This window comes from Nicotiana tomentosiformis, chromosome 2 (assembly GCF_000390325.3).
Source record: "Nicotiana tomentosiformis chromosome 2, ASM39032v3, whole genome shotgun sequence".
Classification (NCBI taxonomy): domain Eukaryota; kingdom Viridiplantae; phylum Streptophyta; class Magnoliopsida; order Solanales; family Solanaceae; genus Nicotiana; species Nicotiana tomentosiformis.
In genome coordinates, this window is record NC_090813.1 from 193,047,146 (window position 1) to 193,191,324 (window position 144,179).

Here is a 144,179-nt window from a genome sequence, read left to right on the forward strand (position 1 = left end):
CATGTATCAACAGCCTTTTGAGGATTACATTATAGCCCGTGTCACCATCTACCGCTTCGAACAAGGTGGTCTTTGTTACACCTTCGGCATGTGCAGGCAGCAACATTTCCCCTCGGGTTGTCACACTTGTTAGATTGAAGCCAACTAGAAGCTTTGTTGATGTTCCCGGTTAACTTCGCTTGCTCCAGAACTCTCCATTGAATGATGTTGGCTGAACTTCCTGGATCAACCAAAACCCGCTTAACTTTAAAATCTAAAACATTAAGAGAAATTACCAAAGCATCATTGTGCGGTAGAAAAAGTCTATCAGCATCCTCCTCTATGATGGTGATGTTATCTTCTGAGACCTCTCAGATCCTCTTGCCATGAGTCACCAATATCTTCATCTTCTTTGTTGCCGAAAATGTCACATTATTGGCTTCGTCTCCTCCAAAGATCATGTTGATTGTCATCCGAGGTGACTCTGCTTTCGGCTTCGATGGTTCTACATTATCCCGGTTTCTCCCATAGTTGTTTTTGGCGCGGTAGCTTAAAAATTCCCTTAGGTGACCATTCTTCAACAACGTTGCTACCTCTTCACGAAGATGTTGTTAGCCCCCGATCCTATAGCCATGAGTCCCATAGAACTAATACTATAGATTAGGGTCCCTTTGGCTAAGATCTGATCGGATCATTTTCGGGAACCTAACTTCTTTAATACTTCTCATGGCCGATACCAATTCCACCAAGCGATATTAAAATTATAATCTGACAACCGGGGATAAGCTGAATCTCGGGACCCTGACACCTCTTTCTCCTACAATGATCTATTACTTCATCCACGATCCATCCTTCTATAGGAAGTGAACCTATCCGATGATTGAAATCATTTACTACATCGCCCATCAGCCCTTTCGTAAGGTTGAAAATGACTTCTAGAGGGTCTTCGATCTACATCAAAATAACTTTTGAATTTATCCTAATTTTGATCATGATTATGTCTTTTGGAGGACGCCGAGAAACCAAGTTGATCATCTTCTATTCTTATTTTCGACTCATAGCGATTGTGAATATCAGCCCATGTGGTTGCCTGAAACCCGAGCAAACTCTCCTTCAATTTTCAAGAGACATCGAAACTCAATGGATTGAGAACTTTTGTACATGCCTCCGCTTCCCACTCATTCGGAACTGTTGGTAACAACATCCTTTCTTTCTGGAATCAGATCACGAACTTTTGCAACAGTTCAGATTCTCCTTGCAAAATTCTGAATATATCCGTATTTCTGGCCTGGACCTTTATTACTCCAGCATGAGCTTTGATGAACGAATCCGCAAGTATTTCAAAAGAATCAATATAATGCTCAAGTAAGAGGGAATACCAAGTCAAGGCACCCTACGTAAGGGTTTCTCAAAACTTCTTCAGTAAAACTGATTCGATCTCATGCTGGGCCAGGTCATTTCCCGTTACTGCCGTAGTGTAGGTCGTGATGTGCTCATGTGGATCTGAAGTCCTATCATACTTTGTTATAGCTAGCATCTTAAACCTCTTTGGGATCAACTCTGGTGCCGCACTTGGTTTAAACGGCAACTGCGTATACTTTTTTGAATTCCGACCCTTTAACACCGGCGGCATGCCCGGGATCTGATTCATTCGAGCATGAAACTCCTTTGTTTTCTGATCCATTCTTTCATTCATTTCTCTTACAAATATCATGAGCTCGATTTTTGAAAGGGTCATTTAAGTTGTTGTTCCGAGATCCACTACCGGTCCCTCCGGCCTCGTCGAAACTGACCTCATCCCTTTAGAGTATTGTTATCAGTTCTTTGCGCCGTTTGATTTGTGGGAACACTGGGAGGAACCCGAGCCTTTCTATTAGCATTATTGGAAGGAGCCGATCTTGCCTTGAGAGGTGGTCCATAATCACTTTTTGTTGTTCTCTCAAGATTTTGACTGTTTCAACAGTATGCTCATCCTCCGCATCATCAGGAGTTGGACCCCGCACATGCCGAGGATACTGACCTTTGCGAACTAGGATCGTTTCATCCTCCTCGTTGCGGGTCTCGCTGATTGAATCATCATGATGGAATACTTCTTCCCATTCATCGTGTGCTCCAACATTGTTGATATTATTAGATGCCATACTTGATCTTTCTTTTGCTAAGGAAGGAATCAAAATTTATTAGTAACGGATGAATGTATCATAGCAATTACACAATTGTCTATGCTCTACTATGGGCGTCAAATTATTTACCCATAAAATGATACAGTTAAATTTATAATGCGATTTATAGACAAGATAATGGATATATAGCTGTGACTCTCTTCCAAAAAGCTGCTGAATCAGTACAACTGTGACTCTCTCCCAAAAAGCTAACCATCTAATCCTCCCCTGTACAGCAACATCGAGACCCTGACCAATTTTGGGGACATGGAAGCTTCGTCGTCATCCTCCGATTCCGATGATGACTTTTTCGCTCCGGTTTCCTGGCCTTCTACTTCAGCTGCCTACAGCTTATTGCCTTCCAATAAGAAAATGCGCCGATCCAGAACTGCTCCGGCTATGGTCTCTATGGAGGACCTCTTTAAATCACCCACTAAATCTGTCCACCAATTTGGCCCTACTTCTCTCGTCAGACAGGCCGCTTTTCTACTTATAATTTACCTCTCTCTTGGTGTCGTCGTTTATTCCTTCAACCGTGACCACTTCTCTGGAGTTGAGACTCACCCGGTTGTTGACGCCCTTTACTTTTGCATCGTCACTATGTGTACCATTGGCTACGGCGACATTGCTCCGATTACTCCTTTGACCAAAGTCTTTGCTTGTATATTTGTGCTTGTTGGTTTTGGGTTCATTGACATTTTGCTGAGTGGGGTTGTCAATTACGTACTTGACTTGCAGGAGAACTTGCTACTGGCCGGCATTAAAGAACAAGGGCAACGGCAATTCGATCACGGGCATGGGCGTGGTGGCGGACTATCTGCCTATATCGTCGACGTAGCCAAAGGCAGAATGAGAATCAGATTGAAGGTGGGTTTGGCTCTGGGAGTTGTTCTTTTATGCATTGGTTTGGGGTCAATGGTGTTGTATTTCCAGGAACATTTGGATTGGATCGATTCAGTTTACTTGTCAGTGATGTCTGTTACCACTGTTGGATATGGTGATAGGGCATTCAAGACCCTGCCGGGAAGGTTGTTCGCGTCAATTTGGCTTTTATTCTCCACCCTCGCGGTTGCACGTGCTTTCTTGTATTTGGCAGAGGCCAGGATTGATAAGAGGCACAGGAGGATTGCCAACTGGGTATTGCAGCGCGAAATCACCATTGAAGATCTGCTTGCCGCTGACATTAACAATAATGGTTTCATTCGGTAAAGCTTTCTTTCCTTCTTTCTTTCTTTCTTTCTTTCTTTCTTTCTTCCAAACCGTATTTCACAGCACAGTGCCGCCTTAACAGTAGTCTGCCATAAATTTTGTCACCTTTTTCATTAACTCATTATTGACATTTGTGTTCCTCCTGCAAGGATATAGGTAGGATTCCAGAGTTAACAATTTATGTGAAAATATGAGTCTCAATCTTTACTCTCCTCATCTCTTAATGTTTGTCTAATATGATGCGATACTACAAACTTAGTTAGAGTGGAGAGACGGACCCACACCCCTTTATATAGTGTTTGGAATGTCTCTTGATATGGTCTGTTCATCAATAGCCAAAATCAATAAGCCAATGATATCTCCTCTTGGTTAGGAACTAACATTCAATTACACAATTCACTCATGTATTTGTATCTTTCAGGTGGACACAATGATCAAAATGGTCCTTAATATCTGAGGGTCGGACTATTTTGATCCTTAATATACCATGTAAGGGAAGGGCAGCATAGCATTAGCACTCACCATTGGGTTCGTCTTGAGTTAACTTCTGTTGTAAGGGAGCAAATATCAGTATTACTTGCTTCTTCCGAGATTCTTTGCTGACTATGAGCCATTATGTTAGACATTTTGACAATATTATTGTGCCTCATCATCATGTCACTAAACTAACCATCATGACTCATACAATAAAGTAGTATTGCAACAGAAGGATACATGTTAACAAAAATCCATTTTATATGCTATAAGCTAAGACCTGAAGATCACAAATCAGATAATCAAGGTAAACCAATGGCTTTTTCTCCATGAGAATATAGTGCCGTTCTTGGCCATCGTGGAATGATTAGTCCTTCTCTGAACTCAAATTTCCCACCATCAACTTCATGGCTTGTGGGGGAACTAGTTGCGTGCACCTTAACTATTCCAACGGTACCTGCTACCTCTCACCATACAAGTATCCGGTAACTCTGTCCACCAAGACTTAGGCAAATGCGAAAAAATCACTTAGCTTTTATGGCCTATGTTGACTTTGAACCTCAGTCTCCAAGGTTTTCACTCACCTCATTGACCCCTAAACCACACCCTTGAGTTCCATATAACTTTTATAACATAAATATCTTTGTCTTATTTTATGACAGTTCTGTTTGTCATGAAAATAACAAGTCGATTTGACTTACATGTTTTATCAGTATCGTAGATAGAAGCATTAAATTAGACATTAAGAAGTTATTTTGATAGTAAAAAGCACTTTCTTGAATAACCTAAATTCTTAAATGAATTTGAATTTGAGTTTGAATTGTTGAAACATATGAAAGACATAATTGGCATGGAGGGATTAAAAGCCTCTTCTTTTGCAATGCATTACAGGAAATCGGAATATGTCATCTACAAGCTCAAGGAGATGGGAAAGATCAGGGAGAAAGATGTAATGCAGATATGCAATCAGTTCAACAAGCTTGATGAAAACAATTCTGGGAAGATAACATTACCCAGTCTCATGCAGAGTCAATTGTAGCAACTATTCTTTGGCTACCATGAATTATCTGCTAATTTTCAAGAAAAAGGTTAGTAGTTGCAAACGTTGGATTTCAGATTTTTGCTTTTCAACTTTTCTTTTCTTGGAAAACAGATGACATTGTTCAATATGTATATTGTAATTGTACATAAATTTGGCCCCAAGGAAAAGGATTTGAATACCCTAGAGAAGGATTCTGAAAGGTGTGGATTTGTCGAGGAAACTTTGTTGAAGCTAGATGGGCTCCCAATTTCTGTTTCATAGGATATGAGATTCTCAAAGGTGAATCCTCAAGGGTTTATCTTTATAATGTTCATATGAAAGCAATTAGTTCAAAATGAAAAGGCCAAGGGAAAGATTGAACTAGACTAAGATTTTTATTGCTTTAGCTATTGCTTTTAGGTGATTCTTGTATGCTTTTGTTGTGGATTCTAGTAATATGAGAAGCAAGTAGAGGTTTCCTTTATCAAAAGAAGCTATATGTCAAAAAATGAGAGAGTGACTGCTCAAGAATGCACCAATAGAACCATGCCCAACCCCTCATGATAGGCAAAAAGGAGGGGCAGGGTAAAAGCAGCTCTTGTCCAAACGCTTGTTACCTTCTCGAAATTATGAGCTACGATAAAAGCAGCTCTTGTCCAAACTTAGGGTAGTAGTTGAATTCCCTAAAGTTTCAACAGATGGATAGTTTCGATACAAATCCGCTGAGTTGTCTTGTCCTCTTGTCAAATGAATGTCAGTTGACTGACAACTTGAATGTTGTGGCAAATATTGCATGAATGCCCTCTTTTTCCTGCTTGGTCTGATCTCTCTCCTCTTTTAAAAAAGAAAAACAATTTTATAAGCATGTCAGACATAACATAGCTGATTTTCAAGAACATCTCGTCTCTTTTGCTGCTGGAATGTGGTTTACCTTTTATTCTGAGTATTAGTGGTTTGCCTTTTATGCTACATTTCTATTATCCGCTTTTGCGTGGGTCCTAAAAGTCTTGTTTAAAGGGGTTGACTTTATGAGCACACAGAGGATTTTCCTTCCGCTTTTAACCAGATATCTCATGCTTCTTATGTTGAGAACTGGTTATTTTCCAATATTTAACTTTGAAAAGTAAAATAAGTTCATCGACACCCCAAAGTGTTCACTCAAACTGGCTAGTCTGCAAGAGTTGAAAGCAATGTAAGATTTCTATTTCCCTCGTTGTGTTACGCCATCATTCAAAAGTTTCTATATTTAGGTTTAAACATATTTCCGGGATCTATTTATCGGTTCTTTTGAAGATTCAGAAAGTGACAATAGATTATAGCTTTGTGCATCCTTTTGTTCGAGAACAGAAGTCAGAATCTTAACCTGTCCGGACCAACTGCATCACTTTTGCTGTTTGAATAATGAATCTTTTTGTGGTCTCAACATGTATAACGATGAAACTTTCGGGGCAATCAGGTATAACAAGTTGGATGACTTATTTCTTTTCTGTGTTTGTTTTTCTAATTGTTATCTTCCCCTGTTAAGCGTATATTTGTGTTGGCCCTTGTTTGGTTACATTCAAGTCACCAAGAGAAGAATAGTGAATCTATAAGAAGTTTATGTATGGTTAGTAGGTCCTCGTCAGGGTAGGCTGCCTATATCCCTTCCTCGGACGTGCATGAACGCGAAATGTTTCGTACACCTAAGTCATCATTCCCCAATGAACTTATCATTGATATAGTCTTGCCTGCCACCAGTGGAAAAGAAAAAGGAGAGCGACGAGTTCAAGAAAGAGAGAAAAAAGTGAAAGAGAAGACTCTTTGCCATAAAATAATATCACTAAACAAATGGTTAAGGAAAAATAGCATACAGAATCGAGTACAAGAAGGTGTGGCAAGGAAAGCTAAAGTAGAATTCTATATACGTAAATTAGCCAAAACTTTATCGTTCAAATTGCTCAATACTACAAAATACAAATCCCCAATGTCTGTACAATGAAAATATCACTTGGCATGAGTTTGAAAGCAAGGAGGAACCTTATTAGAGCAGGAAAAAAGGATGATGTTGCATCACCTGGTATAGGGGGAGGCAGTAGAATAGAAATAAGGAAAGTAAGTAGTGGTTTTGGCGCTATGGTATATTCTAGGATATGAGTGGTAATAAAAAGAAAAGATGATATTGCAAATTTTAATGTGGTAATTCATTGATAATAATTATGTAAATTTGAATAGCGATGTTGACGGAGACAATGAGAACCGTTAATGTAATTTTCTACGTGACAAAAGGTTATATGGAACTTTTATATATGGAGTATAATATGGTAGTTATATTATTTTACGCCAGAATTAAACTTCAACATATTCTTCTTTTATGTGTATTTATAAATGTAGTTGACTGGGGTATCCGTTTTTATATGTATTTGTACGACAATAAATTTGCGTCAAGAAAAATAATTGAGACCAAAAATATTGCAACAATCGTAGTATTTGATATGGCTGTCTAACGGGATGGGACAAAATTAACGGGACGGGACGGTGGCGGGACGGGACGAAACGGTAGGCCCATCCCGTCCTGCTAACAAACGGGATGGGACGGGACGGGACGGGACGGGTTCGCGGGCCTTAAGTACCGTTTTAAAACAAATATTATTTAAGCATTGAGTTTGGCAACGACTATTCTTTTGACAATGACTAAGTTTTTAAAGTTTGCAACAACTAGTTTTTTTGACTTATTTAATAAACTTAAAAATTAAACGGAAATTAGAAAACTAAGTAAAGAATTATAAAATATTAAAACAAAAGACTTGTAATGAAATATTCTAGTAATTATAAATTTATAATAGAGCTATAATTTATTTAATATAATTTCAAGCCATTAAGTAACTAAGCAAGAGTATAAGACAATTCATAAAAAAAATTCAACGCCTAGAGCCTTTTATTTTATTAATAGAACTTTCAAATTTCACATACAAATATAATTCTTTTGAAGAGCACCTAATCTACGCAGCCACCTTCTAGGAAGGGTTCTGTTTGAATTAGGCCTCTTAGTAGCCAATTACAAATTATCATACTAATATTTGTAAGTTCATATATAACTTCGTTGTAACTTATCTATAATTTCTCTCGGACATTGTTCTAGAATTGGCAATATTGATTGATGTTCCATGCCGTCATAGCTCCCAATGCTAAGTATCTCATGGTATTCTTCTTCTTCTTCTTCCCTAGTTTCACCACCTGTTGTTTCCATAGATTTATATTTATCAAACATTGATCTAACATAAGAATATATGTTAGCTTGGCAGTCTTCGAGAAATGGTTGTTCATTTTCTTGAATTGTTAAATTCTCATAAATTTTACGAACAAAGTCCATTTGCACCTCTTAATTTTAAAGATGGGTTAAGTATAGTAGAAATTAATTAAACTCGGGGAATAGGGAAAAAATATTTTTAAAATTTTGCAATCATTTCATTAATGGCCGGTGCATAAGTTGGATTAATTTTGCAATCATTTCATTAAGCTAGTTGCTGCAGTTGTGTTAGCACTTAGCAGAAGCATTATCTAAGGTGATAGTTAAAACTTTATCAATGAGTCCATAAAAATCAACAATTTGTAGAACAGTAGTTGCAATATATGCTCCAGTGTGTTTTGAATCAACAAATTTATAACCAATAATACGTTTTTGCATGTTTCAGTGATGATCAACCCAATGACATGTAACAGTTAAATAATCACAACCATTAGGACTACGACCTATATCAGATTTGATAGACACTTTACAATCTAAGTGAAAAAATACACAACGAATATACTAAAGATATTCCGTTTGAAATTTAAAAACATCATTTCTAACAGTGGTCTTAGGAAAACCTTGAAAAGCAGGATTATAAGTTTCTTGTATATAATGCACAAAAAAAATTAGGACACGGGACGGGACGGGATGGGACAGGACGGGACGAAACGGGATGAAATGGCCATCCCGTCCCAACCCGTATCCCGTTTAACATGGGCCCATCCCGTTTAAAATTAAGTTTGATGAGACGGGACGCGACGCGACGCGACGGGACGGGACGGCCCGTCCCGTTGGATAGCCCGTCCCGTTGGACAGCCTTAGTATTTGATTTCAAATAATATGAGTGTACAATCTCTATGGATCCTCTGATTCTACTTTTTCAATATAAATTCAAGGGCCTTTGAGCTTGATCTTGAATTTGAAGTTAATTTATCCGTCGTGAACGCTTTGATTGTTGCCACCAATTTTATCACGAACAAGTAGCCTTGATCTTGGACGCCTTGTATTTGGTTTGACTTCGTTCTTGATCTTGAATACTTGAAATTTGTGTTGAAGTGCTTGAATGTTTGAACACTTGGAGTTTGCAGAGAATTATGGCATTTGATCCACGAGCTCCCTTGTGTCTTCTTGTTATAACTTCTGATCCCTTTTCTAAGCTATGAAGACTCATATTTATAGTTGTGGAAGAGAAGAGTTGTGATGAGAATAAACTCTTTCCGACAATCAGATTGAAGTGTGACAAGGCCACATTTGATTGGCCAGAACATGTCACTTGCACATGTGGCGTAGCTTCATTGGCCTTTTAATTTGACTTGGCATGCCTTGTCATTTTGACATGTGGCATGATCTTATTAGCTCTTCTGTTTGACTTGGCGTGCCACATCATTTGACACGTGGCACCAAATCGGACCTCCAGGAAGATGACATCTTGGGCCTAATAAAGTGAGCTCATCACTTGTGGCCCAAGTAAATGGGTTAGCCCAATAAATTTGGATTTATTTATTTAATCCACATATATTGGACTAATATAATTAATCCAATCATATAGGTCCATAATATTTATTTGGACTAACATATATTTAAAGTATAGTCCAAAATATTTTATTGAATTTAAATTCAATAAATTTTGCATACCTACAAATGCCCCCTACTTCAAGACTTGTCTAGATATAAGCTTTAAGAAAGTATTATGAAGCAGCATCCTTTCTTCTCTTTCTTTTCACGTAAAATTTGGCCAATCTATCTTAAAAGTAATAAAGAAAACTCCAAAGCTTGAAACACCAAAGTTTCAAATTCTAGTCACGTTGAACATTGTAATTGCTTGCTAATGTTCTATTTTGACTTTGATAAAATAAATTTCTCTTTTAATTGAGAATCATTATATTGTCATATGTGTATTGTACGGGTACATGAATTTGCCACATAGCTCAATCACAAACCACCTGCATCGCTGCACCATCACTATCCAAATCTCTTTATGAGCGAAACTATGAATATTTGATATTGAAGACTACACTTCGAGTCCTTGTCCACGACAACTTATTTCCGCCGCCTTTACACCTAGTCCCACACCGAAATTAGATTTTCAACGCCGCATCTAATTACCTATATAAGGCTACATGCTTTCCTTCGTTGAACACTAATTTACAGTGTTTGCAATTCACAAGAAATACAGTGTGGAGGTAACTTGTTTTTCTTTTCTTTTGCATTTTCTTGCTTGTTCCTCTTTTTTTGTAGGTCAAACGAGAAGGACATGTTTTTGTTTATCAAGATGATCCATGAAGAAGGCACTCTTAGGGTGTGAAGGGATGAATACTTATCTCCGCCCCAGAATCGGAGGGATAATCTTAGGGTATGAAGGGATGGATACCATCCCCGCCCGAAAATCGGAGGCATGATCTTAAAGAGCAAAATTTCATACGGCATATAGAAGGACAAATTCATGGCAACATAAAAAAGGACAAATTCTCAACAACATATAGAATAATCAGCCCGCAACAAGACCGACTTAAGGTGTAAAGTGACTTAAATGTCCACCTTAAGATTGAAAAATTATAGATACTTTTAAGAGCAAACACACGAAGATGCCAACTTAAGGTACAAAGGGACTTAAACGTCCACCTTCAAATTGGAAAATTATCTTTCCTTTTAAGGACAAACCCGCAAATAGGCCAACTTAAGGTGCAAAGGGACTTAAACGTCCACCTTAAGATTGAAAATTATAGTTCCTTTTAAGGACAATCCCGCAAATAGGCCAACTTAAGGTGCAAAGGGACTTAAATGTCCACCTTAAGATTGAAAAATTATAAATATCAACTTGAAGACTTGACGGACTTGACGACTTTGACTTAAACACTTGGCAAACTTCGAAGACTTGGCGGACTTAAAGACTTCAACTTGAAGACCAACAAACTTGAGATTTCGCAGACTTTAAGACTTCAAATTGAAGATTTAACGGGCTTGAAAATTGGGCAGACTTTGACTCTTCAACTTGAAGAGTGGTGGACATGAAAACTTCAACTTGAAGAATTAGCAGACTTGAAGACTCGGAGGACTCGCAGACTTCTACTTGCAGATTTGGAGGGATCGAATACTTCAACTCACGCGTTGTCGAACTTGAAAACTTCAGCTTGAAGACTGGTGGACTGCAGAGAGCAACTTGAATATTTGGCCTCTTTCAAGAATACTACAACCATCCCATCAGAGATGCTAATTTCCTATGGAGGCTTGCCCCAATTGAATCATCAATATCCGATAAGGCATGAAGCTCAATGAAAGAATACATTTAAGTCCGATTTTCAAGTGTCAATTCCATTATACTTCAATTTGAACGAGGGCGATATATATTTTTAAACTCATGCGACTGAACTTAGAATGAAACTCCAAGCTGCCTACGTATCTTGGTGAAAAGGATCAAGTCATACCGTAGTTCTGAACGGGTATTTTAATGTCCTAACTTTTGCCTAGGCCGCCTCTTTCGATGTTTTCAACCTAGCAAGCTTTTTTGTTTTTGGCAACATAGTGTATACTCTTGCGGGCCAGGAGTAACATGCAGTTTATGCTCTTACGTTAAGGAACATAGCGATTTGCAATTTAAGCTCGTATTTTGAGGAGCCTTGCAACCTGAAGATTTTGCTCAAATTTGAAGAGCTTCATGACATGCAGTTTAGGCTCGTGCGTCCAGTAGTGTTGCAACTTGAAGATTTAGCTCAAATTTGAAGAGCTTTGCAACTTGAAGTCTTTGCTCGACTTTGAAGAGCTTTCTATTTGAGTCTTTGCTCGAATTTGAAGAACTTTACAATTTGAAGACTTTGCCCGAATTTGAAGGACTTTAATTGCTCGAATTTGAAGAGCTTTGCAACTTGAACACTTTGCTTGAATTTGAAGATCTTTATAATTTGAAGACTTTGCTCGAATTTGAAGAACTTTAATTGCTCGAATTTGAAGAGCTTTGCAACTTGAAGACTTTGCTCGAATTTGAAGAGCTTTGTAATTTGAAAACTTTGCTCGAATTTGAAGAGCTTTACGTTTTAAAGATTTAGTTCAAATTTGGGGAGATTCATGACATACAGTGTAGGCTCATGTGCCAAGAAGTATTATAACTTGTAGTTTAGGCTCATGCGTTGAGGAGCATTATAACTTGCAGTTTAGGCTCGTGCGTTGAGGAGCATCATAACTTGCAGTTTAGGCTCGTGCGTTGAGGAGCATTATAACCTGCAGTTTAGGCTCATGCGTTAAGGAGCATCATAACTTGCAGTTTAGGCTCGTGCGTTGAGGAGCATTATAACTTGCAGTTTAGGCTCATGCGTTCAGGAGCATTATAACTTGCAGTTCAGGCTCATGCGTTAAGGAGCATAGTGACATGCATAGACTATTCGGTTTCATTTTCGGATGAAAACTTGCCCCCATCCTTGCCTTTTTGTTCTTCTTCTTTGTCGTCATAAGGCTCAAAGACAGGTAGCCCTTGGTCTGCACTTGTGGCCATACTTAGTTCTATATCGTGAGCACGAGTTGCTAGTTCTTCAAATGTTTTGGGCTTTATGCCTTGTAAGATATAGCGAAGACCTCAATGCATGCCTTGAATACACATTTCGATGCCAGAAGTTTCGCTAAGGCGATCTTTGCAATTGAGGCTTAAGCTCCTCCAGTGGTTGATAAAGTCAATAACTAGCTTATCCTTTCATTGATGATAGTTTGTAAGTTCGATCATGCTTACGATGCATTTTGTGCTATAGAAACGATTGAGAAATTCTTGCTCCAATTGCTCCCAACTATCGATGGAACCAGATTCGAGATCTATGTACCAATCGAATGCATTACCTTTGAGAGATCGTACAAACTGTTTGACAAGATAATTACCACGCATTCCAGCATTGTTGCAAGTTTCAACAAAGTGTGCTACATGTTGTCTCGGATTTCCCTTGCCGTCGAATTGTTGCAACTTAGGAGGTTGATAACTAACATGCATCTTCAAGTTGTCGATTCTTTGCATGTACAACTTTGCATATGTGAGAGATAATTTTGACGACTCAGACTTATCTTTGATATCCTCCATTATGAAGTCCGTTTTATTTCTCAACGGGAATCAGACCTTCACCGGAGACTTGATCTCCTTGGTTGTTGTTGCTTGCTTTTCGGAGGAATCTTCTTTATCTTTTGATCTTTGGAAATTTAAAGGTGTTTGTGTGGATTCTCCCTCTACTATGCTATCCAATATATGTGTTAACTTGGAAAGTTTAGCATCTTGATCATGCACGCACTTTGATAGGCTTTCAATTGCTTTCGTCAAATTTGCAAGTTGTTCTTCTACAGTAGAAGTTTCAATAACCATTGCTTGCATGATCGCCGTAGAGGATGAAGAATAATATAGATCATTGTTGGGATAGAGCTTAGAGGTCGCATTAATGGAGACTAGAGGAGATCCAACGCTCAAGTCATCATCATCGGCTTGCATGAAAGGTTTCTTGGACTTAGATAAACTAAGTTGAGCAAGAACCTTTTCGATCCTTTCGGCAACATCGTTCCCTTTTTGGGTTGCGCTTGTAGAGGATCTTGTTCCTTTTGAGTATGAAGATCCGATAACAAGGGTTGATGCGGACGACACTTGAAGTATTTGTTATCCTAAAGAGCTTACTTTGCTCCTTGTAAATAGCCCAAATCTTCCAAAGGTAATATTGAGGATGATTTCCACATCAGCATAGAACTTGTAATTAGCAGCTTTAGTGGAATCTAGAGTTGATTTTCTTTGAAGATATTTCGATGTTCTTAAACTTTAGTGATCGAAAAGTAGAGATGAGAGGTAGAGATTGTCCCACTGGGCATGCCAGAATTTGTAGACAATAAATTTGCGTCAAGAAATATAATCGAGACCAAAAATATTGCAACAATCATAGTATTTGATTTCAAATAATATGAGTACAATCTCTATGGATCCTCTGATTCTACTTTTCCAATATAAATTCAAGGGCCTTTGAGCTTGATCTTGAATTTGAAGTTAATTTATCTGTCGCGAACGCTTTGATTGTTGCCACCAATTTTATCACAAACAAGTAGCCTTGATCTTGGACGCCTTGTATTTGATTTGACTTCGTTCTTAATCTTGAATACTTGAAATTTGTGTTGAAGTGTTTGAATGTTTGAACACTTACAGTTTGCAGAGAATTATGGTATTTGATCCACGAGCTCCCTTGTGTCTTCTTGTTATAACTTCTGATCCCTTTTCTGAGTTATGAAGACCCATATTTATAGTAGTGGAAGAGAAGAGTTGTGATAAGAACAAACACTTTCCGACCAATCAGATTGAAGTGTGACAAGGCCGCATTTGATTGGCTAGAATATGTCACTTGCATATGTGGCGTAGCTTCATTGGCCTTTTAATTTGACTTGGCGTACCTTGTCATTTTGACATGTGGCATGATCCTATTAGCTCTTCTGTTTGACTTGGCGTGCCATATCATTTGACACGTGGCACCAAATTGGGCCTCCAAGAAGATGACATATTGGGCCTAATAAAGTGGGCTCATCACTTGTGGCCCAAGTGAATGGGTTAGCCCAATAAATTTGGATTTACTTATTTAATCCATATATATTGGACTAATATAATTAATCCAATCATATAGGTCCATAATATTTGTTTGGACTAACATATATTTAAAGTAAAGTCCAAAATATTTTATTGAATTTAAATTCAATAAATTTGGATGCCTACAGTATTCATAAATGAGCAAAATTCATAGCATTGACATGTCTAATGTGATATAATTAGAGTTGGTGACCAATAACAACTACTCTACTACTGCACCTCAATTTCAAATTATCTGAGGTGGTTTTTACTTGTATGAATCTTTCACTATCCACTTTGTTGCATTTGGACCTCCTGATTTGTTGTGTGCCTAGGTGAGCATGTTTTAACGCATTCTGTATTGCGAGGATTCATTGTAAATTCACTAATTTTACACTGATTGACAAACATATTACATCATTCTCTTTTATTCAGGCTTGCACAGGGGCAAAGTGAGCAACTCATACAGAATTAGAGTTGTTAAACTAGTTGTCCAAAGTCTTATTTACAACGATCACTCTGTTCCGAAAATACAAAATGGAGTATATGGTATGAGACAATTGCGATAGAACTGACGATGGTTTTCATTATACAACCCAATCTCAATAAAATAATATTATTGTGACCGTTAAATCTTATTAAATAATTGATGGAGTATATTATTAATCATATAGCTTAATTAATTATTTATTTATTTATCAAGGTTTCATTATTTTCTTTTTCCAATACGACGAACTTAGCGAACTATGCATTTTGGTTATATCGAATAAATACTTAAATCGAATTACAATCTATCATTTTTTATGTATTTTTTTAACCAAAACAAGCGACTAATGTAAGTAGTCTTATTATTAAAAGAAGTCCATTATTTCTCCAATCTCTTATCGGCAACCCAAATGCTACCTCGATCTATTGAGGAAGAAGGAAACGGAAAGAAAAGACGATGAGAAGAAAATAGGATAAATAAAAAAGAGGTTGAACAAATAGAACAATCTTATCTTATGATCAAATTATGTTTTGGCTTAGCTCCAATGTTACTTTATTCTTTTACATGGAGCACTAATAGTTCTCCATGTTTGCAAAATTGGTGCATTTTGGTTCTCCATCCATCTTTTTTCTAATTTCAAAAAAAATTCACTTGCGATTCATGTAAGGATTTCCCCTCTCCATCCCAAAGCTCAAACTCGTCCTTAGATTTTTAGCTCAAGCGCAACACACTTTTTGCGACATCAACAAACATTCGGGGAAGTTCAATAATAAGAAAACAAATTTCTAACCCACAATCTGACAATAGTTTAGCTCAAGCGCAACACACTTTTTGCGACATCAACAAACATTCGGGGAAGTTCAACAATAAGAAAACAAATTTCTAACCCACAATCTGACAATAGTTTAGCTAAAAGAAGGCCAATATTTTAATGAAATACAGAAACTATTAATTCCTAAATTTTGAAAATATATATAAACAAGTTAGTCAAATCAATTCCAATGGGAACTTATGCTAACAAGAATTAATTCAATTTTTTGTATCAAAAGCAACTCTAATAGGTCAAGGAACAAAACAAAAATAATTTTTAAAAAAACTTATCAAAGTATCAAACAGCAAACATGGGAACACACATAGAAATTGCAAAAAGAGACAGAGAAAGTATCAAACATGCGATAAAGGGAATGAATTAGCAGAGTTGAATTTACCAATGTTGGTGGAAAATTGAGGCAAAAGCTAAAAAAGATTGATTTTGTTATGAAAATAATTATATTGTGGATGTCCATTGAAGAAGATTATCCATTTAGTATTCTGTTGAAGTTTATCTACAAGCAGCTGATGCAGGCAGGTTGCAAGCAGCTTAATGAAATGATTTGCAGCAGCTTCTTATTAAACAGACAGGTTGCAAGCAGCTCATGCAGACAACTTACAAGCAGCTAAAGAAAAGCCTTGCAGCTGCTTCCTGAAAAGCCTCGCAGGCTGCTGCTGCTTCCTTTCTTCTATAAATAGAGGAGTTTTCAGTTCATTATGTACATAAGTTTAAAGTTTGAATAATATATCAGTTTCTCTCTATACTTGTCTTTATTTTATAACAAATTTTCAATTTTTGCGAAAAATTGAAAGGAAATTTCTTTTTCCACCAGACCTATTAAAAAAAGTTTTTAGTTTTTGTAAAACTGAAAAAGGTCTTCCTTTATTGAGTTTGATTTTAAACAGGGAAAAACCACTCAGATTCTGCATACAAACGTGAGGTGGTATAGGATGTTACGTGTTCTGAAGCCGTTAATTAAACAAACGGCGTCGGTTCACTTCAAGGCGCCAACCTATTTTAGGTGATCTCTCAATTCCTTGATTTTATTCGGATAATTGACTTCTTTTTCTTTTCTTTTCGCAATTGCTGTGGCTGTATCTCTTCATCTCTTTGAGCTCGTCGCTGGTAAATGATGCATATAATGTCTTTTCTGCTTGTTCTCCGGGGTTTAAAGCTCTGTCTTTACTTTGATTACTGATTCTCGTTTTTAATTCAAGTAATGTAGAAGGTGTCCTATAAATTCCCTGCATCATGATTGTGTTTCTAACTTGAATCCGCAAACCTGATTGGTTGTTTTGGCCTCAACATTTTTCAGGCACAATTAGATACTTGAGATGCTGGTGGACGAGGCAAAAATCTTGCTAGGCTTTTCCACTAATTCTTGCCCCACTCCTTGTCAGGTATAGATTTTTATGTTTATTGTATACATAGAAAGGTGTGTGGCATGCTTGTTTCTTATATTATTTAGTATACTACACAAAATACCAACACGAGGTGAGTGTAGTACCGGGACAGTAAAACAATAGCAACTGAGTAATCGAATTACGATTTGACCTATAATTCAAGAATTTTCTTGAGAAGGTTTGCCTGGCCTAGCTTTCGCACGACATTCCTTGCCAACAATTTGCTTAGCCTAGTATTTTATCACACCTACTGTGATTCTTACAATTCTACACTTATTTTAGGGATCAGCCTCCAATAATTGAAGAAAGGAACGACATATTTTTAGAAATAACACATTTTTATTTCACACAATATTTTGTCCCCTTTCAGCTGCAAATGCTTCCTTTATGGAGGAAAACCTTTAGACACTGTTACATAGTATGATATAACCAGCATCAATTTCAAAGGACATCTCATGTGATATGATCTATCTCATCTATCAGGTCTCCTTCCACTGGAACTCTCACTCAGCAACCTCCTCTTTCCGTCAACATACCTCAGTAGCTTAGCTCAATTATCTTTGTTCTTTGTTTTTCTACTATGCCATCATCCATGTATTTACCGAAGATTAGGGACGCCCCACTGATTATGACTCTTGCTGCTTCCTACTATCTCAATCTGTTGTTTTCCTGATTTTGTTTATCTTAATATTACATTTATATTATTATCCCACACTATCAATGCTTTTTTCAGCTGTCGTGCGGCTTATTTTAAAATTGGTTATACATCTCTTGAACTTTTTTCTTATTTAGGTCAGTTTGTAAATTCTTACTTCAAATTGCCAAAGGAAGAAACTTTTCTTAAAATTGTTGTCAGATTGCTGATACACCTTAACCAAATGATATAATATGTACAGTAAGCAGAAGAAAACTAGAAAAGCAGAGTGAATAACACCCCCTTGGGAGGGTTTACAATGAGGTTTTTGTTTCCTTTTTCTCCCTTTGATTTTTATTTGTCGTTTGGAGTAAGTGGAGAATTAAACTGAGGATACTTGCAAATTATCAATTTGTAAATATATTTAATTGCTTATCATTAGTGAATGGAAATTTTCTCCACAAACAAGTTTTATTTACGAATAGATAAGCGTATAAAGGAGTGAAATATATGCTCCCTGTGTAATTGTGCATGTGTGTTTTTTCAATTTCTTTATCTTATTTGCTACATTAATCACCCACCGCTAGTTTCAATTTGTTTGACAAACATAAATGTTTTCATGAACTCGAAGGACTATTTTGTGGTTGGTTCAGTAATAGTATTAGTATTATTTATGAATTCTGTAACTTGTTTTCTAGAAGAATTCAGCTTAGGGCTATTTGAATGTGGTAGATGTTTGGGCACGAAACCAAAAATGATGCTTAAGCAAACATTTCCCTCAGATTTGTAACATATATTTGTTACTTTTTATTTCAGTTTATTTTCTTTTTCATTGTTTTGTCTTTATTAGGATTCTGAAAACTTATGCAGGTAGTGATTTTTTGTAAAAGCTATATTACTGCCTGTGCGGCGCCATTTATGAAACTAATCATAGTACCACATTTCAAACAAATGTAGGTCAAAGCTGCTTATAGAAGGAAGGTATGGGAAACTCATCCGGATTGCTTTCCAGTTCATCTCAAACCTGGTGCAGAACTCAAATTTAAGATGGTGAACTTTCCACTTTGTTGGCACAACGACCCCCCACCCCCATGCCTCCACTTCTACTATTCTCCCTTGAAACAACTACTTTACCGAATTTCATATTTTTCCAGAATGTTTATTTTCGTCATTTCTACTTATGATACCTGGTGATCTTTTTCTTTGAAACTTCATTTTCATCAATTTTGGAGCATCACAAAACAATGTTGCGCTTGGGACTAACTTATATACTGTGTAATGTGGTCTTACACGCTCTATGTTATAATAAACAGAAAAAGCAAGTGGCTCGTTCAACATTTTCTCCATAATAAACTTGCCATAATAAGTGTGTTATCCTAAACCAAGGTAGTCTTTTGGAACCATTTAGGTAGAGCGAAGAAATAATTTTTGCCTATGAGAACCAGTATCTTCATTGATCCTTCTGGTAACTCTCGTGCTGTATGAATTTCTCCCCTCTTTCTTCGACTACACACTTTCTTTTTTGATAACCATGGTGTCTTGGCCAACTTGTGCGTACCTCTACTAATTCCACGGGATACCTGCTTTCTCCCACCAACAACAAGTACCAGGTAACTTTATCCACCAAGGCTTGGATAGCTGGAAAAAAATCACCCAGTTTGTCTCCGCTAGGATTTGAACCTGAGACCTCAAATTCTCAACCCACCCCATTGACTACTAGGCCACACCCTTGGGTGCCAACTACACACTTTCTTAATCTAAAGCGTAATTCTTTGTCCTTCACCTTTCCTCTATCTGAATGATGATGGTTCAGTTTATATGTGCCATTTCTTTTCTATGAGCTTTGTTTGATTGGTCATTGTTATTGAAGTTTAAAATGTGTGTGGATGCAGATTTCAGAAGCATACACTTGCCTGCTTTCTGGTAATTTTCATGTCTTAGCACCTCTGCAATATGTGACAAGCTAAATAGATTCATTTACTTGCTTGGAACCTTTGCTGATGAAATGGCAAATTAACATGATTTTCAACTAAAGATCCTTCCACTTTCCGCTTACAATATTGTTTCTTTCTCCACTCATCTTGTCCCTTTTAAAAACATATAGTGTATAATTCTCCATTATATATTCCTGCGAGAACTACTGTTAGATCTTCCTTATATTCCTTTGATGTTACAAGCTTTGATCTAGTTCCTATTTTCTTTAAGGCATTGACAGAAAGCTACAATGTTTCATTTAGCCCCTATGTCTTTAGTCTAGTGGTAAGAGTACAACACGTGATGTGTAGTGTCAGGTGCACGTGACAAGTTCGGACTTTGTCGCAGGCAAAAGACTAGTATTTAAGTGGAAAAGGTGAGAGGCATTATCATCTGGTGGGATGAAATAAGGTATTTGCTCCTTTAGAAGTGTGAGCTTCTAAGGACCCTTAATTTGTCTTGAACGATTGATGCTTTGTGATTGACTAGTTTATTCATGGTTAGAAATGGAAATGGAATTCAATTTTTGCTGGATATTCACTATGGGAATACCACTCTGAAAAAAATGAGTTCCCCCAAAACTTTTTTTACACAACTAATAAGAGTGTTACAATAGTGGATCACCTTGTGAGAGACGGATGCCACTCATGAGGCTCAAGACTAGAAATGTGGTTGTGTTGGTGAATTTTCTTTCCCAACATTTTGTTGCACAAATGGATGTATCAAGTTGGCAACCACCAAAGTTCCAATTGAGTTATACGAATTATTTGTAGTTGTGTTCAGAAGAAGCCAAAAAACTCCGCAAAAATATCCAAACATATAGTATCATATTTGCTTTTACGTCTTTTGGAGTTAAGCTTCATAAAGAAATGATATTTTCAAGGAAATAAGTTTCTACTTTTAAGGCACGGACAAATATATCACGATCTTTCGTCATTGGTCCCACGAGTTGTGCAACAGGGTGTCAAAATTCCAAGAAGCAAACTTATCCGAGGAAGTGATAGAAATCCGTATGCACAATTCTTTCTACAACTATAAGATTATTCGACATTTCGAAATGTACAAATTTGAACTGCTGCTAATGTTTGTTTAGATCAACGTGTGTATAACATCCTCAGTAGAAGTTGCTGCAATTTGAATAGACGGAAACAATCTAAAGATACTGTTGAAAAGAGATACTATTGTTCATGAACCTTTAGACAAGAAATATCGAGTAAAACATTAATGTGATTGCTATGACACGCTACAATATTCTTTACTTTTTCCAAAGGATGCCAGAAGTAATATCCTTTGACCGACCTATTCTCCTCTATATTCTCTTGTCATGACATTCAGACATTGTCAACTATATATATCTCCCTTTTGAGATTTGGTTGTTCATTTCTAAAATATTTAAGCCTCGTTTCTATTCTTATGTACACGTCAATAACCAATTGTTGCAATAATATGTCAAATAGTAGTAATATGAATTTCTCTTCTTTTTGTACTTGTAATTTATAGTAGTAGTACTGTTTACAAGACACATATCCTTTAGATTCACTTCGTACACTTATAAGTAAGATTTGTTTATATTGATAATCGTTAGTTTAAGCTTTGAAAAGTTTGTATTGCATAATTCATAAATATTTACCTTCTTCTTCGTTGTCCTGGAATATTTGTGCTGACGGTTGCAACTTCATCTATGTAATGCTACTTTTTGAATTGCGACATTTCCTTATACTTTGATGCCGACCCCCTTCACCTTTCGAAAAAAGTAAAGGATATTGTAGCGGGTCATAACAACTATAGTAATGTGTTACTCTATGTTTGTTGCATGAATGTTCATGAACGATAATATCTCTTTCGAGCACTATATTTCGATTGTTTCGGTCTATCCAAATTGCTGTAACTTGATCTACTTAGGGTGTATACACATTGATCTAAAGAAGCATTAACAACAATTCGAATTTGTATATTTGAAAATGTAGAATGATTTTTTGGCTGGCAAAGAATTGTGCATATGGATTTCCATCTATTATTGGCCTGATTTTGACCACCAGTTCCTCTCATAAGTTTGCTTCTGGTAGTTTTGACATCCTATTGCACAACTCATTATTTGTATTATAAAGTTGAAAGTGACATGGATCATCATTACGTGGGGCCAATAATAGAAGATCGTTACCTGTGCCTTTATAGGGTAAACTCCTTTCCAGAATATGTCATTTTTTTTTATCAAGCTTAACTCCAAAAGACGTAGTAGTAAAGATGCTATTATATGCTTGGATATTTTTGCAAAATTTGTTGTGTTCTTCTGGTTAGCTAACACTAGTTCATACAACTGAGCTGGAACTTCGGTGGTTGCTAGTTTAATACATCAACTTGCGCAACAAAATGTTGGAGGCTTTTATTGAAACTTCTTAGCATGACAAAAGATGCATTCAGGAACTTTTTGCTACTTATGGTGATAATAAGTGGTAAGTTGTATCTCCTAATTTCACATAGGAAAATATTATATGGTATTAAGAAAAATATTTTCTAAAATGTTATAAAAACAAAGTGGGTTGCTCTAGTGGTGAGCACCCTCCACTTCCAACCAAGAGGTTGTGAGTTCGAGTCACCCCAAGAGCAAGGTGGGGAGTTCTTGGAGGGGAAAGAGCCGAGGGTCTATCGGAAACAGCCTCTCTACCCTAGGGTTGGGGTAAGGTCTGCGTACAAACTACCCTCCCCAGACCCCACTAGTGGGATTATACTGGGTTGTTGTTGTTGTTGTTATAAAAACAAAGAAAGTCAATCTATAAGCTATTGCACTAAAAGTACCTCCATTCCGTACTCTTGTGATAAATCCTTAAGTAATCAGCTTATTTTTGGCTTTTTCAGTCGTGTTTCTTCAAAGTGTACATCTTGTATTGGTTAAGTTGATGCAACCAGCTTATTTTTGGCTTTTCAATTCATCTCACCTCCATTCATAATCAGCATTCTATGTTACAATTGGTACAAGTTACACTGTTATTTATAATGTTCCCTCTCCTGTAGCATTCTTATCAAGAATACTACTACGGCTCATTTTAATTTATGAATCTTTTTTCTATCAGATCCTAAAAAACAAAAGAACTATAATATCCGCGCAACTCCAAACATGCTCATGTTTACCAATGCTTTTATGTGTGATGTGTGCGAGCGAGAAAGTTAGAACTTTTCACACAAATCTCTTATACATCCTCTAAGAAAGAACCCTTACCACTTTGAATAACTTGTTGGATACTTTTCGTGTGTAGCTTTACACAAAGATCACAAAGATCCCTAGTACCACTTGTCTAACCTATGCGAGTTTACAAAGCAAAATAGACAAAGTTTTAGGATAGCAATCAAATTTTGAATCCAGTAGCATTAAACCGGCCATTTTCCATCATCAATTGTCCCTAATATTTCAACTCACGCCCTAATTGAAATTAGAGAAACCAAATATGTAGTAACTGTATGACCTATACTTTACGGGTTCGAGCCGTGGAATTAGCTACTGATGCTTGCATTAGAGTAGACTGCCTCTATCACACCCCCTTGGGGTGGGGGTGTGGCTCTTTCTCGTACCTTACGTGAACGTGGGATGTTTCGTGCACCAGGCTGCCATTTTGCCAAATATGCAGTAACCCGAATTTCTAGGGTGGCAAACACTAAATTTTGCCCCAAGATAAATATGGTATGTGCATTAAATGTCTAGAGCCTTATCAGTACACTTATTTGTTATTGCTTGCTGTTTTATTTGTTCCTTACTCTCTTTGTTGGGTTCATCGTCTCACTTTGAATAGCAATTACAGGTACAAGACAGGAAGGTCAACATGGTGGTAAGTTTCTCTAGAGCTCCTTATTGTGTCCATATGCATGTGTGTTTATGTGCACCTGTAACATGAGATTAACCCGTGATCTAATGGAAAGACAATGTTTTGTTATCAGTTGGATATTCACGTGTTGTAAGAAGTGGAGTTCCTAGAGGAGGGAGGAAAAATCATCCACTGATTGGGATTCCCTTTCTTTTTATTATTTTGGGAACTGTAACATTGGGAGGAACAAATGTTGCCAGGTAATTGACATGTTGATAGTGAGATGGTCTTTTGTTGCTTGCTTGAAGAAAAGATTTAATGAGATGATCTGAAATCTGAATAGCTGTTTTTTATTACCTTTTCCACTATCAGGGCCTACAGAAAACAGAGGGCGGATTGTCCTTCTCATAATCCTTTTCTCCCTTGATTATTCGAAGTTTCTGCAACATTGTGTACGTAGTGGCATGGTATGTACAGATATGGTGCGGCGTTAGTCCTCTATGAAAATGTAGCTGATCCAATAAACTTCAATGAGTCTCATTCGCAGCACGTGTTAAGTTGTGTTTGTGAACTTTCAAATGTAATTCTGAAGTTGTTCATTATGTAAATTAGATGATAGTTTAGGTGAAGGATGCTTTCAAAGTGAAAAATGTTAGTCTTTGTTCCAATTTGTCTCTGTATCACATGAAAAGAGGAAGAGCAATTAGAACAGAGCATGACATGTGATAAAACCCCATAATATCGGGTTGATTCGGTTTTTATCAAAATCTAACCAAACCAACTATATGGATTGGTTCGGCTTTGTCGGGTTTTTCGGAATTTTTATTACTTAAATATTATTTTAATCTTACTTTATTAAATTTTTTATGAGTAAATATATGTTTAGTAAAAATTTAAAAAATTGATGAACATATTATCTATTAAAATATTCCTATGGGAGAATTTTTTTAGTAACACATGATAATTATTTTTAGTCGTTGGCAATAATTTTTTGTTGATGTACACTTTCAAGGTTAATCGTATTTAGTAATTAAACATAAAAATTAATATGATACCTAAATGATAATCACTTCAAATTCGAAAAAGATATACGAATTTAATAGATCTTGACATATGAATATGAAAGAACAAAAGAGATTGATGCATTCCAGTAACACTTGATAAGTAACTAATCATACAACCCACCAATTTTAGTTAATAAATATGGAGCACTTTATATTCTATTAAATATTATATCCCGTAAGAGAATCCCAAATATTTTAGATATTTTTTAAAGAAAATTCTATATAAAATCTCAAAAGTATATATAAAAATTATATATTTATATGTCGGTTTTGTTCGAATTTTTTTACTTAATACCAAACAAAATCAAACCAAACTTAATCAGTTTTTTCAATCGATTTGGTGCGATTTTTCGATTCGGTTTATACACGCTAATCCTTTATATTCCTGTGCCAATGACCGTTGCATAGTTTAGGTTGGGGACTTGAAGCTTAAACTTTTAGTACAATGAATGTGCATACTCATGAAAAGCTGTGGAAACGACCAAAAAAGAATAAATAAGTATATCAGATTATGAAAATGTTTTAAAGTCACCACTTCTCCCAAAAAAAATTAAAGCACCACTTTTTCAATATTTAACGGACTTCAGATTCATTAAAAAGTGAAGTCCACTTTGATTCCATTGAAGCAATATAATCTCTTATATATTTGTACTCCTAAATTAAATGTTTATATTTCATTTTATTTTCTTATACAGTTCTTTAAAAACATTCACTTTCCTAAGACAATCTCTAGTCGATCATTAATTTCCTCGCATACATTTAATTTTCACGTTCTTACTACCAAAAGAGAATGAAACAATACACGACTGGCGCATGTTGCATAATTGATATGACTCGCCTCCCTCCTTCTAACAACATTTGATTTTCAATTTTAACTTGTGCTTTACGTAACTTCTTAAAAATATGAGTTTTTAAAGATGAGATGAAAATTAATTTTTGAAAGCTGAAGATTGTGCTTGGACATGAATTTTACTTGAAATGAATTTAAAGTTTTGTGAGTAAAAAAGAAAATTTTCAAAAACTACTCTAGAGTCGTTTCTGGGATTTGAAGATTTTGTTTTCGAAATCTGCTAAAAATCTATAAACAAACATGTTTACTCTTAAAATCGGATAATAATTAAATTTATAAGTGATTTTAAGGATATGTGATTTCACTTGGCACAAACTGAGAAATATGAAAATTGAAGTTAGAAATTAACTGTAAAATAAAGCAAACCGATATATCATACAACTTTGGCCCTTGAGCTAGGTTGCCTCGCACCAACTAAGTGTATTATTGAAGAGTAAGAACTGAACTACTCAATAAGAAAGTTTAAGAGAGAAAACGTAATATATTATTTTGTTATGCGTGAATCTGTCATTACAAAATGATTGAAACCCACTTTATATAGTAGAGGAGTTCTACATATGATACAATTCTAAATACAGAAGAAAATCTCCTGATTGGCTAATCAACCGGTCTTGACTTGATACATGCCGAGATCTCTGCCACAATCCTCGCCCGGTCACGGATTCCTCGGCTTTCTGTTATTCGACTTAGCATGCTTCCTTCGATCTCGCTAGATCTCTATCCTTCTCGGTCTCGACCTTAGCTGGTCTCGATCTTGATCGATCCCTGAATCACGAGCTAGGCAATAGTTATTCATGTAACGATCCAATATAACTTGGGTTTGAACCTCGGTCTGCCACCCCGGTCTCGATTAACCACCCGATTTTGACCGTATATAGATAGTCCCCTCGTTTTTTAGAGAGTAATGACAAGAAACGATTTGAGCCTTCGATCATGACGTAATCGTCGTGACATAAGCAGCAGAAGTGACCGAAACGTCTTGTCGGTACAATTTTCCAGGTATTTAATGCGCTTCAGTCGACGGTCGGCCACTACCAGTTTTGAACCGTCGTCGTGGAACCGATAAATAGCCCCATTCTTCATTATTTCAAACTTTACTTTTAAATCTTTTTCATTCCAATCTCCATAGTTCTTTGCCTTCTTCAAAGCTTCCTATCTTCAGATCTTTGAATTTCTTTGCTTGTTCTTCCTATAACACCAAATACTTCAATCTCCATTCTTTTTTGCCTACAAAAACTAAATGGCCAAAACATCAAAACTGTTCTGCAGAAAGAGGTTGCTTCCTCATCTTGGTCGGCCGGCGAGAAACTAATGGTGGAGCCACGCCCTGAAGAACTTATTCCCGGGGGGTGTGTCATAGATTCTGACTTTAAGGTCGAGAAAGCCTCATCAGTTCCTGGTTGATGCGAGCCGATATCGAGATATATATGCTCGATACCCAAAAGCCTCCTCGACCAGGTGAAGAAAGATTGTAACTGGGGAAACAAAGAGGTTGTGATACCGGCACCAAAAGAAGCGATCACCACCCACGTGGAAGGGTTCCTGAGTGTTTACACTTATCCTTTCACGCTGGGTCCCCTCGATCCGATCATCGTAGACTTCTACAAGAAATACCAGGTGACCCTCGGCCAAATTTACCCCTCTTTCTGGAGGATCGTGATACTGCTCCATTTCTTCGTGAGCAAAATCGACGGGCTTCCCTTCACCCTTGACCACCTCATAAGATTATATAGCCCTCGACTCTATCGAGGTGGGCTGATAAAGCTTCAACGTCGGGCCACCAAGGCTCTTATCTCGAGTATAGATGAAGACAAAGATCGGGGCTGGATGGGCCGGTTCGTTCGGGTGAAAACCATGGACCTAATCACGGCTGAGAGCATGCCATTTCCTGAGAAATGGAATATGAAACGTAAGTATGATTCAGTCTTTAATTTCTGTTCGTTGTTTTTACTTTTTCATCCTTTCTTATTAGTGTTTTTCTCGATACAGCCGTTGCTTGGATGTCGGGTGCGGTTCCCCCCTCGAGAACTGGGTTAGGAGCCTGGTTTTGATGTCAACACATGCCGAGCGCGCATGGCGCGATTTGTCAAAGGGTCGGTGGGAGGCTCGTACTCACGGTAAGCCTTTTTCCTGACTCACTGATTTGTCTATCGTTCAAACATCTTTTCAAACATGAATTTACTTACTTTCTCCTTTTGTAGGTCTCGAAAAGAGACGTGACTATGAGACCCCGTCCGGTGATGAAGAAGTTTCATCGCTTATCTCGAAAACCGTGAAGGAGAATAAGAGGAAAAGGGCCTCGAACTCCGAAGGTCAAAAACCCAAGAAGAGAACAACCCGTAAACCCAAGGGGAACACAATCCCACTGACTATGGAGTCAGTCCAAAGGCTAAGGGAAGAAGAAGAAGAAGAAGAAGAAGAAGAAGAAGAGAAATAAGATGATTCTGGGCTGGTGGCCCGTGCGCGAGCTAGCACTGAGATTCGGAGAACTCTGGAACCGGTGGGAGTTGATACTACTCCGTCTAGGCTCGATGAGGTCGAGGAGGAGACTTTGGCCTAAGTCCCCGAGCCGAGAGGAACCGAAGATGCTTTATCTCGGGGCAAAGAGACCGTTGAAGAGGTGGCGGATACTGGTGCAGAAATCGGGCTCAAGGCTCCCCAAGACGGAGGCGGCGCCCCAAAAGACCCACTTGGGGCAATAGAGATCGGGGATTCCACATCGTTTCCTTTATTTTCCGAGTCGATGATACGCGACGCTTAGGCCATGGAGACTTGTTACGGGGAAGGAGCCCACAGAGAGGAAGATCTTTCCCGTGGTTATTTTGTTGGGGCAGAAGGTGCCACCGGTCTGAGTGACTTAGAGGTTCCGAAGAAGAGTTCGGGCGAGGCTTCCTCGAGTTTTAAACTGACCAATCAGTTTTCGGCCCCTAGTGCCGATCCCGGGTGCAAGCGAACAATCGTTATCACGGTCCCGGAGGATGCTCGGGTTCTTACTGCCCCCGTAGGGGTGGCTAGCTACCTCTTCGCGAAAAAAGACCAAGCCCAGATGGATGAGGTGGGAGCGCCTTGTCTTTTCAACGAATCCCAACAGGCCCTAAACCGGGTAAGTTCATATTTTCTTTGTCAATTTTCATACTTCTACTTTTCTCCCCTTGTATAATTCATTCTTTCTATTTTTGTAGGCTTTTGTGCTTCATCACGAGGCTTTCTTCCGATCCCGAGGGGAGCTGAGCCGGTACGAAGCTGAAAACCGAGGGCTTACTGAGGAGAGAGATGCCTTTAAGCTTCTCAGTGAGCAGAGAGAAGGGGAAACAAAAGGACTTCGGGCTGAGCTAGAAGCAGCTCAGAAAGAACAAGTTGATCTGGCCGAGCAAGTAAAAAGAATCTTTGAAGTTAATGACACTGACTCGAGCATGATAGCTAACAGTTCGGTCCCACAGGTCCAGCAAAAGCTCGATGTGATCGGATAGGTTCGTGAGGAAGTGGACGTAGTGAAAGCGGAGGCTGAGGCATGGAAGAAGAACATGGACCACCTTTCCTCATAAAAGGAAGCTTCCTAAGCTCAACTGGCCTCGGCTGAGACCCAACTCCGAAGCTTGAAAGAGAAGGTCGTGGTGCAAGCCAAGAAAATTGAGGAGTTCCAGTCTCAGTTGGGTTCAGCAACTTCCGATCAAGAGAGGCTGGCCACAGAACTTGCGGTGGCCAAATCGGAGGTCGACACGGCCAAGGCTAATGCTGATGCAATGGTGGCTATCTGCCGGCCCGACGCTAAAGCTGCTCAGGTTCATGCAAAGGAGGTTGCCGAAGCTTCTCAGGCTCGAGCAAACTGGGTTGCCGAACATGCTAAATACCAGTCTCGAAGGGAGACTCTCGAGGAGATCCATGCTCGTGACTTCGACCTTACAGCTAAGATTGAGAATGCTAAGGAGCTCAAAGCTGAAGCCAGAGTGTTGGCCTTTCCTGATGATGATGATTCTGGGAGTATGAGCGGATCTGAAAGCGGAGAAGGCCACGAGAGCGAAGATGCTGCTCCCGGAGAAGACTAAGTCCTTTAGAATTAGTTTTTTTTGTATTTCTTTTAAGACTGTTTCGGTCTTTTGTAGAGAAATTTGATCGGGCCATGTTGCCCTTGTAAATGATTTTTGACATATATATATAAAAACTTTCTTTCTTTCTTCCTTATAAAATTATGAAGTATATATATATATATATATATAAACTTTCTCCCTTTCTAGTTTATAAAATTATGAAGTTATATTCTAAGGTCCGAGATTTAGACAATTTGATTGAAACCGAACTAGTATAGCCCTTAGGCTTTACGATCGAGCGAGTGCTTGCTCGAACTCTAAGTAAGGTAACCCTTAGGTTTTTTATTTGAGCGAGGATGGTCTCTCGAACTCAAAGCAAAAACAGCCCTTAGGCTTTTGTATTAGGCCGATATAGCCTTTATAAAAAGATTGCTTATGGCTTTCTCCCCTTTTCGGCTTGAAAAAGTATTTTATCATTTGTATTTACAAAACTTGTAATGCCTTATCATGCAATAAGGAACTGTTCGAGAGTTCGAACAATTTTGTACTCATTAAAGTTTTCGAGGCTTGATATTATCGAAGTCTTTTATGATTTTGCCGGGGTTAGCCCTTTTAACTGGTTTATGAGGAAATTCGAAGGCCTGTTTTGTTACGGAATTTGGACGTCTGCTAACCGTGTTAATTCGGTCGTAGCCTTTGTAGTTCGGAATTTGCCCCTTGGGCTTATTTTCCCGTTTTACTTCTAGCTTTTCCCAAGTGTCAGTCCCCGGGTGGGGTGGTCGTGGCCTATAAAAATCGAGGGTTGCCTAAAAGGTCTTATGATCTCAGAGTTTTAATAATTCGATCTCGTTTATTTTTCGGACGGCAGTCCCCGAGCGTGGGGGTAATTATCCGAACTCTGGGTATGGTCGGCCCTTATGCCTATTTACATAATAGATCGAGAGTATGAAATTGTAAAGTAGAAAACTTTTTCTAAGGAGTGAGATATTGGTAAAGAAAAATATTTCTCTTTATAAATGATTATACATGCGTACATGTTCCGTGCCAGGGCTTGAGCAAACTACGCGGGCACGGTTCGTTTGATCGTTTGGCCCTTACAAATTTTTTCTATCGAGACCCTTCCGCCATGAAGTAATTTCTTTGCATCAAAGTTGACATTCGAGGGCAACGCCCTCCAGTATTCGAGGTTGATTGTAAAGAAACCTTGGATACTGTTGAATTGTTCTAATTTAGCACGATCAATGGTTGCCTCATTAAAAACCTCGCCGAAAAATACATTTGGGACAAAACCGGTCTAAGGGAAAAAGAGTGTAACGCGTGCTTTCAGACCTAAAGGCTTCGTGTCGAAGAATCCATCGTTGTTTCTGGTCGAACACCTACAAGGGTTAGTTTAAAATATAAATGAAAATAGAAGGGGCCGTACCTTAGCAGTAGTATTGTTTTAGGTACGATACGTTCCAATTGCTCGGCAGTTGTTCGCCATTCATCGTGCCGAGCTTGTAGGATCCTTTTCCGATGATTTCGAGAACCTGGTACGGTCCTTCCCAGTTCGAACCCAGTTTCCCTTCATTCGGATTTCGGGTGTTGAGGGTGACTTTTCTTAGCACCAAGTCCCCGATGTTAAAATGTCAAAGATTGGCTAATCGATTGTAGAACCTTTCGATCCGCTATTTTTGGGCGGCCAATCGGACGAGAGCGGCTTCGTGTCTTTCGTCCAACAATTCTAGGCTCGTATTCATGGTCTCGTTATTTGACTCCTCTGTTGCATATCGAAACCTGATGCTAGGTTATCTGACCTCGCCCAGTATTAGAGTTTCGGCACCATAAACTAACGAGAACGGTGTTGCTCCGGTGCTGGATTTCGATGTTGTACGGTATGCCCATAGAACCTCGGGTAGTATTTCTCTCCATTTTTCTTTGGCGTCGGTCAATCTCTTCTTAAGATTTTGGATAATGGTTTTGTTGGTCGATTCGGCTTGTCCGTTCCCGTTGGGATGATAAGGTGTTGATAATATCCTTTTGATCTTGTGATCCTCGAGAAATTTAGTTACTTTGCTGCCGATGAATTATTTTCCATTATCACATACAATCTCGGAGGGCATCCCAAATCGACATATGATGTGGTCCTAAATGAAGTCTATGACTTCCTTTTTTCTGACTTTCTCGAAAGCCTGTGCTTCAACCCATTTAGAGAAATAATCAGTCATAAACAAAATAAACTGAACTTTACCTGGGGCCGACGGGAGAGGGCCAACGATGTCCATTCCCCATTTCATGAAGGGTCATGGGGACAGGACCGAGTGGAGTAGTTCCCCGGGTTGATGAATCATGGGTGCATGTCTTTGGCATTTGTCGTATTTTCGAACGAACTCCCTTGCATCCTTCCCCATATCGGTCCAATAGTACCCTGCTCTGGTTACTTTGTGGACTAGCGATTCGGCACCGAAATGATTTCCACAAGTGCCCTCGTGAACTTTTCGTAGGATGTAGCCGGTATCTCCCAGTCCCAAACATATTGCCAACGGTCCATCGAACGTCCTTATAAACAGTGTTCCGTCTTCGGACAAACTGAACCGTGTTGCCTTTGTGCGCAGAGATCTCGACTCCTTTGGATCTGATGGAAGCTTCCCGTTCTTTAAGTACTCTATGTACTTGTTTGTTGCATTCCGCATTTTGTACGTTAAAGTTTCGTCATAAGTTAATCGACGTAGACTCGGGAATGAGATTATTTTGAGACCATAAGCATTTATGATATTTGTAACAAGTGATAAGTAAGTGTTATAAAGGTCAGAGGATTAACGAATCGAAGAAATTGAGTATCGCCGAAGTTTGTTATTTTGGGATAAAATACGATCCGAGCTATAATATCCGATATTTATGGACTAGTACCATACAAGGTACCCTATGACCGTGATAATAAGATGTATAAAGTGTGTTAAAAGTGAGTAGTATTTTAAGATAATCCTTAATTATATGAATTAGTGGGTAATGGAGAACTAACTAGTTAATTAATAATTAATGGTTGAGTAATTAAAGTCTTTTGGATAAGGGTAATGAGCCAAAACATGGCAGCACAATGAATCTTCATCAAAGCCAAAGTATGACTCATTATTTCATGGAATTAGGTGGCAAAATTTAAGGGATTTTTGTGGCATGATCAATTGGACTTTTAAAAAGAAAATCTTTATATGTCTTAAAGGCATAAGAATCATACCCATTCATATAACGTGAGTTCTATCTGGAGATCTCTATATTTATAGTTCAATACAAATCATTAGCCCAAAGTCTATCTCTCAACTCAAGATCATTCGTATGAATTATTACCTCTACTTTTTGTATGTTTTCGATTTACTATCATACATATTTATTGGAATTGGATAGGCTGTTGTAGAAGTCTAGCTTTAGCCGCACATCATTTTAGTAAAAGAGAACATGAGAATCACATCTCTATTCTTAATTAACGTGAGATTTTACAATATTAAGGGAGTACGGTATAATCTTTCTCAAAAATATTATACGGATTTATCCCTACTCCAGGTATGTTAAAGTTAATCCTTCATTTTGGCATGATCCAAGTAATAATACGTAAACGTAATGCTATTTCATAAGTATTTCTACTCTTAACAGTTAAGGATGTCTACGCTATTCATTCCTGTAAAGCGATATTTAAGCATGTCTAAGTATGTTTCTAGTTCCGTGTTGAGGTATTTGATAAATATGTTAATATTAATAGTATTGTGATATACGCATCTTCATTTACCACCGAGCTACGGCCGGTAGGGCAGTTACCACCGGTTGGGCAGTTATGTATTATTATTTACCACTAGTTGGGCAGTTATACATTTACCACCGAGCTACGGCCGGTCAGGAAGTTACCACTAATCAGTTGGGCAGTTAACGTCACAAAAATGAGGTAACTAGAACTATTATATTGTAGTTTTATTTATATATACGAGATGGGTTTTACTCTATATGTTACGGCCCTCAGCGGCAAGTCAGAAGTTATAAGTTGACTCTTATCTCTCCCCGAGATAGTATCTTATTATTATTCTATTTCATTGCTACCTTACATACTTGGTACATTCTTCGTAGTGACGCCCCTTTTTCTGGGGCATTGTGTTTTATACCACGCAGGTGTATATAGGCGAGGTGAGGACCATCCACTATAGGCTGCCTCCAGATATCAGCTTTTGATTGGTGAGCTCCACATCTTCCTGGAGTATTGCCGAGTCACGTTCTATATATGTTACTTTGTTTTATGAGGATGTCAGGGACCCTGTCTCGACTTATATATTATGGTCATGTTTTCTTAGAGGTTTTGCAGACAGTGTCCTGTGTATAGCTTTAGGTATGACATGTCAACGGCCTTGTCGGCCCCTATGTAACTATATAAATCTTTTTGAATTAGTTATGTGAGTTAAGTCCTAATTATTAATTACATATATAGATGTGGCATATCATGGCCCGTAATGAGTCTTATAGAAAAAAAAAGATAAGGTACGTGGCGCTCGATTGAGTAGACATCGGGTGCCAGTCGTGGCCCTCTGATTTGGGTCGTGACATTGTTTCTCCAATCCTAGTTTAAACTTGTGGAGTTTATCTCGGTGTAACCTTCTTCGATTATCGATCTCATGAGTTGTACGACAGTCCCCGAGTTAAGTTCGCCGTCTTCGACCGATGAACCTAAGTCTGCAAGAGTGTCGGCCTCGCTGTTCTGTTCTCGAGGTACATGTTGCAAGGTCCATTCCTTAAATCGATGTAGAGTCAGCTGTAGTTTATTCAAGTACCTCTGCATTCAGTCTTCTCGGACTTCAAAAGTCCCGTTAACTTGGTTTACCACGAGGAGGGAATCACACTTAGCCTCTATGACCTTCGCTCCCAAGCTTCTAGCTAGTTCGAGACCTGTAATCATGGCCTCATACTCGGCCTCATTGTTAGTCAATTTTGTAGTTTTGATAGACTGTCTAACTACATTACTTGTGGGTGATTTTAGTACGATGCCTAATTCGTACCCCTTCGCGTTCGAAGCACCGTCCGTAATGAGGGTCCAGACTCCCGAAGATGTACCCGATTTTATCAGTAGTTCTTTTCAATCTCGAGTACGAGGGCCAGCATAAAGTCATCCATGAAGTCCGCCAAGATTTGAGACTTGATGGCGGTTCGGGGTCAATACTCAATATCGTACCCACTGATTTCTACGGCCCATTTGGCTAATCGACCCGAAAGCTCGGGTTTGTGCAAAATATTTCGAAGAGGATAAGTTGTTACAACACATATTGTATGACATTGGAAATATGGTTTTAGTTTCCTAGAGGCGCTTATTAAAGCAAGCGCTAATTTTTCTAAGTATGGATATCTAGTTTCGGCCTCACCTAAGGTCCGACTAACATCATAGACAGGGAATTGCGTACCTTGTTCTTCTCGGACCAGGACTCCACTTACCGCTTTCTCCGAGACTGCCAAGTACAGGTAAAGTTGTTCGTCCACTTTCGGGGTGTGAAGCAGCGGCGGGCTCAATAAATACCGCTTTAGTTCCTCCAAGGCCTGCTGGCATTCCGGAGTCCATGCAAAATTGCTCTTCTTCTTAAGCAGCAAGAAGAATCGGTGGCTCCTATCTGAGGATCTCGAAATGAATCGTCCTAGGGCAGTTATCCGTCCCGTCAGCCTCTGCACGACCTTTATATTATCCACTACCGTGATATCCTCGATAGATTTGATTTTATCAGTGTTGATCTCGATTCCCCGATTGGACACCATGAAACCAAGAAACTTGCCCGACCCAACCCCGAATGCACATTTTTCGGGGTTGAGCTTCATATTGTACTTCCTCAATATATCGAAAGTCTCCTGTAAATGCTTTAAATGGTCCTCTGCTCGCAGAGATTTAATTAACATGTCATCAATATAAACTTCCATTGATTTTCCTATTTGTTCTTCGAGCATTCGGTTTACTAGGCGTTGATAAGTTGCACCAGCATGTTTTAGACTGAATGACATTACATTATAACAGTAAGTACCGTACTTAGTGATAAACGAGGTCTTTTCCTGATCCTCCAGGTTCATCTGTATCTGGTTGTACCCGAAGTAGGCATCGAGAAAACTGAGAGTCTCGTGGTCGGTCGTGGCATCGATCATACGATCGATATTAGGCAAAGGAAAAGAATCCTTGGGGCATGCTTTATTCAGGTCTTTATAATCTATACACATTCTAAGTTTGTTTCCCTTCTTAGGGACTTCCACTACATTTGCTAACTATTCAGGATACTTTACTTCCCGAATGGATCCTATTTTGAGAAGTTTGGTTAACTCGTCCTTGATGAAAGCATGTTTGACCTCGGACTAGGGTTTTCTTTTTTGCTTCACCGGGCAGAATTTAGGGTCCAGGCTCAGTTTGTGAGTGGTACTTTCTGGTGGGATCCCTGTCATATCGAATTAGGACCAAGTAAAGCAATCCATGTTAGCTTTAAGTAAATGAATAAGTTTTTTCCTGAGCTCGGGGGTTAGCCCCGTGCCCAGGTATACCTTTCGTTCGGGCTGATGCTTGGCTAGTGTGACTTGTTCCAACTCTTCGGCCGTTGATTTGTGGCATCGGAGTCATCGGGAATTATGAAGGATCGAGGGATCCAGTAGTCGTCATCCTTGTCGATCCCTTGCTTCTGCAATTAGATCGAGGCCGGTGTCTGTGGTTGCTATTTGGGCTCGTGCTTTCCCTTCAAATCCGATCCCTTCGTTGATGAGAGTGCCGATACCGGTATCACTTCATCGACTGCAATCATCTCTTTGGCAGAGGGTTGTTCCCCGTACACTATTTGTACTCCCTCCGATGTCGGGAACTTCAGAACTTAGTGAAGGGTCGAGGGTACTGCCCTCATGTTATGGATCCAAGGCCTTTCGAGAAGGGCGTTGTACGTCATGTCACCCTCGATCACATGGAACTTTATTTCTTGGATGGTCCAGGCCACGTTCACTGGCAAAGTAATTTCACCTTTGGTGGTTTCGCTTGCCATGTTGAAGTCGTTAAGTACTCGGGTTACGGGCACAATTTGATCTTGTAGGCCGAGCTGTTCTACGACCCTCGATCGAATTATGTTGGCCGAGCTACCTGGATCAATCAAAACATGTTTAACTTGGATTTTATTTATAAGGATAGATATTACCAGTGCATCGTTATGGGGTTGTAAGATCCTCTCTGCATCCTCATCATTGAAAGACATGGTCCCTTATGGTACGTAGTCTCGAGTCCGCTTTTCCCTCGTGATCGACACCTTGGTGCGTTTGAATACGGGTCCCTGAGGAATATCGACCCCTCCAACAATCATGTGGATCACGTGCTGAGGCTCTTATTGCTCATCCGTCTGTTTGAATCTCTGTTCTTAAAGTGGTTTTTATCCCGATCGCTTAAGAATTCTCGAAGATGTCCTTCGTTGAACAAACGGGCTACCTCCTCCCTCAGCTGTCTGCAATCTTCTGTTCTATGACCATGGGTGCCATGATATTTGCACATTTGACTAGGATTTCTCTAAGCCGGATTAGTCTGTAGAGGTAGGGGCCACCTGGTGTCTTTGATGCACCCAATGGCCGATACAATAGCTGATACATCAACATTGAAGTTGTATTCTGATAGTCGTGGTGCTTTTTTGGGTTCGATATTTCTGTCAAAACCACTCTTACTCATGAGCCCTCGAGAGCTCTGTCCTCAATCATTTCTTCTATCAATTCGAACGGGGTTGCGTCCAGGCCCGTTGCTTCTCCGATCTCCACTGTATGGCTGATATCGATCTCTGTTTGACCGTGGTTCCCGGTCAATATCCCTTTTAACTCTGTCGATGGTACTGTTTGGATAAACGGACCCGGAAGGAGCCCCCAACTTGTTATTTTCGACCCTAATCTTTGACTGGTACCGATTATTCACATCGGCCCAGGTTACAGCTGGATATTCGATCAAGTTCTGCTTTAACTGTTGTGAGGCTACCGAACTTCGCATGTTTAGGCCTTGAGTGAAAGCCTGAACGGCCCAATCGTCGGCGACCGGGGGCAGATCCATACGCTCCATTTGGAACCGAGATATGAACTCTCTGAGCATCTCGTTGTCTTTCTGTTTTACTTTGAAGAGGTATAATTTTTTAGTCTCGACCTTTATCGCTCCGGCGTATGCTTTGACGAAGGAATCTGCGAGCATGGCAAAAGAATCAATGGAGTTAGGTGGCAAATTATGGTACCATATCATCGCCCCCTTTGATAACGTTTCCCCGAATTTCTTCAGCAGTACGGACTCAATCTCATCGTCTTCTAGATTGTTCCCCTTTATTGCGCATGTGTAAGAAGTAACATGCTCGTTGGGGTCGGTAGTTCCATTATACTTGAGAATTTCTGGCATGTAGAATTTCTTCGGAATGGGCTTAGGAGCAGCGTGGGAAGGGCTTTTGTACGAACTTCTTTGAATCCAAACCCTTCAAAATCGGTGGTGCCCCCAGAATTTGATCAACTCGGGAGTTATATGTTTTTATTTTTTTGTCATTCGCTTCAATCTTCTTCTCCCCCGATTCAATTCGCTTTGTCAGATCCTCAAACATTTTCAAGATAGCGGGGTCGGTCCCTGACTCATTCACATTTGACCTCCCCGGCACTGGTTTGTCCCTGTGAACAACTTCCTGTGATGGCTCGGGTTCGACTCTACTCGGTGCGTGGTTCTGATTTTGAAGTTGTGCTATTGCAGCTTGTTGAGCCTGCAGCATTTCGAATATTATTCGAAGGCTGATTCCGCCTTCTTCGCCGCCCTGTGCGTTCTGACCGGCTGATCGAACGTCTCTACGGATGCTATTTTCAGGGTCGACGCCCAGATTTGCATTCAGGGCAACATGGGAACTGACGTCGATGGGGTCTGCAACTGGTACTCCCTCGAGGTCAACTGGAAGCACTTCGTTTCCTGGGGCGGCTACGTTGTCGTTTTCGCCATGAAAACCAAGGCCATTGTCGATGTGTGTGGGTACTGCTCGAGAGTTCGACATGCTAATCCTGGAATAAAAAACGCTTACAAGAACAAATGTAAAGCAGTGTTTGTGTTATGAAAATTAGCACCAGGCAATCCCTATTATCCTTGGCCCCACGGTGGGCGCCAAGCTGTTTACCTTTCAAATCGGATAACAATTAAATTTATAAATGGTTTTAAGGATATGTGATTTCACTTGGCACAAACTGAAAAATATGAAAATTGAAGTTAGAAATTAACTGTAAAATAAAGCAAATCGATATATCATATAGCTTTGGCCCTTAAGCTAGGTTGTCCTCGCACCAACTAAGTGTGTTATTGAAAAGTAAGAACTGAACTACTCAATAAGAAAGTTTAAGAGAGAAAACGTAATATATTGCTTTGTTATGCGTGAATCTGTCCTTACAAAATGATTGAAACCCCATTTATATAGTAGAGGAGTTCTACATATGGTACAATTCTAAATACAGAAGGAAATCTCCTGATTGGCTAATCAACAGGTCTTGACTTGATAGATGCCAAGATCTCCGCCACAATCCTCGCCCGATCACGGATTCCTCGGCTTTCTGTTATTCGACTTAGCAGGCTTTCTTCGATCTCGCTAGATCTTTGTCTTTCTCGGTCTCGACCTTAGCTGGTCTCGATCTTGATCGATCCCTGAATCATGAGCTAGGCAACTATTCATGTAACGATTCAATATAACTTGGGATTGAACCTCGGTCTGCCATCCCGGTCTCGATTAACCATATTTTGACCATATACAAAACATATATTTGGAAAAAAAATTGAAAAAAAAGAACTCCCAAATTTTATGAAATTTTGTACGATCCAAAGAAAATGTTACATTAAAATATATGACCGCACTCTCCCTCTTCTTATTTTGCTGATGGAGGTCTACTATGTATATATTGTTTTGGCGTAGCATCAAAAACAAAATGAAAAGGCACTTCACCCCACCACTCACCCGACAATACAATACAACACAGCTCAGGCCTCAGGTCGTTACTGTTTCTTCCCGCATTTACATTCTCTATCTTATCATTCATTCATCCCAACCTTTCTCTACCCTACTTTTGTCGTTTCTTCTTTCCTCTTCCGACCCCCTTTTTCCATTCTCCAGTTGTAATCTTCGTTAATTAAGCGGATGGGCATGTGGCTTGCTCTTAATAGGAATTATGCTTGTCTCACTCTACTCTTTGTCATTTTTGGTGCCGAACTTAAGCTCTTTACTTAAATTTCTAGGATACTGATCATCAATTCTTCAGCTATCATCTGTCACTGACTTACCTTCAGATTTTGATCCTCTGTATTTAGATCTTCTAGCTATCCGTTACAATACAAAAATGGAAGCGAGAATGGGAGGTGAAGTGCAACTTTTCAAGAAAAGCTTAGAGTGGGATCCCAATGATTGGAAATGGGATGGCGATCTTTTCATTGCCAAGCCTAAGATTCCCTCTTCTAATTACCAGTTTTTTCCCCTCGAAACCGGAAACAGTTCCTCTTCGTGCTCCGATGAAGTAAATCTTGGGGAATTTGAGAAGAGGAGGAGGGAAAACGATGAAAATGTGGAATATGATTCTGCTTCTCTTTCACTGAAGTTAGGTGAACAACGAGGGCATCCTAGGGAATTTGGGAAAAGGACCAAATTAACTACTACATCGAGCAGAGCTGTGTGTCAGGTTGACGGTTGTGGGGTGGATCTCAGCAATGCCAAAGACTACCACAGACGACATAAGGTTTGTGAGATGCACTCCAAATCCAGTAGGGCACTCGTTTCGAATCTTATGCAGCGTTTCTGCCAGCAGTGCAGCAGGTCAGTATCCACCAATTCCCTCTTCCTTTTACTTGTTTTTTGAAGTACTCTATCTGTTCTTTCCATTTCATTTTATAACTTTATGTTTTACCTTGCTTCTCTGCTGCTCCCTCCGTCTCATCCTATGTGGCATTGTTTGAGCAAGGAGTTTATAAAAGGAAAGAAAGATTGTTGAAACTTTTGATCTAAAACTAGCCATACATATTTGTATGGTTATAAATCATCTTGTTAGGAATAAAATGAGAAGTTAAAAGTTAAATTAATTCGAAATATAGAAAGGTGTCATTTTAATTCTAAAACAGATGCTTATTAAACTTGTATTTCTGGTGTAAAAGACATGTAATGGAAAATATGGAACAATATATGAATTTTCTAGAGGAGCTAGGAGGAATGTAGTTGCTTTGTTGTATTAGTTTGGATGTTTGTAATTTTGTACCATCTTGGTACCTTTTAATAAAATCTTACCTTATCAAAAAAAAGAAAGGTGTCATTTTTTTTTGGGACTAACTGAAAAAGAAAGTGAGCCACATAGGTTGGGACAGAGAGAGTATTAAATAGTGTACTAGAGTGTTATTTTGCTTTTCAAAGATAGCGCAAATTGCAGGAATCTTTTTTAAGTTTGATTGTTTCTCTTTGCTTCATTGGGGTTAATATCTTCGAATGATTCTTTGGTTTGATGTCAAGGATTATGCTTTTACATGCAGATTTCATGCACTTGAAGAGTTTGATGAAGGGAAACGAAGTTGTCGTAGGCGTCTAGCTGGTCATAATAAAAGGAGGAGGAAGACGCAAGCTGACTCAGATGATAACAGCAAAACTCTGAATGATGTCCAGACAAGCGGTTATTCATTGATCAGCCTGCTAAAGATACTCTCCAATATGCATTGTGAGTATTTTCTAGCTCTTCTGATGTAGACTGATTAGACAAATTACGTATATGATAAATTTCTTGACAAATGTTTTGGTGCACCTGAAAATGTCCTTTATTGTTTCTAGAATAACTGCAATATATCCATAAATTGCAGCCAACAGAACAAACCACATAGAAGATCAGGACCTGTTGTCTCATCTTTTGAGAAGCCTTGCCAGCCAGGGTGTCCCGAACGGAGATAATAATTTATCTGGACTTCTGCAAGCATCTTCAAACTTGCTGAGTAATAGGTCACCCTCCCGAAATTCAGATATAGTTTCACTGGTCTCAAATGGTTCTCAAGGCCCTCCCATACTGAAAGAACAGCACTTTGCTACTTTAGCAGCTCAGGCGCCTCAGAGAAGTTCAGATGTACATGATGTCAGGCTTGAAGATGTGCGAACAGAGTCTTGTCGAAGTCCAGGCACTTCGTTTCCAAACCAGAACAGTTCTCCAGCTTATGCACAAGCCAGAAAGAGTTCTGCCGGGAGGAGCAAGTTGATTAACTTTGACTTGAATGATGTCTATGATGGTTCAGATGATGGCGGAGAAAATCTAGACAGATCACCTTTACCTGCAGATAGGGGGATTGGTCCTCTTGAGTGCCGTTCTTGGTTACAACAGGACTCTCACCAGTCAAGTCCACCTAGTAGGAACTCAGATTCTGCTTCTACACAGTCACCTTCCAGTTCCAGTAGTGATGCTCAGGTACCGATAACTAGCATGAGAACCATGGTTTTACTCATTAGTTTGTATGTGACATAAATACTAAGTCAATCACTATCTTCATCGTAATTTCAACAACCATGTTGATCCATTTTTCTGAGATTAAACTTTGACATTCTAATTTCTGTTTTTCTGTTCATCTTCTTCTTTGAAGGTCCAAGCTGGCTCAGGTGTATTTAGTGTCTTGAATTATCTCTGGATTTGGCTTCTATTTATTCCCCTAGTGGCTATTTTCTAGTTGCCTTCACCCCAATCCTTGGGGACCAAATTGTGATGATTAAAAATCTGAACTTACCCTCATCACCAGCTTGCCTCAAGCTTTGACATATTCCTACCTACAGCATGATTGCTATCTAATGTTACTTTGGTTTTAGAAAATGGTCATCTGTTGGTATTGATATCTCTTGTTTCTGCAAACATTGATGCTACTCGATGCTCGTCTTATTGTGGCCTAGCTCCTTTTCATTTTACCAAAAAAGCTTCAACATGACCTAGCTAGCTTGAAGCACCGATTTGTAGCTGTTACTGATATTTGAAATGTGTGCTTGCATAGAGTACGCTAATTCCTGAATATAACAAAGATCTTATTTGATGATAGCGTTCAATATGAGCAGCTCATCCATTTGTCCACCCACCACCTTGTTTTTAGTAACACAAATAGTGGCCAACTTCATGCTTCAATTGTTTATGTTCAAAGAAAAGAGTGTCTTCGAGAGTCCTCATCTTTCTCCTTGAAAAATGAAAAATAAGAGAAGAGAATCACTCAACAAAAGGTCCATTGAAAAAGAATCACTTTCCAAAAGAAAATCACTTCCGAGTGGTGTAACTTGACATCTAACTCTTTTCCCTTACTTTTTGTCACTCCGAATTTAGTCTTAATATTTCCTTATATTTTTGTCGGTTGCAGAGCCGCACTGATCGTATAGTTTTTAAACTATTTGGAAAAGATCCTAGTGATTTTCCGTATGTCTTAAGAGCACAGGTATTTCTTCAACTTCAGCTTCTGGAAGTTTCTTTTATGTATAATCGGATAGTTGTACTCACTCTTATAGGTTCTTTTTCTTTTTGTCTTGTAATTGCAGATTCTTGACTGGCTATCCCACAGTCCAACTGAGATTGAGAGCTACATTAGGCCTGGTTGTATTGTCTTAACAGTATATCTGCGGCTTCCTGAGTCTGCATGGGAGGAGGTATGTTTGTTCAAAGCAATAACTTGAACTTGTTTAGCTGTGTCTATGGTCTCCGTTGACATCTATAATTTTAATGCTTCATACAGCTTTGTTGTGATCTGAGCTCCAGTTTGAGTAGGCTTTTGGATGTCCCCGACGATAGTTTCTGGAGAAAAGGATGGATTTACATTAGGGTGCAAAACCAAATTGCATTTGTGCATGATGGTCTGTTCTTGTCTTGAGTTTTCTAACATTATAAATTCCTTCCAAACCCCAAGATATAAAGCCGCTAAAGAAAATTGCTTCTGTTGATATTTTACACTAATGCATTCCACGCAGTAAGTTGTATTACTTTGTGCTATAATGCGATGCAGGGAAGCTTCTTTTAGATGTTCCCTTGCCGTCTGAGATTGTTGAGCATACTTCAATTTTAAGTGTCAAACCCATAGCTGTGCCAGTATCTGACAGAGCTCAGTTTATAGTTAAAGGCTATAACTTAACCAAGCCTTCTACAAGGTATGCATCATTATTCAGGGTGATATATTGATCAACTGTGGTTTTAGCATTACTGTTCATGCACACTGGTGCAGTTCTCCAATACCATTGAGTCTTGCTTATCCTTAACCTGTTTCTTTTTTCAGATTACTTTGTGCTTTAGAAGGTAATTATCTGGTTACAGAAGCTAATGATGAGGTAGAGCATGTTGATGGTGTCAACAAGTATGCTAAACTTCAGTTAATGGATTTGACATGTTCTATTCCAGCAGTGTCTGGAAGAGGATTTATTGAGGTGAACTCGTCCTAAGTTTGTTCTTGTTCCTCTTTTAACATAATCTGTACAAATTGAGAAGGAAAGATGGTACATATGTACCTCTTTTAACATGACCTACACATGCTGCTACTGAATGATAAAAGCTTGGGGCTATATTATGATACTTTAATCCGATTTTATTGCACATGAGTATATCTAGATATGTCGTTGGGGTTCAAAAGATGGTGAGACAGGTGAGATCACTCGTTATTTCAGAAGTTGAACATGAGATTAGTGTACATACTGGGCGATATGACTTTTTGTCTGGGTGAAAGGATTTGTATAATTCGCTTGTTTATCTTTTACATTAGTTTGTTTGTAGTGGATGTTAAAAAAGAAAGTTGATAAAATCTGGTTATATATTATGCAAATACGAAAAGGTGCAACCTTGACTTTATAGCATTTTTGACTATATCTTGTAGAGATCTGTCTCATCCCCTAATTTATATGCTCACAGCACTAAAGCAGTAACCTATATTTTAGAAGTATAAACCATAGCCTCTAGTTTTTTGAGATTCTTTTATTCGTCCAGGTTGAAGATCATGGTCTTAGCAACGGCTTCTTTCCTATCATAATTGCAGAGGAGGATGTTTGCTCTGAGATCCGTATGCTTGAGAGTGCAATAGAGTTGACTTCAGCAGAAAACGTTAATGGACTGACAAATAACATGGAAGTGAAAAGTCAAGCCATGGATTTTATTCATGAGATGGGTTGGCTTCTTCATAGAAATAATTTGAAGGCTAGATTGGGGAATTCCAATGCAGTCCTCTTTCCTTTGAAGCGATTCAAGTGGCTTATGGAGTTCTCTATAGACCATGATTGGTGTGCAGTTGTCAGGAAACTGTTGAACCTTCTTCTTGACGGAACTGTTGGAGGAGAGGAGAATTCTTTCCTGAAAGTTTCACTATCTGAGATGGGTCTACTTCACAAAGCCGTGCGGAGGAATTCCAAGCCTCTGGTGGAGCTGCTATTGACGTATACTCCAAATGAAGTAGCGGATGAACTATGTTCTGAATACCAATCTCTGGTTGGAGTTGACGGGAAATTCTTGTTTAGACCAGATAGTGTTGGGCCTGCAGGATTGACTCCTCTTCATGTTGCCGCTGGGATAGATGGATACGAAGATGTGTTAGATGCATTGACTGATGATCCTGGAATGGTATTTTAATTCTGCTTGTTGCAAACTAATGACTAGAGGAACTTAAATGGATTAGCTTTTTTTCCTTAATGTTTATGTATACTGTTAGAAAACAATTACTGTTTGATTGAAGTTATACCGTGTTTACCAATCCTTATCCCCTGAAATATTCTAAAATTGGACTTGTGCAGGTGGCGGTTGAAGCGTGGAAGAACACACGTGACAGCGCAGGTTTCACACCAGAAGATTATGCTCGATTACGAGGACATTACTCGTATATCCACCTGGTCCAGAGAAAAATAAACAGAGTAACTACCAAACATATCGTAGTTGATATTCCCAATATCATGTCAGGGGGGAATAGCAACCAGAAAGATGAGTGTGAGGTATCACAGACCGAGAGAAGACTCATTCAGCCCTGCGGAATGTGTGATAGGAAGTTGGGTTATGGAAGTCGGAGTCGATCCCTGTTATACAGGCCCGTAATGTTCTCAATGGTGGCGCTCGCTGCTGTATGCGTTTGTGTTGCTCTCCTCTTTAAGAGTTCGCCGGAAGTTCTATACATATTCCGTCCCTTTAGGTGGGAAATGTTGGAGTACGGATCTAGCTGATTTTACCCCCAATAAATCTGATAGTGTACACCTATATACGTCTACATAAAATGTATACCTTCAGACAGTTCATATCCTAGCGATTAACATATTTATTTGTTTGATTAAATAGGTCCCCTGTCCGCCTCTTGTATTTTATGAGATTGGATTCACAATAAGGTGGTAAGATTTATCTTATGAGACATGGATAAGACACTGCTGTGGTACTTTAATGTCTGATTGGAACTTTTGGTTGTAGTCTTGTAAATAAATTTAATAAAAATGAAGAATACCTGCAATGCATGTTTAGGATGTTTACGGAACGTTAATGTGCCAGTAAGGTTTATACCTAAATAGGAATTGCAAAATTCTGGTGAATGTAATCTTTTAAATAGATTATTGATGAAAATAAAGTTAATCTAATTATAGGAATTCACTTCCGTTGAAATTGCATGGACAAATCATCGTTGAGAATATGCATAGACACAGAAGAAAAAAAAAGATACTAACAAATCAGGGAAAAGCATAGGAACTTTGGGAAAAGTCTGGCGTCAAAATATTGCGGTGAGCGTGGATCGAACACGCGACCTTCAGATCTTCAGTCTGACGCTCTCCCAACTGAGCTATCCCCGCTTTATCAACTATTCTTGTTTTGGATAATAATAATTCTTAGACGCACAGAGAAGAAGTGCTTAAGCCTTAAAGCTCTTAACCTGGTTGAACTGCAACTGCACTTGAAACATGCTATAGGTTAAAGAACATTTTTGTTACTATAATACAGTTATGTCCCTATTACCATTAGCACTGATTTTTAGCCTAGCTTCTTGTATGTACGTTTGAATGCAACAGATATTTTCTCCTGAACATTGGCTTAAAAGGATTCAAGATTGAGAGGATAATGGTATTCACATTTCTTGATTTAGAGAATGAGAACCTCTATAAATACAGAGAATGAAGCTTGATTACTGAGTCCAATTAGGACTCTGCTATCCTGCCTCCACTAATGTGGGATTGCAATCATATACAGTTGTGAGTTTAAATCTTGCTGCTATCCTATCTCCACTTAATATGAAATTACAAATACATACTGTTTTGAGTCTAAATCTTGAATAATAAAACTCCAGCTTATGTACACATTGGCTTTTTAGCACACGAGATAAATAAGCTCAAAGAATAGTGCTTTCAGAAAGAGGACTGTAATGATTATAGAGTAGCATTCTTCTCCTTCATATTGTTGGTCAACTCAGTGGATAGAGCTCAATATACTAGTAAATACCTCAAATTCATCATTCTTTATTATCATTACAAAACTTGCATAATTTATTCCATGCTAAATCCTGCAGATATTTAACGTGGACACCACCCACTAAAAATGGACAAGAACTTGATAACATACTTTTGTTGTCAGCCCACACAAATGGAGCTCTTAACTCTTCAAACCGCCACAAACAACATGATATCTGATTGATCTTCGCTGGCCACATCTTCTGCTTCAACAATTCATCCATAGGACATCATCAAATTCACCCCTTAACTTATCGCCTACTAGTAGGCTCCGTTTTACGTCCACAGTAATTGTTGCCGAGGGGTGCCACGCTGGAGTTCCATTCTCATATCCGTTCCACGTCAGCCGTTGCAATCCACTCCCATCCAACTTCACCAAATATAAGTCGCCATAAGGCTGGTACTGGTTCGGCAGCGACACAGGTTCTGCTGTCACTCCGCCCAAGTTGGCCGTGAACAGCAGCCACTCGCAGTCCTTACTGAAGCACACGTGATTAAGCCTCTCCTTATCCACTTCATCGGATCCCTCTGGCCCTGCCACGTGGATCCTCCGGAGACCTGTGCCATCCGGATGAACAACGTAGATGCTGAAGCAAGTGATATTATCCGGATTGTGCCTGTTGGAAGAAAATGCAATTAGCTTTCCGTCAGGTGACCAGCTCGGCATTGTATCAATCCATGGTCCCTCCGTTAGCTGACAGATTTCTCCTCCCTCCAACTCTCCCTTAACGGCGTCCACAATGTACAAATTTTTATGCCCCGAACGCCCTGAACGGAATACCACGTGCTTCCCGTCAGGCGAGCAAGAAGGGAAGGCATTATTTCCAGTCTCCTCTTTTGTGAGAACTTTTATTTCTACTGGAATTTCCCTAGCGCAATCCTCATTAGTAAGGTCTAATGAGTCGAATGAAACTCGAGCGATTTGGACCGTTGCTTGTACGGAGTCGAATACAGGTCCAACTGATGTAAGTATCACGTTGGGTTCAGCTGGTGACCAGGAGTTGCCGAAAGTTGTACGACCTTTGAACAATGTCCACCTCTTGGAACCATCTGATTTGACGATTTTGAGGCCTGAATAAGCATTAAAATCTTTATTGAATGCAATAAAATCACCCGAGGGAGAGAAGGAAGGGAATGATCCGTTAAGCCTCAGCATTCTCAGTCCTTTTGTTGGAGAAATAACCGGGTCCAAGTTAGGAATAGTTGTATCTCCTGGTGATGATTCACCCCTGAAACTGTGATAACTGAGAAACGTAGCTTCAGGAGAGAAGAACGGATTGTAATGGTGAGTGGTACGGTTAAGGAACTCGGTCACGGGATAGAAGTTGTGCGACTCAACATCGAAAATCTCAATGTGGCGATGGCTCTTACCGGGTCTTCTAGTGGCAATAGCAATCACTGCTTTGGAGCTGTGTGTGGCAGCTGCAGGAGTAAAGCAGTGCACCCCAGGAGGAGTGACTCGAACCGGATCAGCACATTGCAAAGTGGAGAGATCCTCTGGCAAATCAACTCTAAAAATACTCCACCAACCATCATCAGCTTGGCGGTGAAAATAGATGGTCGAATCACCAGACCAAGTTGGCCAGCCACCGTGTTGGCACACCAATGTCCGCTTGCTGGGATCGGATTCAGGGAAAACAACAATATCAGTGCTCAGATCATGGAATTCACCGGGCCAACGACGGTCTCCGTAGGATGCAACTGCAATCAAGTGTCCAGATTGCGAAATCGCCGGACTGTAATCAACACAGCCGTAAGGAGTCAAGCGGACAGCGGTCTTTTCATGGTCGAGGGTGGTGGAATAAAGAGCGGACCAGCTGGTGAAAATCTGCTTGGGCGACTGGTGAGCAGAGATGTAGTAGAGGCATTTATTTCGAAGAAGGGGACGGTCGAGAAATGGGCTATCAGGGCTCCCATCAGGAAGTTGTTCAATCTCTCCTAAGTGGGAGGGACGTTGCAAGTAAATGCGAGGAGAGCCTGATCTCTCGGAAACAAAGACAAGAGTCTGATCTTCGTCAACGAACTGGCCGTTAAAATTAACGGAGGTACCGTCGGTAAGCCGTTGCTCGGTAGGAAAAGTATGGAGCGGAGAATTAAAGAAAGAAAAGGGAGATTTGAGGGAGAAGATATCGAAGCCGTAATTGGTTCTGCCAACTGTGGAGAAGATAATAGAACCATGTGGTGATTGTGAATCCATAATATTGTTGATTATTTGCTCTGCAGCTGGGAAATGGTAGTTATAGAGCTGCAATTGTAGTACTTGAGAAAGGCGACGGAGCTTAGGTAGGTGGAAAGTGTTGGCGTTAGGCATGACGTTTCTTCTTTTGCTTTGTTGACTAAATGGGAGAAAAAAAGGTTTCCTGATACTGACAAAAAAAATTTAAAGTAGACACGTCACGTATGAAATGCCTTATCCCAAGAAGGAAAAAGACACAATTCTCTTCTCCTAATGGACAAGTCCACAATGTCCGGCTTTCAGTAAAGCTGTTGGACACTGGTTCACGTATTAACAATTCAAGCCTATCAACTCCTCTATCTAGTTTTAGCACTGTGTGTGAGATAATGGTTCCTCATTTCATCAACGGCAGTGGTATTAGATCCGATTTTATCCTTGACTACGTCGATTCGAAAAGCATTATGCTTATATATCTAAGGGGTGCAAACAACCCCACTTTAGCGTCTTTGTATTTACACTTGCTCCCAAGCGATAAAAAATAGTTTTGGGGGGAGGTACTTCGCACATGAAAATATTCACCCGCATCCGAAAGTTACTACACACCAATGATGTATTTGCATAAATTTAATTAATATGCATTTTTACTTATAATTCAACCATGATAAATTGTAATAGTGTGCATTGAATCGACATTTGATCCAAACAGATTTATCCATGCAGATGATGTTAAGTTGAGAAGCCAGATTCACACTTAGCATATGTTAGAAACTCATGTCAACGCCTTCAAATTAATCGCCACACTCCCTTTGATTACATTTTATCCATTCAGCTGAATGCTGATAATAAGATGAGAATTGAGAATCCAGAATCACACTTAGCATACGTAGAAAGTCACCCAACAACCCCAATACAAGGATGATTGCATCTGAAACTGTCAAGTGTCAATTTCCTAAAATAAAGAGGATCGTGCTGAGAAAAACTAAGATGAAACAATAGTCTAAATGGGACTATTCGGTATTTCAAGTTTAAATTTAAAGCCTTGAGCAGCCTTCACCCTCGCATTTTGGACACTTCCACTTGATCCCCTCCTTTGACACTTTCCAAGTCTCAACACTAACATATTGGACTATCTTTAACCATGATCCAATCAAATCTTTTCTTGCCTATTGAATCTATATCGACAGACTTCAACCAGGTCCTTGAGGAAGATGTGTTGTTACCGGTATACTCTTCAATGTTTGTAGTAGAAATCAATTGAACAAACATACCGACATATTTTTAAATTTCTATTATTGATTCTCCTTATGGTTAAAAAAGCAATGCTCTTAGTTTCAATCCCTTTTCAGCCTAAAGAAATGCATGAATAATTCAGCAGCATTGACTTCAAAGGGCAAAGTCATCAAGAAGTTAGCTTTCATGTATCAATTAATGAAGAAAGAAAAATAAAGACTACCTATCAAGCTACGTAGGAAGAAAAATGAGAAAGAGGACAAGTGCAAAAGCTTTACATCAAAAACGCTTGACACAAGTGAGTTTTCCAGCATAGAAAAAGACTAAGTACACTTGTAGGTTAAGTAGACGCCCTCGGGAAAGGTTTAATTTATGAGTATTAGTGAGATGACATCTCACTGTTACAAAAATTGGAAGAAAGGAAGAATACGCATAGTAATGGCTTGCCTTGAGACTGCTATAATTTTTTCCCAATCGGCATATGGAAGGAATGAAGTTACATTGGCCAGAGAAAGATGAATCGAAATCATAGATTTCAGGGCTGTCTTATGAATTCTGGGTTCAAGATCAAAAGGAAGACTCTTTTACATATAAGAACGAATATAATTGTCTTGCCACGTTACCATGCCATACTTTTATCCTAGTTCATTTTCTGAAGAAAAATTAGTAATCTAAAAGAACAGATAGATTTTCTTATATCAAATGTTGCCACAGTTCCTAGTAGCTAATACTACCCAAAGAGTGACCATTCTGTATACAAATGCACTAACATTTGTCAACAAACAAATCAAGAAACATAAAGAAGGATAAAATTAGGAATATAAGATTCATATTAATAATCCAAAACTGAGAACAATCCAGCAAATACTGTTTACTGAAGTTTCCAAATAACTACAAAATATGGTTCGAGAATATAGAGCAAATTGAAGACATCACAAAAACATGGGCTAAATAGAAGAATCAGTCGGCGCCAGCCTTGTTGTAAACGTAGGTGAGGCCACACTTACCACAGTAGTGACGGTCAAAGTGGTTAGCCATGAAAGTACCAGCACCACACTCAGCGTTAGGGCATTCCTTACGAAGCCTCTGGACTTTTCCAGAATCATCCACCTTGTAAAACTGCAAAACAGCAAGCTTAACCTTCTTCTTCTTATGCTTGATCTTTTTGGGCTTGGTGTAAGTCTTCTTCTTCCTCTTCTTAGCACCACCACGGAGACGGAGCACCAAATGGAGAGTGGATTCCTTCTGGATGTTGTAATCAGCTAGGGTTCGGCCATCCTCCAGCTGTTTTCCGGCGAAAATGAGCCGCTGCTGGTCCGGTGGAATGCCTTCCTTGTCCTGGATCTTTGCCTTCACGTTGTCGATTGTGTCGGAGGATTCGACCTCAAGGGTGATGGTCTTACCCGTTAGGGTTTTCACGAAGATCTGCATCTTCGCTGTTAGATGGCGAAATGGGAATAGGGTTTGTCAGCCGCCTCTCGCCTTTTGCTTCTGTTAATATACAGGGGAAGAGGAAGAGGTGACACGACACTGGTTTATTAGGGTTTTACGCGACTGCATTGGTGGTTTGAAATTACGATTAAACCCTTCAACTAGTTGGGCCTGGCTCATGCAACGGACCACTTATTGCCCTTCAGACATCATTTTGGGTTTATAGGCCCGCTGGATAAAATAGAATAAGTATTTGAAATTTATTTACCAAAATTATTCTAATTTTGTATATTACCCGCCCGAAACAAGGATTACTTATAAATTATATACATTCCATTATTAGTGCCTTAAATTAGGAGATTTAGTTACATATGCGCGTGTACCCGGTCTCTATGAATACAAGATTTTAAAAGATCATATAGTAGTTATTATATTAAAAATATATTTGAGTTAAATATTACTTAAAAGTTAAATAAAAAAGTATAAGTTTTTAAAATTAATTATTGTTGATCACATTTAGCTAACTCAATAAAGAAAAAAGTTATGTAAATGTTCTTAATCATCTCTATCGATATACTCAACAAAAAATTTAGCCTAATTAATATAAATCACTATCATAAAAGTAGAATACAAAACTTACATTTAGACTAATTTATTCTTTTTCATTTTGGAGTGAGCTTGTTCTCTTATAAGCATGCATCCAGATTCTACATCCTGATGCATCCGGAAGATGCCATCTTATGTAAGCAATGTACGACTAAAATTGAATTGCTTGTTGTTGATTGATTCGAATGGATAGTATGTTAATATTATTTTAGAAGGAATCAAAATATGAAATACGTGTTAAAAATCAGAATTAAAATTCTTTCATCAATTTTCGGTTAATGTTTAGTTTCTATATGTGTCTATAGTTAGTTCTCATTTGATTAAAGGTAAGTCTGGTTTGATTAAAAATATTTAATCGTTTATAATATCTAAAATACTTTTATAAGAAAATAAAATAATTTGTTTGAATAAGAAACTGAGTATTTTCGTTTTTTATTTTTATTGTGAATTTAAATATTTGGATTTAAAATTTTGAGAACGTTGATAAGAGATTTTTAGTATGTACCATGGTGACTTAGATAAAATAATTACACATCTACTATTTGCATCTGAGATAATAACTCTAACGGTTTAATATAGCACATGTATTTTTAAATTGCTAATTATACAATTAAAATTATTTTTCACAAGAAATTTGGCAAAGACAATAAGTATAAATTCCTTACTTAACTTTTATGTTACAATTGCCAAAATATTTCAATATATGTTATATAAGGAGTTTGCTACTCCCTCTATTTCAAATTAGATGAGATACTTTCCTTTTTAGTCTGTTACAAAATAAATGACACATTTCTAAATTTGAAAATAATTCAACTTTAAACTATTCATTTTACCCTTAATGAGAAGCTTTTATAACCACACAAATGTCATGGCCCCACAAGCTTTTACCCCTTAAATTTTTAAGATCACAAGTTTTAAAAATATTTTTTTTTCTTAAACTCCGTGCCGACTCAAACTACCTCATCTAAATTAAAACGGAAGGAGTACTTATTAGCACATTACGGTTATATATGAGATGAATATTGCTTATTACATCGGAATTCTGAGTTGTGATTGAAAATTCGTTGTGATTGTTTGTTGTTGTCTAGTTGTTTTGGAGTTGTAGGAGGTTTACTTAACTAAGACTTGGGGAATGTCCAGCTCTCATTCAATTTTATTTTTATTTCTTGTACATAATGTTTACTTGGTAATAAAATATATGTAATATAAAAAAAATATACATAATCGTCCTAGAATAATTATAATATTTTCAAAATAATTTTCAATCTTATTAGGGATATATAATAAATACTATTCGATCCATTCCTATTCAAATTAAATTCGCTTAACAAAAAGTTTATAGTGTCGACACGGACAAGAAAAAACAACTAAAATTTTTCTCAAAATCCTACATATTAACAAAATTATTAAATAACTATTTTTTCTAGTAAGAATTAGGCAAAATCTTATTAATTACAAAAAAAATCTCCTAAACTTAAAAAAATAAAAGGTAAATTTTAATAATGCAAAATATAAATGCAGTTGAAAGACAAACTTTCCTAGTTTAGGCAAAATTGTATTAACTACATAAAGAAGTCTCCTAAACCTAATTCGAAGGAGAATGGAGAAATTTAGTACTCCAAAGTATAAATGGAATTAGAAAGTCAAACTTTCCTAGCGTGTAGTGAGCGTTTAGGCAAAATTTTATTAACAATAAATGACTATTCCTAAATTGTAGAAAAATTAATTAAATTTGTTTACCTAAATATTAATGAAATACTCAAATTACTATATCGTCCAATGTGAACTACATGTTTTAAAAGGTAAAAAAGGCGAATAATATTTCGCTAAGGACCTTCGTGCTTTTAATACAGTATAGATAATCTATTACTAGTTTAGGAAATTTAGCTACACCATTTTTTTTTATTAAAGTGGAAAAAAATGTTGATTAAATGCAAGGTTAGTCAATATTTACGCATACACACACTCCAAGTGAGGCCAAATGCATTTATCTTTTATCTAATCAACAATTTGGACCGATCCATAGCGTTAGTTCATAGCACAAAACGTTTTCTAATATTCGTTTTATTACTCTCCCGGTTAAAATTTATTGGTACGATTAATATTTATGATGGGTGGTTTTGGGCTTAGTTTTATGTGTAAAAGTGTGCGATTTGTCGACTGTTTTGCTGGGTTTAAAAGTGTTTTAAGTGGCTGATTTTTGTGGCTGGACACGTGAGTCGAAATTAAGTAAAATGTTCAATGCATCCACCTCCGTCGATGTAGCACCAACAACAATATCAATAGAAATTCGACAATGATAAATTTGTATGGTACAACAGCATACAAATTAAAAATAAAATTTCGTACAAATTTGATACATCTACAATAATATATAAACTAAAAATAAATTTTATGCAACTAATTATATAGTATACAACATATTTACAACTTATCTACAACTTTCATACATTATTTTTACCCATTTAAATACATCTACATCATACAACTTAAATACAATTTTCATACAAATTTTATACAATATGTCTTTTGTATGTATTTTGTATATGATTTGTATATATTTTGTATGTGGTGTGTTCTTCTTGCTCTCTAAATTTCCAATCAAAACTTCTTCTCTTAATGCAATTTTGATACATATCAACAACTTTATGTAAAAAGATAGTATTTATAACTTAAATACAAATTTCTTACAATGATTCATATATTATACAACTATTTTTTAACTTTCATACAACATTCAAATAAAAAAAATATATAACTACAATATAATACAACTTAAATACAATTTACATACAACTATAATATAACTTTAATACAGTTTCATAAGTATATTGTATGTCATGTGCTCTTCTTCGATTTTCAATCTGAAATTCGGCCAAAATTAAGTCTAATCTTCACCAAACACCCTCAAAATTGAGATATAAACTCCAAAAAAAATCTCAATTGTTGCAACAACACCTAATCCAAACAAATAATAGTTTTTGAAAATTCAAATTCGAATTCAAAGTTTTGAAACTTTTTAATGGCTATCAAATAGTGGAGAATCAAACACCTTTAAAATTTATTGATTGATAATTTTAATTCGAACATCAATTGAGCAACATGAAAGGAAATTGCTAAGTTAAATGAAAGAAAATTGCTAAGTTAAAACTCTATGGTAAAACGATTGAAATCCATTGATGAATTCCATTAAAACTCTATACAACAAGAAAACATAAAAAACAGAGAACATCAAAGGAAGAAAAATTGGGGGGGGGAGGAGGGGGGGGGGAGGGAGGGACAGGTATAAAGGGATGGGGAAATAAACGATATTCCTTATTCAATTCCTAATATAAAGGGATACTCATTTAAAACTTATTTGTATATAATTGGTAAATTGTATATGATCATATAATTAAGTTAAAACTTGATTAGGGAGGGTAATAAAGTTTTATATGTAGTATAGAGAGGTAAAAATCCTATAGAAGAAATGGCAGATCCAAGTAGAAATGACACCATGTAGCCACTCTAAAGGACTGCTATTTAGAAGTTAGCCAGTTCAGTTCAATTTCTCGGGATAAAAATATTCTAAATTTGTCCTGAAGTTAAGATTTTTAAATCAAAATTTTAGGACAAAATAAGTACTAGCTAATTTTTAAATATGTAACACCCTAGCGAATCCCACATCGACAAAACACAGGAGAGATATTGGATATATAAGTAAACAAATCTTAAACCCTAGTGACGCGTTTTAAAGCCATGCGGGCCTAGGTCCAAAACGAATAATTTTACTAGTGGGCTAAGCTATTACATACGGTATTAGAGTCACTCTGCGTGCAACCTTGAACGGTCGTGGGGCAAACCTAAGCGAGGACGGTGAGTCCTTAAGGGGGTGTATGTGACACTCTAGGCGAATCCCACATTGACAAAACAGGGGAGAGATGTTGAGTATATAAGTAAACAAGCCTTAAACCCTAATGATGCATTTTAAAGTCGTGCGGGCCTAGACCCAAAGTGGACAATATCACTGGTGGGTTAGGCTGTTAATAAGATAACATCCGTAAGAATGGATGTTTATGCACCTACCCTCACACGCAATTACTTTGCCGCTCCATTCTGCTCCAGTAACTAAATTTATGCATCAGTTTAGCAGCTAGGCAACTAGGCTGCTGAAGCAAAAATGGTTCAGATCTTTGAATCATTGATTGTTTTTTTTTATCTGCAATTTAAATCAGGTTTAATATATTATACTTGCATTAATGAAGTTTTCTTCTCCTAATCTTCATATAAGCTGAATCCTTTTTATTTTGTTAATTGGACTAATATATATATATATATATATATATATATATATATATATATATATATATATATATATATATATTACCAACTAAAATAATACAGTAGCGTTGTTTTCAGGGGGATATGAGATCTCCCCTAGGCAATGATCAAGAGTATTAATATTACAATCCAAAATATTTCTAGGAAAAACAGTTCCTGAGATGTCTCCCCAAAAAGCTTCATTTGCAAATACTAGAGGAATTGTCACATATCTTGTACTACCAAAAAGATATTTGCTTGCACCTTCTTTTGCCATCAGATCAACTACTTTGTTCGTCTCCATGTAGTTGTGTTTCACCACCACGTCTCCTAGTATTAAGATGATTGACCTGCATTCAAAAATGATTGAGTCAAAGACATGGTTACCCGAGTTAAGCATTCTTGTTACCTCAGACGCATCTGTGTTGATTTCAAGTGGTAAGAATCCTCTTTGATCAGCAATCTGCAATCCCTTTAGAATAACAAGAAGTTCAGCTTGTGTATTAGTGGTGTGGGGCAGGCTTCCCATGAAACCCAGAACCCAATTGCCACTAGAGTTTCTGAAAACTCCTCCCACACCCCATTACTAGGATTCCCAATAATTGCCCCATCAATGTTGAGCTTGCAATGGCCCCTTGATGGGGGAACCCATTTGACCCAGATGGTCTTTTATTTTGTAGGTGGTTGGTTTACTGAGATAGTGACATACTTAGTTGCCTTTGCTAAAACAACAAAAGTAGGGACAATATATTTTTTATTGTTGAAGAGATTATTATTCCTGGTTATCCAGATCCTCCAGAAGCTAAAAGGGAATAGATCTCCCAATTGAGGATGTTGTTGAATGGCTTTCTTCTGAGGGTTGATCATGTGCTAGCCCAGGCCATACTAGTGAATGTGGGGTGTTGGATTTGTGTTGTAGTAGTGCTCTTTGAGGTTAATTGTTGCCAGAATAATTTTGTATTAGGACAATCAAAGAAGATGTGGGCAAAGGTCTCAAGAGCATTAGTGCAAAAAGAGCACATTAGGTTACAATGAACCCTAATATTGTGGAGGTAGGCCCTAGTGGAAGCCTTTCATGGTAAATGAGCCAGAAAAAAGTTTTGATCTTATTGGGGGGCATCAGTTTCCAAATCCACAAGTAGCTATTGTTATTCCCTTTCACTTTTTGGGGGCTATGTTGGCAAGGACGTATTTCTTTAGACAAAGACTTCATTGAGGGTATATGCTGATTTGGTGATGAAGAGGCCATTACTGGTGTTGCCCTAGATCATCTTGTCCTCCTTTATGGGATTGGGTGGAATAAAAGTAGTTGATAGAATTTTTCTGATGTTAGGAGGAATGCTTAAGGAGATGGAGAAGGTATCTCAAGCCCCATTATTGTAGATGGTAGCTACAGTGGCTGAAAGGTCATCTTGAGTGAGGGGACCTTTTATCATGATCCTGATTGGTGGATGGTTGGGATCCAGAAGTCATTGATGAAGCTGACTCTGTCTCCTTTGTGTACCACCCATCTACTGGCTTGTCTACATGTTTCCCATGCTTTGAGAATGCACTGCCAAGTAGATGATTTGGCTTTTTGTGGAGGGGTGTCTCGAGTTGCAGTTCTTGGCAATCAGAGTCTTTGCCCATATGGAGGAGGTATTATGAAAGAGTCTCCAAGCAAGGCCTGAATGAATAGCTTTATTTTTCAACTCAGCCCTTTGTATTCCCAGCCCTCCCTGGACCTTAGGCTTGGTGACAATGTCCCAGCCTAATAGGTGCATTTTCTTCCTATTGGGTGTAGTGCCCAAGATGAAGTTTCTTTGGATTTTATCAATTTCCTTTTGTTGTTTTTTAGGGGAGCTTGATGAATTACATGATGCCTCTAGTTGGTTTGAAATGGGGGGTTTGGTCCCCATTCACTAGAATAAAGATGGAGGAGGAGCTTACACAGGACATGATAAGATTGATAATATTAGCGGGGAAGTTAAAAGCATGGAAGGTGTCCCTGATGAAGGACCATTCAATCCTATCGAAAGCCTTTTTCAGGTCCATCTTTAGGATCATGCAAGGTATTTTGCCTCTCATTTTTCCAAAGTGGGTGGTGTATTCCTGGACAATAATAGCATTGTCAGAGGCTCTCCTGTTTGACAGGAAGCTTGCATGACTGAGACCAATTATGTGGACTAGGTAGGGCTTGATTCTATTGACTAGGATTTTAGTCACAGTTTTGTAAACAGTGTTCCATAGCCCTATGGGCATGAAGTTCTTAAGCATGGAGGCCTTGGGAATTTTGGTATGAGGCAAAGGAGGGTCGCATTCATGCTGGGGTGCATTGTTTTGGATGAGAAGCATTTTTTTGCAGAATTGGATAACATCTTTTTCCACAATGTCCCAGTACTTCTGGTAAAAGAAGGGATGCAATCCATTAGACCCTGAGGCTTTGGAGGGCTTGAATGAGAAAATTACTCTTTTGATTTCACTATCTCTGAGAGGAAGAACCCTATTGGCTTTTTGTACTGTGGAAAGTGATGGACTCTGGGGTTTGGAGTGGTAGTGGATATGGGGGAATGGGTGTGTGAAGAAGTGTAGAGGTCATTGAAGAAACTAGCAACGCAATCCTTAATTTCGTGTGGCTCATGCTGCCAATTCACAACCTCATCTTTGAGAGAGAGAGAGGGGATCTTGTTTCTTCTTCTTCTTCTTCTTCTTCTTCTTCTTCTTCTTCTTCTTCTTCTTCTATTTAGAATAGAAGTATGGAAAAATCTAGTGTTAGCATCACCATCAGAGAGCTATTTAATTCTATCTTTCAATTTTAAAAAATCTTCTTCATTTTTTAGGATCGAGTCTAATTCCTCTATTAGAGTATTTTCTAGGTTAAGGAGGAATTGACTAAATTGATAGTTAGGAGATTTTTGGATTCCAGTAATCCTAGCCAATTGTCTCTTCTTTTTGTGAAATATGTTTCCAAAGGTATATTTGTTCCAATTAGTGACATTATTCTTGAACCTTTGAGATGAGGGGATTAAGGATGAGTGAGTTGGGAAGGAATCATGGATGAGGGCAGGGAAAGCTGGGTGACTGTACCACATGGACTCAAATTTAAAAGGCTTGGCATTAACAGATTGTGTGCTATTATTTAGCTTAACAAGAAGGGGGCAGTGATCAGAGTGGGTCCTAGCTAAATGGGTTACAGAGCTTCAGGGAATTCATTGATCCAACAGTTATTAGCAAAACATCTGTCAATTCTCTTTATGATTAGACTAGTCATGTTCCTACATCTCTTGTTAGTCAATGTGTATTTACTACCTTTATAGTCTAGGTCAATTATTTTACACTGGTTAATGCAATTCCAAAACAGATTGCTTCTGTTGGTGTTAATACTGTTTCCACCAAAATTGTCTCTTGCTTTCAAGACTTCATTAAAGTCCCCACCCACAAACCAACTACCGTTTATGCTGTTAGAGATATCTATCAGGTTACCCCAAAGGTTTTTCCTATCCTGTAGATAGTTACTTGCATAAATAGCCGGAAAAATAAGGGAGGTTGGGGGGTAATACTTTAACCATTGCATGGATACCTTGTGGTGTGATTGATACTTCATCTACTTAGAGGATATTTTATTTCCACATGATGACGATGCCCCAGAGTGCCCCACTGCTGGGAACTGGATGTGCAGGTCATATTGCAGTTCCTTTATGAGCTTCTTGTGATCTGCCATCTTGGTCTCCAGCAGCACTAGCATGGCCGATTTATATATGCATTTTGATCATCTCAGAGCAATGTCTTCTGAATTTCACATTGTTTGCCCCTCTAACATTCTATATGATGAAGTTCATTAGAGGGTTCTGGTTTGTTTGGGGAGTCCCTACCAGTGCCTTTTCCTTCCCCTGGGTAGGCATCATTTTTTTCCTCCTCACTATAAGCGTCTGAGATCTCATGACTGGATTCAGAGTCAGCAGTGGTTTCAGCACACCTTGGCTCTGATGAGAGGACATGTTCTGTTATACCCTATATTTTCGTACGTGAAAATACGCCATAAGTAAATTGATAAAAACTCAGAAATGAGATGTTACATTCCGCATTTTCATACGTTAAAGTTTCGTCGTAAGGTAATCAACGTAAGCTGGGGAATGAGATTATTTTTTAGGTTATAAGTATTATTCTATTTTAAACAAGTGATAAGTAAATTCGTAAAGGTGAGAGGGTAAGCGAATCGAAGAAAATGAGTTTCGTTGAAGGTTGTCAATTTGGGATAAAATACGGCCCGAGCTATAATATCCGGTATTTATGGACTAGTACCATACAAGGTACCACATGACCATGATAGTAAAGTATAGAAAGTGTGTTAAAAGTAAGTAGTATTTTAAGTAATTTGAGATAATTCTTAATTATGTGGATAATTGATTAATTATGAGGATAATTATGGTATTAAATTAGAAGTTTGTAGATAATTATTAAGTGAGATTTTCGATAATCATTAGGGGACAACATATCCACGTGGGATTGTAGAATTGTGGCAGCAAATTGACATCTAATTAGGTGCTTAAGGAGGTGGTGACAAAAATTTAAAGTTACATGCATCTTAACTCATTCTTGTTGAAGAATTCTATTAAAAGACCTCTCTTTAATTAACAAAATGGAATGGAGATGTTTTACATCTACTAAGTAACGGGTGAGTCTTCAGCAAAGAATTCATATGAGATTATCATGTAAATTGCTTCAGCAACTTATATAGGTGATAGCAACGTGAATTGTTGCAAAATTCATACGAGACTACTTAATATTATAGCAGCATAAAATTGCGATTCTAAGGGAGTACGGTACAATCTTTTTCAAGAATATCATACGGATTTTCCCCTACTTCGATCCGCCGTTACGTGTGTTGTCGCAATTAACGTGTGTTAGAGGGATTGTCAAGAGAATCGGTTCAGGTATGCTGAGGCTATCCCTTCTTTCTTTTTGGCATGATCCATACGATATAAAAGAAACGAGTAAACGCACAACTTTCATAAATGACTCTATTCATAGAAGTATTATGGGTGTCTATATTTTTGATTCCCCGTGTGAATTATTATTATATCTTCTGTTCACGGGTCTCAGAAAAATACGTAGTTGATAAAGTTATCTGAAAGGCATATTGATCTTATGACATTCTGAGAAATCTTATTAACGTATTTCTTATGTATTTCATGCATTTATACATGTACACTGACCCGTGATCAGATGGCGTTATATATGCGTTTATTATATGTATATGAGATATGGAAAAAAGTTATGGTGTTATATACGCACCACCATCTGGTATACGTTGATGATTTGCCCACAGTGCCCGGGATGATATGATGGAATGCTCTCAGAGGCTTGATGATGTTATGAACGCATATACCTATGCATGGTATGACATTTATACGCATACACATGACATTATAAATATGAAATGATTCACAGATCTATTCAGACTTACATGTTGAGTCTTTTACTCCATGTTTCTCTATGTCTTTTATTTACTGATTTTCATTCCTTACATACTCGGTAAATTATTTGTACTGACGTCCCTTTTATCTGGGGATGTTGCGTTTCATGCCCGCAGGTCCCGATAGACAGGTTGAGAGTCCTCTAAGTATGCTATCAGCTTAGTGGGAGATGTTGGTGCGCTCCATTTACTCTAGAGTTGCTTATTTGGTTAGTATGATTTGGACATGTAATGATTAGTATGGCGGGGCCATGTCTCGACCTTTATGGTATTTATCTACTCTTAGAGGCTTGTAGACATATGTCATGTACGTGAAAGATTGTATGGCCTTGTCGGACTATGTTCAGTGTACGAGTGATCATTTTGGTATTATAGGCCCGTATGTCACATGTATAAGTTTGTATTACATGTTGGGTCGTCCAATGTTGAGTATTTCCTCATGTTTTATTCTACTTATCTCACGACAGCCTCTCTGACTCATTTACCTATAATAGTATGATACGAAAAGATACGTTATATTGGTACTCGGTTGAGTAAGGTACCGGGTGCCTGTCGCGGCCCATCGGTTTGGGTTGTGACAAAAGTGGTATCAGAGCAGTTCTGTCCTAAGGAGTCTACAAGTCATGACTAGTAGAGTCTTGTTTATGGGTGTGTTGTGCACCACACTTATAAGCAGGATGCTATAGGGCATTTAGGATTGTCACTTTTTCTTCTTACTCTAGATCGTGTGATAGAGCTCAATTGTAAGAACTCAATTTCCTAAAACTCTATCTTATTCATAATACAACGATACCGACATCCAGAAAGACAGTTGGTAAAAGATTGCATGTGGATGTGGAAGAGTTGAGTCAGAGGAACTCGATTTTGCATAATACTTATGATGAGTAAATGTGAGGTCTACAGCAGAACATGTGTGTACTAAGACGTGTAAGATTCTTGATAAGGATCCTAAGGTAAGAATATCTATCCACTCATATGGTAAAAAGGAATAAGAGAATCGAAAGGTAGACACAAGTTTTAGCAAGTAAAAGAAGCAAGATGAAGAAGGGTACGAGGTACCTAGTTAATGAAGATTAACAATATTTACAATTCAAGCAGAGAAATATAAGCATTCCGAGTTACTTTCAATAGTAACAGAGATATATACAATTAGCCACACCCATCTCAATTATGCCCTATGGGAGCTAACAGATATGGTTTAAGAGAAGGACGGGATATCAGGATCCGGCTGGGGTTAGAGTAACCCAAAATGGTGGATGGATTGTTAGTGTGAGTTGACATTTCCGAAGGATAGTGCAAGCGTGGTAATGTATCTCCTTATGAGACACCTAGATGGTACACTCTAAAATAGTATAGCTAGATATGAGTAATACAAAGATAGGCACTAGAAGCCTGGAAGGGATAAATATTATCTTATTATGGCTCCCGTCCCTAGTAGAGAGAGAATGTTAGGCAACCCGAAGAGCCAGTGGATGGAGCAAGGGGATCTAAAAGCAAAAGAATGTCTTGTTGAAGTTTTCAGAATAAAGTATATTAGCAGGGAAATAAGAAGAAAGATAATAAAGCATTATGAGTAAGATGTGATACATGGATGACAACGATAGATAAAAAAAAATGACAGTATTACAGAGTCTATAGTCAAGGGACGGAAAAGACGAGAGGTGACAGGCCTTGAAACAACAAAAGAGTATAGGCCATAAAGTCATATCCTCATTTCGACAAACAAGTCTATGACTCTAACCTGATTACCAAAAGGAAAAGTTAGACCCCAGAGTAATAGAAATCAGTACGGACTGGTGAACAAGATAAACTAAACATCAATTATGGACCGAATAATTTGATAATAGTCGGCATCATGAGAAATTCAGAGATGGCGTTCCAGCGATAATAGAATGGACGATAGAAGAATAACCTTTAAAGGTCATTCAGGAAGACGCTTCCCTAAAGCAAGCAGTGTGAGCAAAGTTAAGCTTAAGGGACTATGTGCGCCAGTTACACTGGGTGTCACCCTTGTGAGTAAGGGATTTTGTTATCCTTGGTACAGAAGGATCACCATAAGGCGAGCATGGGTCGTCGATGATGTGAAAAGACGCCAAAGATGAAGAGGTAAAACATCTATACGTAGATCATCGTAGCACTAAATCTTAGTACTTCCTTAAAGGGGAAATATGGAGTGATGTGGCATTAAGTCAGAATTAAGTGGTTCTAGTAACTATGGAATGATAAAAGAAGAATGAGATAAAAATAAGAAACGGATGATATTGCACTTATCCAAATCCTATAGATATGCTACGATTCCAGAACATTATGCTAACTAGATGTCAAGGAGAGAAAGTAAAGGTTCCTGCCCGAGATGTTATTGATAAATAAGGAGCCAGTGCGAGACGTAAGTTAAGACAAAGGAAATAACCCAAGAAAGAGTATGCAGAATATTGATATGAGAATGGGCCAACGAGTAGTTAGTAGTTGATTAAGGAAGAGCCTAGTTATGGCTAGACAAGAAGATACAGACAAATCAATAAATCATGCAAGATAAACATAGTGAACCCCAACATGGGGAATTCAGTCTCGCAGATATGACATCGTGACCCTTGAGAAAGATTCAGATAGGAGTTGGGGTAGTTAAAGGTACCGTATGAGTGTTACGGAAATAGAAGAGAGTGCCACTAGGAAGACAGTCAAAATATCAGTTCAGAAGCAACCCTACAAGCACAAGGGCGTGGAGGTAAATAACTATGGATAATTATAGGCGAGGAAGAACATCAAAAATTCTGTCGAATATATGATGTGATAAGCTCGCAGCTTTACAGGAGTCAGAGGGTCCTCCCTAGGTACTACAATGAAAGACTAGCTAAGGAAATAAGGAAGGAGGCTTCAACCTAAGCACAGTGACCTAAAGAGGAAATGGTCTTGTAACAACAGTCTCACTATAATATTGTATGTACTCCATAAGAAAGTGGCACCTACCATGGCTAGTGAACGGGAAGTAAAATCAAAAGTAATACTCGAGATCATATGAGTTGCACGAAAGTTTCGGCATGCGTGGGAACTAAGATAAGCTGAGTATGCATACAACAAGAGGGCAGAAAGTCCAGGAAAAATAATAGCTTACGTTTAAAGAAAGATGAGAAGGAACGAAAGGAATTATTCGATCAATAATCCAGAGTTAGTTACGTTATGAACGCACTTAAGATTTTAGAGTATTATCCATACAACATATATGTTGACAATCATACCGCCGTAGAAGACTCAAGTGTAAGTTAAAAGAAAGATTTGAGTCCATGTCATAAACAAAGGATTAAATTGTTTATCATCGATATTCCATATCGCCCATGAAAGGCTAAAGTAATAACTAATACCATGAATCACAGATCGGAATATAGCTTAAGCCTACATACATGCTGATTAGAGGGAAGAGGAAACTAAAGAGTTACATCAACTAAGTTAATCAGGAGTCTGATTATTGGACCCAGAAAAAACTATAGAAATCATGATTGACAACATAGCCAATCACTCTTAATATCAGAGGTACAAGAGAGATAGTACAACAACCATATTCTATGCCAGCTCTACGATTAAGCCAGTTAGAAGAGTATCAGCCTCATAAGAAGTCAGTATGAAGCTCTCACAAGATTGTATATGCACCAAAGGTGCAAGTATTATAATAGAGCTTCAAGTTGTGAATATAAATTATACCTATATGTAAGGGAGGTCATGAAAAAGATAGAAGATGTGATGCGAGAATTTAAGGTAAAGTAAGGTAAAGGTGGACAACGTACGAGATACTCAATTACAGAAGGTTGTGAATAGTCCATACTTCGGATAGAAGGCTAGAAGCACTGGGATGCAGTATCCAGGAATGATAGCAGCGTGGTCAGCGGCATATTTTCTAGCCTATGATTTCTATGTATCGAGAGGTCTAGTTAAAAGAGTAAAGAAGAGTTAGAGACGATGTGATGTCTCGCTTGATGTTCCAGAATAACACAAGAAAATCTATGGTGCAAGCAAGTTGAAGGAAGATTGCGAGTAATATAAATAGATATGTGTAGGTCGCAAGCTAAAGCATGGTAAAGCGATAAGGTTTTAGTAAGACAGGAGTAAGGATAAGAAAGGGCGAGTGAGAAGGTGACGATAATGAATAAGTCCTCAAGATTAAGCCCATGAAAACAAGAGAGCTAATGGCTTCTCTAAGTTATCGAAAGCTCAGTATAGCCTGAGTGAACTCAAGGGAGTCTAAGACTAATAGCATTTAGAAGAGATAAAATGCTGCCCTAGTAGTAGAATAAAGATGTAATTGTGATAGAAAAAGGATGACGTTTGGGCCTTCGATTGAGTAATAATTTGAAACAAAAAAGGAGATTTCACGGATGACACAAGATTAGAATACCCCCCCCCTCCCAAGATGAGACTAGGCCATCATTCTTAAGATAAACAGTAACAAGGAAGTATTAAAGGACTGAAATTTATACATATAGGATAAGCAACGAGAGTAGCCTGGAGTTTGGTAGCATACCCAGTAACAATAAACTGAAGTAAGAGTATGGTATAGTATGACCTATTTAGATGTAGTAAAGCCATAGGCACCCAGAGGGACAACTTGTCAAAATTCTGTATAAGTTCACAAAGTGAGGCCTAGAGATTGACTAAAAGCTGGATGGAAGAGTCGCATAGGCGCACATACAAGGAAGAAGTCGTACATGCTACATGACAGAAGGTAGAAAGAGTTACGAGATTGGAAGAATTCCGACCACAGGCCGTGGGGTGAGAAAGAGGCCTAAATGTGAGAATACCCTGGCCTTTGGATTTATTCATAGAACAGTTGCCTAGATGGCAATGAGGGTGCTAAAGTATTCGGAAGACATAGGTTTTGAAAATGATAAGTGTATCAGTCAACATTCGAGGACGAATATTCTAAAAGGGGGAATGGTGTTACACCATATGTTTTTGTACGTGAAAATACGCCATACGTAAATTGATAAAAGCTCGAAAATGAGATGTTACATCCTGCATTTTCGTACGTTAAAGTTCCGTCGTAAGTTAATCAACATAAGCTTGAGAATGAGATTATTTTTGAGGTTATAAGTATTATACTATTTCAAATAATTGATAGGTAAATTCGTGAAGGCGAGAGGGTAAGCGAATTAAAGAAAATGAGTTTCGTTGAAGGTTGTCAATTTGGGATAAAATACGGTCTGAGCTATAATACCTGGTATTTATGGACTAGTACCATATAAGGTACCACATGACCATGATAGTAAGGTGTAGAAAGTGTGTTAAAAGTAAGTAGTATTTTAAGTAATTTGAGATAATTCTTAATTATGTGGATAATTAATTAATTGTGGGGATAATTATGGTATTAAATTAGAAGTTTGTAGATAATTATTAAGTTATATTTTCGATAATCATTAGGGGACAACACATCCACGTGGGATTGTAGAATTGTGGCAGCAAACAACCATCTAATTAGGTGCTTAAGGAGGTGGTGACAAAAATTTAAAGGTACATGCACCTTATCTCATTCTTGTTGAAGAATTCTATTAAAAGACCTCTCTTTAATTCACAAAATGGAATAGAGATGTTTTACATCTACTAAGTAACGGGTGAGTCTTCGGCAAAGAAATCATACGAGATTATCATGTAAATTGCTTCAGCAACTTATATAGGTGACAGCAACGTGAATTGCTGCAAAATTCATACGAGACTACTTAATATTATAGCAATGTGAAATTGTGATTTTAAGGGAGTACGGTACAAGCTTTCTCAAGAATATCATATGAATTTTACCCTATTTCGATCCGCCGTTACGTGTGTTGTCAAAATTAACGTGTGTTAGAGGGATTGTCAAACAATTCAAGTATGTTGAGGCTATCCCTTCTTTCTTTTTGGCATGATCCATATGATATAAACGAAACGAGTAAACGCATAACTTTCATAAATGACTCTATTCATAGAAGTACTAGGGGTGTCTATATTCTTGATTCCCCATGTGAATTATTATTATATCTTCTATTCACGGGTCTCAGAAAAATACGTAGTTGATAAAGTTATCTGAAAGGCATATTGATCTTATGACATTCTGAGAAATCTTATTAACGTATTTCTTTTGCATTTCATGCATTTATACATATGTCATATACGTGAAAGATTGTATGGCTTTGTCGGCCTATGTTTAGTGTACGAGTGATCATTTTGGTCTTATAGGCCCGTATGTCACATGTATAAGTTTGTAATACATGTTGGATAATCTAATGTTGAGTATTTCCTCATATTTTATTCTACTTATCTCACGACAGCCTCTCTGGCTCATTTACCTATAATAGTATGATACAAAAAGATATGTTACATTGGTACTCGGTTGAGTAAGGTACTGGGTGCCTGACGCGGCCCATCGGTTTGGGTCGTGACAGGTTCAATCCACATCTGGCAAGGGTTTTGGGGCAGAGTAGTATCAGTGTCTTGCTGTAGTCCACGCTGAATTCTATTGCCTTATTGCCTCTAACCATAGGGAGTCTGTTCTCATTGGACTGTATGAGCTCTGATTTTCCATCTCCTTGATGGTTTCCTGGCCTTTGAGTATCTCTAATGCCTTCGTTATCTCCTTCGAGATATTCCCCTGTAGAGGTGATTGTTGTTTCTCCGGTGTTGAAGACAAAGGGTCCTGCTGAGGCCATTGTTCCATCACTGAGAACTGGGGTGTAACCGCTGGGTCTGGTGTTGCTGGGTTTGGGAAGAAAGGGATGGAGTTGAAGATTTGCTGCATGAGGTTGTACACTGACGGAGTGTCGTTGGTTCGTTGCATAGGGTTGAAAATGCTCTGTAGAACCATTGATTGCCAAAGATGAGCTCCAAACGTCGCCAAACCCCTATTTAGGGCTTCTGTTGTAACCCTTGCTAGATGGCCCGGGTTTTGGATGATGAGAGTGATTGGCTAGTTTCCTAGTTGAAAATTGTAGGACAGGCCCTGGCCGTGGAGTTCTATCTCTAGCCAAGACATCAGAGTATGGTCTTGTGGCAGAGGGATGGAAGTCAGAACGACCGGGGGTTTGGTGGGTAGATCCATTTTTGGATTTTTTTGGTTTTCCCTTTTTTGGGCTGGTATTAATTAGGGAATTTTGACGGTAATCAAGAGTCATTACTGATATCAGGGTTAAATCAACACCCATATTTTGTGTTTCATAACCTGTGTCTAATACATTGGATTTCGAATTAAATGTGGATCTGGTTGAGTTGACGAAAAATGTCAAATCACCTAAGCTTTGGTGGTTTATCAGAAATGGCACTTGAGTATCCATGGAGGAAGTTTTCATAGAGTTATTTGGTAGGGGTGATGTAGCTTTGTAGGGGTCATCATTGGTAGTGGTGATCATAGAATGGGCGTGACCCTCTGTGGTAGATGGGGGTTTGGGATCTTGGTGGGCCGCTTTCTGTTGCACTGACAAGCCTCAACTTGGTCCCGTTGGGCCCGATATTTTATTTTCTCCGGGGACATTTGGACACCCCCTTTTTGATTTGTAGGTCCCTTTTCTTTGCTAAGAGCTGGGTCTTCCCCTTCCGGGTCCGCTTTCCTTTTTGTGCTTGTGTTGGGTTGTTTTCGTATGGGCTGATTCTTGGCGGGCTGGCTCATCGAGAAAGGAGTATTTTTTCTTGGCCCGTATTTTGTGTTGGTAGCCTGCACAAGATTAGACTTAGAATTATAACGGAAATTTTTTGTTTCAAGGAACTTACCGGAGTTTGCATCAAACATTCGTACTTGGATGCCTCCAGTTGAAGTGGTGCTTTTCTCCTTCCTTTCCTGTGTTATTGTTGTTTGGCGTTGTGGTGGGGTGTGTCCCTGTTTCCTTCTTACGGGGAAGACGACAATTTTCCATTCCTCTTCCTCGTCGGCGTTGACTTTAGAAGAGGAGTATTCAGGCTGGTTCTGTGTTGGGGAAGGTGCCTTTGCCTGTGGGTGCACACTTTTTGGGTGTGTCCTATCCTCCCACGTCATGTGCATAGGATGTTTGCCCCTTCGTATACCACCGCTTGTTTGTGGTCCCCAATGGTGACAGATGTCGCAACTGGTGTTTCCAGTAGAATTTGTATATTAATTCTCGCATATCTGCCCCTAAGCGTAGCTGATGTACACGTATCAATGTTGAGAAGTTTTCCTAGTTTTCTTCCAACTTTTTTCAGTATCTCTTTGTCGTAGAATTCAGTTGGTAGTTGTGGTAGGCGCACCTATATAGCAGTAAAGGACATTGTGGCTTCTTCCGGGATAAATTTTGGTTCCTACCTTCCTACTGAGAGGAAATTTTCGGATAAGAACCATGGACCTTGATGTATTGCCTTTATCATGTTCTCTTCTTTTCTAAATTTGACTATAAAGAAATTCCATCTTAAGTCAATCAAAATTAACTGTTCGGAGGGATTCCATAGTTCAATTAGTTTGGATCGAAAGAGATGATGTGGCATTCTTCTACCAAATTTTTTGATAATGACCGAGAAACACCATGGTTCATATTGCCGGTTTTTATCATCTTGAGAGAGGATGATTGGGCCTAGGTTTTCCTTGCCCTTTACATCGCTTCCTATTTTATCAAATTCATTTGCGTAGTATTCCGTTTGTGATGTATCTTTCTTGTCTAATAGCATTTCCTTGTAGGAATGTGTTGGATTAGCATCCTCCTTTATGGGCTAATGTCGTGGTTCCGGTGGTATATTAGGTGTTTGGTTGTATTCTCCATTCTGGGCGTAGTAAGAAGTGAGAGTTTCTCACTCTAGTATATTGCACCCTTTTATAAGCTGAATTCTTTTTCACGTTACATGGGAACTGCAGGATTATTCATTTTTGGATAATAGCTGGTGTGGACATTCTTTTAGTTGTATGATGTTTTTTTTTTTCCAATGTCACATTTTGACATTTTTTCTTTTTCTGCTACTAGTATAAATCTTATAAATGGTTTATGTCATATGAGTTGACGCCATGTTGTAGGTTATATAGCTTACAACATAGGTGTTACACGACATAGTACATATATCTATAGTAGGGACTTGGATTTAAATATCAGCTATACTTAGTCACATTTAGTATACGACATAGTACATATATCTATAGTAGGGACTTGGATTTAAATATCAGCTATACTTAGTGTCTTAGTCACATTTAGTATTTACACCAAACTGTATCAATTTATTATATTTAAATTATAAGATAAGGTAAAATACATATTAACTAATCATAGATATGTAATCTTAGTGTTTGTTTTTTATTTGGCTCTTTGATAATTGTGGGTCGAAAACTGGCTCATTTCGACAAAGTTTCGGCAAAATACAAATATGTCCGCTACAAACAAACAACATTTCGCAATATTAGTATTTTCCCTTTGAGAATGAGAAAAATAAAAATAATTACAAACAACATTCTTAGGTATTCATCTCGTTTACCCTTAAAACGGATAACAATTAAATTTGTACGCGATTTAAAGAATATATGATTTAATTTAACATAAATAATCAAAAAACAGTAAATAATTGAGTCGAAAAGAGATAAAGCGATCAACCCAACGTGGCAAAGTAATTAAGCCATGCGTTAGGCTCAAATGCTAATGGTCGGTTTCAATCGAGCCCTCGAGATAGAGCTCGGATCCAGCTAATGAGTGAACAACTGAAGAACACTTAAACAATTGCTGAAAGGCAAAGTAAATTTTATTGCCTTGATATATGTGTCAAAAACAATGTCAAAAAATGAAAGGATTGTCCTCTTTATACAGTAGAGGAGTTTTAACCCTATACAAGTCTAAATAAAGTAAAACTATTTTCTTCCCTTCCTCCCACAAAAATATGATCTTTAGCTAATACCGAGCGTGATCCACACCGCAATATCCGGCTGATGGTGGATATTTTGGCTCCCCATTTTGTCTCCTTTAATCGCCTTTCCTTTATCCTCGATTCTTCATCTCACTCAAGCTTGAATCTTTCCGGGTTCGGCCATGCCCGAAACCCGTTGTATCGTTGTTTGTCCCTGATTCCGATCTATGGGTACCTTCGGTCTCACTCGAGCTAGTAACAAGTAACGTCGTTCCTCGTTTTATAACGAAAAATCGGGATAACTCTATCCCTGATTTTACCCGTATAGACATCCTTCTCTTTTGGGAGTGGGCGTTTGGGCAGTTCGATTTGGATATAAAAATTTCAGTTTGGATTTTTGATTTTCAGATTTAAGAAATGACAATCCAAATCCAATCCAAATAAGCTCGGATTGGATCAGATTTTTTAAGTCCGGATTCGGATTAATCGGTTTGAATATTTCAGATTTTCGGTTTTGTGCCTATAAGTTGAGAGATATTTTTTCTTCTTCCAAAAATAAACATCAAAATGAAGTATTCATATTAAATTGCCTAAAAGGTCCCTCATTCTCACCACAATCATTCAAATAAAATATTCAGGTAATGAAATCATCATAAAATAATGCAACAGAGACATTAATATGGCACATAAGAATTAGCAATCGTAAAATCATATCCAAATAAAAAGTATTCTGACAGTAACTTAGTAATTAATATTGAATATATGAGATAATTTCTAATGGGTAGGATATTGAACTTATTATTATTTGCATATGAATAATGTATTACATATAAAGTATAAATTTTTCAGATTTTCGGATATCCAAAAATTCGAAGTAGCAAATCCAATATTCAATCCGAAATCCAAAAAATTTAAAAATTAAATCTAAAATCCAATCCGTAATCCAAAAAATCAAACCAAAAATCCAAAAAATTAAACTTCGATTTGGATTTCGGATTTGCCCAAACTATGTCCACACATACTTCTCTTGTTTTCTTTAGTTTGCGTCCTAATGGAACTTTTACCCCGTCTTTGAAGCGATTCCACAAAAGGTGGTTGATATTTAGAGCCCGTTTGGATATAAGAATTTTTTTTTTTTCAAAAAATTTTTACTTTTTTTCGAAATCAGCGTTTATTCATAAAAATTCTAATTTTCACTTGGAGATGCATTTGGGAATTTTTTGAAATTTTGAAAAGGCCAAATACATATACCGCCCCTTAAACTTGACTCTAATTTCCATTTAAACACTTTAACTAAGGCCAATACCTATTATACACTTTAACTTAATGCAATATGTACCTATTAAATACCTCACACTCACCCAGTGTAAAAAGGTAAGTGCGTGGTGTTCACTTTCAGATAATGTGGTACAATATCGAATTAAAGAGTGACACGTGGTTGTGCCCATTTTTTTTTTCTTTATTTAAGGTTAAATAATCCAAATTGAAAAATATTTAAAAAAATATTAAAAACTTTACTCCCCCACCCACCTACCAAACTCATCTTTTTCGGACAGCCATTTCTTTTCCCCTCTCTTTTCTGAAGCTATCTGCTTTTTCCCTGCCCATTCATATTTTTCCACCTCTCTCTAGCTATGTCCAAACAAAAAGCATATTGTTGTCTTTTTGGTTGAAAAATCTCCATGTTTGTAGCTGTACATCTTCGCCGTTAAATTTCACATCTGGACGGAGAATTTCGATGCCGGCGAAATTGTTGGATTGAACTCCATGTTTGTAGCTTCAAAATTAATTCATGTTTTAGATGTCTGAAATTGCTGAATTTTTCTTGTTAAGTTTTATCGGTGTAAAATTGAATCAATTTTACAGAGTTGATATTTGAAATTGCTGCGCTTTTCTTGCTGGGTTTCTCGTTGCAAAATCTACTCGAGTTTGCTTGATTATTTTCTGAAATTGCTGAGTTTATTTTCCGCTAATCCAATTTGATTCACTTCTTTTAGGCATCAGATCTTTGGATGGAATTTAAATAAAGTATTTTTTGAACAATTTATCTTTGGGTTTGTGTTTTGGTATCGTTTTTCATGCCTGCTACTTTTCTTATATCTTGCTATCAAAACAATTGGAAGCTGCATTTGATTAAACTATTTAATGGATTTATATTTCTATAATTAGAAGTTCTATAGAAAGGCCCTAGAGGAAATTATGAGGAATATGATAAACTTATATTCGTAGACGCCGACTTCCTTTTCTTCAAGAATCTTGATCCTTTCTTCATGTTTCCTCAGTTATCAGCATCCGGAAACTGTAGGCATGTGTTCAACTCAGGGATGGAGGTAGCGATGAGAAATGAAGGAGAAAGAAAAAGAATTAAAAAAAATGTCTCGAAGAAAACAGAAAAAATATAACATTTCTTGTTCACGCGCCGAACTCTTAAGTGCAAATAACACATCGTGCCACCTGTCATGAGGTGTTTAATAGATACATAATACATTAAGTTAAAGTATACAATAGGTACTGGCCTTAGTTGAAGTGTTTAAATGGAAATTTGAGCCAAGTTTAAGAGGCCGTATAGGTATTTGGACTTTTGAAAAACTCCAAAAAATTATTTTTCAAAATTTTCACTCAAATCACTCACAAAACTTCAAAAATAACCCAAAATTATATTCATGTCCAAACACAACTCTAAGTGGACGTTTGGACATAAGAATTGTAAAATTCCAGAAAAAAGTGAAAAAAATTTCAAGCGAAAATGATATTTGAAAACTAGAGTTGTATTTGGACATAAATATAATTTTGGGTTGTTTTTGAAGTTTTGTGAGTGATCTGTGTGAAAATTTTGCAAAATAATTTTTTGGAATTTTTCAAATTTTCGAAAAATTTCAAAATTCATCTTCAAGTGAAAATTTGAAAATTTATGGCCAAACACTGATTTCGAATAAAATAAAATTTTTCTTATGTCCAAACAGACTCTAAATTTCAAATACCATTTTCGCTTTCAAATTTTTTATACCCCTATTTTAGAATTTTTACGATTCTTATGCCAAACGCCCGCTTAATTCCCAATTTTTAGGCAGAGTAGGGTATTTGCTTTGCAGCCATTTGCCTTTTCATTCAAGTTAATTAAAAATGTATAAATATGACGGCTTCCAACTCTTCCCCAAAACCCCTCCAAAACCCTATTTTTCTTATTCTTCTCTCCAATGGGAACGCCAGAAACTTCTAGAGAACCATGTCCAGATCGCATCCTCGACGATCTTGGTGGCGCATTCGGCATGGGCGCTGTAGGCGGCTCCGCTTTCCACTTCATCAAAGGAATCTACAATTCACCCAAAGGCGAGCGGTTCATCGGCGGAACACAAGCGGTTCGAATGAACGCGCCGAGGATCGGCGGTAGCTTCGCCGTATGGGGCGGTTTATTCTCCGTGTTTGACTGTACCATGGTTTACGTCCGACAAAAAGAGGATCCTTGGAACTCTATTTTCGCAGGCGCCGCCACCGGAGGGTTTCTTCAGATGCGGCAAGGTGTACGTGCAGCGTCGAGATCCGCGATGTTCGGTGGGGTCCTCCTTGCGCTCATTGAAGGTGCTGGTATTATGTTGAATAAAGTTATGGTTCCTCCTCAGGAAGCCCCAATTTTTGTTGATGATCCTTTAGGGTTGCCAGGTGGGCCCCAAGCCCATGTTCCGGGTAGTCAGGCCCCACAAGAATTGATGGCGTCATCTTCGTCTTCATCGTCGTGGTTTGGAGGGTTGTTTGGGCAAGGAAAGAAAGAGGAAGAGAAGAAGACTGGCGGAGGATCAAAGGTGGAGATTTTGGAGAGCTTTGATTCGCCTATACCTCCCACTTTTGAATTTAAGTGAAATTACAGATGATGTGATTCAAGCTAGTAGCTGTTTTGGTTAGAATATTATGGGAATGAGCTTGGAAACAATTTAAAGCACTGGTCTTTGTTGTAGAATAAATGTGTTTCACTTTATTATTCTTACCTAATTGAATACATTAGTTTGCATGCCAATTTATTCTGTTTTGCTTACACTGTGTTCATAAGTATCACTAGCTTGAGGTAGGTTGTTTAACAGCAACCCTGAAATTGGACTCATCTAACCATTGCTTTTGGGCAACCACATGGTGCCTACGAGTGTATTATATATTGAAGTTTGTTTAGTACACTTGTGTCACTGAGAAAAGTAATTATATATTGTTTCTTGTATATGGATACAACAACAGCAACCTCAAATTAGAGTACTTTATCATTATATTCTGCTTAAGTATGCTTCTTCTCCATTGCAATCCTGCCACTGCATGCCATAAGATAGATGATACATTAGCAAAAGGCGCATTTTGAGGGGCATGTTTGCCGTATGCCAATGCTAAGAAGTCTAAACTCCGTGTTATCCTATATCACTCCTATATGACCAAGAAAATCTTGAAGATTTAGAGATTGAACTGGGAAGTTTTCATAAAAGGCAGGAAGATCAATAATATGACCTAAGAAATGCCTGTGGAAACATTCTCGGGAACAGCCAGCCTTTTGCTTTGATAAGCAGAGCATATATTCCGTAACAGGGGATGTGGACCACAGCCAATCCAACATACCTGAAACCAACTTCTACATTTTAGGATATCTAAACTGTAAAGGACTCAAGAATGTCAACAGAGAAGTCATGTCTTTAGGCATTACCACAAAGGTGCCCATGGAGTGTTAAGTTCCAAGAAAGGATACGGCCACCTGCGCAACAGGGAACTTCAATTAACCACAGAAAAGTAATTTTTTTTTTTACATATGAATGTGCTTATGATGGGTACATATTTATTTACCAATTTAAGCAGCACGCGTGTAGAGTCCACTGGAAAACAACATAACAACAGCTCCACAGCACAAAATATGTGAGACCAAACCAAGTAAATTGCTGAAACACAAAACAGCCTTCTCCTTTTAGATTTTACAGGTTATTGACTACTTATAGCAAGCACTGTAAGGGTCTCCAAAAAGCTTGTTGGGGCAAGCATGGGCATATGAGAAACTGTTGCACTTACAAGATTGTTCAGGACTGAATCAAGAAGAAGAAAAATAGCATTTACCGAGTGCATGCATCCAATTAGCTGCCATTTCAACAAAAGTTAACAATTAGAGAAGTTTTTGAGTAAAATAAGCTGCAATTCGAAAATGATTCGGACCACTTCCATTAAAAAAAATGTCCCTATACAAGAAGCTAAGAAAACAAAAAGAATAACGCCTTCCACGTTTCAACTATGTGAATTCTTTCAACGACTAGGAAAACATCTCAATTTACATCAAAGATCATTGAACTTTAGAGTCTTCTGATAGAGCCATATGTGCAAGTTTAACAATGGAACTCCATTTATTTGCTGAAAGCGTGCAATCTTATTTTGTAGCCACAAGAGTATTTGCTGATTTAAGTATTAACTACAATAGCAAGTTGAATTCCCTTTGCTTTGACTTTGTAAAATTACATATTTGTGCTCAGAAAGAAATGCATTCTTAATCCATCATCATGGTCCCTCCCTCTCGTCACTGTTTAAGAGCAATAAACAACACTTGCAGTGGATGATCAGAAGTTCCAAAGGGAAATCACAAGCTTCTCAGATTTTCGAATAGTGTAGCTGAATGTGTGCATACTATTTGGATAGAAGAAACAAGAGTCTTTGAGAAATCAAGTAGAAGATGGGAAAGTATTGCCAGGGAGATTGCATATATTTACAGTGTTAGAGCCTCACCTAGAATAAAAAATGTACTGCAAAAATATATGTTCTTGCTAGATCGCCTAGTTCCTGGTTTGGTTTTGTTTGTTTCTTAGTTTCTTTGGATAGCTAGCTGTGTTGGCTAAGCTATGGGATTGTATTGCTACTTTGGTAATTAATAAAATTTGCAGTTACCAAAAAGAAGAGTCATTGACCTAATGTCGCTCATTTTATCTATAAGATTTTAAAAGGAAAATGCTACTTGTTACCTAATAAAGGGCAGGCATCTTTGGATCATCTATTTATTTTGAGTTAGAGCTGTATTTTGAACGATACATTTGAATTTGAGGTTGTAACTTGAGTTTTTCACAGTCTGATAATGTTATGAGAACTATGGAATTTCATCTTTATAATGTTGTTTCAGGAAATAAATAGAAACTTGTAAGTATGGAGTTAAATCATTAAAAAGTTGGTATTCAGAATGCAAAATGCTATTTTTCCAACAATAGTGTAAATTCTTAGACGGTTAGGAGGTAAGCTTGCAATTACTTAGTAACTATGCTCAGTGTTCTAAGATGACAACAAATATGTTCCTCAAGGATGTTAGGGAACAAAAATATTGTGCTCATATAAAGTTCCAAACTTTCTCATGCAAATACCATGATCATAGCTGAGTTCACCCGTCCCCTCCCTGTTTCGCTCCCCCTCCCTGTTTCGCTCTTTCCCCCCCATTTTTTTCTGGATTAATGGTTGGCATGAGATCTTCATGAATTAGAAGCGACTATCAATACGCCCTATTTGAGTTTTCTGTGAAAGCTTTGTGTAACAGCTGACGATATCACTCTCCTTTGAGAAATAACCATGATTTGGTGCATAATCTAGACTGTCCTAGATGGAACACATGAAATAACTGATACTTTGAGTCATATAAACTATTATAGTGAACTTTTGACGTGGAACGATGCATATCCTTGCTAGAAATAAAAGATTCTCTATAGATGATTAGAGGAAGAGTAACATTCTAAAGGGAATGCAGTGAAAGCTAAACATGACGCACATAACGCCACAGCATTTCAAATAAAGATGACTCACCAGGGTGAGCTTAAAATTTTCGCCAGTCATAAATGGGAGCAATAGACACCAAAAGACAATATCTGTCAGCATAACAGCACCTGCACTAGTCTATGAAAAGAAAAAAATTGTGTCAAATTTCTAACAGTGATCTCATGTGAGTTGATCAATTTAAAAACAGCTTTTAGCTATTTGGATTATCGTGACAGATTAGCCTATAGATCAGAGATAATTTAGGAAGTATTATATTATTTTAATTCAATTGTTGCTGAATTAAGCAGTTGTTATTGCAATTAGGCTAACAAAGTTGTTTCAGACCATCCACCAAACAATATTCACAAGAAAAATCCTGCCTTTCTAACTTGCTAAACTTAGGAATTCATACAAGTTTCATTGCAGCTATCCCACACTTTGAATAAGTGTATGGGAATTTGTGAAAACATCCAAATTTGACAGTAGTTTCTAACGCTAACCTGATAAATAATTTGCATAAAGTTTTCCCAAAATCCAAGTCTTTGCTCAGAGGATGTCCCATAGCTACTATTCTCTTGAGCAGCAGTTTTAAGAAATTTCTCTCTCTCCCCGCGCCGGGAGAGGGGATTTCTTGTATACAACCAGCATCCCCGCGCCGATATAATGGTTCCCAGCTGCAATGCAAGCACATATTATGGTCAGCTATCAACCGCAAAACATATTAACTCTATAAGAGTATTCACTAAAAATTGAGCTGCAAGAGAAGACTGATATTATGTGTCCATACATACAGCAAAATAGACCCCAACCAAAGCAAACGTCCACCTGGAAATTAAGCAATTAATTAGAATATCAGATTCTGAATTATGAATAAGTACACAAGTATATGGAGAGAATTAGAAAGAAGCAGGTGATTAAGTACTGTGTGTAGAAGAAGAAGACGAAGAAGCCAAAGTAGGAAACAGTCTGATAAAGCAAGAAGGACATGGAAAGAAAGGAGAAAGCTCTGAAGAAGAGAAGCCAAAGAGGATGGAGATTTCGCCAACAGGGGACCCACAGATCAGTGGACTTAGTAGGATACTCTGTGTCCTTTCGCCTATTGATGAGCCTCAAAGCGACTGCAGTTGGGATGATGAAGATTAGAGCACACACGGCAATTTGCCATTGAAGCCAGTACTCTAACCCCAAGCTTTCTTTGGCCGACATTACTGTTATCTTCTTTGGAGCAGATAATAGGGAATCAATTAGTTGATGAAAAAGAAAGAATATGAGCTATTGGATTGAATTTTCTCAGTGGAATAATTGAGAGGCTATGGAATTGGAGATAGGAGGAGGAGTTCCCATCTTATTACTACTTTGGAAATTTCAGTTTGGTACAGGCATCACGACAACTAAAAAGTAAAAAACGGTGGTTGGTTCTTAATTTCTGGATTCAACTTTTTTTTTTCCCTTTGTTTTTCAAGAGGAGAAAAAGCGGTGATGTAGGGCCAACAAACGGGTAAATTATGCTAGAAGACAAAACAATTATCCGGTTAATTTCTTTTACATTTTATACCTATGCACCGCAATTATTTTACCCGCTCTATCCATTCTTACTTTCCCATTGTTTAGCATGAAAGCTCGTGTTCTCATAGATTACCTTTTTATATCTTTTAAGTGCATCACATTTTTTCAATATTTTTCATCATCTTATCATAATAATACTAATTAAAAAATAATATAGAATATTATAAAAATATATGAGTTTGGAGAAAACAAAAGGATATTATTATTATCATTATTATTATTATTATTATTATTATTATTAAAAAGATATCTATCAATATTTATGCTCGCACATTTAATAGCATATGTAGAAAGTAAATTAGCTAATACTGAATTTTATTTCAACGTATGCCAAGAAATATATTTTTAAGAAATTTTATTTTCCTCGGCTCTTTTTTTCTTTATTTTTTTTTTGTCCTTTGACATAATTTATCTTTTCCCTTTTTGTCCTTTTCTTTTTCTTGAAAAAGTCAAATCCACCATTGATAGATTTGAAACTTGAAATAATTTGTACTATATACCAAAATAACATACTATATACTATTTTGATATATAATATTTAATTCAATAGTGTATAATTTATTGCGTTGAACTGGTGAAGAAGAATTTGTACTGTATACCAAAATAATATGTTAAATTTTTTAACAAAGTAAGATTGACATATTATTCATGTAACAAAAAAATCCAAAAAATCCGACAAAACCGAACTAATCCAAACCGATGTAAACGGTTTGGTTTGATTTTAGTAAAAATCGAACTAACCCGGTCCATGTACACCCCTACTCCTAGTTGTGCATACCATAATTTCAAAAAGATTGTCCTAATTTTTATCCAATTGTTGTCTACATTTTCAAATGTGAAATATTTTCATTCACATTTCATTGTATTCTTAGGCTACACATAGCAGCTTACTATGTGTAGCAAAGAAGATAGATTTATACTGTATATCAAAATAGTATATTGCATACTGTATTGGTATACAATAATTAATTCAAGAGTATATAATTAACTACAATAGTATACTATTAATTATTTTTTGAAGGAATGAACCAATCCTTTATATACCAAAATAACATATTATATACCATTTTGGTTAATTCAATAGTGTATAATTTATTGCGTTGAACTGGCGAAGAAGAATTTGTACTGTATATCAAAATGATATACTATATACCATTTTGGTATACAGTTCATTCCAATGTTATACTATTATAGTATACTATATAATGTAACGGTATACTCTTACAATTAGGTCCTTTTAGAATTTTTTGAAATTTTTATTGACAACTGATATTATTTCAGTTTAATAATTGAATTAGAAAAATCTTTTTTAAACTATTTGCGTACAATTGTATACCATGTTGGTATAGCTATATACTATACTGGTATCATATGTAAGTTGGAACATTTTTTGGTTGTATTAGCTACATTTAATTTGTATACTATTTAATTTTTCTTTAGTAATAGTAGAATAGTACAATTTCTTGATTTTTTTTAATTTTCCTTTATGCATGTATATTATGTAATCATTTTGATTTTTTCTTTATGCGTTTGTTTATATAATAGTATTATAGCACAATATCTGGAAATACATTATTATATTAATATGGGTACACTGTAGAATTAATTAGTAGAACTGTATACCCTATTGGTATAATTATATATCATATTGGTATCATATGGTAGTTGAAATATTTTTTTGTTATTTTAGCTGCATTTTTAAGTGAATTCTATTCTGAAATGATTTATATGATCATGTTTTACTGTGTTGAATTTTCTTGTACCTATGGACATATATTTTGTGTATTATGTAATAGTTTTTATATTTATATGCAGTTGTTGGAACGACCCCGTATAACTATATACCCTATTAGTATAGTTATATACAATATTGGTATCATATGTTAGTTGAATTATTTTTTAGTTGTATTAGCTGCATTTAATTGGTACACTATTTAATTTTTTTAATAATAATAATATAGTACAATATCTTGAAATACTTTACTCCATTATATTAATATGTGGCACACTATTTTTTTTATTTTTCTATTTATGCATGTGTGTTATGTAATAGTAGTGTAGTCATATAGTTGTCGAAAATTAACCAGTAAGAATGTATACCATGTTGGTATAGTTATATGTCATATTGATATCATATGGTAGTTTGAACTTTTTTTGGTTGTTTTATCTGCATTTTTAAGTGAATTCTATTCTGAAATTATTTATATGAACATGATTTGCAGTGCTGAAATTATTTTGTGCCGATGGACATATATTATGTGTATTATGTAATAGTTTTTATAGTTATAGGCAATTGTTGGAACGGATCCATACAACTATATACCATGTTAGTATACGAAATGAGCAAGTTGCTTTGCGAATATTTAGCTTGCAATGCGAGCATGTAATTTTCTCATACTTTTATTGCATCCTTTAATGTTTTGGTACAGTAATATAGTCGCAGATAGTTGTAGCAATATTCTAGAGCAATCATATACTCTGTTGGTATACATGTATACCATGTTGGTATCATATGGTACTAGAAGTTTTTTTTGCTACTTATATTTTTATTACATTTTCTAATATTTTATTATCATATCTATTCTAACTAGTATATATGGAGATTTGGTGGCCGTAGATTATGTTTTCTTTCTCCATAACTGGTTTTGTTACTACTAATGGTAGAGTGTATACTGATATTTGTAGGGAAGGAGATCAATGTTTGCATGACAATCACGTGGAATTAGAAAAGGAACAAGAAATAAAGAAAATAAATAAATAAAAAATAATAAAGAAGAAGTTAAATTTGAGTGTGAAATAAGTTATGGTAAAAATAATAATAATACAATTTGGGCAAAAATAAATGAATAAAAGAGAAAAAAGAAAAAAAAAACAAGAAGAAAACGAGAAAAAAGAAAGAAAAAAAGGAAAAAAGAAAAGAAGCATAGAAATAAAAAAGAATTGGAGAAAAAAGAGAAAATTCCCCACAAAACTACTATGGGTAGGAAATGTAATTAGTTTGATGGGTAGAAAAATAAATAGGTAGATAAGGGTAAATAGTTTTATTTTTGTGGGTAACTGTGTCATTCACCCTTGTTTAACGGCAGAATGACTTCCTGGCCACTTAAACTTGTAGAGTTTTTAAAAGCCGATACATGAATTTTCAACTTTCCCATTTGAACATTCAAATTTATATTTTCGGTAACTAATAAACATATTTGACTATTGACCATGACCATGTGGCATCAGTTGGTCCTAATCAGCAGGCTGCATGAGGAACACGACGCATAGGAGCGTGAAAGCCCCCTTCCCAACGTCCAATGGTACAAAATGGGTTGTATTTAAGTGTCTTCTTCCTTATTCCATCTAAAATACTATATTCCTCCATTTTTGTAAAATCTGAAGCTCCATTCCTTCATTTTGTAGAATTTGAAGCTTTATTTCTAATTTTTTCCTTTTTCCAGACCGTGAAAATTATGGAATCGAAAAGAGACAAACGAACCTTCAGATCATATAGCGTCACTGGAATCGAAATCATGGACCAAACAAAGCTCGATCGGAACGAGATTAACATATAATAAACGAAAACAAAACAATGGGCGAGTGATTATGATCGATTTTGGAAGAGAATGAATGATTGTTAGCCCATTGGTAACCCAGGTTTAACATGTGAGGGTTTGGTTAAAGAGAGGTTAAAATGAGGGGTGGGGGTCAGTCTATGGAATAAAAGAGGGAACCCCGATCTGTTGGGTTAGGGTTTTCGCGGCCTTGACGTGTAAGACATCCATTGGTCAGTTGCTGATGGGATGGACACGTATGTGTATGTGTAATACACGCGCGATGGTTAATGGTCAAATATGTTTATTTGTTATAGGAAAATGAGTTCGAGTGTTCAAATGAGAAAGTTGAAAGTTCATGTATCGGCTTTTAAAACCCTTACAAGTTTAAGTGGCCAGGAAGCTATTCTGCCTCGTTTAACTATATATTTTTCAAAAAAAATAGAGATATATAAGGGCAGTTCGGTGGACTATGCTCCCGCTATGCATGCGGTCCGGGAAGGGCTAGGCCATAAGGGTCTGTTGTACGCAACCTTACCCTTCATTTCTACAAGAGGTTGTTTCCACGACTCGAACTCATGACCTCCTAGTCACATGACAGTAACTTTACCAGTTAAGCTAAAACTTCCCTTTAGTAATAATAGAGACATATAGGAGTAGTAATTTATATCTACAAAACTATTATTTCGCCAAACTCCTTAATTTTAACAGTGAATTTAGACATATAATCTTTAAGATTTTTTTTTAAAAAACTATATATTTAAAAATTACGTAAAAAGTACTATAAGTCACAATTATTAATAAGTCAAAATTTTCAAAAGGCATATGAAAAGATCACAGTAAAAAAAAATAAATCTGACTATCGAAATTCAAAGGAAGAAATTCAAAAATAGCCAAATTTATAAGTGGTAGTTAAAAAATAGCCACAGTTTCAAAAGTAATCGAAATTTAGCCACTTTTCATGTAAAGATAAATCCATCATAATATACTGGAGTTCCAGTATAATATACCGGTCCAGCATAATATGCTGGAAGTTCATACACAAGTGCTTCAATCTCTAGTATATTATGCTGGAACATTCCGCGTGTTGGAGTTCCAGCATAATATGCTGGAAGTTCATACAGATGTGCATCAATCTCCAGTATATTATGCTGGACCGGTCCGTGTTGCAGCAAAATAATGGCTATTTTTCAATGACTTTACAAACCGTGACTATTTTTGAATTACCAGTTCGAAAACTGGCTAGCTCGTACTATTTTTACAAATTCAAACGATTCCACATAAATTAGGACATATGGACTACTTTATTTGTCTTGTTTTATATAATAACTAGTTTCTCGGCACGTGCGTTGCACGTTTATGTCGAGTCATGTAGTATACGATTTTGTAAAATTTATCATTACATATTTTCGAAAAAAACTTTGAATAAACTATTATACATGAATAAATAAAGTAGAGAATAAGATCGGTACGGATTATTGTACAGTGGCTCATTTGTCAAGCTTAATTAGATGATTGGATATCTTATTAATTTGCGAAGAGGAACAATCAAAGTTTAGTTATATTTATTTATTCTACTTAACCTATTTGAATTACTAATAGCTTTATCACCCAGCCAGATGAATATTTTTGTATTTTGTTAATAAGTATACATTAATTGTTTTGTAATTTTACAGTTGTTTCCATATTGACTGAATCTGAGATGGCTAGGTGAACAAAGCAAAATATAGTCCTCCCATCATAGTAATAGTATATAGTTTATATACTTTCTATTTGATTAACATTCTTATTTGTAATAGACAATAATTAAATTTTTAAATAACTTTAACACCTTGTATTGGCAATAAGTATTATTTAGTTAGTATATTAGAATAATTTTAACTGGTGACAAATAAAAGTACAAAATAACTAAATTTAATACAATTTTAAATTTGTAACAAAAAGAATAACAATTTCAAATTAAAGTTTGTTACAAACAAACACTATATTTTAAAAAGTTCGTCCTAAACAAGCACTAAACTATAAACAGACGATTCACTTAAATCAAACAACATTATGTAATATGTAAATGTGGTTCACTGGCTAAACAAACATGAAACATAAGCTCATTGCTAACGTCCTCATAGCAATAAAGTGTACGAAACAAAACTTATTATGTCGGTAATTTTATCTTTCACCGAAAATTTTTATAATATTAATTAAAAGAATTATATATTTGAAATTGTATACGGTTAAAATCGGCCCCACCCGATTTTACTATTTGACCGAGACCGGGAGGTTGCATCGAAGGACGGCCTCGTAACGGAACAAACTAAATCACGAGGATACGGTACCGAGTTCAGAATCGAGGTACCTGTCGAGATCGAGGTTAGTAGTGATCGAAACCAAATGAGACAGACATCGAGCAAGATCGAAGATAGCATAATAACAGAAAGGCGAGATATCCGTGACTGGTCGAGGATCATGGCGTAAATCTCGGTGACTGGTCGAGGATCATGGCGTAAATCTCGAAACGGATCAAATCAGAAACGGTTAATCAGCTAATTATAGAATTTCCTTCTGTAATTAGAATTATACCATAAATAGAATTTCTCTACTATATAAAGTGGGGTTCTAATCATTTGTAGAAAACACTGTGGATAGATATCAAAGCAATATAATTCTATTTCTCGTTTATACTTTTGTTCATCAGCTTGTCATACTTTAATTGCTCTTGCATCAACCAGTTCGAGGGTATCCAAACTTGAGGGCTGAGTTCCATTCTATTACTGGTTTGCTTTACTTTATTGTTAATTTCTATTACTTATCCTCACATCTATCAATTGGTATTAGGTGAAATCACGTGTCCTTAAAACAAAATTATAAGTTTAATTGTTATCTAATTTTTAGGGTTAAACAGTTTGGCGCACATCGTGGGGCTAAGGATAATAGTGATTGCTTAATACTGATTCTGATAACACACATCGCTTTACACTTGTTCTCGTAAGAATCTTTATTTTCAGGATAAACATGTCAAACTCATAAGCAGTGCCTACACATGGTGACGAAGGCCTCAGATTTCACGGGAAAAATGACAATATAGCCACCCCGAGGATCGAGGTGCCTCAGGCTGACCTCGAGGGAGAACCAATTGCAAATCCCGACGATTTCTGTTCACATGTCGCCTTAAATGCAAATTTGGGCGTTGATCCTGAAGGTAGCGTACGGAGGGAAGTTCGATCAGGTAGTCGAGGTACGCAGGGCGGAGAAGATGGTGGAGTTAGCCTCCAATTGATATTTGAAATGTTACAAGCTCAACAAGCCGCTATAGCATAACTACAAAATCAGCACCGAACACCGAGTTGGATCGAACCAGAAGTCGCCCACAGGACCGAGCATGTCCCGAAAAGGTCGAACGCCAACGAATCGGGGACTGACCCCGCCATTATGAAAATGCTCGAGGAGCTCACTAAACGGATTGAATCAGGAGAAAAGAAAATCGAGGTAAATGATAAGAAAGTAGAGACATACAACTCCCGGGTTGACCAAATAACGGGGGCATCGCCGATTCTAAAGGGTATGGACTCAAAGAAATTTGTACAGAAGCCTTTCCCTCCAAGTGCGGCTCCAAAACACATTCCGAAGAAATTTCGAGTGCCAGAAATTTCTAAGTACAATGAGACCACCGACCCTAATGAGCATGTCACTTCTTATACATGCGCAATAAAAGGGAATGACTTGGAAGATAATGGGATTGAATCTGTTTTACTGAAGAAATTTGGAGAAACCTTATCGAAAGGAGCAATGATATGGTATGACAATTTGCCGCCTAATTCCATCAATTCCTTCGCCATGCTTGCAGACTCCTTCGTAAAGGCACATGCCGGAGCAATAAAGGTTGCGACTAAGAAGTCAGACCTCTTCAAGGTGAAACAAAAAGACAACAAAATGTTGAGGGAATTCGTATCTCGGTTCCAGATGGAATGCATGGAACTACCACCAGTCATGGGCGATTGGGTTGTTCAAGCCTTTACTCAAGGTTTGAACGAACGAAGTACGGTGACATCACGACAGCTAAAGCAGAATTTAATTGAATATCCAGCGGTAACCTGGGCCGATGTACATAATTGGTACCAGTCAAAGATCAGGGTTGAGGATGATCAATTGGGGACCCCTTTTGGTTCCGCTTATCCAAACAGGCCCGTCAACAGAACTCAAAGGGATATCGACAGAGAACCCCGGTCGAACAGAGATCGGTATCAACCATACAATGCAGATCATAAAAACAGCGGCCCAGGACGCAATCCCATCTGAAATGATCGAAGGAACGATCGAGGACATAGCTCTTGAGGGATCATGAGCAAAAGTGGCTTCGATAAACATGCCAATCCCACAGAAGCACCATGATTATCAAAATACAACTTCAGCATCGACGCATCAGGTATTGTGTCAGCCATTGGGAGAATCAACGATACTAGATGGCCCAGACCCCTACAAATCGATCCATCCCAAAGAAACCCCAATCAAATATGCAAATACTATGGTACACATGGTCATAGAACCGAAGACTGCAGACAACTAAGGGAGGAGGTGGCCCGTCTATTCAACGAGGGTCACCTTCGAGAATTCTTGAGCGACCGAGCTAAAAACCATTTCAGAGACAGGGATGCAAATAGGAAAAACGAGCAGGAAGAACCATAACACGTGATTCACATGATCATTGGTGGGGTCGATATTCCACAAAGGCCCATGTTCAAACACACTAAAGTATCAATTACCAGGGAAAAATGAGCTCGAGACTATGTGCCAGAAGGCACTTTATCATTCAATGATGAGGAAGCAGAAGGGATCTCACAACCCCATAATAATGCTTTGGTAATCTCTATCCTTATGAATAAAATTCAGGTTAAACATGTTTTAATTGATCCAGGAAGCTCGGCAAATATTATTCGATCGAGGGTCGTGGCACAGCTCGGCCTACAAGATCAAATTGTACCCGCTCTTACTGCCATCATTACGGAACCCTGATCGGTTCTTGTAAATATCTTCGTATATATAAAAAGATCTTTTTTCTCTTTGATTTGTCTTTATTCTACTTCCTGCCTCGTGAAAATTCTGTTTCATTCATACTTTATGAAAATTTTGCTCATAAGTTCGAGGCTTAGGCAACTTGATCGAAGCCGGACTAGTGTAGTCTTAATCGAGTGAGTACTTGCTCGAACTCGGAGTAGGGTAACCCTTAGATTTTAATTGAGTAAGGATGATTTCTCGAACTCAAAAATAAAATAACCCTTTAGGCTCTTGACATAGGTCGATACGGCCATAGTAAAAAGAATGGCATTCTCCCCCTTTTCGGCTTGAAAAGTTTATTTTTTAATCATATAAAATCTGTTGTACCTTAGCATGAAATAAGGGATTTGCTCGAGAGTTCGAACGATTCCATACCCATTAGGGTTTTTAAGGGTCGATATTATTGAGACCCTTTGTTTCGTAATGCCTTAGCATAAAATAAAGAATTTGTTCGAGAGTTCGAACAACTTTGTACCCATTAGGGTTTTCGAGGATCAATATTATCGAGACCCTTAGTAATTCAGCCGAGGGTAGCCTTTTTAACCGGTTTATAAAATTATTCGAAGGCCTGTTTTATAACGGAAATCGGACGTCTCTGAACCGTGTTAATTTGGCTATAGCATTTAGCTTGGGATTCGCCTTTTGGGCTTGTTCCCTGTTATACTTCGAAAGTTCGAAGTATCAGTCCCCGAGTGGTGTGTTTGTGGCCTGAGTGCGGGGTCCCTGAGTGCGGGGTCAGGGACCCCGCACTCAGGCCACAAACACACCACTCGGGGACTGATACTTCGAACAAGTTCGAAGTATAACAGGGAACTTGTTCGAACTTTACGATCGAGGTTTTAGTAATTCGATCATATCAATTTTTTGGATGGCAGTCCCTGAGTGCGGGGTCAATTGTTCGAACTTTAGTTGTGACTGGCCCTTAAGCCAGTTTCCACAATAGATCATAAGCATGGCATTGTAAAGTAAAAATTTCTCTAAGGCATGAAATATCTGGCAAGGAAAAATACTTTTTTCAATAGATTAACATGCGTACATATTTGCCATTAGGACTCGAGTAATCTACATGGGCATGGTTTGTTCGTCCGTTTGACCCTTACAAAATTTACCTATCGAGACACTGTCGGCATGAAGTGTTTTCCTTGTAACTATCAGAGGGTGATGCCCTCCAGTATTCGAGGTTGATTGTAAAGGAGCCTCGGGACCTATTGAATTGCTCTAAGTTAGCACAAAAAATGGTTGCCTCGTTAAAAACCTCGCCGAAAAAACCCATTTGGAACAAAATTTGGTCTAAGGGAAAAAGAGTGCAACGCGTACTTTCAGACCTAAGCACTTTGTGTTTGAAGAATCCTTTGATGTCTTCGATTAAACACCTACAAATGGTTAGTATAAAATATAAATGAAAGTGGAGAAGGTCGTACCTTAACAGTAATATCGTTTGAGGAGTGATATGCTCTAATTGTTTGGTATCGCTGTTCATCGTGCCAAGTTTGTAGGATCCCTTTCCGATGATATCGAGGATCTGGTACGGACCCTCCCAGTTTAGGCCAAGTTTTCCTTCATTTGGGTCTCGAGTATTGGGGGTGACTTTCCTCAGAACCAAGTCCCTGATTTTAAAGTGTCCAAGATTGACTCTTCGATTGTAGTACCTTTTAATCCATTGTTTTTGTACGACCATTCGAACGAGGGTAGCTTCTCGTTTTTCATCTAGCAATTCGAGGCTTGTATTCATAGCCTCGTAATTTAACTCTTCCGTTGCATATCGAAATCTGACGCTGGGTTCCTCGACTTCAACCGGGATCAGAGCTTTGGCGCCATATACTAAAGAGAACGGTGTTGCCTCCGTACTGGATTTTGGCGTTGTTCGATATGCCCAAAGGACTTCGGGCAATATTTTTCTCCATTTTTCCTTAGCGTCGTTCAATCTTTTCTTTAGATTTTGAATGATGGTCTTGATTGTCAATTCGGCATGTCCGTTCCCACTAGGATGATATGGCATTGACAGGATCCTTTTTAATTTGTGATCTTCGAGAAACTATGTTACTTTGCTGTCGAGGAATTGGTTTCCATTGTCGCATACGATCTTGGCAGGCATCCCAAATCGGCATATAATGTGGTCCCAGATGAAGTCTATGACTTCTTTCTCTTTAATTTTCTCGGAAGCAAGTGCTTCAACCCACTTAGAGAAATAGTCAGTCATAAACAAAATAAATTTAGCTTTACCTGGGGCCGATGGTAGAGGGCCGACGATATCCATTCCCCATTTCATGAATGGCCATGGGGATAAGATTGAGTGGATTTGCTCTCCGGGTTGGTGAATCATCGGCGCATACCTTTGACATTTGTCAAACTTTCGAACAAATTCTTTTGTGTCCTTTTCCATATCGGCCCAATAGTATCCTGCTCTGATGACTTTGTGAGCCAATGATTCGGTACCGAAATGATTTCCGCAGGTGCCCTCGTGGATTTCTCGTAGGACGTAGTCGGTATCTCCGGGTCCCAAATATATTGCCAATGGTCTATCGAACATCCTTCTATATAGTGTTTCATCTTCGGTTAATGTGAATCGTGCGGCCTTCGTACGTAGAATCCTCGATTCCTTAGGATCCGATGGAAGCTTCTCGTTCTTTAAGTACTCGATATATTTGTTCCTCCAATCCCACGTCAGACTTGTGGATTTGATTTCGGCGTGGACTTCTTTGATTACTGACCTTGAAAGTTGTATGACAGTCATCGAGCTAATCTCGTCGTCTTCGACTGATGACCCAAATTTGCAAAGGCATCGGCCTCGCTGTTTTGTTCTCGAGGCACATGTTGTAGGGTCCATTCTTTAAATGAATGTAGAGTCACCTGTAATTTGTCCAAGTACCTCTGCATTCGATATTCTCAAACCTCGAAGGTTCTATTGACTTGGTTTACTACAAGCAGGGAGTCACATTTGGCCTCGATGACCTCTGCTCCCAAACCTTTAGCTAGCTCGAGACCTGCAATCATGGCTTCATACTCGGCCTCGTTGTTACTTAACTTGGAAGGTTTGATAGCTTATCTAATTGTATTACTCGTGGGCGGCTTCAAAACGATGCCTAGCACGTACCCCTTCACGTTCGAAGCGTCGTCTGTGTAAAGGGTCCACACCCCCGATGATGTACCCGACTTTAATAATAGTTCTTTTTCGACCTCGGGTACGAGGGGTGGCGTAAAGTCGGCCACAAAGTCCCTGTCTCTAAAATGGTTTTTAGCTCGATCAATTAAAAAGATCTTAAAATCGAGGTCCTCCCCATTCTCAAACCCGCTCTTGCTGCCATCATCATCATCATCATCATCGGAAGAGGCCAGCGCTCCAGCATCAGTTTCATGCTCTCTAGCCTTTATTATCTCGTCGGTAAGATTGAAACCTCGAGCGTGGATCTCCTCGAGGGTTTCCCTACGAGATTGGCATTTGGCGAGTTCAAAAATCCAATATGCTCGTGTTTGAGTGGTATCGGCTGCCTCTCTCGCTTGGACTTGAGCGGCTTTAGCATCGGCCCAGTAGACGACCACGATCACATCTGCCTCGGCCTTTTACTTTTCGGCTTCAGATTTGGCCTTTGCAAGTTCGGAAGCCAACCGAGCCTCGAGCTCCTCTATTTTCTTTGCCTGAACCGAGCTCTTCTCCTTCATGCCTCGAAGCTGACTTTCGATCGATGCCAATTGGGCTTGAGCAGTCTCTCTTCTACAACAAAGCGATCCATACCTTCTTTCCACCCCAAGGACTCCGCCTTCATCATGTTGACCTCCTCGCAGAACTGCTCGATCCTCTCGACCTTATGCTGCAGCTGTGAGATTGAAATGTTAGACACCGTTCCCGAATCGAGCCTATGAGCTTTTAAGATTTTCATTACCTGCTCGATCAGGTCAGTCTGATCTTTGTGAGCCGTGGCCAATTCGGCTCGGAGGTCCTTGATCTCTTCTTCTTTTTGCCCACCGAGAAGGTTGAGGGCATTCCTCTCCTCGGTAAGCCTTTGAATGTCGGCCTCGTACCGACTCAGCTCAGCTCAAGACTGAGAAAATACTTCTTGATGAAGCGCTGAGGCCTACGCAGAAAGAAGAAAAGAAGTTAGACAGGAAGAGAAAAATGAACACAAGAGTAATACCAACAAGGGGAGTTAAGGCTTACCCGATTCAGAGCTTGCTGCGCTTCATTGAAAAGGCTCGATGCCTCGCCCGAGTCTTTCCTCGAGTCCTCCAAGTCGCTCACGCCAGTAGCATCTTCGGCCCCAGTAAAGTAATCACGGAAGGGATCCTCCATTCCGTGGCCCCCTTCGATGGAGAGGGTCTTCAAGGCCCAAGCCTCTTGAATCATCTCCTCAGAAAATGAGGGGAGCAGTGGGGAGCCTCCAATTTCTATTGCCCCAAGTAGATCACTTGGGGGGTTCTCTCCATCTCGGAGGGCCTCGAGACCAGCCCCTACAACTGTACCCACTATTGGCTCATTATGGTGGGAGGCATATTCAATCCTCGATGACTCGGGGACTTCGCCCAAGTCTTTTCCCGAGACCCCCTCATCTCGAGATGGAGTCTTTGCAGCCTTCACCGATTCAGTGGCCTTTGGGGCCTCGATGCTCATTCCCACTCGGGCCACCGGGCCAGAGTTGTTTTCTTCCTCTTTTTCGTCTTCCTCCCTTAGACGCTGAACAAAGTCTTCGGTCAGAAGGATGATGTTCTTCTTCGGCTTACGATCCGCTTTCTTCTTAGGTCCTGGATCCTCGGAGGTTGAGGTATTTTTCCTCTTTTTGTCCTTCGCCGGTTTCGGTGCCGGGATCGAAATCTCCTCCTCACCAGATAGGGGCCTCATGAAAACATATTTGCCAAGGCCTGTATGAAAGGAAATTAAGTAAGAAATGCTTTAACAAAATCATCAAAGACATGGAAAAGGGGCTTGCCATGATTTTTGGCCTCCCATCGGCCCTTTAATAATCGTGCCATGAGCGCTCGACGTACGTATAGGTCGAGGCCAGGTCTCGAACCCAGCTCTCGAGGTTAGGAATTGCACCGGACATCCAAGCGACCGCTACATCACGGAAAAGGATATCGATGAGAAGAATCAAAGGAGCAAAACAATAAATAGAAGCTAACATTGGGATTGTACTTACACTTCATATTCCATTTCTCGGGAATGACATCTTCTCTTCCGGGATTAGGTCGGAAGTCCTCAGTCGAACGAACCATCCCATCCAGCCTCGGTCCTTGTCATCATCTATGCTCGAGAAAAATACCTTGGTAGCCCGGCGCTGAAGTTTTATTAACCCGCCTCGATAGAGGTAGGGGCTATATAACCTGATGAGGTGGTCGAGGGTGAAAGGCATCCCCTCGACTTTTCTCACGAAATATCGGAGCAGAATAAAAATCCGCCAAAAGAAGGGATGGATTTGACATAGGGTTATTTGATACTTGTGGCAGAAATCGACGATAATGGGATCGAGGGGGCCCACGTAAAAGGGTAAGTGTAAATACTCAGAAACCCTTCCACGTGGGTAGTGATGTCTTCCTCGGGGGCCGGAATCACCACCTCTTTGCCTTCCCAGTTGCAGTCTTTCTTCACCTGCTTAAGGAAGCTCTCAGTTATCGAGCATATATACCTCGACATTGGCTCGCATCAACCAGGGACCGATGAAGTTTTGTCGGTCTTAAAGTCAGAAGTGAGGACGCACCTCCCCGGGAATAAACTCCTCACGGCACGGCTCCACCGGTGTTTTGTCGCCGGCCGGCCGCGATGAAGAAGCATTTTTCTTTTGAGGAACAGTTTTTGACATTTTCGCCATTTAGATTTGAAGTTAAAAATAGATGGAGATGATAAGATTTGGTGTTCTAATAAGAGGTTAGCAGTGAAAATCGTAGATTTGCAGATGAAGAACTTAGAAGATATAAAAAGCTTTGGAGATTAGAAATTTGAAAGTAAAAGTTCGAAATGGTGAAGAGAGGAGTTATTTATAGATTTTACAACGACGGTTCAAAATTGGCGGTGGCCGACCATCGACTGACGCGCATTTAATGCCTTGGTAACTGTACAGACGGGACGTTTCAGTCACTTCCGTCGCTTACGTCACGAGGGTGACGTCATGACAGGTCGAGGTAAAAAATCGAAGGTTCAATTCGTTTCTTGTCATTACACTCCAAAAAATGAGGGGACTATCTGTATACGATTAAAATTGAGCCCACCCGATTTTACTATTTGACCGAGGCCGGAAGGTTGCATCGAAGGACGACCTCGTAACGGAATAAACTAAATCATGAGGATAAGGTATCGAGTTCAGAATCGAGATACCTGTCGAAATCGAGGCTAGTAGTGATCGAATCCAAATGAGACAGACATCGAGCAAGATCTAAGATAGTATAATAACAGAAAGGCGAGATATCCGTGACTGGTCGAGGATCATAGCGTAAATCTCGGTGACTGGTCGAAGATCATGACGTAAATCTCGGAACGGATCAAATCAGAAACGGTTAATCAGCTAATCATGGGATTTCCTTCTGTAGTTAGAATTATATCATAAGTATAATTCCTCTACTATATAAAGAGGAGTTCTAATCATTTGTAGAAGACACTGTGGATAGATATCAAAGCAATATAATTCTCTTTCTCGTTTATACTATTGTTCATCAACTTGTCATACTTTAATTGTTCTTGCATCAACTAGTTCGAGGGTATCCAAACTCGAGGGATGAGTTCCATTCTAACACTGGTTTGCTTTACTTTATTATTAATTTCTATTACTCATCCTCACATCTATCAATTGGTATTAGGTGAAATCACGTGTACTTAAAATAATATTATAAGTTTAATTGGTATTCAATTTTAAGGGTAAACAGAAATATCGTATTCGATAATTAATGTTAAATACCTTATTTTAAGATTATTTTTTGAAGATGTCTTCTTTCTTTTCTTTTGACGTTAAAGTATTAATTCATTCTTTAATTTTTAACATTTAAACACATTTTTATAGGCTATTTAATATCCATAGAACTTGAATATGAAAAAATCTTTAAATACAATTAATATAAGTAGTAATTATTTATTGTGAATGACACGACTCTTTTTATTTTTTAAATAAGAAATAAGAAGGCTTCTTTTGAAGCATTACATTAAAATTAGCCGCACTTGCTTTCATACGGTTAAATGCTATTACAAAAATTCTGATTTTAAATACAAAGAAAGAAATAATAATTGAAATCATCTACTTGTCAATTAATTTTAAGAAAATGTTTGTTAATAGAACATATTCTTGGTGTTTGAATTTAGAGATTTAAAAACCTATGCTCATGTGCCAATTATATTCTTTTACCTATACACATCATGGTTGGTGTTTGAATTTAATGATGAACGACTTAGGCTCAATATATTGTTTCTTGTCTACATAAAATAAAAGGCAAGCATGGAAGCCAAAAATAATAGAAAACTTTTTATTATGGAACAAATTCTTCTTTATTTTTATAAATTTTTTGCTTCACAATTTGTATACGGTCAAAACCGAGTTCGGTCTTCGAACGACTGGTCGAGATGGGAACATAATGAACCGAAGAGCGTCTTCATAATATCGGGATGAGATCCGAAGCCAAGTTACCGAGCTTCGAGTTTCAGGGACCGATCAATACCGAGCTCGAAGTCATTATCGAGCTCGAATCCAAAATCGAACTATGATGCGAAGCGTCGTTATTGAGCTTAAGAGTCAAAGACCGACCAATACTGAGCCCGAATTAATACCGGGCCCCGAGTCAAAATCGAGCTCGAGTCAATATCGAGCTCGAGTCAAAATCGAGCTCAGGTCAATATCGAGCTTATAGACAAGAGCCGTTACAACCGCACTAAGAAAGGGAATCTCGGCGGAAACTAGGGAAAAACTGATTTATCAAGGGTTCCCCACTATGTATTTTTAATTATATCCAAAGTAGGATCCCTCCGCTATAAGAGGGATGACTATTATTCCTGTAAGGGGCACCTATCAAGTGATTCATACACAGTAACTAAAATACTTTTGATACATTCCTATATTGGAAGATTATCCTTCTGAGCTTCATACATCATTTCATCTTGCTTGTTCATAAATCATCCTCTTTTCAACTTTGCTTATTTTTTATCCTTTACAGTCAATATTTGATATATTTATTTCCCTTTATGATTCATGTCAAGTTATACCACGTATCCTTAACAGTGGTTATTTGATACGAATCTTTAAAACACACCATTTTACGTTTGTTGTTGAAAGTGTCTTTGATTTCGGATTAGCAACGACGAACACTCAATTAATGGCCTTACCTATCGACAACGAAGCTGGCCTTCAAGGTGAGAACAATAACTTGACGCCCAGGGCCGAAAGACCGCTTGTCGATACCATTAGGACTCGAGTCGAAGTACCATTAGACGTTAATTCGCATGTAACTATTGAGGCAAACCAACATTCTGAACCTGAAAATAGCATTCATGGTAGTACTCAATCTGCAGCTCGAGACACCCATAACGTTGAGGAAAACAGAATCAACTTGCATATGATTTTCAAAATGTTGCAAGCTCAACAGGTAGCGATAGCTCAGTTGCAGAGTCAAACCCAGATACCGAGCAGGCCGGAGCCCAGTCCACCCCGAGAAGTCACCCACAAAATGGAGCCAGCTATAATAAGGTCAAATGAGCAAGAATCGGGGACTAATCCCGAAATTACTAAGATGTTCGAAGAACTGACCAAACGAATAGAATCAGGAGAAAGGAGGATCGAGGCAAACGATAAAAAAATGGAAACATATAACTCCAAGGTCGATCAGATCCCGGGGGCACCACCAATGTTGAAGGGTTTGGATTCCAAAATATTCGTGCAAAAGCCTTTTCCACCAAATGCATCTCCAAAATCGATCCCCAAAAAATTCCGCATGCACAATATCCCTAAATATAATGGAACGACCGACCTTAATGAACATGTTACCTCTTATACATGTGCCATTAAAGGGAATGACCTAGAAGATGATGAGATCGAATCTGTACTGTTAAAAAAATTCGGAGAGACCCTTTCGAAGGGAGCAATGATTTGGTATCACAACCTGCCACCAAACTCCATCGATTCATTCTCCATGTTAGCAAATTCATTCGTAAAGGCACATACATGGGCCATAAAGGTCGCAATGAGGAAATCAGACCTTTTCAAGGTGAGACAAAGGGGGAATGAAATGCTGAGGGAGTTCGTGTCCCGATTTCAAATAGAACGCATGAAATTTCCACCGGTCATAGATGATTGGGCCGTTCAAGATTTCACCCAAGGGTTGAACGGGCAGATTTCGATAGCATCACGTCAGTTGAAACAAAGTTTGATCGAGTATCCGGCCGTAACCTGGGCAGATGTGCACAAGCAATATCAATCGACGATCAGGGTCGAAGACGACCAACTAGGGGCCCCTTTCGGTTCAGTACATCCAAACAGGTCAGTAGTCAAAAACCAGAAGGACATCGATAAGGAGACAAGATCAAACAAAGACTGATATCAACTATATACCGCAAATCGAAGGAATAATGGTTCAGGACACAATTCCTCCCGGAACAATCGAAGAAGTGATCGAGGATAGAGTTCTCAGGGACTTATGAGCAAAAGTGATTTTGACAAGTATGCCGATCCCACAGAGGCACCTCGGTTATGAGAATATAACTTTAGCATCGATGCATCGGGCATTGTATCGGCAATCAGAAGGATCTAAGATACTAGGTGGCCCAGAACCATACAGACCGATCCTTCCCAAAGAAACCCAAATTTGATGTGCAAGTATCATGGCATGCATGGTCACAAGACCGAGGATTGCAGACAATTAAGGAAGGAGGTAGCCCGTCTATTCAACGAGGGCCACCTTCGAGAGTTCTTCAGCGATCGAGCCAAGAATTATTTCAGAGAAAGAGACGCCAACAGGAAAAATGAACAGGAGAAACCCTAATATTTCATTCATATGATCGTTGGTGGGGTCGACATTACACATGGGACCCATGTTCAAACACACTAAGGTATCAACTACTAGGGAAAAACGAACCCGAGATTATATGCCCGAAGGCACTTTGTCATTCAATAACGAAGAAGCAGAAGGCATTTCTCATCCCCGCAGCGACGCTCTGGTAATTTCTATCTTATTAAGTAAAGTTCAAGTTAAGCGTGTTTTAGTGGATCTAGGTAGTTCGGCGAATATCATCCGATCGAGGGTCGTGGAACAGCACGGCCTACAGAATCAAATAGTACCTGCAACTAGGGTTTTAAACGGCTTTAATATGGCCAGTGAAACAACTAAAGGGGAGATTATTCTACCGGTGAACGTGGCTGGAACAATTCAAGACACCAAGTTTCACATAATTGAGGGTGACATGAGATACAATGCCCTTCTCGGAAGACCTTGGATCCACAATATGAGGGCAGTCCCTTCGACCCTCCACCAAGTGATGAAATTCACGACGTCGGACAGTGTAAAACTAGTATACGGGGAACATCATACTGCAAAGGAAATGTTTGTGGTCGATGAGGTAACACCGATATCGACACTATCAACCTCGGAAAGGACGAGCATCAAAGGTAAAGAGGAAGTCAAATAGCAATCACAGCCATCAGCCTCGACCGAATCGGGGAAGCAGGAGACAGAAGAAGAAGAGGAGGACTTTCTGACCCCTCAAACTTTTATTGTCCCCGAAGACTCCAACGCCACCAAATCATTTGTCGAAGAGTTGGAACAAATTATATTGATCGAGTACCGCCCCGAGCGAAAGGTATACCTGGGAACGGGATTAACCCCCGAACTTAGGAAAAGGCTTATTTAATTTCTTATTGATAACATAGATTGTTTTGCTTGGTCCCATTTAGACATGACAGGGATCCCACCGGAGATAACGACGCATCGGCTAAGCCTGGACCCCGAGTTCAAACCGGTGAAGCAAAAGAGGAGACCCCAGTCCGAGATAAAGTACGAATTCATAAAGGATGAGGTAACTAAACTTCTCAAAATAGGATCCATTCGGAAGGTAAAATATCCCGAATGGTTAGCCAATGTAGTTGTAGTCCCTAAAAAAGGGAACAAACTTAGAATGTGTGTAGATTATTAGGATTTAAACAAGGCGTGCTCCAAAGATTCTTTTCCACTGCCTAACATCGATCGCATGATCGACGCCATGGCTTACAACAAGATCCTTACTTTTCTCGATGCCTATTCTGGGTACAATCAAATCCAAATGAACTCGGAGGACCGAGAAAAGACTTCATTTATCACCAAGTATGGAACATATTGTTATAATGTAATGCCCTTCGGGCTAAACAATGCAGGAGTTACTTACCAACGCCTAGTAAATAAAATGTTCGAAGAAGAAATAGGTAAATCAATGGAAGTTTATATTGATGACATGCTAGTTAAGTCCCTACGCGCAGAGGAACATTTGGTTCATTTGCAGGATACGTTCGAGATTTTAAGGAAATACAACATGAAGCTCAACCCCGAAAAATGTGCTTTCGGGGTCGGTTCGGGAAAGTTCCTTAGTTTCATGGTATCGAATCGAGGAATCGATATCAACCCCGATAAAATCAAGGCCATCAAAGTCATCACCGTCGTGGACAGTGTAAAAGCCGTACAGAAGCTAACCGTACAGAAGCTAACCGGACAGATAGCTGCCTTAGGCCCATTCATTTCGAGGTCGTCGGATCGAAGCCACCAATTTTTCTCTCTACTAAAAAAGAAGAGTGATTTCGCCTGGACCCCGGAATGCCAACATGTATTAGAGAAATTGAAGCGATACCTATCGAGCCCACCGCTGCTTCACACTCCGAAGGCAGATGAGAAACTTTACTTATACTTGGCAGTATCGTAAATAGCAGTGAATGGTGTCCTAGTTCGAAAGAAGCAAGGTACGCAATTTTCTGTTTATTATATAAGTCAAACCTTAGGGGAAATAGAAACTAGATATCCGCACTTAGAGAAATTGGCACTTCCACTAATAAGCGCCTCTAGAAAGTTAAGACCATACTTTTAATGTCACCCCATATGCATATTAACCACTTACCCATTTCGTAATATTTTGCACAAGCCCTAACTATTGGGCCGATTGGCCAAATGGGCCGTCGAATATCAACCCCGGACGACCATCAAGTCTCAAATTTTAGCGGATTTCATGGCCGACTTCACGCCAACCCTCGTACCCGAAGTTGAAAAGGAACTCTTGTTTAAATCTGGTACATCATCGGGGGTATGGACCCTCTTCAGAGACGGTGCCTCGAATGTGAAGGGGTCCGGGTTAGGCATCATTTTAAAGCCGCCCACAGGTAGCACTATTAGGCAATCTATCAAAACTTCTAAGTTGACTAACAATGAGGCCGAGTACGAGGCCATGATTGCAGGTCTCGAGCTAGCTAAAAGCTTGGGAGCAGAAATCATTAAAGCCAAGTGTGACTCTTTACTGGTGGTAAACCAAGTAAACAAAACCTTCAAAGTTCGAGAAGATAGAATGCAAAGGTATTTGGACAAACTGCAGGTAACTTTGCACCGTTTCAAAGAATGGATTTTACAACATGTACCTCGAGAACAAAACAGTGAGGCCGATGCACTTGCAAATTTGGGGTCATCGGTCGAGGAAGACGAGATCAGCTCGGGGACTGTCGTTCAACTCTCGAGATCCGCGATCGAAGAAGGTCATGCCGAGATAAATTCTACGAGATTAACCTGGGATTGGAGGAATAAATATATTGAATACTTGAAAAACGGAAAGCTCCCATCAGACCCTAAAGAGTTGAGGACCCTACAAATCAAAGTGCTCGATTCATATTGGCTGAAGATGGAACATTATACAGAAGGACATTCGATGGACCATTGGCAGTATGCTTAGGACCAGGAGACACCGAGTATGTTTTACGAGAGGTCCATGAAGGCACTTGTGGGAAGCACTCCGGCGCCGAATCACTGGTACACAAAATCATTAGAGCAGGATACTACTGGGATAGCATGGAAAAAGACACTAAGGAGTTTGTTCGAAAATGTGATAAATGTCAAAGGTTTGCACCGATGATCCATCAGCCAGGAGAATAACTTCATGAAATGGGGGATGGATATCGTCGGCCCTCTGCCATCGGCCCCAGGTAAAGCTAAGTTCATTTTATTTATGACTGACTATTTCTCTAAATGGGTTAAGGCACAGACGTTCGAGAAAGTGAGAGAGAAAGAGGTTATAGACTTCATCTGGGATCACATCATATGTCGATTTGGGATACCCGCCGAAATAGTATGTGATAATGAAAAATAATTTATCGGCAGCAAGGTGACAAAATTCCTCGAAGACCATAAAATAAAAAGGATATTAACAACACCGTATCACCCTAGTGGGAATGGACAGGCCGAATCGACGAACAAGACTATCATTCAAAACATAAAGAAAAGGTTGAAAGACACTAAGGGGAAATGGAGAGAAATTTTACCCGAAGTTCTTTGGGCATATCGAACAACATCAAAATCCAGTACGGGGGCATCCCCATTCTCCTTAGTATATGGCTCCGAGGCCTTGATTCCAGTCGAAGTCGGGGAACCCAGTGCCAAATTTCAACATACAACAGAAGAGTCAAATCACGAGGCTATAAATACTATCCTCGAATTACTGGATGAAAAACGAGAAGCCGCTCTCATCCGATTGGCCGCCCAAAAACAGCAGATCGAAAGATACTATAATCGAATAACCACTCTTCGCCATTTTAAAATCGGGGACTTAGTGCTAAGGAAAGTCACCCTCAACACCCGAAATCCAAATGAAGGAAAACTGGGTCCGAACTGGTAAGGACCGTATCAGGTACTCGAAATCGTTGGTAAGGGATCCTACAAGCTCGGTGTTATAAACGGCAAACAACTACCATGCAATTGGAACGTGTCGCACCTATAATGATACTGCTGCTAAGGTACGACCCTCCCATGTTCGTTTATATTTCTAAACTAACCCTTGCAGGAGTTCAACGAGGAACAAGGTTGGATTATTCAACACAAAGCCTTAGGCCTGAAAGCACGCATTGCACTCTTTTTTCCTTAGATCGGTTTTATCTCAAATGGGTTTTTCGACAAGGTTTTTAATGAGGCAACCATTGATCGTGCTAACTTAGAACAATTCAACAGTATCTGAGGCCTCTTTACAATCAACCTCGAATACTGGGGGGCATTACCCTCCAATATATTAAGTAAGTTCGATGCAAGAAAGTTACTTCATAACAACAGGGTTTCGATAGGAACAATTATAAGAGCCAAATGGTCAAAATGAACCATGCTCGTGTAGGTTGCTCGATCCCTGGTACAAAACATGAACACATGCACAATGACATAAAAAGAAACTTCTTCTTTGCCGATATTTCATGTCTCAAAACTCATCCTCTATTTCATGATCTATTATGCAAACACGACCGAGGATCGACCATTACCCCATTAATCGGGGACTGCCAACCGAAAAATCAACGAGGCCAAGCCCCACACTAAGCCTACGGGCTACCTTACTATTACTTCGAGTTTGAGCAAATCACTCACTCAACTACTAAGCCTACGTGCTACCTTACTTCGAGTTCGAGCAAAGCACTCACTCGACTAATAAAGCCTATGTGCTACCTTCCTTCGAGTTCGAGCAATCACTCACTCGACTATTAAGCCTACGGGCTACCTTACTTCGAGATCGAGCAAAGCAAATACAGCCTACGGGCTACCTTATTTTGAGTTCGAGCAATCACTCACTCAACTATTAAGCATACGAGCTACCTTACTTCGAGTTCGAGCAAAGCACTCACTTAACCAATAAAAGCCTATGGGCTACCTTCCTTCGAGTTCGAGCAATCACTCACTCGACTATTAATCTTACGGGCTACCTTACTTCGAGTTCGAGCAAAGCACTCATTCGACCAATAAAAGCCTACGAGCTACTATTACTTCGAGTTCGAGCAATCACTCACTCGACTATTAAGCCTACGGGCTACCTTAGTTCAAGTTCGAGCAAAGCACTCACTCGACCAGTAAAAGCCTAAGGGCTACTATTACTTCTAGTTCGAGCAAAGCACTCACTCGACTACTATGCCTGCGGGCTACCCTACTTCGAGTTCGAGCAAAACACTCACTCGACTAAATAAAGCCTACGGGCTACCTTTCTTCGAGTTCGAGCAATCACTCACTCGAATATTAAGCCTACAGGCTACCTTACTTCGAGTTTGAGCAAAGCACTCACTCGACTAATAAAGCCTATGGGCTACCTTCCTTCGAGTTCGAGCAATCACTCACTCGACTATTAAGCCTACGGGATACCTTACTTCGAGTTCGAGAAAAGCACTCACTCGACCAATAAAAGCCTAAGGGCTACTATTACTTCGAGTTTGAGCAAAGAACTCACTCGACTACTAAGATGGCGGGCTATCTTACTTCGAGTTCGAGCAAAATACTCACTCGACTAATAAAGCCTACGGGCTACCTTTCTTCAAGTTCGAGCAATCACTCACTCGACTATTAAGCCTACGGCAACCTTACTTAGAGTTCGAGCAATCACTCACTCGACTACTAAGACTGCGGACTACCTTACTTCGAGTTCGAGAAAAACACTCACTCAACTAATAAAGCCTACGGGCTACATTTATTCGAGTTCGAGCAATCACTTGCTCGACTATTAAGCCTATGGTCTACCTTACTTCGAGTTCGAGCAAAGCACTTACTCGACTAATAAAGCCTACGTGCTACCTTCCTTTGAGTTTGAGCAATCACTCACTCGACTATTAAGCCTACGGGCTACCTTACTTAGAGTTCGGGCAAAGCACTCACTCGACTAATAAAGCCTGGGCTACATTCCTTCAAGTTCGAGAAATAACTCACTCGACTATTAAGCCTACGAGCTACCTTACTTCGAGTTCGAGCAAAGCACTCACTCGACCAATAAAAGCCTAAGGGCTACTCTTACTTCGAGTTTGAGCAAAACATTCGCTCGACTAATAAAGCCTACGGGCTACCTTTCTTCGAGTTTGAGCAATCACTCACTCGACTATAAAGCCTACGGGCTACCTTTCTTCGAGTTCAAGCAACCATTCACTTGACTACTAAGCCTAAGGGCTAACAATTATTCTGAGATCAAGCAAAGCACTCACTCGGTTATAAAGACTACAAGGTCCGAATTCGATCAAAATGCCTAAAGCCTCGAACTTATGAAAACTTTCATAAGGCATGAATGAAACAAAATCTTCACAAGGCAGAAAATAAAACAGAGACAAACCAGTAAAGGAAAAGATCTTTATATATATATATATATATATAAGAGTGTTTACAACGTCCGAACAGGACCCTACACAAAAAATAAGAAAAAAAACTCTAAATCTCCTGTTATCTCCGGAGGCGGTCTCTTCTCCATCAGGCTCCTCTACGCTCTCAGACCCACTCTTGCTCCCATCATCATCATCGTCATCATTGGAAGCCAAGGCTTCAGCATCGTCTTCGAGCTCTTTAGCCCTTTTTATCTCTTCGGTGAGATCGAAATCTTGAGCATAGATCTCCTCGAGGGTCACCCTCCTAGATTGGCATTTGGCAAGTTCAACATCCCAATATGCTCGAGTTTTAGCGATCTCGGATGCCTTTCTTGCTTGTACCTGAGTTGCTTCAGTATCAGCCCGATAGATGGCCACGAATGTATTCGCATTGGCCTTTGCTTTTTCGGCGTCAGATTTGGCCTTGGCAAGTTCGGAGGCCAACCGAGCCTCGAGCTCCTCTATTTTTCTTGCTTGAACCGAGATCTTCTCCTTTATGATTTGAAGTTGGTTTTCGGCCGATGATAATTGGGCTCGAGCAGTTTCTTTTTCTACGGCGAGACGGTCCATGCCATCTTTCCATCCTAAGGTCTCCGCCCTTATCATATCGACCTCCTCACGAAGCTTCCCAATCACCTCAAGCTTCTGCTGCAGCTGTGAGATCGAAATATTATCCGCCGTTCTAGAATCGAGCCTATGGGTTTTTAAGATTATCATTACCTGCTCGGTCAGGTCGGTCTGGTCTTGATGAGCCTTGACCAATTCAGCTCGGAGGTCCTTGATTTCTTCTTCCCTCTGCTCGAAGAGGAGTCTAAGGGCGTTCCTCTCCTCCATGACCCGTCGGAGGTCGGCCTCATATCGACGCAGCTATGCTCGAGACCGAAAACATGCTTCTCGGTGAACTGCTGCGGCCTACAAAGAAAGAAGAAAAGAAGTTAGAAAAGAATAGCAAACATGAAAGTGGTATCAACGAAGGGAGTTAGAGCTTACTCGATTCAGAGCTTGTTGCACTTCACAGAAAAGGCCCTAATCACTAGGGCCAGCAACGCCCTCGACACCAGTAAACAAATCACGAAAGGGGTCCTCCCCTTCATGAGACCGGTCTACGTCGAGGGCCCCCAAAGCTTGGGCTTCCCGAATCGCCCCTTTGGAAAAAGCAGGGAAAGTGGGTGAGTCTCCGATTACTATTTCCCCAAGCGACTCGCTTGGGGAGTTCTCCTCACTTCGGAGAGCTTCAGGACCGACCCCTTCGGATATACTCGCCGTTTGTTGACTTCAGTAGGAAGCATCCTTAGTCTCTAATGATTCGGGGACTCTGTCCGAATCTTTCTCCGATATCCCCTCAGTTCGAGGCAGAGCTTCATAAACCACCATCGATCCAGCTGTCTTTGGGGCATCGATGGTTTTCTTCACTCGGGCCACCAGTACAGACCCGTGAACTTCTTCTTCTTCTTCTTCTTCTTCTTCTTCTTCGCCTTCATCCCTCAGATGCCGAACAAATTATTTGGTCAGAGGGATAATTTTCCTCTTCGACTTACGAGCCGTCCTTGTCTTGGGTTCTGGATCCTCGGAAGTGGAGGCCCTTTTTCTCTTATTATCCTTCGTCGGTTTTGGAACTGGGGCCGAAGTCTCTTCCTCACCAGACGGGGGCCTCATGACCGTATCTTTGCCCAAGCCTACGCACAAGAAAATTGGTTAAGTATATGGAAAACATTCTGTTCGAACCAAACAAAGGCATGGGAAAGAGGCTTACCATGATTTTTGGCCTCCCATAGGCCCTTTGACAAATCACGCCACGAGCGCTCAGCGTATATAGAAGTTGAAGCTAGGGCCTGTACCCAGCTCTTAAGGTCGGGAACAGCATCGGGCATCCAAGCAACTGCTATATCACGAAAAAAAAAGATATCGGTAAAAGAAATGAAGGAGCAAAGCAATAAAAGCTAACAGTGGAAATATACTTACGCTTCATGTTCCACTCCTCAAGGAATGGCATCTTCTTGGCTGAGATCAGATCGGATGTCTTCACTAGAACGAACCTGCCCATCCAACCCCGGTCCTTATCCTCATCTATGCTCGAGAAGAGCACTTTGTTAGCCCGGCACTGGAGTTTTATTAGCCCACCTCGATAGAGGCGGGGGATATACAGTCTGATAAGATGGTCGAGGGTGAATGGCATCCCCTCGATCTTGTTCACAAAAAAGCGAATCAGAATAACGATCAACTAAAAGAAAGGATGGATTTGGCCTAGGGTTATTTGGTATTGGCGGCAAAAAGCGATAACGACAGGGTCGAGGGGGCCCAATGGAAAAAGGGTAAGTATACACACTTAAAAACCCTTTCACATAAGTAAAAATATCTTCTTCGGGAGCCGGGATTATCACTTCTATTTTCTCCCAGTTACAATCTTTTCTCAGCTGCTCGAGATGTCCCTTAGTTATCGAGAACATATACCTCGATACTAGTTCACATCGACCAGGAACCGATGAGGCTTTATCGACCTTAAAATCGGAGGTAAGAACACACGCTTCGGGAATACACTCCTCAGGCCGTGGTTCCACCGGTGTTTTGACGGCGGCAGACTGTGAAGAAGAAGCTTTTTCTTTGTGAGGAACGATTTTTGATGTTTTTGCCATTTTGTATTTAAAGATCAAAAAAGGAAGGAGATAACAAATATCTGATGTTTTAAAGGAAAATTTTGCAGTAAAAATCACAGAAAAAAGATTTTGCAATGAAAAATCACAGATTTACAGATGAGCTCAGAAGATGCAAGAAAGAACTTTAGAAAATTTGGAGATTGGAGATGTAAAAGTGATAAATGGTAAAGAAAGGGGATATTTATAGATTGAGCAACGTCGGTTCAGTATCAACAGTGGCCGACCATCGTCTGACATGCATTAAATGCCTTGGTAAACTAAACCATGGACAACTATCACGTACGTCATGATCGAACTCAATACAAACGTCAGTATATATCTAATCGTACTATTGGAAAATCATGTCGTTTCTCGCTATATCCTTCCCGAGAAACGAGGGGACTATCTGTATACGGTCAGAACCGAGTTCGGCCTTCGAACGACTGGTTGAGATGAGAACATAATGGACCGAAGAATGTCTTCATAATATCGGGATGAGATCCGAAGCCAGGTTACCGAGCTTCGAGTTTCAGGGATCGATCAATACCGAGCGCGAAGTCATTATCGAGCTCGAATCCAAAATCGAACTATGATATGAAGCGACGTTATTGAGCTTAAGAGTCAAAGATCGACCAATACTGAGCCCGAATTAATACCAGGCCCCGAGTCAAAATCGAACTCAAGTCAATATCGAGCTCGAGTCAAAATCGAGCTCAGGTCAATATCGAGCTCATAAACAAGAGCCGTTACAACCGCACTAAGAAAGGGAATCTCGGCGGAAACTAGGGAAAAATTGATTTATCATGGGTTCCCCATTATGTATTTTTAATTATATCCAAAGTAGGATCCCTCCACTATAAGAGGGATGACTATTATTCTTGTAAGGGGGATCTATCAAGTGATTCATACACTGTAACTAAAATACTATTGATACATTCCTATATTGGAAAATTATCCTTTAGAGCTTCATACATCATTTCATCTTGCTTGTTCATAAATCATCCTCTTTTCAACTTTGCTTATTTTTCATCTTTTACGGTCAATATTTGATATTTATATTTTCCTTTACGATTCATGTCAAGTTATACTACGTATTCTTAGAACTACATACAAATTCTAACTTTATCCGTTTTTCGGGTAAACACAATTATAGAACATAACTTCTCCTCGTTTATAATTGAAGAATGAAAGATACGTTATTATAGTAAGAATAGTATCAGAATTGGACTAAAAATGAAGTGCAATTGTAGATTCTTACTAATTATTAGGAATTCTTTCTATCCCAAGAAGGCAAGAATATGTCTATATTTCCGTTCTTAACTTTGTTCCACAAATCACAATGACGTCACCTTTTTCATAGTGAAAACTTCTACTATCCCCTGTTTTCTGGATAAAAATTTCAACCACTCAAACATTGGAACTACTCTTCTTCTTCTCGTTTGAAATACATCTATGTGATTTGTGAAAGGAAAAGTCGAATGCTTGTAAAAAGAAATTAGCAACGGTTGGAAAACAAATTTAAAATAGGAACAGTTAGTTTAAAGCTATTGTGAATATAAGTAATTATTGTGAAAGATATAGGGTGTGTTTGGTATAACGGAAAATGTTTTCCATGAAAAATATTTTTCAAGAAAATATTTTCTTGGAAAACAAGTAGTAATCTTATTCATTTTCCGATGTTTGGTACGCAAATTAAAGAAAATGACTACTCAAGAGTATTTATAAATAATTTAGATATAATAAATATGAAGCCATAAACTTTCGAATCACTAACATTCCGAACCCACAAATTTCATAAACTTCTGAAACGCTAAACTTTTGAAACCGCAAAATTTCGAACCCGTAAACTTTATAATTTCTAAATTCGTAAACTTCCAAACACATAAACTGCCGAACTCATAACTTTGGAACTTATAAAATTTCGAACCTGTAAACCGAAAAATAAAAAAAACTAATCAAAAAATATATATATAAAAAAAAAAATCCCGAGGGGAGGGGGAGAGGGGGAGGGGGAGTGTGTGCAGAAAAATGAAAAACTGAAATTTGAAATTACAAATAAAAATTTTTTTTTTTGTGGGGGGAGGGCAGTGAGGGTATGGTGGATGGGAGGGTGGATGATGCAGAAAAACAAAAAATATAAATTTGAAATTATAAAAAAAAAAAATAAGGTAAAAAAATAATTTTTTTGTGGGGTAGTAGGGTGGGTGGTAACGAAAAAAAAATGAAATTTGAAATAAAAAATTTTTGGAGAGAGGGGGTGAGGTAGGTAGGCATGGGGTGAGGTTAGGTGAGTGGGTGTGGGGTGAGTTGGTGAAGGTGGAGAATAGGGTGTGGAAAGTTGAGAATGAGTTTTGGAAAATGTTTTCACTTCTTTTGATAGGGAAAATATTTTCCTTCAATTGGAGGAAAATGAATTCATAGGGAAAATGTTTTCCAAAATATTTAATCCAACCAAACATGAGAAAATTGGAAAATATTTTTCGAAAAATATTTTCCTTCCTATCAAACACACCCATAGTTATTTGGATTTGAAGCCTTAAAGTTGAGGTCTCTCCGTTCAAGCATATTTCACCTATGAAGTAATCAATAATATTGCAATTGTAGATTAGAGTGGGAGAGGAACTAACTTATTTGGATACAGTAATGAAGTAAACAGTGACAAGTAACCAGTGACGCGGTCGGGTGTTTACAATTAACTAAATAATTAATTTTAAGTATCAACAAATCAAAGTAAAAATACATATCACTTAACAATGGTTAAAGTGTCAATTACAGGATACGTTATCCTCTATTTCTTGTTTACACATTTGCTTCCAGAGAAGTAATAAATGCCTTCATTTGTGCTTTTAGTTTCTCCTTTGTGACCCATGGTACATTGGTGAGAGTCGTGAGTGGTTAGATTTTTCCATATTATGTTTAGAACCAGACGATTAGACTGTGTATTGCCAATTTACAACAATGATGTTTCTGAATTTAGCAAATTGCAAATTATTCTTGTCCAATCCTGATTTCTTTGCCTGTGGCTACTTTTTTACAACTTTCGTTATAATATAGTGGAAAGGTCTTTTAAACATATGATTGTGGACAACATATCAAGAACCCATGAATAGGCATTAAAACCGACTGCCACTTAGGATATGTTAGGTGCACCTTTGCCTTGTCCTTAAGATTCAATAATAGCTCTGGCAACCTGGAAAAAACCAGAAAGAAGTAATGATCCAGGTTAAACTCCAAACCTTTCGGTCCACAACAAATTATCAGATCTCTTACCCGCTGTTGGGATGGTTATTTCCCGCCGTTATTGATCACGCACAACTTTAGTATTAAAAAGAATACAAGCTCGAACAACTTCTAATTTATAGAGAACTAAGGTTTTGCTGTAACTGTTAAGTATCACTAAGGTTTCAAGCTCGAACAACTTCTAATTTATAAATATCAAGATTCTGTTTTCTTACTAATTAACTAGAAAATTAAATACTAAGGTTTTGGGGACAAGATTAAGCAGACCTAGAGTTATGATTTCCTCAATTGTCGGAATCCTTCTCGCTACGTCTCCTATAATATCGCCTAAGTATCCTCTACTGATCATGAACACTCGACTTATCGTAATTCTCTCTCGAGCAATTACAACAATATACTAGTCATATTCTCTCGAATTACGCTAGCTCGCACTTTTTCACCGCTTACTATGATCACGTTAAAATATCGTTATCTCTAATCCCGCTTTTAAACCCGTCGTATTTATCTATCATATACGTTAGGAGTGACGTTATTCAACAACTACCTAAATATGTATTCCTTTTCAAGCAATACATAATAAATAGACCGTTAATTGAGAGCTTTTTAATTAATTAAAATAAGCATATATATAGTTGAACAAATAGAAAAAATTCAAAGACTCAATTATATCAAAACGTATCAAGAATTCATCTTACAAAAGGTTTCATCAAAACCCTAGATAACAAATTAGATATTCATAATAGTATGCAAAACTACAATACTAGAACTCATAACCAATAATGAAAATAGGAAGAAGAAAGTGAAAAACTCGTAGAAGAATTCTCCGCCTTGTTCCTTGTGTGTTCTTACCTCCTTAGGTTGAATCCCTCTCTAATGATGTCTCCCCCTTCAAAAACTAACTTTAAGAGGTATTTATATGGTTGGGGCCGAAGTCTACATGTTCAAAACTAGTGAGGAACTAAAATTGGCCCGGATAGTATCGTCGGCGCGAGACACCGTCTGGGGCACCAATATTTCTGTGCGAGGCACTGTCTATGGCACCAATGTTTCTGTGCGAGGCACTATCTGGGGCGCCAATGACAGTGCCCTGGACAATGCCTTGCACTGTCTATGGCCATGACTTTTCATTGCCTTGCACGTCTTCTTTTATTTCTCTATTTTATAGCTATGAGGTACCATTTAGTGCAACTTCTATCCAATTCATGTCCAAACATTCTTACACGTTAAATAAGATCTATTAAGCGCAATTGTCACACAAATTAGCATCAAGTAGGGTAAATAACGTCAAAATATATGGAATTATCGCACGATATCAACACCCCACACTTAAATATTTCTTGCCCTCGAGTCAACCAACTAAAAACTTCCTCTTCAAGGACCCAACAAGCCACACATTTACAACACACTACACATATGACCATGGTTGATAAAAACAACTAAGTTCTAGCATATGCTGTCAAAATACACTTCCCATACTTATGCTCAATTTCAAAACATCCAATACAGGAACAACATGATTATAACAATCCTAGCCTCGAAAACTAACTCAATGTCACACTGCACCCGAGGTTTGAATACTTAATCTAACAGAGAGGTCTAATAATGTTATCTATCCTTTGTGAAACTATGTGCCCTCACAATAAAACAAAGAGTAAGCAGTCCACACATCCAAATCACACGATCGAATATATTTTAAGGACTCACACATATGAAGAAAAATCTCTCACTCTCTGAAAAAAGTCACATGCACGCAAAAGGTACCATAAGCTTGCACATTATGTAAACATCTACTAATGTAGGTCCGCTCGGTTCGAAATCAACTAGGGCTTTATTATGGTTGTAATGTGGGCTAAGGGACGGGTAGGATATATTTAGGATATAGTGACTAACCCTCCTAATCACTTTAACACATCACGTATTCAACTTTAAGTGCAAAATTCTTCAATCCACTTCAATCATCACAATATAGCTCACCCCAGAATATTTTTCCTTCTTCTTTACGCACTACTTCAGATCACATCCACCAGCAAAAAAATAAGAAACCTTTATTTATTCATTTATTCTTTTTTTTCTTTTGTATTTTTGCCTTGCCGCCAGTGGACTTTTATTTAAAGTACAAGTACACATTTCTTCCTTCTATTGGTTCCACTAAAAAGCTACCCCAAGTTTCCTCATTAGATCTTTCTAGCGCTCTCTTTACAATTCAAGTTCTTTAAGAGGTGTAAGGATCAAAATAAATCAATTAAGAACAAAAGGGGATATGCTTGTAATGTGGGTGCCAAAAGAAAGATTTATAGGCTGAAAATGGTATCTAGGGATGATTTTATTTGTGATAAGCAACAAAACTCAAAAAGATCAAAGAAAGCCTAACATCACTTTTCAAACCGAGTAACACCTAGGATTTCACGTCAATTCACATTCCGGGTAAGTTCTAGACCCAAATGTAATAACATGGACTATACAAAGAACTCACTTCACACATGGAACATGACTCCCTAAGGACAGTCCCATTCAGACTCTCAATCAAATAAGTATTCATAAAGCCAAGAGATATATTAAGCATAAAGCACAAAGTGAACACAAGTAAAGCAACCGAGACATAAGAGTTATACCACATGCTATTCATTTTTACTAAGACATCATTATATATTTAAACCAAGGGAAGGTGATACACATGCCATAACCTAAGTATGCAACTATCAAACAAGTCAAAAGACGCGAATCACATCATTTCTTCTCCTTTATTTCCTACATACCACTCTAAAAATAAAAAAATAAAAACTACTACCCGGTTCAAGTTACATCTCATGGAAAAGAATCGAGGCACGAAGAAAAATCACGGGGGATTATTACTACCTAAAAAAAATAAAAAGACACGTTTTTGTATTTTCGAATTTTTTTTATATTTTTTGTTTATACTTTAAATCCCTCAAGAAAATTGTCTTGGAGATACATCGTTGGGAAAAGTCCAAATTTTTTTTCTAAAAAAAAAATATTAATTAAACTAATATAACTAACATAACATAGAAAGTCACCTAGACAATCTCCTCACCCCACACTTAAAATTGTGCATTATCCCCAATGCCCAACATAAATAATAAGAGGGTAAAAGAAACTCCCTGGTAGGCTAAAGTCCGAAGCACTAGCAGCCCATGGGATACTTAGACTTCTCCCGGGTATTTTTTTTTGTGCAGACACCCCACACTTAGTTCTAATCATCTAGCTTATTGTTGCATCCTTCCAATAGCTATGCTTCCCATGCTCCTAAAAACTCAAAAACAACACTACCAAAAATAATACAATAACAAAATAATTTTAAAAAAACTAAAAATAAAAGAAAGCAGTAAAGTTGGGTTGCCTCCCAATATGCGCCTGATTTAACGTCGCGATACGACGTGAACCACTTTCTACTTCCACTGCAAGCTTATGAATTGAACCCCAAGTTTTGATTCAAGCTTTCGGTAATGCTCCAAGGGTGGTGGAAAAAATCGAAATGGCCCTAGGAAATAAAGCAGTATTCTGCACTTCTTGGCCTTTACATGAGGTGTGTAATCCTGACTTTGAGGAAAGAAAAATTTCAGAATGTAGGCACCTTGCTCCTCATTCCTTGACTCCTCAATCGGCTCGGATGACTCTATTTCCATATCATCATCCAATTTTATTGTAGAAAAATATTTGGAGTGAGGACCAATGCGCTCAAACACATGAACTTCAGGACTTTCAACATCCTCAACATCAATGATACTATAGTCAACAAAATTTATATCCTCAATGTCCTTGGCTGACTCCAGTCTCACTTCTTCAACATCGACATCTTCAAATTGTAGTTGGCTAGGTTGTTGATGTTCTACTCTGACCTCCTCAATTAGCATATCAAATTCACGCTCTTCTTGGCTACTATCCCCAAAATTGACTTGCTGAGCATTAAAAGCTTCAACCACTTGACTCACTTAAGCCTCCAAGTTGCGAATAGTTGCCTCTTGCCTTTGTATCTACAATTGTTTCTTATTATTTTATTCCAAAAGGCACTTTAGCATATCATTGATCTCCTTCAGGTCCGCATCCGCAGGTTCTTTGTTCCTATTAACTTCACAAGAAAAAGTAGAACCATCATAGTAAGGGGTTGGAGGAGGATAAGAAATATAAGCACAACCATGAAAGTGACCATTTTGACCACCACACACATTTCACAAATAAGATTGAGTTGGTGCACATAACTCGCTCTCGGGAACGTTTTGAAAATTTTGCCACGGATGGTTTCCTTCAGAATATGTATACGGATCAAAAGTAAAATTACCAAAACCTAAACTTCCATAATCCAAGATGTCATGTTTCTCAAATCAACAAGTAAAATAAAATAAAATTAAAAAATAAAATAAAATAAAATAAAAGTTCAAACTTGAAACCAAGCAATATGTAGAGCTACAACTACACTGTTAGTTCCCCGGCAACGGCGTCAAAATTTAATCACGCCCAACTCTAGTCCTAAAATGGATAAGCGGTCGCTGCAAATATAATCCGGTCTAAAAGTTCGAAGTCGAATCCTACAGAGAATTAAGGTTTTGCTGTAACTGTTAAGTATCACTAAGAATACAAGCTCGAACAACTCCTAATTTATAAATATAAAGATTCGATTTTCTTACTAATTAACTAGCAAATTAAAATAGTAAATTAACAACTAAAGATACTAAGTTTTTGGGGACAAGATTAAGGAGACCTAGACTTATGATTTCCTCAATTGTCGGAATCCTTCTCGCTACGTCTCCTATAATATCGCCTAATTATCCTCTACTGATCTTGAGCACTTGACTTATCGTAATTCTCTCTCGAGCAACTACAACAATGTACTACTCATATTCTCTCAAATTACGTAGCTCGCACTTTTTCACCGCTCACTATGATCACGTCAAAGCTTCGTTATCTCTAATCCCGCTTTTAAGCCCGCTGTATTGATCTCCCATATACGTTAGGAGTGACGTTATTCAACAACCACCTAAATATGTATTCATTTTCAAGCAATATATAATAAATAGACACCGTTAATTGAGAGCTCTTCAATTAACTAAAATAAGCACATAGTTGAACAAATAGAAAAATTCAAAGACTCAATTATATCAAAACGTATCAAGAATTCATCCTACAAAAGGTTTCATTAAAACCCTAGATAACAAATTAGCTATTCATAATAGTATGCAAAACTACAATACTAGAATTCATAACCAATAATGAAAATAGGAAAAAGAAAGTGAAAAACTCGTAAAAGAATTATCTGCCTTGCTCCTCGTGTGTTCTTGCCTCCTTAGGTCGAATCCCTCTCTAATGATGTCCCCCCCTCCCCCCTCCCCCCCCCCAAAAAAAAAAACTAACTTTAAAAGGTATTTATATGGTTGGGGCCGAAGTCTACGTGTCCAAAACTAGTAAGGAATTAAAATTGGCTCGGATAGTATCGTCGGCGAGAGACACTGTCTGAGGCACCAATATTTCTGCGCGAGGTACTGTCTATGGCACCAATGTTTCTGCGCGAGGCACTGTCTGGGGTACCAATGAAAGTGCACTGGACAATGCCTTGTACTGTCTATGGCCATGACTTTTCATTGCCTTGCACATCTTCTTTTATTGCTCCATTTTGTAGCTCTGAGGTTCCATTTCGTGCAACATTTACCCGATTCATGTCCAAGCATTCTTACACGTTAAATAAGCTCTGTTAACCGCAATTATCGCATAAATTAGCATCCAAACAACAAGTAAGTAGGGTAAATAACGTCAAAATATATGAAATTATCGCACAACATTAGTTATTATCACACTATAAACGCCCCTGGCGCCGCATATGACCTTACTAAACTTCACAGAGCATCTGTGATATCAGATGCAGAGAGTACGTCTAAATGATAAAATACTTGGAAGGTTTTGATGTTTAAATGATAAGTAGTACTGTTTAACTCTTAAAAGTTACAACCTATTGTTCACTTTGGAGTTTGGTATGTGCAATACTCCAATTTTGTTAACTAAATGGCAGAACAGAAAGGAAAACGAAATTACATATTTCTGAAACTATAGTTGTCCTGCTGCAGTGCTGCTTGTCGACTAGAGCATCAAATTTTAACTCATCTGTCTCTTAAAAGACATGAACAAATGAATAAGTAGCCCCAATAGAGAACTGAGAAAATTGGATTTTATATATTAAATATTTATACTAATATTAAACAAAACCATTGGGCCAAGGCTTTTGGCTTGTGGGAAAATGATATTAAATATTTCTTATTTATTTTTTTAATTTATGTAAATACGACATACATAGGAAAAGTTCTGCATAACCCCGTGCCAAGATTAGTAACACAAAATACTAGTACAACCAAAGAAAGGAAAGAACCACAAAAGTTTATGTTGTGTCCAAAATTGATCAAATATTCAAATTTAGCAAACCTTGACTGGTCTTCATGGTTACCCCAATATTTGCCATGGTTTCAGTAAAGAAGTGGTCCAAACCAAATGGATCAGCTTCCTTGTCAAATTCCACACTTGGACCAGCCCTCTTCATATGTTCCAGCAAATGCCTTGTCAGGCTTAAACCGATGTGTGTTGACGATCTGCTCATCAGCAACTCCATACATATCAGCATCAACATAATCTTTCTTAGGTTTGTATAGAGTAGAAAGAGTAGGCTGAGCAGTAAATAAGCCTTTATCATAGACATTGTAGGCATCATCATTGGCAAATCCAAATCCAAATCCAGAATCCATCCCTTTTTCCTGGTTAAACAATCTCTGGTCATACATAACCTCTTCTCCTCTTGATAATTTGCTAGTACTAGAAGCCATCCCAAGAGCCACTTTTTCTCTAACATCACGGTCTCTATCTCTGCTCATCTTACTCTTCTTAGCATCTTTTGCTTCCAATCTCCTCTCCCGACGTCGCTCCTCACATATCTTCCTTCTCTTTAATCGCGCTTCTTCTGTTGCGATATCATAATCCACAGCAGTAGTTCTCTCAGTTCTTGCCTTGCGAGCCAACTCCTTAAGTTGCATCTCTTTCATCATCATCTCTCTCTGAATCTTTTCCCGCTTCTCTGGCTTTCTCTTCTGCAACATACAAAGACTCTAATATTTTTGCGAAATTATCATTGATCTTTACAGCCTCATTAGCAGCAACAAGACGCTTATCAAGTGGGATTCTTCCAGTTTGATATACAATGCGGAATCTTCCAATCCTGTTGATCTTTCACTGTAACAGGGCGAGGGGGAGAATGCATAACCGGCACAGGTGGCGAACCAGAGGCAGCGCTAGGGATCTTCTTGTGCTTGAATTTGGCTCCACTGGATCCACGGCCATCTCCACCATCTTAATAATCCTCTCCTTAAAAGCTGCTGCAGATTGCTTGGAATTACGCTTGTACTTAATAAACTTCAACTCTCGAGATTGTGTTGGAACCTTACTCAACCGCATATTTACAATCTTCTCAACTGCTTCCTTAGTTTCATGGATTATAGCTTTCTGCTTCTCAGATTCCAGATCATCTCTTCGTTCTTCTCTAAAATTCGGAATGAGAAAAGATCGATGTTGGAATAAATTGCTTGATTATTCCTCAAGCATGTTACGGTTTATATAGTGTTTCACAGTAATTTTTAATCCTAGAAAGGAAAGGAAAGGAAAGTTTTTTTCCTATTTATATTCCATCCACCAGTTTATTAGGCACGCCCATTAAGAAAATACTAAATTCTATACAAAAATACACAGATTAATTTTTTTCTTGATTACATAAATGGACACTTATTTTGGACCAAAATGAAAAAGCAAATTGGTCACTTATTGTGGACCGGAAGAAGTAACAATTATTGAAATTTCTAAATCTTTTCTAAATTCTAAATATATAAGGATTGGACTCTTGGTAAACCTAATTCCTAAATTGAAAAGGAAAAGAAAAGCGTACTGTATGAACATTAGAAAAGGTTACTTGTAAATTTAATTTTAAGAAAAAATAACGATGGAGTAGTTTGACTGTATAGGGGAAAGTCATAGAACTATAAAATTTTAATGTTAAGAAAACTCAATCAAATATATACACCTACTATATCAAGGAATGTTATGCATGTAAATTTATGTATAGATTTAAAATTATGTAGGGGATGTATCAAAGATTTAAATTGTGTCAGAAATAAAAATGGAGTTCCAAAAATTATGTTAGGAAATAGAAATTAAAGGAAACAATCTTTTCTGTAATTTTTCTTCTCAAACAAAATATAATTAGCGGCCTTCAAAAAGGCTATTTAATTTGGTAAATTCCGCCGAGAGACATGGTGACATTAAATATTCTTCTTAAATCGAAATACAATTAGTTTTCTTTGTTGGTTTAAAATCAAAGGAGATTTTTGTCCCCAATGGCAAAGGAACTTACGGGCATTTTGGGGGACTAGCCCACTTCCCATTACTCATTCGGGTCGTACCACAACTATGCTTTTCTCATCTCAAATAAGCATGCTGGTCTAGCAACGGTTTTTCATCATTATTATCTGCGTACTGTATACTATTTCCTATCGGAGCAAATTAAATTTGTCTCTCAAATTGCCATAAAATCGAGCCATACATTCATCCGTTTGAATTTTGAGAGTAAAATCAAGTTTACCCCCTTAAACTTTAAGATTTGGGAAACTATACCCCTTCACATCTTGAATGAGAACGACAACCCCCTTATGCAATCCAATGTACCCCTTAACTTTTAAAGGTTGAAAAACTATACCCCTTTATCTTTTGAATGGGAACGATAACCCCTTGTACTCAAAAAATAAAGTAAATTTCAAGGGCATCTCAGCTCTCCCTTAGAGCTTTTGTCCCTGTAGCAAGAGTACTCAGATTTGTTCCCATAAGTCCCGGAATGAACAAAATGGCACCTCACAAGAAATTCCACGTACTTTAATCATAGTAGAATGTGTCTGCCTTTACATGGCTTTAGACCATTCTATAAGGCACCCCATAATGAATAATGAACATACTGAAAAATGTAGTCCATACCACATGACCACAAGAACAAAGTTTAAAAAGGAAAAATCACTAATACATTCCCAAAGCACTAATACATTCCCAGTAACTTAAAAAAAAAATGAATATACTGAAATATTTTTCATTCCCAAATATAAGTAACAAAGGATAACAATGAACATGTTGGAGTAAACTCAATCACTCATTGAAGTGCCGGCTCTAATGTTGTAGTTAATAAGGCAAGTGCCTTAGGCCCCCAAATTTGGGAGGCCCCATTTCTTTTAAATATAATAGGTTTATAAGTATTTAAAAAAAATATTTAATACCTTTTTCTCATATAAAATGAGAATTTATTTTGCTATGTAAATACAGCAACTGTTTGGCTTACTAAAAAACGGATAGTATGGATATTTAACACGTGAATTAAAATTGATTTGACAAGGGACATAGTATAAGTTAAAGATGGTACTCTAATTGACATACTCAATTAAATAAAAAGACTTTTCTTTTCCAAATATTTATATTGCTTATAGAATAATATTAACATTTCCCATAACATTTGCCCCATCAAAAGAAGTTTTTCAAAATTAACATTATTGATCTTAGCTAAGATCAATAATGTCCCAAAAAAAATTAAATAGGTTGCTATATTAGTTGAAAAGAAATTATTCAAAAAAATTAATTATAAAAATATTATTAACAACTTAGTATCTAAAAAATCTAGAGGAATAGACTTCAAATAGAAATATACATCATAACTTTTTAAAAAATAATTTAGGCCTCACGTTAAACTTTGACTTTAGGCCACATATGTGCTTGAGCCGCCACTGACTCATTGAATATATTAAACAAATATCATGACCATGCAAATTCAATTATTCCAACGCATATATATATATATATATGCCTTGATTAAATATAAATACCCAAGAACTTTAATTGTAACAGAAATTGAAAAAATTAGATGATCTATCACAATTTGGACTATTAATCAATGAACATCCTAGATGCAAAGTCAAGGACGCTATCCTACTCACTAGATGAGTTTCCTACACTATTTTGCACAACTCGTCCCGTTGGTGACGCTTGAGTTGAGAAAATAGCCTTGTTTGATCAAAAAATATAGACTTTTGATTAAATTAATTAATATTATGTGGTGGAGGTCTAAATCTAGTTAATTATAATGACTTTAGATCTGTAATCAATTAACATTAATTACGTAAGGGCAGTGTCGAGAGAGGATTAAATGTGATATATATTCAACGCTTCAAGATTGTTAATGATGGGATAATACTATGCAATAAATGACGGTAAGTGGCATTAAAATAAATAAGGAGAATGATTCACCCAATATTGAATGAGGTGGATGATTCTTCTTTCTGACAATGATGAATGATAGATAAAATACTAGAATATCGTGACCTTTCTTGGATCTAATGAAAAAAGTGTGGAGTAGTAGACAATCGAATCTCTTTAGAAAGGTAACGGTTGTCTTTTCTCTAGAGTAAAAATCTGCTTTTACAAGAATGTTCTTCTTTGAGGATCCCCTCTTCTCCCTATTTCTTTTTCTATTTATCTGGGATATTCCCTAGTCAACTCTAAAAGTACAGACACCAAGAATATTCAATAGGATATTCTCCTAAATATTCTATGACAAAACTAGTCGTTAGCACTCGACCTCGGCCGTTGTTGACTACTCGGCTACGAGTCTCGTTACCTACTAATCGACCTCGATCATATTGCTTTCTACGACACCGCTTCGTGTTAAATCTTAATGAAAGCAGATTTTGACCCATACAAGCATCTACAAAAGGTGTTGGTTGCTTGTGCAATTGAGATGTTCCAAGTTGTGTAGCTGAAGAAGAAATTTGACTTGGTCTAGGTGGTTGAAACTTGAAAATCAAAAATTACAATTAGGGTAGAAAATTATTGATAAAACATCTATTATTAACATATGATATGAAAAATACCCTATTATTACCTATGAGGCCAGTACAAATTGATTCATGTTTGACATTCCGATACCATTCCAGTTCCCTATTCCACAATATGGACCATGTTTATTTTGCTTTTCCATTCCCTTCCTCTGCCCCTGCCTCTACCGTTCATGGACTACAATGTAATTGCTCCCCTGCCTCTAGTTGTTGCTCTACCATAGCTTATATTATTTATCTCTCTTTCTATTCCTCTTTCCCATCCTCTAGGATTAGTGACCAACTTATTAAGCTCATTGACACTATTAGAACCTCTTCCATTGTTCTATTGAACACCAAGAAAAGCCAAATCAAGTATAAAAAAGAAGGAGTTGTGACAAGTAGCTTAAAATCATAAAAAAAAGAGAGAAAAAATAAAAAGCTTAAGCTAATCAAGAAAAATACCTGAACAGTTCTTTTTTGCCTTGGCTTGCTGGGATTTTTGCATGTCTTTTTATTGTGTCCGATCTCATGACAGTTGCTGCATTCATGAGGATAGTCAAACTTCCTCACCTTGTTGGGATTTATTAGTTCATCTATACCTTTTTTTTGCTCTTTCTTGGTCTTTATACGGGTCTATTATCTTAAGATTCAGGTGGTAGAATAGGATCACCATGTGCAATGTCCCATTGTGATTGATCTGGTATAGGAATAATTGTCCCAGAATAAGCTTTCTTGAATGCCGAGACATGGTAAAATGGATGTACAAAGTCTTCTGGATCACGGCGAGCAGTCATTAAGGCGCTAACTCCGTGTCTACATGGTATACATGTTACATCCTATTCTCTACATGTGCATACCTTTTCCTTGAGTTTTGTCACGTATATTTTCAACCCTTCATGAACCCCACAAATTCCATTTCCAGCTTCTATTGGTCCACAATATAAAGTTTGTTCTTTGGTCTCATCAATCTCCATTATCCTTGGACAAACTAGTCCATCGTAATCTTTAATCCATTCACATCTTTCTTGCAACCTACACATCATCTTTCTTCGAACGATCTCCAACATGGTTAGTATTGGTTGGTCTCTAGCTTCTTGAATCCAGTGGTTAAAGATTTCACAGATATTATTGCTCAACATATCACATTTTGGCAATGTTGAAAAAGCTGACTTACTCCACTGGTTGGCTCCAATTTTTGATAACCATCGATGAGCTTCTTTATTTTCTTTCTTGATCAATTTCATATACTTTTCAAAATCTACAATAGCATATGATCTAGCTGCAGCCACATCAAGTCTTTCAGTTTTTTTTAATCTTTGAACCTAAGTTTGAAATTGGCATACATATGCCTAACACAGAACCTGTGATCAACATTTGGCATGACTTTCTTAAAGGATTCAAGGAGACCCTACAAAGTAAATTATACAATATTAGCTCGGGGAAAAAGGAAAAAAAAGAGAGATAAGTTTATGTATAAAACGATAGATGCGTACCTTTTGTCTGTCAGACATAAAAGTCCATCCATAGCTGCCATAAGTTGCCGCCCTCCTAAAGGGCCTTTTAAGAAACATGCATCTAAGCCAATCATAGCTCTACAACATGACATAAACCCTTCTCTCAAAGCAGAAAACATGATGAACACTCTCTTGAAAGAAGGTGGTTGTTGCAATGAATATTTGTCAAGGCATAAGAATGCTGCAAAACTTGGATTTTGCTTCAAAACCATTTCACAATAATCCATGACTCTATGAAATTGCTTATAAAAATTACCCTTAATCCACCCAATTGCTGTTTTTCTCGCTCTATACCCTTACTTTTTAGAGATTATTATACCACATTTTCTCTTTACAGTTCTTCTAAAACCTTGTATGCTCCAGTTTGGTGCATCAAGAAGATCCTTCATGAACCTTTTGACAACCCAAGTAGAATTGGCAATTTTATTCTTGAATGTCTAAGGGCACCTGTGGGGCATTCCATAAAGAGTTTTAATCTGAAATGCAATAGTCTTTTTCAAATAGCTAGCATGAATTCTTCATCCACACAATCTTTTACAATGTGCAGTGACTATCACTTTTATTTTTTTCGAATCCAACTTCAAACCCATTCTTTATTGCATGTTGTCTAAGAGCCTTCCTAAATTGTTAAACTGAAGAAAAACCCAAACCTGTGAACAACATTGGATTTTCCATATCAATCTCTTCATTAAGCCATTCAATATCCTTATTAGGAGCATCACACTTTGTCTCATAATCACCACTTAAGTCATCTGAATCACTCCGAACACCTTCTTCAGATAGACCATCGGATCTTCTATAATATGAGTAATTATGGATATTTTTAATTATCGTGTGGTCAATATATGACTCATCAATATCTATTGTAATTTCTGGGTTGAGATTATTCTTTGAAAGTTTACTTATATCTTCAAATGAGTCGCTAAGATTATCACCGTCTGCGAAGTATTCGAAGTCATCTTCAAAATTATTTTCTTCATCGCTCTCAGGTGAATATGTTTTATCTAAGTCACTATCCCCCACTGATTTATCCTCTTCAATGTTATTTTCAGCTGGTTCATTTATCATATACACAACTACACCTCCCTCTCCTTGTGTATTATCTCCCTGCATCATAAGAGTCAACTTCACCCGCAGTTTCAACATTTCCTCCAAAATCCATCAAGTTCTCCTCAACATACAACTCAAAAGTATCAAGTATTTCTATGGGTTTTCACCATCTCTAATACCATTTTATCAGAAGTCAACAACACCAATCCATCAACAATATCTTGGTTAGGCGTATTATAATATATAAGACAATTTTCACAATAAACAAGTTCTTTCATTATAGCCAAAAACTCTATGTATGACAAACTATGAGGATCTATATTATGTGCGGGGTGTACCTTTCCCCTTCCTCTCCCCTTCCTCCTTCATAGTTTAAGACATGATGCAATCCAAAAAATTCTCCATAATAAATTTTCAATGTTACCTTGTCCGCCATGATTTCTGTAGGACAAGTAAAGTTGAATAATTGCACTCTCATAATAATTTTAATACAAAGAATGCACATAAATAAAATAAAATTATATATAGCAACAATTTTTTCATCTAATAGATATTTCAGAAGAATCTCTAAATTTTTTTACTTAAGGTGACTATCTTTTCTTGAACTTTGATATATGAATGTCTCTATTACATGAATTTTAGGAATAACCTCAAAATAACACAAAAATATCTTAAAAATTTCAAGCAAGGAAACTCAAGTATTATTTTGGATGAAAATATTACACTTCACCTTATAGTAAAATGCCATGTTAGTATAGCAAGACACTGGAAATCTTCAGATGAAAGTGTTTGAATAAATTTGCATCGATTTGGTGCATGCAAATGATGAAGACCCCAAGAATCCCAATTTAGAAGATATAGACAAAAAAAAAGCCTAGAAGTGAAGCTCTCAGGTGCAATTCCTTGCTGTTGGATCGAAAAAATATGGATTCATCGATTGGAAATTGACGAAGAGAAAGATACTGGATTGGACAGATAAAACTTTATCCACTTGTAAATCACTACATATAATGAAAACATTCTTAAGTGAAAATAAAAAAGTGAAAGAGATGTGTAGTATCCGCTCACTAGATATTGAGCAAGAAGTTGATTTGAAAAAGATTAGAATACCCCCACTGCTGCTGAGTAGTACCCATGGTTTCTCAACTGATAAGGTTGATGGGCTCCATTCATATTGTAGTATTTTAGTATTTGTATTTTGTCCTTTTAAAACATAGAATCTGGCAAATAATATTATAATAAGAATCATAGCGGACCTAGAATTTTATATGAGACACTGTAATATTATTCCAATAATTTTCAACAATAAATATTACCGCCTACAATGAAATGAGTGTTGTCTGTTGCTCTTTTTTTTCTATAAAATGTTGTTTTCAAGTTTTCTTTTTTGTTGTCTCAAAAATAATCATTTTTTATTGATGTTCCATTAAATTTTATATATAACGCTAACAATTTTTAACAAGTTATAAGACTAAAAATTTTGAGCAAACTTTATTTATGGCATCAGCCGCTAGCCATAATAGTATGCATTTTATAGCCCAAAACTAATTAAAAGGCTAGCCACCGACCCAACTATCACGGAAACACAGTTCTGTCCTTCATCCAAAAACCTCTCTTCTCCAATTCCAACTCAAATTCCAAAATAGAAAAATGAAATCTAAGATAAGAAGCAGAAATTTGAGATCTTCAATGAGCAGTTCAAAAAGCTAAAATCTGTGAGTGTAACCCATTTTCTCAAGCAGAATCCTTCTTCCCTGTTTATGAAGGCTAAATACCTTCATTTGGTTCATCCAAAAATGGACTTTTCATTCTCCGTGAACTTGAATCAGAGCAAGCTTGTGAACTCAGGCGAGTTCCCGAAAACAGAGTTCTTTAAGGTTTTTAGCGAGATGGGACGGCGCGTGTGGCTTTTGCATTGGTTAGCGTTCTCATTGGTTTTTAGCATTTTTCAAGTGAGGAAGAACTGTATATTTTCTGAGTAAATCACTACTAAATAATGACCAAACGATGCTCAATCTCTAATTGCAATGTACCAGCAAAATACCTAATTCAGAACAGACCTCTTAGCACCAACCACATAGGGCTTAATTCCTTGTTTCAATTTGAAGATTGCGAATCGCCGTCACTATATAAATTGTGTCACTTCTTCTGGTTTCTTCTTCTTTTCCTATAACAAAAAAAAATTCAGAAATCCCAAACGAAAAAATCAAAAAAAAAAAAACGAAAAGGGGTAAAGAGCAAAGCAAACCTCGCCCATTGATGTTCTTGAATATGGATAGAGGTAGCTGATAAGCTTAAAGAGAGAAAGAGAGAGACTGAATTATTTCTCTTTTTAAGTTTTTATTTTTATTTTTGTGAGAGTGTGTGTACTGTTTGGTGTTATTCTCAAGAAAGTTCAAAAGAGAAGTGGTGAGCATGGGCTACATAGAGATCAACGAGGCACTCACTAATTTTTGTCATCTAAAAAAGCACAAGTGGCGTGGCTTTTATATAGGTGGCACGTGTGACAGACATATACTTTGCTATTTTAGGTGAATTTTTAGTTTATGTGGCTTTAGGATTAATGTAAGTAGTGCAGTTACGTTAAATTGGTGCAACCAAGAAATTAATGTGCTTAGTAGATTGTATTTATATCAATGAAGTATTCTGTTTTGCTTTATTTATGCTTATTTGTCTTGCCTGTAAATTAATTTCAGTTTTAATGAGGTAACATGTTGTTTGACGATTATTTCAATTACACAATTGTGTTTACTAATTGTGTTCAATCACTATACAATATATATATACAAAATAGACTGTCACTATATAAAATATATACAAAAATAGACTGTCATTATACAAAAAATATACAAAATAGACTGTCACTATACAAAAATATACAAAATAGACCGTCATTGTACAATTTATATACAATAGGTGTCACTATACAAAACATATACAAAATAGACTATCACTATACAAAATATATACTAAATAGACTGTTACTATACAAAAAAATATACAAAATAGACTGTCACTATACAACAAATATACAAAATAGAGTGTCCCAATACAAACAATATACAAAATAGATATTTCAGGCTATTAGATGTAATATGTTTGGGTCGGAGGGTCATTTTCTATCAATGGGCAAAAATATGAGCTATTAAAATTTAAGGGGGATTTGCATCTATACCCAGTTTTTGGATCATATTTTAACCTATACCCGCTTTGCAAAAAATATTGCAAGCGTACCCACTTTTCGGGTAACTTCAGGCATACGGGCCTGAAGTAGCAAAAATTTATGTCTGAAGTTTGAATTTGAGAATGTTTTGCGTGAAGTGTAGCCTTATCAAAGCAAAATTTCAGATATTTTTGCCTGAAAGTTGGCCTGACTTGCAAAGGCAATCACGCAAATTTCAGTTCATAGTACAATGGAAAACTTCAATTCAATAATTGCTGAACTTCAGCAATTTTGGCTGAAGTTTTTATTTTGTAATTGCTGAACTTCAGCATTCTAGGAGCTGAAGTTTGTTTAGTATCTACTGAACTTCAGCATTTTAGGAGCTGAAGTTTGTTTAGTATTTGCTGAACTTCAGATCCTAGAGGATGCACTTCAGTTCAATAATTGCTGAATTTCAGCAATCTTGGCTGAAGTTTTTGTTTTGTAATTGCTGAACTTCAACGTTCTAGGAGCTAAAGTTTGTTTAGTATCTGCTGAACTTCAACATTTTAGGAGCTGAAGTTTGTTTAGTATTTGCTGAACTTCAACTCCTAGAGGATGCACTTCAGTTCAATAATTGCTAAATTTCAGCAATTTTGGCTGAAGTTTTTATTTTGTAATTGCTGAACTTCAGCATTCTAGGAGCTGAAGTTTGTTTAGTATCTGCTGAACTTCAGCATTTTAGGAGCTGAAGTTTGTTTAGCATTTGCTCAACTTCAGCTCCTACAGGATGCACTTTAGTGCTTGGGTGTAACGACCCGGCCGATCATTTTGAGAATTATAACCCCGATCCCCTAATATCTGCTTTCCCCACGTTTGTTTCTGCTTTTGGGATTCGCCGGAGTGATTGATTATGGAATTCGGAGAGTTTAGGGACACTTAGTCCCTAGTTGTGAGATTAAGCCTTAGAGTTTGGACCGTAGTCGAAACTGTGTGAAGATGGATCCGGAATAAAATTCCATCGACTCCGTTAGCTCCGTTGATTGATTTTAGGGTTAGAAGCGCGTCCGGAATATGTTTTGGAGGTCTGTAGTAGATTTAGGCTTGAATTGGCGAAAGTTAGTTTTTCGGAGATTTCGGTCGATAGTGAAAATTTTGATATCGAGCTCGGAATGAAATTCCAAAAGTGGTTGTAGGTTCATAGTGTCATTTGTGACGTGTGTATAAAATTTGAGGTCATTCGGACTAGATTTGATGTGGTTCGGCGTCGTTTGTAGAATTTGGAAAATTCTAACTTCTTAGGCTTGAATCTGTGCTTAATTCATGATTTTGGTGTTGTTCGATGTAGTTTGAAGGCTCGACTAAGTTCGTATGGTGTTATAGGATTGGTTGGTAGGTTTGGTTGAGGTCTCGGGGGCCTTGGGGGCCTCGGGTGTGTTTCAGATGCTTAATGGAATAAAATTGAACTTAGGGGAAAATCTAGTGCCTTTGCTGGTTCTGGTATTTCGCACTTGCGGAAGGGAGGCCGCAGGTGAGCGAGCTGCAGGTACGGAGAGAGTGCGAATATGCGGAACTGGTGGGGCTGGTGATGGAGCGCAGGTGCGCAAGTATGACCGCACCTGCAAGCCCGCAGGTGTGACGCATGGGCGCAGGTACGAAGCCTGGCCGCCTTAGTGAAATACGCATATGCGCCGATTTGGACTGTAGGTGCGGTATCCGCAGGTGTGAGGAATTACCCGCAGATGCGGCCCCAGCCCGGATAAGTGACCTTCGCACCTGCGATGATTTTTTCCGCAGGTGCGTGACCGCAGATGCGGCCCCATGAGCGCAAGTGCGGAAATCGCTAGGTTGAAGAGGCAGATTCGAGGGTTCATTCCTCATTTTTCACCAATTCGAATTTAAGCTCGGGAGAAGGCGATTTTGCAAGGGTTTTGAAGAGGAAATCAGTGGGTCAAAATTCTTAACTCTAATTCGTGTATATTTCATTAATCCATTATTGTTTTCCTCGTCTAATTAAGGAATTTGAGGGTAGAAGTTTAGAAATGGAGGAAAAGGTTCCCCAATTGAAATTCTGAGATTTGAATGGGAATTTGACGTCGGATTTAGATGATTTTTGTTCGAGTGAGCTCGTGAGTGAATGGGTGTTCATAATTTATAATTTTATCCGATTCCGAGACGTGGGCCCGGGGAGACTTTTTGGGCGTTTTTCCTAATTTCACGCTTTAGCTTCGAATTAATTAGTTAAATTAGTTACTTGTAGTTATATTTACATTATGCAATTAATTTGAATAGATTAGGGCCATTTGGAGTCGGATACTCGTGGCAAGAACGTGATATCGAGTAGATTTGAGCGGTTCGAGGTAAGTGGCTTGCCTAACCTTGTATTGGGGACTTTCCCCTTAGGATGTTTGATATTAATTGAGGTGTGGGTGCCGTGTGCGTGAGATGACAAGTACGTACACGGGCTATTATTGCAAATATCCCGTTTCTCCTTTCTAAATCATAAACTGTCTTTCCCTTATTAAATTGCACTAATTCGTTTAATTGTTCAGCTTAGACTAGAGAAGCATGCTTACGTGTTTTAACTGCCTATCTGACATTCTGTGTGCCATGCTTAGTTAAGTCCCTACTTTCCTTATCCGTGTTCTGTATAAACGGTATAACTCGATGCCTTACCTGTCATTTCATCTTGCATTGCATATTTAAATTGGGACTACAGACGTATTCCGGGAGATCCCCCCTGTCTTGCATATTTATTTTGGGACTACGGACGTATTCCGGGAGATCCCCCAGCACTGCATAATTATTTTGGGATTACGGACGTATTTCGGGAGATCCTCCAGCACTACATATTTACTTTGGGACTACAGACGTATTTCGGGAGATCTCCCCTGTCTTGCATATTTATTTTGGGACTACGAACGTATTCTGGGAGATTCTTCCGCACTGCATATTTATTTTGGGACTATGAACGTATTTTGGGAGATCCTCTAGCACTGCATATTTACTTTGGGACTACGGACGTATTCCGGAAGATCCCCCAGTACTACATATTTACTTTGGGACTACGGATGTATTACAGGAGATCCCCTTGTACTACATATTCATTCGGAACTACGGGACAGTATCCCGGGAGATTCCCTATTGTGTTAACCTTGTTCTGAGCCGAGGGCTCCCTTAACTGTTAAATTTTCGAGAGTTTCTTTAACTGTGTTGCTGTAAAATTTACTTGTATCTTTTACTATTTCATTTATTATATTTACTCCGTTAGGGCCTTGACCTGACCTCGTCACTACTCGACCGAGGTTAGGCTTGGCACTTTTTGGGTACCATTGTGGTGTACTCATGCTACTCTCTGCACATGTTTTTCGTGTGCAGATCCAGATGCACCTTATCAGCCGCACTATCAGTGAGCCGGGACAATTTTGGAGACTTCAAGGTATATCTGCCGCGTCCGCAGACCTCAGATTCCCTTTCTACTCTTTCCCATGTCCATTATCTTCTGTATTTTTCCTTGTTAGACTCTGATGTATAGAGACACTAGATCTATCCTTCTGTAGTTGTGATTCACGATGTTCCGGGTTTTGGGATTTGTTGTGTATTTTTGAATAGTTGGTTAAATTTTTATTTTTATTTCATTATTTCGCAAAATGTTAGGCTTACCTAGTTGTAGAGACTAGGTGCTATCACGACGTCACACGGAGTGAAAATTGGGTCGTGACAAGTTGGTATCAGAGCTCTAGGTTCATATGTGTCGTGATTAACAAACCGATTTATTAGAGTCTCGCGGATCGATGCGGAGACGTCCGTACTTATCTTTGAGAGGCTATGTAACTGTTAAGAACAATCATATTTCTTTGATCTCCTTGTCGTGCGAGTTATTGTCATCAAAAATTCTAAAATTCTATTATATTCTTTCTCATAGATTGTGAGGACCCGTACCGGGAGGACCGACGATCAGTTACCCGAGCCCCCTGTCAGAGCCATTAGAGGCCGGGGTCGGGGTAGAGGACGACCATGCGGTGCAGCCCGAGCATATACGAGAGCTGCGTCAGAGGAGCCCCCAGCAGCTCCAGCTGGAGGGCCAGCACCGGAGATCCCTATTGCTACTCCAGCCCTCCAGGAGACTTTAGCTCAGTTCATGAGCATGTTCAGCACTCTGGCTCAGGCTGGACTATTTTCGATAGCTCCCGCTACATCTCAGGTCGGGGGAGGGGCACAGACTCCCGCAGCCCGCACTCCTGAGCAGAGGGTCCAGGTTGATCATGACCTAGAGTATATTCCTATGCCCCTAGTGGCTCCGGTTCAGCATGAGACCAGGGTAGCTGCTTCTAAGGCAGAGCAGCTCAGACTTGAGAGGTACAAGAAGTACCACCCACCTACTTTCAGTGGACTAGCTTCAGATGATGCGACTAGCTTCAGATAATGCTCTAGATTTTCTTGAGGAGTGTTATCGTATTCTCCGCACTATGGGAATTGTGGAGACGAGTGGGGTTTCTTTCATCGCTTTCTAGCTAAGGGGAGAGGCATATCAGTAGTGGCGTACCTATGAGCTGAGTAGTCCGGACGAGGCAGCCTCACTCACTTAGACTCAATTTTCAGAGATGTTCTTGCGTGAGTATGTTCCTCAGAGCCTCAGGGATGCTTGGCGCGCAGAGTTTGAGCAGCTGCGTCAGGGTTCTATGACTGTGTCGGAGTATGCAGTCCGTTTTAGTGAGTTAGCTCGCCATGCATCGGCTCTGGTTGCTACAGTCAGAGAGAGGGTTCGTTGCTTCATTGAGAGACTCCACCCCAATATTCGGACCAGTATGGCCAGGGAGTTGGAGATGGACATCACTTACCAGTAGGCAGTGAGCATTACCAGGAGAGTGAAGGGTATGTTCGCCCGGGACAGAGAGGAGAGGGAGGCCAAGAGGTCTCGAGAGACTGGTCATTAATCAGGAGCTCATGCACCGGCATCATGCTATGGTAGGGGTTTTGTGAGTCGCCCTGTTCATTCAGCTCTTCCTGCAGCCAGCGGTGTTCCAACTCCTCCTAGACCTCAGGAGCCCTATTATGCACCGCCAGTATCTAGTGTGCCTCCTGCTCGAGGTGCTATTACCGGCCAGTCCAGCAAGCCAGGTCCGAGTCAGTCTCAGCCGCTGCGTCTTCCGAGGGGTTGTTTTGAGTGTGGTGACACTCGTCACATGGTTAGAGATTGCCCCAGAGCTAGGAGGGGTGCACCTTCACAGACTTATCAGCCTCCACGTGCTCCACCGGGTCCTCCGGCCATTCTTCCAGCCCCAGCTGCCACCCCTCCTCCCCAGCCAGCTCGAGGTGGAGGTTGGGGAGGTCGAGGTCGCCCTAGAGGGGAAGGCCAGGCCAGGTACTATGCCCTTCCAGCCCGTTTCGAGGCCGTTGCTTCAAATTCAGTCATCACAGGTATCGTCCCTGTCTGTCATAGGGATGCATCAGTATTATTTGACCCAGGCTCTATGTATTCATATGTGTCTTCTTATTTTGCTCCATATTTGGGGATATCTCGGGATTCTTTGAGTTCCCCTGTTTATGTATGGGAGATTCTCTCATTGTGGACCGCGTATATCGGTCGTGTTTGATTGCTCTTAGTGGTTTTGAGACCAGAGCCGATTTGTTATTACTCAGTATGATAGATTTTGATGTTATCTTGGGCATGGACTAGTTGTCGCCCCATTATGCTATTTTTGGTTGTCACGCTAAGACCGTGATGCTGGCTATGCCAAGCTTACCGAGATTAGAGTGGAGAGGTACCTTAGAGTATACTCCCCGGAGGGTCATTTCATTTCTTAAGGCTCAACGAATGGTTGAGAAGGGGTGTGATGCGTATTTGGACTATGTGAGAGATGTCAGTATTGATACCCCTACAGTTTAGTCAGTCCAAGTATTGGGGGACTTCTCTGATGTGTTTCCAGCTGATCTTCCGGGTATGCCGCCCGATAGAGATATTGATTTCGGCATTGATTTGTTGCCGGTCACTCAGCCCATATCTATTCCTCCTTACCGTATGTCTTCTCCTGAGTTGAAGGAGTTGAAGGGGCAATTGCAGGAGTTGCTTGATAAGGGTTTCATCAGGACCAATGTATCACCTTGTGGTGCTCCGGTCTTATTTGTGAAGAAGAAGGATGGTTCTATGCGTATGTGTATTAATTATCGGCAGTTGAACAAGGTTATAGTGAAGAACATGTATCCTTTTCCTCGCATCGATGATTTATTTGATCAGTTACAGGGTACGAGGGTGTTTTTCCAAGATTGACTTGCGTTCTGGCTATCATCAGTTGAAGATTCGGGAGCTGGATATCCCGAAGACTGCTTTCAGGACCAGATATGGTCACTATGAGTTTCTTGTCATGTCATTTGGGCTGACCAATGTCCCAACAACCTTTATGCATTTGATGCACAGTGTGTTCCGGCCTTATCTTGATTCCTTCGTCATTGTGTTTATTGATGACATCCTGGTATATTCCCGATCTTGGGAAGATCATGAGCAGTACCTGAGGACCGTGCTTCAGACTTTGAGGGAGAAGAGGTTGTATGCACAATTTTCTAAGTATGCATTCTGGCTTGATTCAGTGGCATTCTTGGGCCACAAAGTGTCTTGTGATGGGATCAAGGTAGATCCGAAGAAGGTGGAGGCAGTGCAGAGTTGGCCTAGACCGTCATCAGCTACGGAGATCCGTAGTTTCCTTGGTTTGGCGGGGTATTACCGTCGCTTTGTGGAGGGATTTTCATCCATTGCAGCACCTATGACCAGGCTGACCCAGAAGGATGCTCCGTTCAGGTGGACCAAGGAGTGTGAGGAGAGCTTTCAGATGCTCAAGACAGCTTTGACAACAGCCCCAGTATTAGTATTGCCTACAAGTTCGGGGTCCTACACTGTCTATTGTGATGCCTTGAGGATTGGCCTTGGAGCGGTATTGATGCAGGACGATAGGGTGATTGCCTACGCGTATAGACAGTTGAAGGTGCATGAGAAGAATTATCTAATCCATGATCTCGAGTTAGCAGCTATTGTTCACGCCTTGAAGATCTGGTGTCATTATTTGTACGGTGTTCCTTGTGAGATCTACACTGATCACCGGAGTTTGCAGAGCTTGCTCGGGCAGAAAGACCTTAATTTGCGTCAGCGGAGGTGGTTGGAGCTACTTAAAGACTATGATATCACTATATTGGACCACCCGAGGAAGGCCAATGTAGTGGCCGATGCCTTGAGTCACCGGGCAGAGAGTTTGGGGAGTTTGGCATATCTTCTGGCAGCTGAGAGGCCCTTAGCCTTGGATGTTCAGGCCTTAGCCAGTCAGTTCGTGAGATTGGATATTTCAGAGCCTAGACGAGTATTAGCTTGTGTGGTTGCTCGGTCTTCACTTTATGACCGTATCAGGGAGCGCAGTATGATGATCCTCATCTTCTAGTTCTTCAGGATAGGGTTCGGCGAGGTGATGCCAGAGATGTGACTATTGGTGATGACGGTGTGATGAGGATGCAGGGCCGGATCTGTGTGTCCAATGTAGATGGGCTTCGGGAGTTGATTCTCGAAGAGGCCCACAGCTCGCGGTACTTCATTCATCCTGGTGCCGCGAAGATGTACCAGGATTTGAGACAACACAACTGGTGGAGGAGGATGAAGAAGGATATAGTTGGGTTTGTGGCCAAGTGTCTCAACTGTCAGCTGGTCAAATATGAGCACCAGAGATCGGGTGGATTACTTCAGAGGTTAGAGATCCCAGAGTAGAAGTGGGAACGGATCACCATGGACATTGTAGTTGGACTTCCACGGACTTTGAGAAAGTTTGATGCTATTTGGGTGATCGTGGGTCGGCTGACCAAGTCAGCTCATTTTATTCCAGTGTTGACCACTTATTCTTCTGAGAGGTTGGGTGAGATTTATATCAGAGAGATTGTCCGCCTTCATGGTATCCCAGTATCCATCATTTCAGATAGAGGTACGCAGTTCACATCACGGTTTTGGAGAGCCGTACAACAAGAGTTGGGTACTAGGGTGGAGCTGAGCACAACCTTTCACCCTCAGACGGACGGGCAGTCCGAGCTCATGATTCAGATTCTTGAGGATATTCTCCGTGCCTGTGTGATGGAGTTCGGAGGGTTATGGGACCAATACTTGCCACTTGCAGAGTTTGCTTACAACAACAGTTACCAGTCCAGCATTCAGATGGCACTGTATGAGGCTTTGTATGGTAGGCGGTGTCGGTCCCCAGTGGGATGGTTTGAACCGGGCGAGGCTCGATTGTTGGGTACAGATTTGGTCTAGGATGCCCTGGATAAGGTGAAGGTGATTCAGGAGAGACTTCGCACAGCCCAGTCCAGGCAGAAGAGTTATACAGACCAGAAGGTTTGTGATTTGGCATTTATGGTTGGTGAGCGGGTATTTCTTCGGGTATCGCCTATGAAGGGCATCATGAGATTCGGGAAGAAGGGCAAGCTTAGCCCGAGGTTCATTGGTCCTTTTGAGATATTGCGGCGAGTTAGGGAAGTTGCTTATGAGCTTGCCTTGCCTCCCAGCCTAGCAGGAGTTCACCCGGTTTTCCACGTGTCTATGCTTCGGAAGTATCGCGGTGATCCGACTCATGTATTGGATTTTAGCTCAGTCCAATTGGACAAGGATCTATCTTATGTCGAGAAGCCAGTAGCCATTTTGGACAGGCAGGTCAGAAAGCTCAAGTCAAAGAATATTGCTTCAGTAAAGGTCCAGTGGAGGGGTCAGCCGGTCGAGGAGGCGACTTGGGAGACCGAGCAAGATATGCGCAGCCAGTACCCTCATCTTTTCACAGTTTCAGGTATGTCTTTATACTCATTCGAGGACGAACGATTGTTTTAAGAGGGGGAGGATGTAATGACCCAGCCGGTCATTTTGAGAATTAGAGCCCCGATCCCCTAATATCTGCTTTCCCCACGTTTGTTTCTGCTTTTGGGATTTGCCGGAGTGATTGGTTATGGAATTGGGGGAGTTTTGGGACACTTAGTCCCTAGTTGTGAGATTAAACCTTAGAGTTTGGAACATAGTCGGAATTGCATGAAGATGGATCCAGAATGGAATTCCGTTGACTTCGTTAGCTCCGTTGAGTGATTTTTGGGTTAGGAGCGCATCCGGAATGTGTTTTGGAGGTATGTAGTAGATTTAGGCTTGAATTGACGAAAGTTAACTTTTCGGCGATTTCGGCCGATAGTGAAAATTTTGATATCAAGATCAGAATGGAATTCCGAAAGTGGTTGTAGGTTTGTAGTATCATTTGTGACCTGTGTGTAAAATTTGAGGTCATTCGGACTAGATTTGATGTGGTTCGACATCGTTTGTAGAATTTGGAAAATTCTAAATTCTTAGGCTTGAATCCGTGCTTAATTCATGATTTTGGTGTTGTTCGATGTGGTTTGAAGGCTCGACTAAGTTCGTATGGTGTTATAGGATTGGTTGGTAGGTTTGGTTGAGGTCTCGGGAGGCCTCAGGTGTGTTTCAGATGCTTAACGGAATGAAATTGGACTTGGGGAAAAATCTGGTGCCTTTGCTGGTTCTGGTGTTTCGCACTTGCGGAAGGGATGCCGCAGGTGCGCGAGCCGCAGGTGTGGTGACAGTGCGCAGATACGGAACTGGTGGGGCTAGTGATGGAGCGCAGGTGCGCAAGTTTGACCGCACCTGCGAGCCCGCAGATGCGAAGCGTGGGCGCAGGTACGGAGCCTGGCTGCCTTAGTGAAATGCGCATATGCGCCGATTCGGACCGCAGATGTGGCCCCAACCCGGATAAGTGACCTTCGCACCTGCGATGATTTTTTCCGCAGGTGAGTGACCACATGTGGCCCTATGAGCGCAGGTGCGGAAATCGCTGGGTTGAAGAGGCAGATTCGAGGGTTCATTCTTCATTTTTCACCAATTCGAATTTTAGCTCGGGAGAAGGCGATTTTGCAAGGGTTTTGTAGAGGAAATCAGTGGGTAACAATTCTTAACTCTAATTCGTGTATATTTCATTAATTCAATATTGTTTTCCTCGTCTAATTATGGAATTTGAGGGTAGATGTTTGAAAATGGAGGAAAAGGTTCCCCAATTGAAAATCTGAGATTTGAATGAGAATTTGACGTCGGATTTAGATGATTTTTGTTCGAGTGAGCTCGTGAGTGAATGGGTGTTCATAGTTTATAATTTTACCCGATTCCGAGACGTGGGCTCGGGAAGACTTTTTGGGCGTTTTTCCTAATTTCACGCTTTAGCTTCGAATTAATTAGTTAAATTAGTTACTTGTAGTTATATTTACATTATGCAATTAATTTGAATGGATTCGGGCCATTTGGAGTTGGATACTCGTGGCAAGAACGTGATATCGAGTTGATTTGAGCGGTTCGAGGTAAGTGGCTTGCCTAACCTTGTGTTGGGGACTTTTTTCTTAGGATGTTTGATATTAATTGAGGTGTGGGCGCCGTGTGCGTGAGGTGACGAGTACGTACATGGGCTATTATTGCAAAAATCCTGTTTCTCCTTTCTAAATCATAATCTGTCTTTCCCTTATTAAATTGCACTAATTCGTTTAATTGTTCAGCTTAGACTAGAGAAGCATGCTTACGTGTTTTAACTGCATATCTGATATTTTGTGTGCCATGCTTAGTTAAGTCCCTACTTTCCTTATCTGTGTTCTGTATAAATGGTATAACTCGATGCCTTACCTGCCATTTCATCTTGCGTTGCATATTTAAATTGGGACTACAAAAGTATTCCGGGAGATTCTCCCTGTCTTGAATATTTATTTTGGGACTACGGATGTATTTCGGGAGATCCCCCGGCACTGCATATTTATTTTGGAACTACGGACATATTTCGGGAGATCCCCCCTGTCTTGCATATTTATTTTGGGACTACGGACGTATTCCGGGAGATCCCCCAGCACTGCATATATATTTTGGGACTACGAATGTATTCTGGGAGATTCCCCAGCACTGCGTATTTACTTTGGGACTACAGACGTATTTCGGGAGATCCCCCTGTACTGCATATTCATTCGGAACTACGGGACGGTATCTTGGGAGATTCCCCATTGTGTTTACCTTGTTCTGAGCCGAGGGCTCCCTTAACTGTTAAAGTTTCGAGAATTTCTTTATCTCTGTTACTGTAAATTTTACTTATATCTTTTACTGTTTAATTTATTATATTTACTCCGGTAGGGCCTTGACCTGACCTCGTCACTACTCGACCGAGTTTAGGCTTGACACTTAGTGGGTACCATTGTGGTGTACTCATGTTACTCTCTGCACATATTTTTCATGTGCAGATTCAGATGCACCTTATCAGTCGCACTATCAGTGAGCCGGGACAGTTTTGGAGACTTCAAGGTATATCTGCCGCGTCCGCAGACCTCGGAGTCCCCTTCTACTCTTTCCCATGTCCATTATATTCTGTATTTTTCCTTGTTAGACTCTGATGTATAGAGACACTAGATCTTTCCTTCTGTAGTTGTGATTCACGATGTTTCGGATTTTGGGATTTGTTGTGTATTTTTGAATAGCTGGTTAAATTTATATTTTTATTTTATTATTCCGCAAAATGTTAGGCTTACCTAGTTGTAGAGACTAGGTGTGTCACGACGTCACACGGAGGAAAAATTAGGTCATGACATTGGGTCCTTTTGGGTAATATTCCAAGCAGTCAACTTGAACTTCCCGTTGTCCATCCTCATACCAGGAAGGAAGATATCAGTGGGTTAATCAAAACTTTGCCATAGTGGCTTCCCTGACAAATCATCAATTAAACCAAGTTTTCTGAATCCAAGAGCTTCGCTTTATATGAAGAATAATAATATGAATAATATATCATCTAGAGGAAAGAATAATGTCACCCGAAGAAGAAGAAGGAGGAGGAGAAAGAGGCCTGAAGTTGTTTAAAAAGTGGGTATAAGTTAAAACTTTTTTAAAAATTAGGTATAGGTTAAATGGGGGCGATCAAATAGGGCGCCCCGTATAATTTTTACAAAATTTAAAGGGGCTATAGAGGGTAGTTTTCTCAAAAATTTCCGTTAAAGTCTCCAATTTAAAATCTTATGTTTTACTCTTAATTAACTGCTAATAAAATCAATCTGGCCATCCAAGCCACCATTAACAAAATAAAAGTAAAATAAACAGAGAATTTACTAAAACAATAAATAAGTAAAAATACGAAACTGACCTCCACGTTATACAAGGTATAAAAGTATCACACTATTGTCAATAGAGAAGTATCTTTTCCATACTAATTGTTCTAATGTACTGACGTGGCTGAGGAAAAAAAAAAACTAACGTTGCTTAAAAAATATAAAAGGTACCAGACGATTTCTGAACACACCTGAGCTCGAACTCACTACTTTATGACCCCTTTTTACCACCGAGCTAGGGTAAGCATAATACCGATCGAATCAAAAATTTTGGTTTATTCGATTTTGATTTTTCGAACAATTTGTGATTTATAGTTTAAAAAATTTGATGTTCGGTTCGGTTTTCAGTTAAACAGAAAAACCAAATTATTGCTACACTAAGTATTACTACCGGAACAACTTCGTTTTCGTTTGTTTATTTTTTTGTCGTCAACATAGCTTCTGTCACTTGGTATAATCTTGAAAAATGATTCTGAAATGATGTGCATTCTGAAATGCCCATATTAAGAGACAGTGATGAAATAGGCAACATATTTATCCCATATGATTCTTCTATACAAGAGAAGGTGTGTGGTCTTTCCAAAAGAGAGTATGCATATACAAGCATTTTACATTTAGACAATCAAACAACACTAGCCTAGATAAACAAGCAATAAACCAAAGAAAATTGATAAACATATCACTCAAACTGACCAGGGCAAAACGGTTCCCCCAAAGTTTTATCTCAAACAACTAGGTTACGATTCTCCAATTACATATCAATATATTTCAGAGTAGGGACATATGGTGATGAAAGGACAAGAAAGAAATAGGCTAACGAAGGAGGGGAGATATTGACAGGCGCATACAAAATATTTGCTCCTCTCTTCTGAAATTTATTCCTCGATAGAAACTGCCATAGCTTGAAATCCAAAAATCGAACCGATTAAACCGAACTGAATATAAATAAATCGAACCAAACCGAAGTTATTATGGTTCAGTTTTGGTTATTATAATCACAAACCGAAAATCGAATAAACCGAACCGAACTTCTACAAAATCGAACCGAACCGACCGATGTCCACCCCTACACAGAGCCGCCTTTCAATTATGTTTCAAGTGGGTTCATTTTGCGCAATATAACAATTTCACATAAAATTAACACTTACAAATAATAAAAAATTTCGACGAAGCGGATTCATTGAACCCGTTTGCTACAATGTGAGTCCGCCCCTGATAAGAATATACTATTGTATACGGTTAAAACCGATCCTCGGTCGTGAAGATCGATCGAGGATGGCATTTCAATCGAGGGGTACCTTCATGGAGACCCCGAGCGAATTTCGAGATAGGGGCATCGAGCCCGGGCGTTCGAATCGACCGAGGTAACATCGGTCGATACAGGTCCCGAACATCGATGCCCGAAAGTGATCACCTAGCTCGAAATCAAGGCCGAGGTTCCGATCCGGTACCGAGCTCGAGTCGGTATCAAGTTCACAGACAAAAGCTGTTACAACTGCACCAAAGGAGAGAATCTCTGCGGGAATTAAGGAGGAGACACACCATCATGGGTCCTCCACTAGCAATATTTATTTCCATCATATTACTATAGGTAGAGTAGTGATCCTTGGCTATAAAGCCAAGGAAAGTTTGTAATAGAAGGCACTTTTGGCTGGGATTAAGCATTTTTATTGTGTTTATCTTTCTAAAGCTCATTAAATATCTTTGTTCATCATCTTCCATTTTTGTATCATAAATTCGTATATTGTTATTTTCAGATCAAAGAAATTCACTTGCCCTTAGAACCATACATAAATTCAACGTTATTCGATTTTTCGGGTAAACAGTTTGGCGCCCACCGTGGGGCTAAGGATAACAAGTGATTATTTGACACAAATATACAGCACGCTCCAGCTTACAACCTCATATCAACAATGGCTCTGCCAATCGACCTCGAAGCCGGCCTTCAGGATGAAACCAACAACTTGGTGCCCGTGGCCGAAAGGCTACCCAACAACGGCAACGAGGCTCGAATCGAGGAACCCGAAATTCGAGCCGAAGTACCAGTAGATATCAATTCACGAATAGCTCTAGAAGCGAATCAACGTTCCGAGTAGGAAAGAAGCGTTCAGGGTGGCGATCGACCCATAGCCCGAGACACCCACAGCACGGGGGAAATTGGGGTCAGCTTACGCATGATTTTCGAAATGCTACAAGCCCAACAAGTAGCGATAGCTCAGTTGCAGAGCCAAACTCATATGCAAAGTAATCCAAACTCCAATCCACTTCTTCGAGAAGTAACCCCCAGAACGGAGCTCGACACAGTGAAACCGAACGAGCGAAAATCGGGAATCGCTCCTGAAATTGCTAAACTGCTCGAGGAACTCACAAAGCGAGTCGAAGCCAACGACAAAAAATTCGAAATATATGATGCTAGGATCGATCAAATCCCGGGGGCTCCGCCCATGATGAAAGGGTTGGATTCGAAGAAATTCATACAAAAGCCTTTTCCATCGAGCGCGGCCCCGAAACCGATCCCAAAAAAGTTTCGTATGCCCGTAATTCCCAAATATAACGGTACGACCGATCCTAACGAACATCTCACCTCCTATACATGTGCCATCAAAGGCAACGATTTGGAGGACGACGAGATCGAGTCCGTATTATTGAAAAAGTTTGGAGAGACCCTCGCAAAAAGAGCAATGATCTGGTATCACAACTTGCCACCGAATTCTATCGATTCTTTTGCCATGTTAGCAGATTCGTTCGTAAAAGCACATGCTGGTGCCGTAAAGGTCGCAACAAGGAAATCAGATCTATTCAAAGTAAAACAAAGGGGTGACGAAATACTGAGGGAATTCGTATCCCGATTTCAAATGGAACGCACGGATTTGCCACAAGTCACAGACGACTGGGCCGTGCAAGCTTTCACCCAAGGGTTGAACGGACTGAGTTCGACAGCATCACATCGGCTGAAACAAAGCTTGATCGAATACCCTGCAATAACTTGGGCGGATATACACAATCGGTATCAATCGAAAATCAGGGTCGAAGAGATCAATTGGGATTTCCGTATGAACCCACGCGTCAGAACCGCGCAACCACTAAAATTCTGAAGGAAACCAACAGAGAACAAAGGTCAAACAGAGACCGATACCAACCGTACGTCACAGATCGGGTGAACCACGATTCAGCGCATGAGATAATTAGGAATAACCGCAGATATGATCGGGGGCAAAATTCTCGGGGGCTTATGAGCAAGAGAGGTTTTGATAAACATGCCGATCCTATAGAAGTTCCTCGATTATCGGAATATAACTTCAACATCGATGCATCCGCCATCGTATCGGCTATCAGATGCATCAAAGATACCCGATGGCCTCAACCCATGCAGACCGATCCGGCCCAAAGGAATCCCAATCAAATATGCGAGTATCATGGCACCCATGGTCACAAAACGGAAGAATGCAGACAATTAAGAGAGGAAGTAGCCCGCTTGTTTAACAAGGGGCACCTCAGGGAATTTTTGAGTGATAGAGCGAAGAACCATTTTAAAAACAAGGACTTCGGCAAACAAAACGAAGAAGAAGAGCCACAACACATCATTCACATGATCATCGGCGACATCGATACCCCTCAGGGACCTATGCTCAAACGCGCCAAAACATCGATTGAGGAGGAAAAGCGATCTCGAATTCAAGATTACACTCCCTCAGGGACTTTATCGTTCAATGATGAAGATGTAGAGGGAATCATCCAACCCCATAACGATGCACTGGTAATATCTGTACTCATGAATAAAATTAAAATTAAGCGTGTGTTAATTGATCCAGGTAGCTCGGCCAATATCATCAGATCGAAGGTCGTAAAACAGCTCGGCCTACAAAACCGGGTCGTATCTGCAACTTTGGTTTTGAACGGATTCAATATGGCATGCGAAACCACCAAAGGCGAGATAACCCTACCGATAAACATCGCCGGAACAATTCAGGAAATAAAGTTTCACGTGATCGAAGGCGATATGATATATAACGCCCTTTTCGGAAGGTCGTGGATCCACAACATGAGAGCTGTACCTTCGACCCTACACCAGGTCCTCAAATTCCCGACACCGACAGGTGTCAAAATAGTGTACGGAGAACAACTAGCCGCAAAGGAAATGTTCTCCATCGAGGAAGCAAAACCAACATCTTCGTCTTCGCCAGTGAATGGATCGGGTTCAAAAGGAGGCACAGTCGAAGACCGGAATGCCAAATAGCAACCAAAGATATCGGCCCCGACCCAGCC

The 144,179-nt window shown here is 38.7% G+C and overlaps 10 protein-coding genes, 1 non-coding gene and 1 pseudogene across 16 annotated transcripts; 5 read left to right on the forward strand and 7 right to left on the reverse strand.

Annotated features, from left to right (window-relative positions):
• The first annotated feature begins 2,311 nt into the window (after positions 1-2,311).
• Positions 2,312-6,252, forward strand: LOC104089777 (two-pore potassium channel 5). 2 transcript variants are annotated; one of them, XM_070196501.1, is made up of 3 exons: positions 2,312-3,346; positions 4,716-4,912; positions 6,200-6,252. In XM_070196501.1, the coding sequence occupies exons 1-2, from the start codon at positions 2,409-2,411 to the stop codon at positions 4,861-4,863; spliced, it is 1,086 nt and encodes a 361-aa protein (XP_070052602.1). In that variant the 5' UTR covers positions 2,312-2,408; the 3' UTR covers positions 4,864-4,912; positions 6,200-6,252. The 2 variants fall into 2 exon arrangements, with proteins under 2 accessions (XP_070052602.1, XP_009593038.1); XM_009594743.4 differs by lacking the exon at positions 6,200-6,252 and having other exon boundaries at positions 4,716-5,235.
• A 10,619-nt stretch (positions 6,253-16,871) lies between these two features.
• LOC104109857 (uncharacterized) lies at positions 16,872-24,600 on the forward strand. 4 transcript variants are annotated; one of them, XR_001971940.2, is made up of 8 exons: positions 16,988-17,098; positions 17,289-17,373; positions 18,968-19,060; positions 19,903-19,933; positions 23,584-23,660; positions 23,779-23,805; positions 23,915-24,041; positions 24,154-24,600. XR_001971940.2 is itself a non-coding variant. In XM_009619226.4 (7 exons), exons 2-7 carry the CDS (start codon positions 17,308-17,310, stop codon positions 24,206-24,208), a joined length of 408 nt encoding a protein of 135 aa, XP_009617521.1. In that variant the 5' UTR covers positions 16,872-16,994; positions 17,289-17,307; the 3' UTR covers positions 24,209-24,600. The 4 variants fall into 4 exon arrangements, 3 of the variants coding, with proteins under 3 accessions (XP_009617521.1, XP_009617520.1, XP_009617522.1); XM_009619226.4 differs by lacking the exon at positions 23,584-23,660 and having other exon boundaries at positions 16,872-16,994; positions 23,770-23,805; XM_009619225.3 differs by lacking the exon at positions 23,584-23,660 and having other exon boundaries at positions 23,770-23,805.
• A 12,819-nt stretch (positions 24,601-37,419) lies between these two features.
• Positions 37,420-38,100, reverse strand: LOC138906317 (uncharacterized). The gene has a single exon (XM_070194852.1). It carries the CDS (start codon positions 38,098-38,100, stop codon positions 37,420-37,422), a length of 681 nt encoding a protein of 226 aa, XP_070050953.1.
• A 1,555-nt stretch (positions 38,101-39,655) lies between these two features.
• Positions 39,656-46,066, forward strand: LOC104109858 (squamosa promoter-binding-like protein 1). The gene is made up of 10 exons (XM_009619233.4): positions 39,656-40,525; positions 41,230-41,411; positions 41,551-42,143; positions 43,069-43,143; positions 43,244-43,351; positions 43,438-43,555; positions 43,705-43,846; positions 43,972-44,119; positions 44,673-45,299; positions 45,470-46,066. Exons 1-10 carry the CDS (start codon positions 40,056-40,058, stop codon positions 45,887-45,889), a joined length of 2,883 nt encoding a protein of 960 aa, XP_009617528.1. The 5' UTR covers positions 39,656-40,055; the 3' UTR covers positions 45,890-46,066.
• Positions 46,067-46,428: 362 nt separating this feature from the next.
• On the reverse strand, positions 46,429-46,501 carry TRNAF-GAA (transfer RNA phenylalanine (anticodon GAA)). Its single transcript has one exon. It is a non-coding gene; the product is annotated as a tRNA-Phe (tRNA).
• A 630-nt stretch (positions 46,502-47,131) lies between these two features.
• Positions 47,132-49,518, reverse strand: LOC104109859 (uncharacterized). Its single transcript, XM_009619234.4, has one exon. It carries the CDS (start codon positions 49,461-49,463, stop codon positions 47,361-47,363), a length of 2,103 nt encoding a protein of 700 aa, XP_009617529.1. The 5' UTR covers positions 49,464-49,518; the 3' UTR covers positions 47,132-47,360.
• Positions 49,519-51,370: 1,852 nt separating this feature from the next.
• LOC104109860 (ubiquitin-ribosomal protein eS31 fusion protein) lies at positions 51,371-52,105 on the reverse strand. Its single transcript, XM_009619235.4, has one exon. It carries the CDS (start codon positions 51,987-51,989, stop codon positions 51,519-51,521), a length of 471 nt encoding a protein of 156 aa, XP_009617530.1. The 5' UTR covers positions 51,990-52,105; the 3' UTR covers positions 51,371-51,518.
• Positions 52,106-75,264: 23,159 nt separating this feature from the next.
• On the forward strand, positions 75,265-76,147 carry LOC104098331 (mitochondrial import inner membrane translocase subunit TIM17-2-like). The gene has a single exon (XM_009605039.4). It carries the CDS (start codon positions 75,333-75,335, stop codon positions 75,990-75,992), a length of 660 nt encoding a protein of 219 aa, XP_009603334.1. The 5' UTR covers positions 75,265-75,332; the 3' UTR covers positions 75,993-76,147.
• A 92-nt stretch (positions 76,148-76,239) lies between these two features.
• Positions 76,240-80,307, reverse strand: LOC104098330 (uncharacterized). Of its 2 annotated transcripts, none has more exons than XM_009605036.4 (9): positions 79,802-80,307; positions 79,671-79,704; positions 79,380-79,553; positions 78,928-79,017; positions 77,170-77,235; positions 76,951-77,042; positions 76,814-76,861; positions 76,621-76,728; positions 76,240-76,430 (listed from the first exon to the last, which is right to left on the reverse strand). In XM_009605036.4, the coding sequence occupies exons 1-9, from the start codon at positions 80,083-80,085 to the stop codon at positions 76,397-76,399; spliced, it is 930 nt and encodes a 309-aa protein (XP_009603331.1). In that variant the 5' UTR covers positions 80,086-80,307; the 3' UTR covers positions 76,240-76,396. The 2 variants fall into 2 exon arrangements, with proteins under 2 accessions (XP_009603331.1, XP_009603332.1); XM_009605037.4 differs by having other exon boundaries at positions 76,276-76,539; positions 79,802-80,300.
• A 12,757-nt stretch (positions 80,308-93,064) lies between these two features.
• On the reverse strand, positions 93,065-105,871 carry LOC138906318 (uncharacterized). Its single transcript, XM_070194853.1, has 3 exons — positions 105,436-105,871; positions 93,187-93,884; positions 93,065-93,103 (listed from the first exon to the last, which is right to left on the reverse strand). The coding sequence occupies exons 1-3, from the start codon at positions 105,869-105,871 to the stop codon at positions 93,065-93,067; spliced, it is 1,173 nt and encodes a 390-aa protein (XP_070050954.1).
• An 11,548-nt stretch (positions 105,872-117,419) lies between these two features.
• LOC104121054 (SNW/SKI-interacting protein A-like) lies at positions 117,420-125,813 on the reverse strand (annotated as a pseudogene).
• A 7,981-nt stretch (positions 125,814-133,794) lies between these two features.
• On the forward strand, positions 133,795-136,566 carry LOC138906319 (uncharacterized; the record flags this gene model as incomplete). The annotated part of the gene is made up of 3 exons (XM_070194854.1): positions 133,795-134,017; positions 134,268-134,401; positions 136,072-136,566. Coding segments are annotated over exons 1-3 (852 nt in total), but the record flags the coding sequence as incomplete, so codon positions are not given.
• Between the last annotated feature and the right edge of the window lie 7,613 nt (positions 136,567-144,179).

What these genes read in the sequence shown, in the direction of transcription:
- LOC104089777 (XM_070196501.1), top strand. Translation starts at nt 2,409, where the DNA reads ATGGAAGCTTCGTCGTCATCCTCCGATTCCGATGATGACTTTTTCGCT. An exon ending in AACAATAATGGTTTCATTCG is followed by an intron (nt 3,347 to 4,715) that starts GTAAAGCTTTCT and finishes AATGCATTACAG; the next exon opens with GAAATCGGAATATGTCATCT.
- LOC104109857 (XM_009619226.4), top strand. Translation starts at nt 17,308, where the DNA reads ATGCTGGTGGACGAGGCAAAAATCTTGCTAGGCTTTTCCACTAATTCT. An exon ending in CTTGCCCCACTCCTTGTCAG is followed by an intron (nt 17,374 to 18,967) that starts GTATAGATTTTT and finishes AAACAAATGTAG; the next exon opens with GTCAAAGCTGCTTATAGAAG. An exon ending in ATACACTTGCCTGCTTTCTG is followed by an intron (nt 19,934 to 23,769) that starts GTAATTTTCATG and finishes CACTTTGAATAG; the next exon opens with CAATTACAGGTACAAGACAG.
- LOC138906317 (XM_070194852.1), bottom strand. Translation starts at nt 38,100, where the DNA reads ATGCCAGAAATTCTCAAGTATAATGGAACTACCGACCCCAACGAGCAT.
- LOC104109858 (XM_009619233.4), top strand. Translation starts at nt 40,056, where the DNA reads ATGGAAGCGAGAATGGGAGGTGAAGTGCAACTTTTCAAGAAAAGCTTA. An exon ending in GTTCCAGTAGTGATGCTCAG is followed by an intron (nt 42,144 to 43,068) that starts GTACCGATAACT and finishes TGTCGGTTGCAG; the next exon opens with AGCCGCACTGATCGTATAGT. An exon ending in TTAACCAAGCCTTCTACAAG is followed by an intron (nt 43,847 to 43,971) that starts GTATGCATCATT and finishes TTCTTTTTTCAG; the next exon opens with ATTACTTTGTGCTTTAGAAG.
- LOC104109859 (XM_009619234.4), bottom strand. Translation starts at nt 49,463, where the DNA reads ATGCCTAACGCCAACACTTTCCACCTACCTAAGCTCCGTCGCCTTTCT.
- LOC104109860 (XM_009619235.4), bottom strand. Translation starts at nt 51,989, where the DNA reads ATGCAGATCTTCGTGAAAACCCTAACGGGTAAGACCATCACCCTTGAG.
- LOC104098331 (XM_009605039.4), top strand. Translation starts at nt 75,333, where the DNA reads ATGGGAACGCCAGAAACTTCTAGAGAACCATGTCCAGATCGCATCCTC.
- LOC104098330 (XM_009605036.4), bottom strand. Translation starts at nt 80,085, where the DNA reads ATGTCGGCCAAAGAAAGCTTGGGGTTAGAGTACTGGCTTCAATGGCAA. An exon ending in GTCTTCTTCTTCTACACACA is followed by an intron (nt 79,705 to 79,801) that starts GTACTTAATCAC and finishes CTTAATTTCCAG; the next exon opens with GTGGACGTTTGCTTTGGTTG. An exon ending in TGGTTGGGGTCTATTTTGCT is followed by an intron (nt 79,554 to 79,670) that starts GTATGTATGGAC and finishes CTTGCATTGCAG; the next exon opens with CTGGGAACCATTATATCGGC.
- LOC138906318 (XM_070194853.1), bottom strand. Translation starts at nt 105,871, where the DNA reads ATGGACCGTCTCGCCGTAGAAAAAGAAACTGCTCGAGCCCAATTATCA. An exon ending in TGATGATGATGGGAGCAAGA is followed by an intron (nt 93,885 to 105,435) that starts GTGGGTCTGAGA and finishes CCTTTCATACAG; the next exon opens with GCCTTGGCAAATATGTTTTC. An exon ending in CGCAGCAAGCTCTGAATCGG is followed by an intron (nt 93,104 to 93,186) that starts GTAAGCCTTAAC and finishes CTTTCTGCGTAG; the next exon opens with GCCTCAGCGCTTCATCAAGA.